Genomic DNA, 144,179 nt, shown 5'->3' on the forward strand with positions numbered 1-144,179 from the left:
TGTTGCAACATTTCTAAGGAATCCAAAGTGATCTTCCCCGAGGTCGGTTTCTACCAGTTTTTCCGTTCGCCTGTAACGAACTGGTGTCTTCCAACATGGTAACGCTCGCACACATGCCGCTGTTGTAACCCGACGTGCTCTACAGACTGTCGACACGTTGCATTGGCCTGCCCGATCAGCAGATCTGTCGCCAGTGGAGCGCGGATGGGACGACAACTCCAGCGTCACCCACAAGCAGCATTAACCCTCCTGTATTGGCGGATCAACTGCAACAGTCATGAACTCCGTATCACAAGCTGACATCTGACATCTGAACAGCACAATGCATGCACGTTTGTGTGCTTCCATTCGACATTCTGACGGTTACACCTGTTATTACTGTACCACCATTTAACATGTGGAATGACTTATCTTGTGGCTGCATTAAACCGTGGTATTTGCAACGTTAACCACTCAAATATGAAACTTCCTGACAGATTAAAACTGTGTGCCGGACCGAGACTCGAACTCGGGACCTTTGCCTTTCGCAGGCAAGTGCTCTACAGAATGAGCTACCCAAGCACGACTCACACCCCGTCCTCACAGCTTCACTTCTGCCAGTACCTCGTCTCCTACCTTCCAAACTTTCCAGAAGCTCTCCTGCCAAGCAGGCAAAGGTCCCGAGTTCGAGTCTCCGTCCGGCACACAGTTTTAATGTGCCATGAAGTTTCATATCAGCGCACACTCCGCTGCAGAATGAAAATCTCATTCTTGAGTACTCAAATATGTTATCTACACAAATGTATTCTCGAAATTTCATTAGTCTACATTAATTACTTTTTTGGTGTTGTAATTTCTTTCCGTCACTGTGTGAAGCGCAGATTGCTGTTACCTTCACCTTTTTAATAAAATAATTTACTATCAGTGTCTTCACAGTTTTTTGCCATAAGGCAGACAAATTCAGATCAGGTGTTACAAAAATACGTTTGTATTCGTCAGGCTTTTTTTATCACAGTTATTAGGTTTTGCTTCTTATGTGGGCTAGACGTGCTGCATCAAAACTAGCAGCAGACACTAATAAACAGCCGTTGTCGGAATTACGGTGAAGCTGTTGGGTTGTCTGAAAGACAGACCTTTCTCCGCTTTGTGGCCGTAGGACAGAGCCGACTCAGAGGATAGGGAGAGTTATCTGGACCCCAGATAAGCCCGCACACACACACACACACACACACACACAGAAGCACTTGGGACTCTTTCCTGTTTTAACTTTCGTTTCTCCACACAGCATGTACAAGCACGGGCGATGTGACATGTACACAGCCGTAGAAAATAAAAAAAATAAAAATTAAAAAAAGAATGCTACGCTCTCCGCTTGCACCTCGTTATATTGACGACTCTGTTGACAGGTAGTTGATCAATGTAGAACTAAGTGATTACAATCTCTGTCCAAATGGAATACTCGCGTCACATTAATGGGTGTTCATACACTGACGCTAACACGCGGCGTATCCACCTCTGGTGCGGCACCTCTGGCGTCTTCCTCGCATGCAAACGACCACAACGGAGCCGAATGGCATCCGGCGATAGGCTGTCCCAAGCACCGAGCGCCTGTTGTAATTAGGCTGTGGTTCTCGCACACCTTGCAGAACTACGAGGGTCACTCCAAAAGAATTGCACACTATTTTTGTTAAAACACAGTTCTCATTCTGCACATGTGAAACTTTTACAGTGTGTGGATACATCCTTCCCGCTTGTCTTCAAACTTAGTTCAACCTGTTCCCGTGAGTGGCGCCGGCACAGCATGTCTTCAAGATGGCTGCTACACTTGACGTTCGTCAGAAGCAACGTGCTGTCATAGAATTCCTGTGCTGTGAAAACGAGACAGTGGGAGACGTCCACAAGAGGTTGAAAGAGGTGTACGGAGATGCTGCTGTCGATCGCAGTACAGTTAGTCGGTGGGCAAGCAGGTTACGTGATGAAAGCGGGCACGGAAATATTGAGGATTGTCCTCGCAGCGGCAGGCCTCGTACTGCACACACTCCAGACAATGTGCAGAGAGTTAACGAATTGGTGACTGCTGGCAGACGCGTGACAGTGAACGAATTGTCACGCTACATTGGGATAGGGGAGGGAAGTGTTTGCGGAATACTGAATGTGTTGGCGTTAAAAAAGGTTTGTACCTGGTGGGTTCCCAGGATGTTGACAGTGGCTCACAAAGAAACAAGAGAAACGGTATGCAGCGAAGTTTTGGAACAGTACGAGAATGGGGGAGATGAAATTCTTGGAAGGATTGTGACAGGTGATGATGGCTCCGTCATTTTTCACCAGAGACGAAGAGGCAATCAACGGATTGGCATCATGAAAATTCACCCAACACAAAAAAAAAAAAAAAAAGAAAAATCAAAACCACACCTTCTGCTGCACAAGTTCCGGCCACAGTGTTTTTCGATTCCGAAGGACTCTTGCTTGTGGATATCTTGCCAAGTGGAACCACCATAAATTCTGATGTATATGTGACCACACGGAAGAAACGTCAAGCTCAACTGGGTCCTGTTCTACCACATCGGCAAAGCAGGATGTTTTGGTGTTCCACGGCCACGGCCACACGTCAGTCAAAAAACCGTGGAAGCGATCACGAAATACGGATGGACAACACTGAAAGAGCCGCCTTACAGTAGTGACCTGGCTCCATGAGAGTATCATCTCTTTGGGAAACTGACAGACTCTCTTCGTGGAGCAAGGTTTGAAGATGATGACTCCCTTGCGCACGCTGCCAAACAGTGGCTCCAACAGGTTGGTCCAGAATTTTACCGCGTGGGTATACAGGTGTTGGTTCCAAGATGGCGTAAGGCAGCTGAGAGCGATGGAAATTATGTAATGAAACTATTGTTCCTAAAGCATGTATCTACACGCTGTAAAGCTTTACATGTAGGATAAAAGGTGGATTTAAAAAAATGTGTATTTCTTTTGGAGTGACCCTCGTAGTAAGTGGCTGCTCCACTATGTCCGGTGATACAGCGAAGCGAACGCCGCGTCGCAGCAGGTGTATATGTCCGTGCACTGTCCTGCTGAAAAAGCACGTCGCCTTACTGTCGAGGAAACGGCCGTACGACTTGGAAACCAGTTTGTGCAATGCAGGGGATGCCGGTTTCTTCATACTGCATGCGACCGCGAGTTGATGGCACGTGTGATATTCGCTTTTTGGCTTCATTAAAACAGCAGATAGTTAACACTTTCAGCCAGAAGGCAAATATTTGTTTATAAAGAATGATTAATGCATAATGAGGCGTCGCATAGCGACGGCGGAATTTCCTAAATAATGTAATTCGTCGTCTTTGGGCGGCAATATAAACAGAAAAATACGGATAGATGTGCGATCCTTCACTATTTTGTTCGCTGCAGAACAAATGAAGCCTTGAGCGCTAAAAGACTTGTACTGTTTCTCTTAAGTAAGACGGACGCAGATTTGTGGCAGTCTGATCTAACTTTTACTAAATGTATAAAAACGTGTTATGTCTAAGTTTGAGTGAAGTGTAAAAAGAAGAACTGTTATAACTTACCGTGACGTCGCACCAGCTACTCAAGAGGACAATGGCTATCTATATAAAAGAGCGCTCAATGGACATGATACGGACATAAAAATCTACCGTCATTGTAGTACTAAGCTTAAGGTACGATATATGTTTTAGTTATAATAAATATTTGTTCTGGGAATACTGAATCATTTAGCAGTGCTCATTCCTATCATCTCCTCAGTATTATTTTCATTTTAATTATGCACTTTGCTAAGATTACAGACACCAAGATCAGCAGTCCAATGTGCGTGTTACACTGACAAAAAGAAAACTGTTGTATCGTCTTCTTGTATCAGCTTTAATATTGAATTTCCCTTTTGTGTGATGTTACTGTTGTTTTTGCGCCCTTAAGAACTTTCTGGTCCCTTAGCAAATTGTTTTGTCATAACAATAACTTCACAGCCGGGAATAATCGTATCTACGATCATGAAGTAATTAGAAAGACGATAACGCAATTTCTTAATCAATAGCACGCTATTTGTGACTGCCTCAAGCCACGCGAAACTGCAAGTAAAAACTAATCACATTCCATAATGCAATATTTTTGGACAATGGTCAACCCATGATTCTTACGCCAATTGTGATTGATAAAACAGTAAGCGAAATCTCAAACTCCAACTTTTCAATTGAATAACAACATCACTTTTATTTTGTTACATCACACACGCCGCACCGTGAACCCTGGGATCTGACCTGCGTGCCGTGGGCGACTGTACTTTAGAATGGGCAGCTCACCAGTTTTACGTCACACAGGTGTACGTCCGCCCCTCGCATCCACTCGCATGCACACAGAACAGACCGCCATTCGACTGTCGTGGTGTCGGTGTTGTGGCGCGAAGCAGTGCAGCGCGCGTTTTCGTGACTTGGCAGGTTCAAATGGGGCCGCGGAAACTGCGACGCGACGCGACTGGGACGCGACACGCGTCTGCGCCAGGTCGCGCCGCGTTGTGGTTGCGGCACAGTTTCTCGCATCGCGCGTGCCTCGCTAGCACCGTGGGAAATTTGAGGCGGGGAGCGGAAAAGTATCCCGGCCATATGCTCACATCGGAACGGCGCATATGAGCAGTGGTAGCATACCTTACTGTGTACTAAATTTTATTGGCTTTGCGTAGTGTTTCGGTTTTCGCCATTTAAACGCTCCAGTTTTCTTCGTTAGTACATTATACTCTTCTGTTATTTATATCTGTATAGTTTTGTTTTTATTCTGTCAAGAAAAATGCATACTTCAGTAACTGATGAGCCATTGGCCGCTAGAATTGTGTCATATGCCTCCGCGATGTTTTCAGGTCGCGGGAAAGGGTAGAGGGTAGTGAATAACGAAGCAAGGAATATTATAAAATCATGTGATTAAGAAGCAAGGCAGGAAAGTAAAACAAGGTTATCTCTTCCCTGCCTAGTATGCTAGCGTATCTGTACGATCTGTTACAAACATTTAGAAAAGGATAATCTCCACAGGTGTGATCCCTTTGTGCTGCTGGTAAAAAGCGTCCAAGATGTGAAGTATAGAAGTCTCACTGTGATTACTTGGATACGGATGTAATAATGTAATACGACACACTGTACTACATGCATGTGAACATTTCCACTGCAAGCTAGAAACAGTCGAAAAGCAGTCACAAATAGCAATGTTTTAATTGGTTCGCCGTGATGAGAAAGAGCATTTCAATTGTTGCATGGACATTATCAGCATAAATAAACTAATTATACAACAGGCTACAGAAATGAAGAAAATGTTCGGTATTATTACGAAAATAGGAATATCCTAAAAGAGTGTTAAATTAGATGTATTTAATTTGTTGAAATGTACTGCTCACAAAGCCATATCTACTTTCACGACAATGTTTTTCGAACTCCAACTCACAAGGCACACATGGCTAGGTTCAGGTCGCTCACATTATCCTCCGCTGCTGACAATACACTGACCATTGTGTTGTGAGGCAGATCAATTGTTCATTTTTCTCAGTAACAACTATTTTTTTCGCGATCAAACATTATCAGTTTGGTAAACCGCCGGCCGCTGTGGCCGATAGGTTCTAGGCGCTTCAATCTGGAACCGCGTGACCGCTACGGTCGCAGGCTCGAATCCTGCCTCTGGCATGGATGTGTGTGATGTCCTTAGGTTAGTTAGGTTTAAGTAGTTCTAAGTTCTAGAGGACTGATGACCACAGATGTTAAGTCCCATAGCGCTCAGAGCCATTTGAACCATTTGGCAAGCCCTAGGTGAGTAACCAGTATCTGGCATGTGCCTATCATTCCGCCTGAAGGAACGCTCGTCATTGTTTTAATAATGCTCAGATCAAGAGAAGTTATCAAATCCTTTGGTAAGTTTCCATTTCAGTCGCTCAGTGTTAAAAATACGATAGGATACGGGATTCCAGCAAAATTCGAACAGAGTTGGCAATCTATTTGTGTGTGTGTGTTGTTAACCTTTTCTCATTCGAAGAAGCATAACCGTTTGTGAGTAACGGCCACATTTCTCTTGGTGACTGGTTTAATTGTACTTCCTTTGTCAAAACACAGCGTAATTTGCACAAGCGCATCTCTCAGCAGCTACTGCGACAGAATTCCGGAACGGAGTGCCTCATTAAGCAAGTAATTGGCAATCACAGAGCTCAATAGCTTACGAAAAACCTCATAGTGTCGGTTTGCAGTAACGTAAAAGAAGAAATTTCATGTTTTTTTTCATACTAGGAAGCTTTTGTTTCGCTAGCCGTCGATAACTCTTAAGAAATTACAATCACTGGAGTGAAATAAATAAAAAGGGAAGTACTGATATATCGCCATGGATAAGAAAGTTCCGTGTGTTTAAAAATTGTCAAAAAAAACTGTCTTCCTTGTGTGCTATCATTCTCCAAACTTTCGTTTCGATGTCTCTAGCGGTTTAGGAGATATGAGAGATGTTGCGAGTATTTCATTCTCGCGGGCGAGAGATCGAAAGTGAGCACGCTACATTTTCTCGAGATCGGAGGCAGATAGAGACCTCCTCCCAAGTCTAAACAAAAATTCAGCATGGTAGCTGAATTTCACACGCAGCAACTTATGGTGTAATACGGACCAAACGCAAAATCACAGCGACCCCTAATTTTCGTTGCAAACTTTTTGCGTAGTGCCTTACTGAAATGTGTACATCACATTAAGAATGGTCATTAGCGAGATGATGGGCACTTCGGCACGAAGCTGACACATAACGCTACAAGTACGGCAAAGATCAAATATTTTCAGTGAACATTTTCTATAAAATCGTTTGAGAAACATAACAGGTAGCGCGCGCTTCGTTCCTGTGAGCGCAGAGCGTCGCCAAAGTGTGGTGTACGCGTCGCAATACGCGCTGCACCCGCGCGACTCGAACGACACGTGCGTGTCGCGCTGTAGCGTCGTGTCACGTCACACGTGCTGTACGCGTCTCAGTTTGCGCCTAGCCTTAAGGTTGGGCACCCACTGGCGGTTCGTACGGCGATCAGTTAGTCGCAAGAATGGAACGCGGTGGCTGGGATACAGGCGCGCGCACCTGCGCTCAGACAGTAGCGGCGGTTTAAGAGAGGCAGCCGGCCCTGTTTCACGTGCGACGCGGTATTCGCCGGCGCTGAATGGACCACGCGAATCACCAGCGGCGGCGTTTCTCGGTTGCTGTCGCAGTGTGTCGCAGACAGACAAGGTCTGATCCCCAGCAGCGTGCCTTGGTAACGAGATCTGCGCTGCGGATGACATTGTGAGCTGTGCACGCGATTCGCAAAGACTGATTGCACAAGTAGAAGAAAAGGCCAGTTGTCTACAATAGGAAATTAAAAAAGTACAGCGATCGCAGTATGAAAGAGAAACTGTGGGGAGAAGTGTCTTGTGACGTCGTTCCGAACTCGACCGAATTGTCTGGACCAGAAAAACAATTAAAAAAGGTATTTCGTACTTCACTAATTTCATTCATTCGCGTAGACACCGCCTTTACAATAATTTAAATGACTTCATATTGCCAAGGTACTGATCCTTATGTAGTCGCGGAGTAATTTTCGAAATAGTCGCATACCTGCGTACCACACCTACTGGCACAATTTGGAAAATCAGTTCTGTCGATAAACTGTCTGGCAGTAATCATCCAGTCATCTCCAGTTTTTGGTCTGCCTTATGGAGAGCCTGTAACGTGTCCACAACTGCTCGAATGTATGCTTCACAATTTGTCTGACTTTACTGGCTACCGGCAGATATTAACAGATATTCATAGTTTAGCCGGCCGAGGTGGCCGAGCGGTTCTAGGGGCTTCAGTGTGGAACCGCGCGACCGCTACGGTCGCAGGTTCGAACCCTGCCTCGGGCATGGATGTGTGTGATGTCCTTAGGTTAGTTAGGTTTAAGTAGTTCTAAGTTCTAGGGGACTGATGACCTCAGAAGTTGTCCCATAGTGCTCAGAGCCATTTTTTTGCAGTCTTTCATTGTTGTACAGTAAAACAGTTGTGGCATGCATGTAGATTTGCACCAAGTATTTCGCAGCTGCGCTTGCAATTAACGAGATATTATTTTCAATGCTATGTTAATGTGTTTTCTTATTTTGCTCTTCAAATTGTGCTTTTCTGTGTTGTCGTGTGAAATATTGTGACAATAATGGCGTGTGAAAAACGTAACACTAGGCTCCAAAGTAAACTGAGAAATAATAGTGACGACGAGCGTAGCTTACCAGCACCGCCGTGTAGTGAATTAACAGACATTCAAAGTAGTAATTTGGTAATTGTGCATAGGGAAATGGAGCGGGCGGCAAATAATGGTGTAGACAGAGAAACAAGTAGTGAACAGGGAAGCATTATCGATCGATCGGTCGGCAACAGCTCGCCTCAGGAATCCGAAATGACAGAACACAATATTGCAAATACTGTAGACTGAGGTTTTGGGTCCTCACCGTTTTCTCAAATAAGTCAAGACACATTTTCTGCTCGTAAAAATGTAAATGTTGCCGGTGCAAATGCACTGCCGAAAAGCATAGAGGAACAGATTCCAGACACTAATACATTATTATTGCAATTAATGCAGCAAATGAAACAAAATCAGAAACAAACACAGCAACAGTTAGACGCAATGGAACAAAATCTTCACACCACGCTTGAACAAACACGTCAAGATTTGACTACTGAGTTACATAAAATCGAATCGAAATGTCCAAAAGTCTGTAACGACGTAAAAACACAAATTTGTGAGCATTTTCAACCTATTTTTTCGCGGCATGAAAATGCATTACAGAATCACGAACCAGCCATAAAAGAACTGCAAATTATTGTTCATGAAAATCATGAGACCTTGCAAGTTAAAATTGACTCAGTTGCATCTACCGATACGGTTACGCAACTTGCAAAAACTCAGGAAAACTTAAAGGACACAGTAGATACGATTTCAACACAAATGGACACTCTGAAACCTGGTTCAGAAAACCACACAGAGGAAATAATTTCACTATCGGATAAAGTAGCCGAACTTTCAGATCAGTTCACTAAGTTATCTACGAAGGTAGATGATAATCTAAATGACACAAGACCTGTAGCCTTCACGGACACAGAAGAGTGTGAACAAATTAGGAAATTCAAACAAAATCAGAATCAAATTAATACGCAACACCAAAGAGAAATCCGGGAAGTACAACATCAGCTGACACAGGTAATACAAGAATTACGTATTTCAGAGGACATCCGCACTCCAATACGGGAAGAGGGACATAGGAATACGGAACAGCCACAAAATAATAACACGGGGTACTTCGGAAATTATGAAAGAAATTGGCAAGGTGCACCGAATTTTGAGATGGAACCGCCGACAGGAAGTAACAATGACCGATATGCGACTCGTCGACATGATGATTTTGACTATAAGCTGTTTATTACTACACGTAAATTCAGACATTTAAGAATTCCGGCAACGACATTCATCCACAAGCGTGGCTTCATCAATTCTCTCATTGTTTTCCTCCCAACTGGTCGTTAGAACACAGATTAGAATTTATGTGTGGCTACTTAGAGAATGAACCAGCTGTAAGAATGCGATCGGTCATTCACGATTATCACAGTGAAGTAGAATTTTATCATGCCTTCCTCTCAGTGTATTCGTCTCAAGCTACACAAGACCGAGTAAAACATAGCATCATAATGATGAAACGTTTCGAACAATCTGAATTTTCCAGTCTTGTGAAATATTTTGAAGACATGTTGCACAAGAATCAGTACCTGTCAAACCCATACAGCCCCTCAGAACTCATCCGCATTTGCTTAATCAAATTACCTGAACATTTACGACATATTATTTTGGCAGGACGTTTTTGCAACATTGAAGGTTTTCAGGGACTGTTACAAGAATTGGAAATTGACACTGACAATCGCGGAACGCGAAAACAGGAACACAACAACTACAGCTCACATCCGTCGCAATTCCGCGATGAAAGAAATAATAACTGGACACGACAAGGCTATTCTCACAACACAAATCGTGACCAAAGCAGACACCACCACTATGAGAACCGTTGGCAGAGTAGTAATAATTACAGGGAAAGATCACCTCTCCGCGGTAATGACTATCACAGAGACAATCAGAGAAACAGACAATATGGCAACCAAAATAAATATTATCAAGGGAGACAGAATAACTTCAGACGCAACGGACCAGCGCGCAGTTATGATTCAGGGAGAAGTTCTCCACCAAGTGACCGACAAGAAAGTAACTATGTAATCTACCGACATGACGACAGACGATATAATCGTAACGACAGACCTGAATTGCATCAGAACTGGCGGGATTTAAACAGGGCTGAGCCCTCTCGACGAGGTGAATTTGTAGAAGTTAGGTCTCCTAATCCCAGTAACGACGCGCGCCAACAAAGGGACAGACAATGACTCGCACCGCAGGCAGCCGCATGCGCCGGCTGGCTCAGAGAAAAATAACACAGACGCTAACCTTGAGCAAAGTTCCAGTATTCTTTACCGACGTATACCACATGATAATTGCGTTGAAGTTGAAACTCCGCGTACTAGAGAGGGTAACGGATTGCACCACATTCCACGTATAATACCGTTTATTGAAAGATAATCTGATTTTTAACTTATTCTTTGCCATAAAATTGTTCACTTCGCGCTACTAGTACAATTTGTCACACTGAGAAACTGTTAACATGTAATTATGTTCTAAAGTTAACTATCCAGTCTAGAACCTAGGGAACATATTTAGACAGTAATTACGAATGCATTGTTATCGTAAGAGACGACACAGTGTTATTGTGTGTGTACATTCTTACTTGTTAGTCGCACGATTACGTAACGACTATAAGGCTTACATATTTAGAACATATACAGGTACTGCTTATGAGATTTTCATGCAACATTTTCGTTTACTTGAAATGACATTCTTTATTTGAAGTACTTTCTGTGGGATTAAATATGACTTAGCATTTGGTTTCTTTGACAGCTACACAATTACATCATGACGCTACTAATGAGTGACCATTTACAGTGCTGCCTTTGAGGTGTTTCTGTTTTATATCTGCACAATTTTTCTGAATTCTTCTGGAAAGTAAAACATGTTTTAGTACTAACTTTTGTGGTATAGCTACAATGAGACAGCCTTTTTCGTAGCACAACAATACGTTACATTATAGTACTTTCTTGATCACGGTAAGGTACGTAATAACTACGATATCTATACGTCAAGCATTTCACTTTCGTTTATGATGAGGTAAGCACATTGACTTCAGCAGAACTTTGCTTACAGAGGACGATAACTACGACACTGCCACAGAATTATCTTACAGCAAGACACACATTTAGCGCTACAGGACACGCATTTGAGTGATTAATTTTGTACTTCAACCATTTATTTTTCAAGATTTTTGAATTACAAAGAAAGTTTTCCGTGATACATTTCATTCCTTTGCTGTAATCTGTAATACCTGAGGGTATAATTACATTAATCCTCAGGGGGGTACACGCTTACTTTGTGTACCATGTGTTTGGCAAGCACAAGGAACCCTAGCTAATATGGTATTTGCTTATACAAATTTACACATTGGTACCATATTTCTCTAACACATAAATTACACAGCTATCTGATCATTTAACTGAGAGAGACAAACATTTATTTTACTACATCAGTGACAGATGTTTACATAATTACACCGTTGGATAACTTCACACTTATGAAATTGTATTTTGTCTGTACTTTGTGAACTGTTCATATTTTTTTCGGAACCATTGTGATACTATGAGAGCTTTGAATGATGTATTTGGTATGGGATCATGATTTTTAAAGTACGTTTGAGGTAGATGACACTATTGAAATGAGCAGAGAATTTTTTTTAGGTTTTGAAATTATTGCAGAAAGCTACGACGTTTTTGAGATTTGACTGAGGTGTTATGATGTTATTTTTACGACAACGATGTGTATTATGCTGCTGAGGTACGTTTATGATCAATAAGCTGATGCTATATGAGGAATTTGATTATGCTACATATTTTTTATGATGAAATATTGAAGAAGTGTCGACGAATATGTATATGTGTAATAAGGTAAGGAATAATGAGTAGTGGTTAGGGACTCTGGTTTGTGAAAAAGGTTGTTGGAAACGAAGAATCGTACTTTAAGAGTTATGAAATTTATGTACATGCGTGAATGTATTACAATGCCGATGAAAATTTTTTGGACACTGTTATATCAATAGGATTTTGTTTCTACAGATTTGTAACGCAAATTCTTGACCTGTGAAATTTTTTATATGAGACTGCCACTGTAGCAGAAACTGCTGTCGTAAATATTTCAGTAAGAAAGGTAAGTGACCTTGATGTAATGGTTTTGGGCGCCCAGCTGAGAGGTAGTCGTCTGACAAAAGAAAGCCATTAGGTGGAGAGAAAAAAAAAGGCCATTATCCTCACTATTGACATTCCTTTGTAGAAAGCATCGCAAATACGACACGCTTATTACTTGGAATGATACTTACATCTGCACACCTGATTATGACAAGCATCTTTCTACGAGAGTTGAGAGAATTTCTACTAACTTATGAAATGTCAGCCGGCCACAGTGGTCTCGCGGTTCTAGGCGCGCAGTCCGGAGCCGTGCGACTGCTACGGTCGCAGGTTCGAATCCTGCCTCGGGCATGGATGTGTGTGATGTCCTTAGGTTAGTTAGGTTTTTTATGTAGTTCTAAGTTCTAGGGGACTAATGACCACAGCAGTTGAGTCCCATAGTGCTCAGAGCCATTTGAACCATTTTTTATGAAATGTCACATGACTATTGAATGATATTTTCATGCTTTGGTTTGCGTAATTGCTTATTTCATTTGATATCTGGTTTCCAGCTGTGTTGCAGCATTGGTTTTATAAAATAAAATTAAATGCATTTGCTAATGTGAACACTTTCTGTCAACAGATCTATTAAATAATTATTTTGTGATCCACATTCTTCGAAAAAGGAGCTCTTGGAATGGAAAGAACAATAAGAAGGGACTAATAACAGTAACTGCATATATAATTTTTTTTCAAGTACTTGGTAATTTCTTTTGTAGAAATAGTTGTGGTGCACCACTTTAATTACAAAGACGTTGAGATGTGATTATACATTTCCCTTATCTGCATTGTTATCTTTAGTGTAATATTTTTTCTGCTTGAGCTATGTCATGTTTAGACATAAGTTATTGCATTTGCTGCTGCTGTTTGCCAGGCATAGTGCTACTAAATTTCACTTTGTATTACTCTGTTAAGCTAGTTTTACTACTGATTTATTTTTCTTGTTGCTGCACATTGGCTCATATTAGTTGTAATGTTGCATTGCTTGGTAATTTAGATTTACTGTAGCTTGCTTTGACAATTTCCATTATTTTTCATTGCTGTTTGTATTAATTGTTTTATGCTGCTGCATTGCCTCGTCCCTTAGTTTAGCATCTGAGCTCAGTAGATTTAAGTTACCTTAAGAGGGGGGATACTATATAAGAAACTAACTATGAAGAATAGGGAAAGAATGCATTGAGAAGGTATATGAAACAGATTTGGCAAAAATGAGTATTGTGCACTGAGAAATAATTATTTTGAAAGAAATATGAATAGAATAAAGAAAGCAGGTATAGATAGGACTTTTTGGGAATAATGATGAATGAAGGGAGATCTCCAAGAAGTAAAGAAAGTTTTGTTTGCAAAATACTGCAGTAAAACAAACCCTGTCTTTTCCTTTTGTATTATTATGATATGTGTTTGTGTACTCTTGTGTATTTGTGTACTTCCTGTCTTTATGTGTTTATCTGATAAGAATTATGTTGTAGAAATTTTCTAGTACTAAGCTACATTCACTATGATGAGGAATACTGTTATCCTCAAATATAATTTGCATTTATAATATGTTATTTACTTTGTAAAGATGTTTAGACATTATTTATCTGTTCTGTTTTGTTGCTCATGTGTGAAGTTGATGTTTCAAAAGTTATTCTGATCTTTCATGTATGTACTTATGTCATAATTCCTGTAACACTGATGTATATGTTATTTCGATTCTTTTGTAAAGCCCATATTACTACAAATGTTATCTGTACTATTATGTTCTTTAATGATGTATTTTGTCTCTTTGTAATTGTATTCTTATGTTATAAAATTATCTTTGTAATTGTATTCTTATGTTATAAAATTGTAATTGACACCAGTTCCTCAAATTAAGTAACTTGTAAGTTCCATTTCACTGCACACGTTTCTGTTGGTCATAGTATATGGACAATCTGTGAGAAATGGGACTGTTAGTGTTTGCACGTGTGTTAAAAAATCAGCAAGGGACTGGTTAACAGCACTGCTGGTTTTAAGGACAATTCCAAAAACTTTGTGAGTGCACAAGTGGTGGTTTATGGACTTGGTATATTGTCCGCAAGACTCTTCGATGGTGATTGTGCACCTGCACAGTTGCAACATATGGCTGCTGGCCATCTCTACAAGGACTACATTGGGTCTACACCTTTGATGACCCACAAATACCATTATTTCTACAAGGACTGCAGTGGGTCTGCACCTCTGGTGGCCCACCAATACCGTAATCTCTACCAAGACTACAGTGGGTCTACTCTGTGATGACCTACCTACCAATATTCTTCAAAACTTCGACTGACTCTGCAGTGGTTTTGCTCTGTTGTGGCCCATTACCTGTCTGCATGTGAAGAGTCAGCACTGTCTTTCCATTGTAAGGACAACACTACTTCTTCAAGACTGCATGGAAATCCACTACTTCTGTGTGCATTTTCATTTACTACTCAGACTTTGAGAAAAAATAAAACACTGCAATTGTACTGTGATGAACGATCAGGACTGTCTTTATGGACTGTGAGAAAATTTTAGCTTTTGGCCAACATTGTATCGATAAGTGTGTGCATTTGATTTCTTTGTTATTGTAATAATGAAACATTTTTCAAATCTGTATTGGCCACTGCCCAAAATAATTTGTAAAATTTTTTGTGGGGAGCATGGGGGCTATGTAAGTAGGCTGTTTATGTTTTCTTATTGGCAACGTTACGTAGCGCTCTGTATGAAAATCACTGGCTGTGCTGTGTGCAGTCTGTGGCTAGTTCGCATTGTTGTCTGCCATTGTAGTGTTGGGCAGCTGGATGCGAACAGCGCGTAGCGTTGCGCAGTTGGAGGTGAGCCGCCAGCAGTGGTGGATGTGGGGAGAGAAATGGCGGAATCTTGAAATTTGTAAGACTGGATGTCATGAACTGCTATATATATTATGACTATTAAGGTAAATACATTGTTTGTTCTCTATTGAAATCTTTCATTTGCTAACTATGCCTATAGTAGTTTGTGCCTTCCATAGTTTGAATCTTTTATTTATCTGGCAGTAGTGGCGCTCGCTGTTTTGCAGTACTTCGAGTAGCGAAGATTTTTGGGTCCGGCCGAAGCGGCCGCGCGGTTCTGGCGCTGCAGTCTGGAACCGCGAGACCGCTACGGTGGCAGGTTCGAATCCTGCCTCGGGCATGGATGTGTGTGATGTCCTTAGTTAGGTTTAACTAGTTATAAGTTCCAGGGGACTAATAACCTCAGCAGTTGAGTCCCATAGTGCTCAGAGCCATTTTTTTTTGAAGATTTTTGGTGAGGTAAGTGTTTTGTGAAAGGTATAGGTTAATGTTAGTCAGGGCCATTCTTTTGTAGGGATTTTTGAAAGTCAGATTGCGTTGCGCTAAAAATACTGTGTGTCAGTTTAAGCACAGTCATGTACGAGGGCCGTTCAGAAAGTAACCTCCGGTTGATTTAAAAAAATACGCCAAGTTAAATAAAAATATTTTAATATATACATCTTTGCACTATTTTTCTACATAGTCTCCATAGCGATTGAGGCACTTATCATATCTCTTCACAAGCTTTGAAATTCCTTCTGCATAAAAATCACCCGCTTGTGCCTGGAGCCAGCCTGTGACCGCATCTTTGAGCTCTTCGTCGTCATCAAACCGTCTTAGAAATCTGTGGAAAACCAGTAGACAACTCCGACATTGAGAAACGTCGATTTTCACGAACTTTTGCAGCAACTGTCTGAACGAGTTCGTCAGTCACCAATGATGGTCTACCACTCCTCTCTTCATCATGAACGTTTTCTCGTCCACTTTTAAATAAACATACCCATTCACGGACAACTCCTTCACTCATAACTCTTGGTCCGTACACGGCACAAAGCTCACGATGAATAGCTGCTGCAGAATATCCTTTGGCTGTAAAAAACCTTATGACAGCACGCACTTCACATTTGGCGGGGTTTTCTATTGCAGCACACATTTCAAACTGCCACAAAAACTAAACTAGCGCAGGTACGACGTTCACTCGACCACGGCTTGATGCCGACTGACCTGTTGAGTGCGTGAACGCACAGATGGCGTCGCTACTCCCCCCACAACCCGCACTGTGACCAATCGGAGGTTACTTTTCTAAGGGGACGTTTCACAGTCTAGTTAAAAGCTGATTAACTCTCTTCAGTAAATGCATTCCTTAGGATGGATAGGATGTGTGACTGCTGTGTACGGACGCAGGAGGAGCTGGCCACTGTTCGCGAACAGCTGAACGTGTTGATGGCCGCGGTCAGCCGTCTTCAGGCTGCTGCCTCGGAGTGTAGCGGCAGTGGGGAGTCAGGTGCGTCGCAAGGTACACCCCAGGTTTTACATGCTTCACCCACTGTCCCTGCTGTCGAGACATCTTCGCTGATACCGGGCGTGGCTGGGCCACCCTCTCCCCAAGGGGAGTGGCGGGTTCAGCGGCGTTCGCGGCGCACGAGGCGGAGGGTCAATGTGGAGGCTTGCCGTGTGGCATCGCCCGCTCTGCCTGTGAGTGGACATGTGGCTGCTCCTTCAGCAAGGTCCGAGCAGGCACACGGGGGGATGGGTTTATTAGTTATTGGGAGCTCCAACGTTAGGCGGGTGATGGAGCCCCTTAGGGAAATAGCGGGAAGGTCGGGGAAGAAGGCCAGTGTTCACTCTGTCTGCTTGCCGGGGGGTCTCATCCGAGATGTGGAGGAGGCGATAGAGAGCACTGGGTGCACCCGACTACAAATTGTTGCTCATGTCGGCACCAGTGACTCCTGCCGTCTGGGTTCAGAGGTCATCCCCAGTTCGTACAGGCCGTTGGCGGAATTGGTGAAGGCGGAAAGCCTAGCTCGTGGGGTGGAATCAGAGCTAACTATTTGTAGTATCGTTCCCAGAACCGATCGCGGTCCTCCGGTTTGGAGCCGAGTGGAAGGCTTAAACCAGAGGCTCAGACGATTCTGCGGAGATCTGCGATGCAAATTTTTCGACCTCCGCTATCGGGTGGAGAAATGTAGGGTCCCCCTGAATAGGTCAGGCGTGCACTACACGCCGGAAGCGGCTACAAGGGCAGCGGAGTACGTGTGGAGTGCACATGGGGGTTTTTTAGGTTAGATAATTCCCTCCCTAGGCCCGACAAGACGCCTCCTGAGACGCGGCAAGGTAGGAGTAGGCAAAATGCAACAGGGAATAACAATATTAATGTGCTAATAGAAAACTGCAGGAGCGTCTATAGAAAGTTCCCAGAACTGCTCTCATTAATAAACAGTCACGATGACCACATAGTACTAGTTGGCTGAAGCCAGATGTAAACAGTAATGAAATTCTAAACTCAGATTGGAATGTATACCGCAGAGACAGGTGGACAGTGAAGGGGGAGGCGTGTTTATAGCGATAAAAAGTGCAATAGTATCGAAGGAAATTGACGGAGATCCGAAATGCGAAACAATTTGGGTGAAGGTCACGGTTAAAGCAGGCTCAGACATGGTAATTGGATGTCTCTATAGGCCCCCTGGCTCAGCAGCTGTTGTGGCTGAGCACCTGAAGGATAATTTGGAAAATATTTCGAGTAGATTTCCCCACCATGTTATAGTTCTGGGTGGAGATTTTAATTTGCCGGATATAGACTGGGGGACTCAAAAGTTCATAACGGGTGGCAGGGACAAAGAATCCAGTGAAATTTTTTTAAGTGCTTTATCTGGAAACTACCTTGAGCAGTTAAACAGAGAACCGACTCGTGGCGATAACATATTAGACCTTCTGGTGACAAACAGTCCCGAACTATTTGAAACAGTTAACGCAGAACAGGGAACCAGCGATCATAAAGCGGTTACGGCATCGATGACTTCAGCCGTAAATAGAAATATTAAAAAAGGTAGGAAGATTTTTCTGTTTAGCAAAAGTGACAAAAAGCAGATTACAGAGTACCTGACAGCTCAACACAAACGTTTTGTCTCAAGTACAGATAGTGTTGAGGATCAGTGGACAAAGTTCAAAACGATCGTACAATATGCGTTAGATGAGTATGTGCCAAGCAAGATCGTGAGAGATGGAAAAGAGCCACCGTGGTACAACAACCGAGTTAGAAAACTGCTGCGGAAGCAAAGTGAACTTCACAGCAAACATAAACATAGCCAAAGCCTTGCAGACAAACAAAAATTACGCGAAGCGAAATGTAGTGTGAGGAGGGCTATGCGAGAGGCGTTCAATGAATTCGAAAGTAAAGTTCTATGTACTGACTTGGCAGAAAATCCTAACAAATTATGGTCTTATGTCAAAGCGGTAGGTGGATCAAAACAAAATGTCCAGACACTCTGTGACCAAAATGGTACTGAAACAGAGGATGACAGACTAAAGGCCGAAATACTAAATGTCTTTTTCCAAAGCTGTTTCACAGAGGAAGACTGCACTCTACTTCCTTCTCTAGATTATCGCACAGATGGCAAAATGGTAGATATCGAAATAGACGACAGAGGGATAGAGAAACAATTAAAATCGCTCAAAAGAGGAAAGGCCGCTGGTCCTGATGGGATACCAGTTCGATTTTACACAGAGTACGCGAAGAAACTTGCCCCCCTTCTTGCAGCGGTGTACCGTAGGTCTCTAGAAGAGCGTAGCGTTCCAAAGGATTGGAAAAGGGCACAGGTCATCCCCGTTTTCAAGAAGGGACGTCGAACAGATGTGCTGAACTATAGACCTATATCTCTAACGTCGATCAGTTGTAGAATTTTGTAACACGTATTATGTTCGAGTATAATGACTTTCCTGGAGACTAGAAATCTACTCTGTAGGAATCAGCATGGGTTTCGAAGAAGACGGTCGTGTGAAAGCCAGCTCGCGCTATTCGTCCACAAGACTCAGAGGGCCATAGACACGGGTTCACAGGTAGATGCTGTAGTGGACTGACAAGGCAGCCAGTCCACAGTGACGGGTAGCCGAAAGGGCACACGTACACACACGCCGACTGGCGCGAAGTCTGGAACAGGATTCGTAATGAATGTGATAAAGAAAAGAACGTAGCTACTAGAACACTTAACTTTTATATCGTCCTTTGGTATACAGCATTCTTGATGATACAAGTGAGACTATCTTGAGATACATGCAGTGGTACAAATGGCGCCTTGCTAGGTCGTAGCCATTAACTTAGCTGAAGGCTATTCTAACTGTGTCTCGGCAAATGAGAGAAAGGCTTCCTCAGTGTAGTCGCTAGCAACGTCGTCGTACAACTGGGGCGAGTGCTAGTACGTCTCTCCAGACCTGCCGTGTGGTGGCGCTCGGTCTGCGATCACACAGTGGCGACACGCGGGTCCGACATGTACTAATGGACCGCGGCCGATTTAAGCTACCACCTAGCAAGTGTGGTGTCTGGCGGTGACACCACAGATGCCGTGTTTCTTGACTTCCGCAAGGCGTTCGATACAGTTCCCCACAGTCCTTTAATGAACAAAGTAAGAGCATATGGACTATCAGACCAATTGTGTGATTGGATTGAGGAGTTCCTAGATAACAGAACGCAGCATGTCATTCTCAATGGAGAGAAGTCTTCCGAAGTAAGAGTGATTTCAGGTGTGCCGCAGGGAAGTGTCGTAGGACCGTTGCTATTCACAATGTACATAAATGACCTTGTGGATGACATCAGAAGTTCACTGAGGCTTTTTGCGGATGATGCTGTAGTATATCGAGAGGTTGTAACAATGGAAAATTGTACTGAAATGCAGGAGGATCTGCAGCGAATTGACGCATGGTGCAAGGAATGGCAATTGAATCTCAATGTAGACAAGTGTAATGTGCTGCGAATACAAAGAAAGATAGATCCCTTATCATTTAGCTGCAAAATAGCAGGTCAGCAACTGGAAGCAGTTAATTTCATAAATTATCTGGGAGTAAGCATTAGGAGTGAGTTAAAATGGAATGATCATATAAAGTTGATCGTCGATAAAGCAGATGCCAGAATGAGATTCATTGGAAGAATCCTAAGGAAATGCAATCCGAAAACAAAGGACGTAGGTTACAGTACACTTGTTCGGCCACTGCTTGAATACTGCTCAGCAGTGTGGGATCCGTACCAGATAGGGTTGATAGAAGAGATAGAGAAGATCCAACGGAGAGCAGCGCGCTTCGTTACAGGATCGTTTAGTAATCGCGAAAGCGTTACGGAGATGATAGATAAACTCCAGTGGAAGACTCTGCAGGAGAGACGCTCAGTAACTCGGTACGGGCTTTTGTTGGAGTTTCGAGAACATACCTTCACCGAAGAGTCAAGCAGTATATTGCTCCCTCCTACGTATATCTCGCGAAGAGACCATGAGGATAAAAATCAGAGAGATTAGAGGCCACACAGAAGCATACAGACAATCCTTCTTTCCACGAACAATACGAGACTGGAATAGAAGAGAGAACCGATAGAGGTACTCAGGGTACCCTCCGTCACACACCGTCAGGTGGCTTGCGGAGTATGGATGTAGATGTAGATGTAGAAAGCTATTTCCAGTTGCGAGGTGTTTGGAAGAAATTCATCAACATCATTAATATTCATTCAAAGCATTATTAGGCTACATACTTAGAATACAGTAAGACAACACAGAAAAAGTCTTGCGAGGCTCCAAGAAAACGGAGAAAATATGTGTACTTTGATGCAATTTTGTTTCTTCTCCCTCAAATGTGAAACAGATGGACCACCAGCAACATAGAAATTCTGGCAAGTAGCAGAGAAAACAACGAAGGATATATGCCCCCCATCCCCCCTGGTTGTCTTCACAAAACAACAACAACGACGACGACGGTCCACCACAGAACTCAAACACAAGGCATTCTACAATAAGAGAACCGAAGATCGTAACTTCATACGACAAACAGAAATTAACGAGGACGAAAATTTCCTTTAATTCTTGTCCACACGCTGATGAAGTTAACCGAACAACAACAACATTACATGAAAGTAGATTACAGAATGTAATGAGTAATCTCCGATGTTACCATCTCGCACCAGTTCTGCCATGGCATCCCAATATCCGTCGTAACGACACCCCTCAAGTAACTTATTCTCCGGCAAATTCATTCATTCAGCCGTACTCGACAAAAATTCATTCATTCAGCCGTACTCGAAAAACATCGTAACTGAAAAGGAACTTCCCCAAAATGTACACTAAGTGATCAAAAGTATCCGGACATCGCCAAAAACATGCGTTTTTCATATTAGGTGCACTGTGCTGCCACCTACTGCCAGGTACTCCATATCAGCGACCTCAGTAGTCATCAGACATCGTGAGGGAGCAGAATGGGGCGCTCCACGGAACTCACGGACTTGGAACGTGGTCAGGTGACTGGGTGTCATTTGTCATACGTCTGTAAGCGAGATTTTCACACTCCTAAACATCCCTAGGTCCAATGTTTCCGATGTGATAGTCAAGTGGAAACGTGAAAGGACACGTACAGCGGAAAAGCGTACAGGCCGACCTCGTCTGTTCACTGACAGAGACCGCCGATAGTTGAAGAGGGTCGTCATGTGTAATGGGCAGACATCTATCCAGACAACAATACAGGAATTACAAACTGAATCAGGATCCACTGCATGTTCTATGACAGTTAGGCGGGAGGTGTGAAAACTTGCATTTCGGTCATAAGCCACACATCATGCCAGTAAATGACAAACGACGCCTCGGTTGCTGTAAGGGGCGTAAACATTGGACGATTGAGCAGTCGAAAAACGACTTGTGGAGTGACGAATCACGGTACACAATGTGGCGATCCGATGGCAGGGTGTGGGTATGGCAAATGCCCGGTGAACGTCATCTGCCAGCGTGTGTAGTGGCAACAGTAAAATTCGGAGGCGGTGGTGTTATGGTGTGGTCGTGTTTTTCACGGAGGGGCTTGCACCCCATGTTGTTTTCCGTGACACTATCACAGCACAGACCTACATTGATGTTTTAAACACCTTCTTGCTTCCCACTGTTGAAGAGCAATTCGGGGATGACGATTGCATGTTTCAACACGATCGAGCACCTGTTCGTAATGCACGGCCTGTGGCGGAGCTGTTACACGACAATAACATACCTGTAATGGACTGGCCTGCACAGAGTCCTGACCTGAACCCTATAAAACGTCTTTGGAATGTTTTGGAACGCCCACTTTGTGCCAGGCCTCACCGGCGGACATAGATACCTCTGTGAAGAATGGGCTGCCATTCCCCGAGAAAGCTTCCAGCACCTGACTGAACGTACGTCTGCGAGAGTGGAATCTGTCATCAAGGCTAAGGGTGGACCAACACGATATTGAATGCCAGAATTACCGATGGAAGGTGCCAGGAACTTGAAAGTCATTTTCAACCAGATGTCCGGATACTTTTGATCATATAGTGCATTCCTGTGCCCCTCTGCTGACACAGGGAACAAATTCGCCAGTTTCGACTTGCAGTAGTGATTTTCTTGATGTATCATCGATAATACGAAAAGGCAATAAAAACTGTTGAATGAAACGATATGACGCATACCTCAAACATCACCGATAAGGGCTTCTCCGGTGATACAGACTTCCCCCATGTCGTGTCTTCTTTTCTTATTTTCAGTGCTATTACTTGAAGCTGTTCATAGTTATTCTATAGTACTGAAAGTATTATTCGGGGTGTTTTTGCGACTCTTCGTGTACTTTGTAAAACTGGTCTTTCACCAATGTTTGACTTGTATTTGGGTGCAGCCAGCAACGATATCTGCGCTCTTTCACGCTCTTCTTCGTAGCAGGGGAGGTCGGGCTACAGCGACGTACCCGGCTAATATGACGTAGCGGGCCTATGGACGAAGCCACCCGTGTGACGCCACCTGCACTGACAAGTGAGCTGTGTAGAAACGTCGGTTGGCAACCCTGTTGCTAGACGAGCTGCCATCTTCCGTCTCGGTACTCTCAACGAAAACTTACAGCCAACCTTCCAGCTTTTTTACTTTTATTCACATTTATTCATTCATCAGTACTGTAGGTAATTACATGTTTGAGAAAAGTATATCTTGTAGACCGTAGTTATAGCTATGATGTGAGAGGTAGAAGGTTCTGTAGTGTCGGCAGACTTGCCAACACTACGCACACTAATTGAAAGAGGCGGCCAAGATGCACGCGCTAACTCACGAAGGATGGAGTGAGGTCTGAAACAGGAGACTTAATGAATGCTATAAAGAAAAGTACGTAGCTTCTGGACTACTTAACTTTTAATCCGTCCTTGTATACATCGTTCTTGATGAAACATCTGGAGATTGTGGCGATACAAATGAGACTCGTATGATACATGCACTGATACAATTGGCGCCTTGCTAAGTCGTAGCCATTAACTTAGCTGAAGGCTATTCTAACTGTCTCTCGGCAAATGAGAGCAAAGGCTTCGTCCGTGTAGTCGCTAGCAACGTCGTCGTACAACTGGGACGAATTCTCGTACGTCTCTCGAGACCTGCCGTGTGGTGGCGCTCGGTCTGCGATCACACAGTGGCGACACGCGGGTCCGACATGTACTAATGGACCGCGGCCGATTTAAGCTACCACCTAGCAAGTGTGGTGTCTGGCAGTGACACCACAGGTTCTGCTAAACCACGCAGTAGTTGAACGTTTCTCGAATGAATCAAAGAAGTCGTTTCAGGCCACAGTGACATACCGTGTGTCACGGTAAAATGACACGGTATGTCATCTAACCCTGATGTGCGCACTAGTTCTGTTCTGGCTGATGTCTGATATCAATTAAGCTATTTATTTTATGTATCTGTTCAAAATTATCAGCTGTAGCGGTGTTCATAAAGTAATGGGTAGATTCCAGTTGGAGCGTGAACTGAAACTAGTGGAGTCGCGCATGTTTGGTATGACTGATGGATAACAGACAACTTGCATTCCAAATAGCCGAGAAAAGCAAGCAGGAAACTCAGTTTTGGAAAAGAAATGTTGTACAAAAAAGACCTTTTAGGCGACAAGAGCGGTTTTTCCGAGGATCGTCGCTGCTCGGAACTTTACTAGCATTCAAGACGCGGAGTACACTGGTTAAGGCGGCAGTGAGCAGCGTGGTTTGCGGGCACACGCTGAACGTGCCGGAGTGAGCCACGCAGCGAAAAAAGCCTCATTACTGACGTCTGCAAACCTACGTAAATGGTGAGAATTATCATTTCAAAAACGGCGCTAATTCTGTTGCTTCGTGGATGACTGAACTGAGAAACCTTACTTGATAATCTTGAAGAGTGTTTTCATCCTCAAGTACAAATTTATTAAATATATCGAGTATATAATGTTTACCTGGATTTCTTTCCTCTGCTTAGTACTGTGTCATTTTAGCGTGACATCGGTCTAAAATGACATCTAGATTGACTCTTACATAGAAGATAACAGCTACACTTTTTACAATGCAATTTATTTATTTAAATAGCGCCGTTACCGGTTTCGAACCCACAGGTTCATCTTCAAACGGTTAGTTCACGTTTTACATTAGCTTTCGCCTTTTGTTTCCCCAACTGACGAAATTTCCTTGGGGTGGTGGTGTCCTACAGCCGAAACAAGATGTGAGACAACGTCTTTTTAACTGTCATTGTGCCTCACAAAGAGTTTAAGGGACGTAAACAAATTATTACAGGAAAGATGTTTCGGTTACTTACGAAGAAAAATCCGCTCTGTTATGTTCCAGTGCAGACTGCTTCTGATCTTGCAGCAGCGAAAACTTGTGACACACTTTCTTTAGGTATATGTAGGCACATAATCTAAAGCACCACCCACACACTACGAAGTTTCACCACATGGAGGTATGTATACACAGATGGCGATATTACATCCATAACAATGAAAAAGATTTCCACCCTCAGAGATATTTCGTTATATACACGTATGTGACAGAAGTCTTTGTTAATTTCAAGTGCTTCTAGTAGGCCGAGTTTTCTGCCTTTGTTGGCACTTGAAACTAACAAACACTTAGGCCTAAATACCCAGCGGGTTCTAAATGACCAATTGCAACTGAGCCACATCATGACTCATAAACTTTACACAAGAGAGTAAACCTGCTACTGAGCACAAAGTGTTCGAATAGCAAAAAAATTCACACCCCAATATAATGTAACATCCCTTATGTTTTTACGTGCCTAACTGTAATTCATCTGTAACAATGTAGTATTTGGTATTTATTACTGCACAATTTTTCTAATACCAAAATGTAACCCCCAAAGGAAACATCGCTGTTATACAACCAATAATCAGTGTTCAGTGCAACTGTTCACAACAAATACCAAAAAGTTGTAATTTGGTAATAATGTGTATTCTAAATAATTCTAATTTTTGTCATAGATAGTACTGAGAAACCATAAAATGGTACAGAACAGTTTCACAGAACAAAACGTCAAAAGTCGCGTTTGACAATTCAAAAGACAATAGCACAACTAAAGATCGTATGTAAGTGCGCAATCTAGCCCACTACCTTATGCGATTAGTGGGCCGAGGATACTTATACATTTATACAAGCTGCAGCTATTCTAAGTGTGATTTGGTAACTAGTTAGTAGGCAAGCTAAATGGATACTGCAATGGGCAAATTAGTATGTTAATTGAGTACTAAGTGGTAACCTAACTAACTATAAACTAGTCACTAAAGCCTGCAGCGTTACAAATGTGTCAGCTGAAAGTATAAACCTACTATAAGGCCTTGCTCATTGAGCTAACCCCAATGAGCGTGCCCCTGACACTGGGCAGGCCATGGAGTTGGTCGCTGCAGGTTCCTAAGAATAGTATCTGTAAACTAGGTCCTACAACTAAACTTATCCTAAGGTCAAATTAGGTGCGTTGTCTGGATCGGTGAAGTTGCACCCCACTCCCCCTAATCCCGAGGCACGGCAGATTCTAGACTGAAGAAGTCGGCCTTTCCGCGCCCAGGCGGTTTGGGAATAGGGTACTAGACTTTATCGGTATTTGAGTAGGTCTCTAATAGGTGCTAATTTGGTTCTCTCAGGTAGTCCTTTAAGACTTTCTGTGATACCGCGTTAGCCAGTTTGTTAATAGTCTGAAAGGTGTCGTGATGTCTCAGCAGTCTATACGTGTCATTATGGGTTAGTTGGTCACGTAACACTGAGGCCACATCATTGAAAAGGGGGCAGTCGTAGACTACATGGTGAGGAGTACCCTCCGGAACACCACAGTCACACGCGGGTGTCGCCTTTTTCCCGAATCGACATAAGTATGTCGAATAGGGTCCATGTCCAGTGAGAAAGTGAATCAAGTCACCTGGTTGGTTCAAAATATGACATTCCCATTCTTTCCCTGACATCTGGTAATAAGTCAAAAGTTCTGCGCCCTGTTTCTTCGCCTTCCCATGAATGTTGCGACAACTGATCCCCTCTTGGCCTAATGTTTTCAATCCTGCTTCCTAGAATTTCCTCCATTTTCTCCAAGTTCCCCTTTTTTGCCCAGTACCAAGCGGCCTGCTCCCAGATTTTGATATGTAAGGGGCAGAGTCCCATTATGACTAACAGGGCTCCTCCCGGTGTGGTCCTGTATGCCACCACTGATCTCATAATCATGTTCCTCTGGACTCTTCTCACTGTCATGGCGGGCACCACCCTCGTGAGCCTGTGTGCCCAGACTCCCGAGCCGTAACCCACTATGGAGGTGAGTATGTTATTGTGATAAAGTTTGATGAGATGTGGTGGGAGATGGAAGCGTTTGTGTCCAATGGAGATGGGGTTGTTGAGTACCTGTAAAGCTCTTTGAGTTACGGTTTCAATGTGCCTGCCAAATGACCACCTTTCGTCAATGCCGAGATATCGAGTCTCACGTCGCCTGAGAACTGGGGAGCCCTCTGTCCTGACTTGGATTTCGAACTAGTTGTCCCTTTAGAAGGAGGTATGTGGACTTAGCTGGTGAAATCTTCATCTTAGTGTTCTGGCACCAAAGTTGTAGTGTTTCTATTGCTCGTTCTATTTTAGGTTCTATGTCTTCTCGGCTTCGGCCGCCAACCAGTAGGAGGAGGTCATCAGCGTAGGCTATCACCTCTGGCATTTCGTCACTTCGCTGTAAATTGACTAGTAAGGGTTCCATGTGGATGTCCCAAAACAGGAGACCTAGTACGGAGCCCTGGGGACATCCCTTAGTGATTGTTTTTCTTACCCTTGTGCCAGCGGATGATAGCCAGACCTCCCAATCCTCGCAACAGCTCCTCAGACATCCATATAGCGGCCCTGGACACCCCTTCTCCCGTAAACAGGAGAAGAGCGAAGGCCACCACAGGTTGTCGAAGACCCCACTTATGTCCACCATGATGCCGACAACGTACTTGTGCGGGGTAGAGCCACAGACCTCAGCCGCCAGGGCGATTGCATCGGATGCCGATCGCCCAGGCCTGAAGCCGAACTGCCTGCTGCTCATCCCACACAGCACTCGGTGCGCAGCCAGTCTGTCAGCCAGCAGTCTCTCCAGAACCTTTCCAAGCAGATCAAGCAGGCAGATTGGTCGGTAGGATTTTGTTTCTGCTGGGTCTTTCTTTATGATCACTACATTTGCCCTCTTCCAAATTCGAGGGAACTTTTGCTGCCTGAGACATTCGTTGTATAGGTGAGTTAGAGGGGCGACTATCTGGGGGGCCAGAAATTGCACCACCTCCGCCACAATGCCATCTGGCCCGGGAGCTTTCCCTATCTTCAGGGATTTAATATGGGCAGCTACCTCCTCTTCAGAGAATGGGTAGACTGCCATATCGTTTACATATACATTGCTGCTGTACTTCTCTCGCAGCTGCTGTTGCTCGTCTGTCTCTCCATCCGCTGTGTCATCAGGCAGCAGGGACTGGAGAAGGACCTCAGCAGTTTCCTGCCAGGACTCCGTCATCCCATCCCCACGCCTGACGGTTGAGAGCTCCATTGGAGAGCGGATTTTTTCCCGGACAAGCTTATAGGGAATTCCCTGAGGGTCTAGAGCAAGTTGGTTTAGAACAAAGTGTTCGCAGCTTTTAGATCTTACTTCACGTAAATGATTGTGGAAATTATCTTTCGCTTCCCGGTATAGCTGCAGCCATCGTTGTCCTTCTAGCCAGACGACACTGCGCTGGTAGTGCCTCCTGAGCCTTCTAACAGACCGGCGCATCTCCTCTAGTTCAGCTGACCATGGTGACGGAGAGGCCGCCGTGGCCTTCCTCCTAGTAGGTACAGCAGCCTTCACCGCTCGAGTTATTGCTGTCATCAGTTCCTCAGCTCTGTTGTCTACGTCAATGTCCAGGTGTCCGACACCTTCTGGCAGTGCAGGAATGTCGCACTCCCTAGCAAGTTTCTCCCAGGCGGCTCTTTTGTAATTATATTGCACCTCCCACCCCATGGCCCAGCGACTCTCCTTGTCTCTCACACTGAAAGTGATGAGATTATGGTGACTAGTGGTGGCGTTCTCTACAACTTCCCACTGCTGGATAAGGTACGCAGCATTAGGCGTAGCCAAGGTCACATCAATGTTTGTGCCTTGGCCACCTCCCGCCACGTAGGTCGGAGGGTTGCCAGGCTTGTTAGCCACCACCAGCTGCAAGGCCATCATGGCCTCACTCCATTAGGGTCCCTGGTGCCGCTGTACCATAGGGGGGATTTAGCGTTTATGTCTGCATTTGTAATTACTTTTCGCCCCCGCAACGCCGTGATGACTATGGTAAGGTGTGCCAGGTGTCTCTCAATGTCATCACCATACTGGAAGTACATGTTGATGAAGATAATGGTTCCGGATGGAGACTGCAGCTCCACGACGTTGCAGTGGCTGGTTGTGAGCTGTGTTAAAACTGTGGCTCTTAGGAGTTTGTTGGTTATAATTATTGCCGATCTTGGGTCTTCCCCTCTGCTTGCCAGGTCGCAGCTGTGAAAACTAATTTTCCGTTTAGGGAGTACGGCTCTTGCAGACAGACCAGATCCAGTGTCCTCTCCTCCACTTCCTTACGTAGCTCCTGCATCACAAGTCTGCTGTTATGGGCGTTAAGTTGTCCAATGGCGATTTTCGTCATTTAGTTTTTATGGAAAATATGTGTGAATTCTGTCGTTTGGCCAAGTCTTGTTCCAGTCAAATGTGATGCGTCCATTTGCCAAAACTGCTTGTTCGTAGATATCGCCCAGGTCGAAGTTTTCGCCACGTCTTTCGAAGACTTTCTTGAGTAAGTCCCGCAGGGCTCCGAAGTCGGTGGGGAGATTCACTGACTTGAGTTGCATTCTGTCTGCTGCCTCCATTACCGAGAAGGTGACTCTCCTACCATATTCGTGTCCCACTCGGACCACGTGTCTTAAGGCAGTGGTCAGGGTAGTCGGCTGCTCTAATCTTGCCAGTTGCATTGTGAATTCGAGGTTTGGATATACTCTCACTGGGTCGACGGGTGGCAGTCCCACGACAGGATCTATTGTGGCTAGTACACTAGAGCTGGTTATTTTGTTTTCCTGAAGTGGTTCGTCTATATTTCTGTTCTCCTTCCTTGAGATTGCCACAGTCTCTGTTACAGGATGCCATTGCCGTTGGTCTTTAGTCGGCCTTGTCTCCAGGCTTTGGGAGGAGGGAGACTTGACTGTAAGAGGCTCAGTTTGAGTTCCTCTGTCAGTTGTGGTAGAGTCCGTTTGAGTACTCGCATCCTTGGTATTGATTGTGGCGTCAGTGAGCGACCTCAAAAATAACTTAAAGGCACTTGCCCTCATGGCATCCCTCCTCTTTTTCTAGGGGATTTTCTTTTGGGCATCCTGTTCGCTTTGGCTTGTTCAACCTATTTTTTCGCGGCATGAAAATGCATTACAGAATCACGAAGCAGCCATAAAAGAACTGCAAACTATTGTTCATGAAAATCATGAGACCTTGCAAGCTAAAATTGACTCAGTTGCATCTACCGATTCGGTTACGCAACTTGCAAAAACTCAGGAAAACTTAAAGAACACAGTAGATACTCTGAAAATTGGTTCAGAAAGACACATGGAGGAAATTAGTTCATTATCAGAGAAAGTAGTTGAATTTTCGGATCAGCTAAATAATTTATCTACGAAGGTAGATGATAATGTGAATCACACAAAACCGGCAGTCTATAATGACACAGAAGAGTGCGAACAAATTAGGAAATTTAAACAAACTCAGAATCAAATCAATACACAGTACAAAAGAGAAATCCGGGAAGTACAAGATCAGCTGACACAGGTAATACAAGAATTACGTATTTCAGAGGACACTCGCGCCCCAATACGGGAAGAGGGACATAGAAATACGGAATAGCCACAAAATAATAACACAGCGCATTTCGGAAATTATGAAAGAAAATGGCAAGGTGCACCGAATTTTGAAATGGAACCGCCGAAACGACGTAACAATGACCGATATGCGACTCACCGACATCATGATTTTGACTATAAGCTGTTCATTACTACACGTAAATTCAAAACATTTAAGAATTCCGGCAACGACATTCATCCACAAGCGTGGCTCCATCAATTTTCTCATTGTTTTCCTCCCAACTGGTCATTAGAGCACAGATTAGAATTTATGTGTGGCTATTTAGAGAATGAACCAGCTGTAAGAATGCGATCGGTCATTCACGATTGTCACAGTGAAGGAGAATTTTACCGTGCCTTCCTCTCAGCATATTGGTCTCAAACTACACAAGACCGCGTAAAACATAGCATCATAATGATGAAACAGTTCGAACAATCTGAATTTTCCAGTCTTGTGAAATATTTTGAAGACATGTTGCACAAGAATCAGTACCTGTCAAACCCATACAGCCCCTCAGAACTCATCCGCATTTGCTTAATCAAATTACCTGAACATTTACGACATATTATTTTGGCAGGACGTTGCAAAGACGACATTGAAGCTTTTCAGGGACTGTTACAAGAATTGGAAATTGAAACAGACAATCGGGGAACGCGAAAACAGGAGCATAACAATTACAGATCACATCCGTCACAATTCCGCGATGACAGAAATAATATACTACAAGGCTATTCTTTCAACGTAAATCGTGACCGAAACAGACACCACCCGTATGACAACCGTTGGCAGAGTAGTAATAATTACAGGGAAAGATCACCTCTCCGCGGTAATGACTATCAAAGAGACAATCAGAGAAACAGGCAATATGGCAACCAAAATAATTATTATCAAGGGAGACAGAATAACTTCAGATGCAACGATCCAGCGCGCAGTTACGATTCAGGGAGAAATTCTCCACCACGTGACCGACAAGAAAGAAATTATGAAATCTACCGACATGACGACATACGAGATGATACAGACCTGAATTTCATCAGAACAGGCGGGATTCAAACAGAGCAGGGCTCTTTCGACAACGTGAATTTGTAGAAGCTAGGTCTCCTAATCCCAATATCGACGCGCGCCAATAAAGGAACAGACAATGACTCGCACCACAGGCAGCCACCTGCGCCAGCTGGCTCAGAGAAAAATAACACAGACGCTAACCTTGAGAAAAGATTTAGCATTCCTTACCGACGTATAAAACATGACGATTGCTTTTCAGTTGAAAGTCTGCGTACTAGGAAGAGTAAAGATTTACACCATATTTCACATGTAAAACCGTTTATTGAATGATAATCTGCTGTTTAACTTAGTCTTTGCCATAAAACTTTTCACTTCACATTTCTAGTCTGCTTTGTCAGACTTAGAAACTGTTAACATGCAACATTTTGGTTTACTTGAAAATACACTCCTGCGAATGGAAAAAATAACACATTGACACCGGTGTGTCAGACCCACCATACTTGCTCCGGACACTGCGAGAGGGCTGTACAAGCAATGATAACACGCACGGCACAGCGGACACACCAGGAACCGCGGTGTTGGCCGTCGAATGGCGCTAGCTGCGCAGCATTTGTGCACCGCCGCCGTCAGTGTCAGCCAGTTTGCCGTGGCATACGGAGCTCCATCGCAGTCTTTAACACTGGTAGCATGCCGCGACAGCGTGGACGTGAACCGTATGTGCAGTTGACGGACTTTGAGCGAGGGCGTATAGTGGGCATGCGGGAGGCCGGGTGGACGTACCGCCGAATTGCTCAACACGTGGGGCGTGAGGTCTCCACACTACATCGATGTTGTCGCCAGTGGTCGGCGGAAGGTGCACGTGCCCGTCGACCTGGGACCGGACCGCAGCGACGCACGGATGCACGCCAAGACCGTAGGATCCTACGCAGTGCCGTAGGGGACCGCACCGCCACTTCCCAGCAAATTAGGGACACTGTTGCTCCTGGGGTATCGGCGAGGACCATTCGCAACCGTCTCCATGAAGCTGGGCTACGGTCCCGCACACCGTTAGGCCGTCTTCCGCTCACGCCCCAACATCGTGCAGCCCGCCTCCAGTGGTGTCACGACAGGCGTGAATGGAGGGACGAATGGAGACGTGTCGTCTTCAGCGATGAGAGTCGCTTCTGCCTTGGTGCCAATGATGGTCGTATGCGTGTTTGGCGCCGTGCAGGTGAGCGCCACAATCGGGACTGCATACGACCGAGGCACACAGGGCCAACACCCGGCATCATGGTGCGGGGAGCGATCTCCTACACTGGCCGTACACCACTGGTGATCGTCGAGGGGACACTGAATAGTGCACGGTACATCCAAACCGTCATCGAACCCATCGTTCTACCATTCCTAGACCGGCAAGGGAACTTGCTGTTCCAACAGGACAATGCACGTCCGCATGTATCCCGTGCCACCCAACGTGCTCTAGAAGGTGTAAGTCAACTACCCTGGCCAGCAAGATCTCCGGATCTGTCCCCCATTGAGCATGTTTGGGACTGGATGAAGCGTCGTCTCACGCGGTCTGCACGTCCAGCACGAACGCTGGTCCAACTGAGGCGCCAGGTGGAAATGGCATGGCAAGCCGTTCCACAGGACTACATCCAGCATCTCTACGATCGTCTCCATGGGAGAATAGCAGCCTGCATTGCTGCGAAAGGTGGATATACACTGTACTAGTGCCGACATTGTGCATGCTCTGTTGCCTGTGTCTATGTGCCTGTGGTTCTGTCAGTGTGATCATGTGACGTATCTGACCCCAGGAATGTGTCAATAAAGTTTCCCCTTCCTGGGACAATGAATTCACGGTGTTCTTATTTCAATTTCCAGGAGTGTACATTCTGGATTTAAAGTACTTTCTGTGAGATACCAGTCGACACAGTGGTTAGTTTATGTGACAACTACACGGTTTTATCACGACGCTGCTAATGAGTGACAACTTGCAATGTTGCTTTTGCGGTGTTTCTGTTTTATATCTGCACAGTTTTTCTGCATTATTTTGGAAAGTAAAACATGTTTTAATAGTATCTTTTGTGGTATAGCAACAATGAGACAGCCTTTTTCGTGTCACAACAATACGTTACTGTACAGTACTTTCGTCATCACGCCAATAAGCATAATAACTACGATATCTATATGCAAAGCATTTCACTTTTGTTTATCATGAGGTAAGTACATTGGCTTCTGCAGAACTTAGCTTTTGGAGGACGATAACTACGAGACTTCCACAGAGATTATCTTACAGCAAGACGCACAGTTTAGTGCTACAGGACACGTATTTGAGTGATTAATTTTGTACTTAAATCATTTATTTTTAAAGATATTTGAAGTACAATGATACAAAGGTTTTCCGTGATACATTTCATCCATTGCTGTAATCTGTAACAGCTGAGGGTATAATTACATTAATCCTCAGGGGGGTACACGCTTACTTTGTGTACCGTGTGTTTGGCAAGCACAAGGAGCCCTAGCTAATATGGTATTTGCTTATACAACTTTACACATCGGTACCATATTTCTCCAACACAGAATTACACAGTTACCTGATTATTTAACAGAGAAACAAACATTTTTTTTACTACATCAGTGACACATGTTTACGCAATTACACAGTTGGGTAACTTCACACTTACGAAATTGTATTTTGTCTGTACTTTGTGAACTGTTCATACTTTTTCGCAACCATTGTGATACTATGAGAGCTTTGAATGATGTATTTGGCATGGGATCATGATTTTTAAAATACGTTTGAGGTAGATGACACTATTGAAATGAGCAGAGAATTTTTTTTAGGTTTTTAAATTATTGCAGAAAGCTACGACGTTTTTGAGATTTGACTGAGGTGTTATGATGTTATTTTTACGACGACGATGTGTATTATGCTGCTGAGGTATGTTTATGATCAATAAGCTGATGCTATATGTGGAATTTGATTATGCTACATATTTGTTATGATGAAATATTGAAGAAGTGTCGACGAATATGTATATGTATAATAAGGTAAGGAATAATGAGTAGTGGTTAGGGACTCTGATTTGTGGAAAAGGATGTTGGAAACCAAGAATCGTACTTTAAGAGTTATGAAATGTGTGTAAATGCGTGAATGTATCACAATGCAGGCGAAAATTTTTTGCACACTGTTATATTCATAGGATTTTGTTTCTACACATTTGTAACGTAAATTTTCGACCTGTGAAATTTTCACATGAGACTGTCACTGTAGCGGAAACTGGTGTCGTAAATATTTCAGTAAGAAAGTTAAGTGACCACCTGCACGTAATGCGTAGTGGGCACCCGGCTGGGCGACAGTCGCCTGGAAAAAAGCCATTAGTGTGTGCCTTTCAGAGGCACAGGTGGAAAAAAGAAGGAGCCCATTATCCTCGCTATTGACGTTCCTTTGTAGAAAGCATCGCAAAAACGACACAGTCGAACTTGAAAACATATGATTACACTGTGGAGCTCTTAATTTATGATATTTACTAAATTGCCTAATGAAATGACGAGGAACAGTTTTACATCTATTGTCTTGCTAGTTGAGAGAAATGCCATATGGCTTGCTTTATGTATATATTTGTTCATTTCGTTTAATATCTAGTTTCTAGCTGCACTGCAGCATTGGTTAAAATAAAATTTTATAGATCTACTAATATAAATATTTTCTGTCTACAGATCGAGTAAATAATATTTTTTTTTTCAAAAACATGAGGGAGCACAAAACGACATTTACCTTCAGAGGAACTGCATTCACAATTTTCTTTTCAAGTACTCGGTAATTTATTTTGTAGAATAAGTTGTGGTGCACCACTTTAATTAAATAGACATTAAGATGTGAATATACATTTCCCTTATCTGCATTGTTGTCTTTAGTGTACGGTTTTTTCTGCTTGAGCTTTCTCATGTTTAGGTATAAGTTATAGCATTTGCTGCTGCTGTTCGCCAGGCATAGTGTTGCTGAATTTGACTTTGTATTCCTCTGTTAAGCCAGTTTTACTACTGATTTATTTTTCTTGTTTGCTGCACAGTGCCTTATATTAGTTGTAATATTGCAATTGCTTTGCCCATTTGTATTTTTTTTGTCATTGCTATTTGTATTAATTGTTTTGTGCTGCTGCATTGCCTCGTCCCTTAGTTTAGCATCTGAGCTCAGTAGATTTAAGTTAGCTTAAGAGGGGGTAGACAATATAAGAGAATGAGTTGTGATGAATTGGAAGAAATGCATTGTGAAGCTATAAGAATATGGTTTGGCCAAAAAAAGTATTTTTGAAAGAGGAGATGAACAAAAAAGTAGGGTTTAGAGACAACAAGTTTAGGTAGGATTTTCTTGGAAATAAATGATGTAAGATAATGGAAAATAAATAACGAGGTAAGAAATATGTGAACATATAAATACAGAAAGCATGCTTGGATAGGATGTTTTGGTGAAAACAAATGCTGAAATAAGACGAAAGATATGAAATGAAGTTTTGAGTTGGACTGCAGTACCAAATGTTACACTGAAAACGAACCCTGTCCTTTCCATTGTGTTATCCCCCTATGTGTTTGTGTACTCTTGTATATTTCTGTTTTTCCTGTCTTTATGTGTTTAGCTAATAAGAGTTATGTTGTAGAATTTTTCTAATAATATGTTATTTACTTTGTAAAGCTGTTTAGACATTATTTATTCTGTTTTGTTTTAATGCTCACGTGTGAAGTTGATGTTTCGAAAGTTATTCAGGCCTTTTATGTATGTACTTATGTCATAACTCCTGTATCACTGATGTATATGTTATTTCGATTCTTTTGTAAAGCCCATATTACTACAAATGTTATCTGTACTATTATGTTCTTTAATGATGTATTTTGTATCTTTGTAATTGTATTCTTATGTTATAAAATTGTAATTGACACCAGTTCCTCAAATTAAGTAACTTGTAAGTTCCATCTCACTGCACACGTTTCTGTTGGTCATAGTATATGGACAATCTGTGAGAAGTAGGGACTGTTAGTATTTGCACGTGTGTTAAAAATTCAGCAAGGGACTGGTTAACAGCACTGATGGTTTTAAGGACAATTCCAAAAACTTTGTGAGCGCACAAGTGGTGGTTTATGGACGTGGTATATTGTCCGCAAGACTCTTCATGGTGATTGTGCACCTGCACAGTTGCAACATATGGCTGCTGGCCATCTCTACAAGGACTACATTGGGTCTACACCTTTGATGATCCATCAATACCATTATTTCTACAAGGACTGCATTGGGTCTGCACCTCTGGTGGCCCACCAATACCGTAATCTCTACCAGGACTACAGTGGGCCTGCTCTGTGATGACGTACCTACCAATATTCTTCAAAACTTCGACTGACTCTGCAGTGGGTTTTCTCTGTTCTGGCCCATTATCTGTCTGCATGTCAAGAGTCAGCACTGTCTTTCCGTCGGAAGGACAACACTACTTCTTCAAGACTGCATGGAAACCCACTACTTTCGTGTGCACTGTCTTTTACTGCTCAGACTTTGAGAAAAGAAACGGCAGTTTTACTGTGATGAATGATCAGGACTGTCTTTATGGACTGTGAGAAAATTTTAGTTTTTGACCAACATTGTATCAATAAGTGTGTGCATTTGATTTCTTTGTTATTGTCACTAGGAAAAATTTTTTCAAATCTGTATTGGGCACTGCCCAAAACAATTTGTAAAATTTTTTGTGGGGAGCATGGGGGCTATGTAAGTAGGCTGTTTAGGGTTTCTTATTGGTAACGCCACGTAGCGCTCTGTATGAAAATCACTGGCTGTGCTGTGTGCAGTCTGTGGCTAGTTTGCATTGTTGTCTCCCATTGTAGTGTTGGGCAGCGGCAGCTGGATGTTAACAGCGCGTAGCGTTGCGCAGTTGGAGGTGAGCTGCCAGCAGTGGTGGATGTGGGGAGAGAGATGGCGGAGTTTGGAAATTTGTAAGACTGGATGTCATGATCTGTTATGTATATTATGATCTTTCAACACTATTAAGGTAAATACATTGTTTGTTCTCTACTAAAATCTTTCATTTCCTAACTATGCCTATCAGTAGTTAGTGCCTTCCGTAGTTTGAATCTTTTATTTAGCTGGCAGTAGTGGCGCTCGCTGTTTTGCAGTAGTTCGAGTAACGAAGATTTTTGGTGAGGTAAGTGATTTGTGAAAGGTATAGGTTAATGTTAGTCAGGGCCATTCTTTTGTAGGGATTTTTGAAAGTCAGATTGTGTTGCGCTAAAAATATTGAGTGTCAGGTTAAGCACAGTCTTATGTGTAATTGTACAAAGGGGACGTTTCACTCTTGGGAGGCAACTTCTACAATCACTGAATTCTTACTTGGTGTAACCTTGTTAATTCTGATTTTGTCTTTTGCCGGGTTTGTGGTAGTGGTGAGCAGCTGCAGTATTTTCCTCACACTAGTGTGCTGACCGGGCAAGGTCCTTAGAAAGACCGTTGTGTCTGCTCTTTTAGTAACTTTTGCAATGGTGTCCCTTGTTGTTTGTGGTTTTGGTGGCGCTTGTGCGACCACTCCCGCCCAGGTCTTAGCAGGTTGTTTTCTCAGTCTTTCATTTTCCTTCTCCAACTCTTCTACGCGGCCCTCGAGCTTGGCGTTGGCGATGGCCCACGCCGCCAACTCATTTTTCATTATTGTAAGTGCCGTCTGACTGATTTTCGCATTCCTAATATTTTGCTCAAGGAGCGACGTGATCCTTGAGTGTCTTTGCAGCACATTTTCCTCGTTTGCCTGTCCCGACTCGTCCTGAGGAGCAGGTACAGGCGTCAAAGAAGCTCGCGATAGCGCACTCGAACCACTCGTCTCTGATGTCTCCATATTGAACGAGTGATAAGAAAAGGGGTGGGAGCCCGCCTCTTGCCCCGGACCGGGGGGACCTGCAGCTCGCCCACCGACCTCGCCCTAGGTCAAGGGCACTCCAGAGCTGCCGGGTTCAGCGCGCCGTCGCCAGCACACTGGTGCCCACAGAAATTATTTTATAGATGAACCAAGTGTAAACTCCCTACAAAATATTATAATTAAAATATGAACCAAGCGTAAACTCCCCACAAAAATAATAATTAAATGAATTTTCAATATTGTAACCTCTCAACAAAATTGGCTCCCATTTATAGTCTCCGTGGAGAAATGCATTCACATTTAATGTAACCAAAATTCTTTTCTCATTTAATGTTAAGTTAGAAACAGAAAAATTCCTAAACACCAAAATAATAAAAAAAAAATTTCAGTAACCTGGTAAATTTTATGACGACAGCAGCGCTGTGCCTCGGCCCTGTATTCTGAATAAAAAACAAAAATTCTTACCTCAATAAAAACTGCGAATATATCTGCTCTTACATAAAAAAATTTCGGCACAGCTCCGTGCAATGCTGGCCTATGCTTTGTGATTCATGAAAGGAATAATTGTTCATTGGATAAAATCTTTGAATTGAAATGAATGCTTTTTTTTATATAAAAAAATTACTTAAATTATAAGAATTATTATTTGGGCATTTTTTTTAAAAAAATTAAATGACAGTTAATATACATTATTAGACATGCGCAAGGCTGCTTCTTTACCTTCTACAACAATACTCATCCTGCAGAGTCCTGACCAGAGTCCCGAGCAGAGCAGACAGCCGACACGCGCCGACTCCCGCCGACTCACGCAGACTACTCAAGACTACTGCCGACTGGCGACAGGCAACAACTAACGACATACTGCTCTCTGGTCAGAGACTCTCCTATGCCTTGCCTATTGCAGGCAGCGCATATAGCGCATACCTCACCTCTTACAAGAGATGGCAAAGGAGAGATATTGGCCTGAAGTCCTTCGGCTTTCCAGGTTTTAGTATCGCAATCATGCGTGCCATAATTTCGGAACAGTGGTTATACAGTTTTAAGAGCCAGTCTTTGGTTGCGGTGCCAAAATGTTTAATTTGCTCTACAGAAATGTCGTGTAATCCTGCTCCCTTGCCATTTTTGCATTTGTGAATGGCTTCTTCTAGTTCACATAGGTTGAACTGTCTAGTCAGGTTATCATTCTGACATTGTTCCTTAAACTCTAATTTGAAGTCCGATTTTTTGATACGAGATCTTGGTTTAGCATTCTCAAGAATCTGTGTAGCAATCTCATTTGGAGTGATGTCAGCGTGATAGGCATGTTTGGATGGATCGTTATTTAGTTTTCTCCAGAGGTACAAGCAAATTATGTCATTTCTTTGTTGTACTTCTTGTACATTACGTAATCGTTTGTAAAATGTAACTCGATATTTTTGTAATAAAACTCTTTTCATTCAACACTGATTTTTTAAAACCTGCAACTGTGTTTCTTTATAACCTATGAAACACACTGACGGAAAAATGTGGCAGCACCAAAAACTAGTGACTGTAGAGGAACGAAATTTTGGAAATACTTTTGTGTAGGTAACGTATTCTAGTGATTAAGATTCCAAGTTGACAGGATAATGTAAGCGCCAGATGAGCCATGTGCAAATGTGAATGCTGGTACTTTAATAACGGCTGTAATTGCCAGAATGATGTGTTGTGCAGGTGCCGGATGTCACTTTGTGGGCTGGACTTCCATGGCTGTTGCACTTGGTCAGTCGATGAAGGGGCCGTTCGTGTTGGTTCTGGATGACGCTGGAGTTGTCACCCGATGATGTGCTCGGAGAGAGACCTGGTGATGGAGCCAGGTCAGTAAAACATGTCGCCACTGCGCAGAGCAGGTTAGGTTGCAACAGCGATTGTGGACAAGCGTTATTCTGTCGGAAAATATCCCCTAGAATGCTGTTAATGAATGGTAGGACAACAGGTCGAATCACCAGAGTGCCGTACAAATTTGCTGTCAGGGTGCGTGAGATAACCAGGAGAGCGCTCTTGCTGTCATACGAAATCGCACCCCAGACAGTAACTCGTGGTGTGGGTCCAGTGTGTTCTAACACACAGGCAGGTACGCCGTCAAGTAGACTCCACCTAACCAACGCACGCCTATGGCGGCGGTTTGGGGTCAGCAGAGTGCAGGCTTTTGGCGTCTGGCTCGGAGCTGTTCTTGAAGTGACCGATTTGTAAAAGTCATGTTTCAGATGTGGAAACACGCCTACGAACTGTAGGTTATGTCGCATAACTCCTTGATGGTGCGATCTTTTCTTCCGTGAATGTATTTTCTGTCAGCATGCTTTTTTCCGACAGTGTATGTTTTAACCGTAGGGAAATTAAAATTAATCGAAAACAATTAATTGATTCCACAAATTGAAGGAGGCAGATGATTTGCGAACAGATTCAGTTGATATTGTATCTTGGTCATTGTATTACTGTCGCAGGCTCAGTGTTAAATGTTCTACTGACTAATACTCTAGTAAAATCAGACAGATATAGAGCAACCATAATTTTTAGACACTGTCTTAAATACGAGGCGTGTTTCTTTTTTTTTTTTAAGTAAGTACCGTTTAGAAATTAAAAAAAGACATGCTAAGATATCTTAATAACTTTATTTTTACGTCAAAGCCTGTACCTTAATCTATGCACTGGCGCCGTTACAGTCTCGTTCTTCCTTGTTTACGTTGTGTACTGAGTGTTTAAGATGCCCGCCGAATGTGAAGTATGGGCTGTAATAAGATTTCTTAGTGCTAAAGGCCTAAGAGCGGTCGATATTCCTCGTGAGATCTGTGCAGTTTACGGAGAAAACATTATGAGTGATGGAATGGTAGGAAAGTGGGTGAGAGCATTTAAAGATGGCCGCACAAATGTGCATGATGAACAACGTAGTGGGCGTCCTTTTGTCTTTAATAAAAGTTTGGTGCAGGAAGTGGACAATGAGGTGAGAGGAAACAGACGCTTTACGATGTCCTCCTTGCGGGACGACTTTCCTAATGTTTCTCGTAGTGTTTTGTATGGCATTGTGACCGAGACTCTAATTACCGAAAATTGTGCGCACGTTGGGTACCGAAAATGCTGACGGATGTGCACAAAACCAAATGTTTAGACAGTGCACTGACTTTTCTTTGAGCGGTACCACAACGACGGTGATGATTTCTTAAGCCAAATTGTTACGGGCGATGAAACACGTGTGGCCTACGTCACACCAGAATCAAAGCAACAGTCCGTGGAAGTTGAGCAAGGGCATCGGTTTGCTGCAAGACAAAGCCCGTCCGCATGTGGCGAATCAGACCAAAGATCTCATCACATCTTTTCGATGGGAAACTCTAGATCATCCTCCGTACAGCCCCGACCTTGCGCCCAGTGACTACCATCTGTTCCTGTTCTTGAAGAAACACCTGGGCGGTCAGCGTCTTCGAGACGATGACGAAATCGAAACAGTGGTGATGCAGTGGTTAACAACTCAGGTGGCAGACTTCTATGAGGAGGGTATTCAAAAACTGGTACAACGTTATGACAAGTGCCTCAATACTGACGGAAATTATGTAGAAAAGTAGATTAAGGTACGGGCTTTCATGTAAAAAAATTATTGAGATATCTTGGCACTTTTTTTTAAATTTCAAAACGGTTCTTATTTAAAAAGACGCCTCGTACAATGAATAAAATGGGCTGTGATATGGTTACAACTAGAATCTCTTCCACTACAATCAATCTTGTGACATTGGTATTATTTTCAATATCGACACGCATGACCTCGGGTGTGCATTTTCATGTATTCACAAAACTTGTCTGGTTGTTGCTATGGAACAGGAAATGGCACAGTATTCGCCACATTCTTGTCGAGAGAGATGTACAGTGATGTGACAAAAGTCTGTGGGATACTCGTAATCCCGTGTCGGGCCGTCTTTTATCCCACATAGTGCAGCGAATCGACGTAGCATGGATTCCACAAGCCGTCGGGAGGCCTCCGAGGATATGGTGAGCCACAGGCGTCAGTGTTGGCGGCGCACGAACTGACCTGCCCACTGTGTCCCATTAATGTTCCGTGAGATTCGTGTCGGGTGATTTGGCTGGCCAAATCATTCACTCGAACTGTCCAGAATGTTCTCCAAAACAATTGCGAACCAATTGCGATCCGGTGACATGGCCTTTTGTCGTGCACAAACGTCCCGCCGTTCATTGGGAACATGAAGTCCATCAATTCTTGCAAATGGCATCCAAGTAACCGAACACAACCACTACCAGTCGATGATCGGTTCAGTTGGACCACACCGTTATGGCGCCACCACCAGCTTCCACAGAACGAGCCCAACGCTTCGTGGAGGCTGCGCCACGCTCAAACACCACCATAAGCTTTACCAATAGAAACTATGACTCGTTTGACGAGGCCACGGTTTATCCAGTCGCCTAGGATCCAAACTACAATTGGCACAAGCCTAGGAGAGGAGCTGCAGGCTATGTCGTGCTGTCAGCCGTAGCCCGTTAACGCCAAATGTCGCCGCGCTGCCTTAACCGGTAAGTTCGCCGTACGTCCCGTATTGAGTTCTGCGGTCATCTCGCGCAGTGTTGCTTGTCAGTTAGCACCGACAACTCAACCCAAACGCCGCTGCTCTCGGTCGTTAAGTGAAGGTCATCGGCCACTCCGTTGTCCGAGTAATTGCTGAAATCTGATATTGTTCGCATACTGTTAATCCACATCTACATCTACGTGATTGCACTGCTATTTACAATAAAGTGCCTGGCAGAGAGTTAAGGGCCACTCTCGAACGGCGCACTGGGAAAACGAACACTTAAATTTTTCCGTGAGAGCCCTGATTTCTCTTACTTTATCGTGATGATCGTTTCTCCCTATGCAGTGGGTGTCAACGGAATGTCTTCGCAGTTGGAGACGAAAACTGGTGATTGAAATTTGATGATAAGATCCCGTCACAAACAAAAACGCATTTGGTTTAATAATTGGACACTCCAATTCACTTATCATGTCTCTGACACTATCTCCCGTATTTCGCGATAATACAAAATGAGCTGCCCTTCTTTGTACTTTTTCGATGTCATCCGTCAGTCCCGCCTGATGCGGATCCCACACCGCACAGCAGTACTCCAGAATAGGGCGGACAAGCGTAGTGTAAGCAGTCTCTTTAGTAGACCTGTTCCACCTTCTAACTGCTCTGCCAATTAACCGCAGTCTTTCGTTTGCTCTATCCACAACATTATCTATGTGATCGTTCCAATTTAGGTTATTTGCAATTGTAATTCCTAAGTATTTAGTCGCATTTACGGGCTTCAGATTTGTGTGACTTATCGCGTAATCGAAATTTAGTGTATTTCGTTTGGTACACATGTAAATAACTTCACGCTTTTCCTTATTCAGGGTCAATTGCCACTTTTCGCACCATACAGATATCTTATCTAAATCATTTTGCAAATCGTTTTGGTCATCGAATGACTTTACAAGACGGTAAATGGCTACATCATCAGAAAAGAATCTAAGAGGGCATCTCAGATCATCCTCCGTACAGCCCCGATCTTGCGCCCAGTGACTACCATCTGTTCCTGCACTCGAAGAAACACCTGGGCGGTCAGCGTCTTCGAGACGATCACGAAGTCAAAACAGTGGTGATGCAGTGGTTAACAAGTCAGGCGGCAGACTTCTATGGGGAGGTTATTCAAAAACTGGTACAACGTTGTGACAAGTGCCTCAATATTGACTGAAATTATGTAGAAAAGTAGATTAAGGTACAGGCTTTCGAGTAAAAATAAAATTACTGTGATATCTTACCTCGTATTTTTTTTGAATTTCAAAACGCCTCGTAATTGCTCAAAATAATTTTCTGAGAAAGCATTCAGAACAATTTCGGATGACGTTTTATGCCTGCCGCCGGCTTTAAGCGTATAATTTGATCCTGAGGAACTCGTACTACTGAATTGCCTGAGGATTTCCGAAATGGAATTTCCAAAGCGTCTAGCTCCGACTACAACCCTGAGTTCAAAGGCCGTTGTGCGGCCGTAATCACGTGACTGCAGATGACAGGTCCGCCAACGCACTGCCCTTTTATTCCTAGAGTACACTATGCTACGGCCATCTGTGTATGCGTGTGTCGCTATCCCGAGACTGCTAATGCTGAAGCTCATTCGTACGCACTCGGTGTCGTTTTGGTAGCGAAAGCCTCGTGCGGGTCTCGTCTCTACGAACAGAAGCCTCGTGGCGTCCATCCCGCCAGGGGCTCAAGGAGGAGGTCGGTCGCACTGTCGGCCGACGTAATCGGGTGACGTCTGCCGACGGAGTCTGACGACCGTGGTCGGTGCCACTGTCGAAGCGGGCTAACGCGTGGCCGTTTGTCCGTGTGGAGGCAGTCGGCCTCGAGTAGCCGGGTTCGACCTGAACGGCAGTGTGCGTGGGCGGTGCGTGCCAGGTGACGCCGGACGCGTGTGTATCGCGTGCGGCAGCCGACGCCCCCGCCTCCATTGTGATCGGCCGACCGGAACTGTGGCTGCCCGCTGCTCCTCGGCTCTTCCTCTCCGCCGGCTGGTGGGCGGCGCCGTGGCCACCGCATCTCGCACTCCCTTCCCAGCGGTCGCCGCCTAAGCGCGCCACTTTGCTCAGGGGTGCATACACGGACCACTCGTGTGTACAACCAGCCCGCGCAACAGAGACCGAAAGAGGTCGAACATCTGAAAAAAGATCGTGTAGTCAACATTTTTGTACAGCGGCAGCCGCGTGTGCCAGGAACAACACACTAAACTATTTTTGATTGATACTGTCGCCATTTGGTTGTTATATGACTCAGATGTCGGCCCATTTTGAAGTACAAAAATTTATCTATACAGTGTGTTCCACATAAACTCTACACCGCCAATATCTCTACAACACAATAGATACTGACAAACGGCTTCCACAGGTGTGAATGTATGGCAAGGGCTCACCAAAGTAAATACTATGAGACATTCTAAACAGTGAGTAAATACTTGAGAGGGAACTGTTTGTTCCATCTCATTACAATTAGTCTTTTTGTTGCATTGTATTGAATATACTTTCAACATTTTTTCAGTTTAAATAGTGTGATATCTCGAGGTGGACTACGTGTTTATTTAATTCAATTCATAGTTACATAAATGCACTTCCTTTCCCTAATCCCACTGCGTTGCCTCGGGTTGATTAAGTTTGGGGTTTGTATTAAGAGTTCGTGTGCTGGTAGTGCCGAGGCAGAGATGTGGTCACGCTGTAGGTCGGTTAGTGCCAACCTAAGCCTGGAGTAAAGACAGAGACGATGCACCTGCTTGCAGGGGGTAGTCCGCGGTCGGTAACAGGTCCCCCTCCCCTCCATGTTGAGAGCCGCCACGACACTCACTCTTGGGGTAGCGGCTGAACTGAGCGGACGGAATCGAGGGCGATCTCCGTCTTTGCCGCCAATTTCACCGTCGGATGCGGTGTTATGTTTTACACTGTTACTAACCCGCTCTTTTTCAGGATTGAGACAGCGTGTCGTTACTGTCATTCATTCGTTCATTTTTTGAGAAATTTTTCCTTTACAATTACAGTTTTCAGTTAGGGTTTCTTTTTTAGAGGCGAGCATGGGATCTCGCGTTATCCATTTATAGTGCTGCAATCACTTGGTGTCTTCAGCACACGAGAGCAGCAATAGCTCTAAAAAAGAATCATATAGTTTCACTTTTAGAAGCGGTGTTTTTCGTAATGTTAATGTAACGCAGGGCCTCACCCCGACTAGTTAACACGTCGTCGTAACGGCTGATGAGAAATTTGGATGACTATTCTGTGTGAAACCTGGTAGGAGGTGCGTGTGTGGCATACTTAAGGTTGTAAGCGTGTGATGTAAAATTTGTCTAGCCCATCTCATAAATTTTGTTCACGGTTCCTTTTTAACCCCCAATTGCAAGCAGCACGTTCTAAGTACTTTGATAAAGAATAGGTTGAGCGTGTGAATGATTCTATAGTATGGAAAGCAAGAACGAACAGAGGGGTGAGTACAGAGAAACTAGCTGCTGGTATGGGTCACCCACGTGGTGCCGAATTGCACTGCCAGCGAGCCACCAGTCCGTTCTTGGAAATTAGTTAGGGTGAGCATGCTTACGTGTGCTGTTAATTGATTATCTGCGAGTCCCGTATTTCACAGGATGTTTTATTTTTTTTTAAGAATTTGCTTTCTTTTGTGAATACGGGAGATGTTTGTGTCTGCTTTGTTCCCCCGTTTTTCCGCCAAAGAAAATTTTTGTCATTCGGTCCTGGTAGTAATCTTGGGTGCGAATTTCGATCACTGTCCCAGCAGACGGACCACGGGGGGAGCAACGTAGTCCGATCCTCTTTCCCAGTGCTTAAGTAGAAACGACATGCCTGTTAGTTTAAGCACCTTCAGTGCCAGACAAAACTAGAAGTTATTTGACTTGACTGCTTGCTGCAATTATTAAATTTGTAAAGCTTTGGGGAATATAGATAATGAATGTCATATTAAGTTTGTAAAGTCTCCGGGAATCTAGACAATAAATGTCCTATAAACTTGATGTCATGGATTTAGTGGTCATTACAAACCCCTGTCCTGTGTCGAGAGCAATGTCATGAGTTTAATGATCGTTACAAACCCCAGTCCTCTGTAGAGACCAATGTTACCAACAAAGTGGTGTCCTTCATGATAGGGCGCGGCCTTTACTGACTTGCCCACTTGGTTGCTTGAGCCCTCGCCCGCTTTATCCGTTGCGCAATATTAACATAATAATCATCAGATCGTTTAACTATACGTCGCGCTGGTCCCTTAAATTCAATCCTTCCGACGAACGTATCAAGCGGCCAAGCACGTGTCAATGAGGCAACTTGGCCACACACACACGTCCGCACACTCTAGCCTGGATAGAAGGAAACAGAGGAAGGGAGGTGCATTACCAAACAGAAGGAACCTTTCAGTGTGCCAAGGGCTCACCAAAGTAAATACTAAGAGACATTCTAAATAGTGAGGAAATACTGGTTTCGACGCAAACATGTCCTTTTCTTTAATGGACACCCCATATTATTCCTTTCGCAATCAGTAACATGAAAAGTCACAGTAGTAATGACTATGCCTGCATCGCAATACGTCAAAAGGTGGTGCGTGGAATGAACGAAACGTGCCGCTATTGCACTTCCGACGATGAAACAGTGACCCGTAGTTTGCTCCTATCCGTGATGTTGTAACCTCCCAAGTGCTAAAAAATAGATATATACAATTATATCATTCACATTCAGCGTAACCTACCAACAGATATATTCCGTAACCTACCAATAATAAAAATGTGGCTAATCTCTCAATAAAATTGTGGCTCACTTATAATCTATCAATAATTGACTGAATGTGAACGTAAACTGGTAAATTTGGACGTCAGCAGTGCTGCGTCATGGCCCTGAAAGATCATACTGAATAAATGGAAAATTCTTACCTCAACGAAGTTGCCGGATAACGCGTACGTATCTGCTCCTATAAGAAATTTTTCTGGCACAGCCCTGTGCAATGCTGCCCGATAGATTTGACATGTATAAAAGAAACAGCTGATTTTTCTTTATAATAATCGGGATGACCATGGATTGGAGAAGTTAGTAAATTCTTTAAATTGAGATGAATGCTTGTCAAAAGTTAATTTTTTATAAGAAGGATTATTATTAAGAGATTTTTTAAAAACATTTACATGGGACTCGATATAACAGTAGTACATATGCGCGAGTCTGCTTTTACCTTATACTACATCGCTCAGGCTCCACCATCGCTCCACACGACCGACCCAGCCAACTTGATACACCAGACTGCTGGCTACTACTTACTCCTACTGCCACACAGTTACTCCTGCATACAACACTGCTCTCTGGTCTGAGATTCTCTTATACCTTACATATCGCAGGCAGCGCGTGAGCAATCCATCGAAATTACATCTGCTCGGGTCCGCTAGCAAAAAATTCCTTACTCATGGAAGTCTTACATAACCCTCCACTGGTGGCGGGCGGGGGGGGGGGGGGGGGGGGGGGGGGGAGGGGGGCAAAACTTTGGCAGCGATGGTGACTCAATTGGGCTTGCCATGAACAACAAATTTTTCTATAATCTGTTGAGTTAACTAAGTCTACAGTCACAGAGTATATATGTATATATAACATTATTCATAAATAATATAAGTACAGAACATATTAAGAAATGAAACAGAGTGCACACGCACTGAGTACACAACATATTAAGAAATGACAAAATGTATACGCAATGAGTACAAAATATATCAACAAATGACATAAACTGCACGTGAATTGCATAATTCTTTAACATTTTTACATGAACTGATCACATTATACACTCCTGGAAATGGAAAAAAGAACACATTGACACCGGTGTGTCAGACCCACCATACTTGCTCCGGACACTGCGAGAGGGCTGTACAAGCAATGATCACACGCACGGCACAGCGGACACACCAGGAACCGCGGTGTTGGCCGTCGAATGGCGCTAGCTGCGCAGCATTTGTGCACCGCCGCCGTCAGTGTCAGCCAGTTTGCCGTGGCATACGGAGCTCCATCGCAGTCTTTAACACTGGTAGCATGCCGCGACAGCGTGGACGTGAACCGTATGTGCAGTTGACGGACTTTGAGCGAGGGCGTATAGTGGGCATGCGGGAGGCCGGGTGGACGTACCACCGAATTGCTCAACACGTGGGGCGTGAGGTCTCCACAGTACATCGATGTTGTCGCCAGTGGTCGGCGGAAGGTGCACGTGCCCGTCGACCTGGGACCGGACCGCAGCGACGCACGGATGCACGCCAAGACCGTAGGATCCTACGCAGTGCCGTAGGGGACCGCACCGCCACTTCCCAGCAAATTAGGGACACTGTTGCTCCTGTGGTATCGGCGAGGACCATTCGCAACCGTCTCCATGAGGCTGGGCTACGGTCCCGCACACCGTTAGGCCGTCTTCTGCTCACGCCCCAACATCGTGCAGCCCGCCTCCAGTGGTGTCGCGACAGGCGTGAATGGAGGGACGAATGGAGACGTGTCGTCTTCAGCGATGAGAGTCGCTTCTGCCTTGGTGCCAATGATGGTCGTATGCGTGTTTGGCGCCGTGCAGGTGAGCGCCACAATCAGGACTGCATACGACCGAGGCACACAGGGCCAACACCCGGCATCATGGTGTGGGGAGCGATCTCCTACACTGGCCGTACACCACTGGTGATCGTCGAGGGGACACTGAATAGTGCACGGTACATCCAAACCGTCATCGAACCCATCGTTCTACCATTCCTAGACCGGAAAGGGAACTTGCTGTTCCAACAGGACAATGCACGTCCGCATGTATCCCGTGCCACCCAACGTGCTCTAGAAGGTGTAAGTCAACTACCCTGGCCAGCAAGGTCTCCGGATCTGTCCCCCATTGAGCATGTTTGGGACTGGATGAAGCGTCGTCTCACGCGGTCTGCACGTCCAGCACGAACGCTGGTCCAACTGAGGCGCCAGGTGGAAATGGCATGGCAAGCCGTTCCACAGGACTACATCCAGCATCTCTACGATCGTCTCCATGGGAGAATAGCAGCCTGCATTGCTGCGAAAGGTGGATATACACTGTACTAGTGCCGACATTGTGCATGCTCTGTTGCCTGTGTCTATGTGCCTGTGGTTCTGTCAGTGTGATCATGTGATGTATCTGACCCCAGGAATGTGTCAATAAAGTTTCCCCTTCCTGGGACAATGAATTCACGGTGTTCTTATTTCAATTTCCAGGAGTGTAGATGAAATAAAGTGCACACACACACTGTAAAAGTCTTTAGCATTTTTACATGAATTAAAAATGTCAAGGAGTGAAATAAAGTGCACACGCACTGTTGAAGTCTTTAGCATCTTTACATGAACTTATCACATTAAGAGATGAATTAAAGTGCACACGCACTGTATAAGTTTCGAACATTTTAAAAGAACTAGGAAAGTAATGGGAAGGATAGCATCATGGTTGTAGCATAGTGGGTTGCACAGACCTGCACTGAAAGTCGATATCTTTCTACAGAAGCACAACACCAAGTGAGACAATCTGAAGTTTTCCTCCCTGAAGTATCTATTAGTGTAGCCAAGACACTGAAATGTTGTGTTAATATTGTAGGTTATCATTTTGTGCTACATTAGGTACACCGAACAGTAGGGCCATAATGACATCTCCTTTGGTCAGAGTGGTGGACAGCTTTATGTCAACACCACATTCTGGTAGTATCCATACTCTTACATCAACGTAGAATTAGTGCAAAAACCAAATATAGTGCTCCATGATCATGAGGATGGACAGGACATACGGATATTGCAGTAATTGCTGGTAATTACGTCAAAAGGTGAAGGACATTAAGTCTTATGCTAGTCATCATTCAGAAATACACTAGTTTATCAACAGATTTGAATAATTATTGACACTCATTGGCTAGTTATTAAACATTTATGTAGTATGTATGGACTATTACAGAACATTATTCATAAGTCATCTCATTACAGTAATTATCGGCATAGCATTTATGCATAAGTCATCTCATTACAGTAATCATTGGCATTCATTGGCCAGTTACTAAACATTTATGTAGTGTGTATGGAGCATTACAGAACATTATTCATAAGTCATTTCATTACAGTAATTATTGGCATAGCATTTATGCATAAGTCATCTCATTACAGTAATCATTGGCATTCATTGGTCAGTTACTAAACATTTATTATGCATTATTCAGAAGTCATCATTCAAAATGGGAGTTATTGGGTGTAGCAGCAAGCTGCTAGTGTTTATATATGATATCATGTAAGTGACATAAGACATATTTAAGACATATTCAAGGTGTTTAGTCCAATAATACATAGACATAATGGAATCAATACATAATGGAATCAAGACATAATGGAATCAAATTTGCGTTATATTTAGGACTAGGAATATATCTTAAACTGGTAGCATTATTTAGTTGTATACTGCTAATATTTGGGACTGGTAATAATTTTTTTTGTGCCAGCAATGCATTGTGTTGGGATCGATAATTGCTGGGGCATGAAAATATTTTCTTTTGACTTATTGCTGGAAATAAGGATTAATAACGTCATCCGTCATGAGTCAGCTGTAGCAAGGTTATGAAACAAGTACAGTATATGTGATCACATTCATAGATGATAGACACAACTGCGTAAAAAAATGCAAGTACTAGAACAGGTTTAATAACTAAGTGCTTGTAGCATATTCATATCATGAATAGCTTCTCCTGGAAAAAATAAAAAATGAATTATTAAGCTGAAAGAAAAAATGTATATTATACTGAAAAGTAGTAAACGTCGAATTAACAGGTAATGAAACGTGTACTTAATATGTATGTACTCTAGCTGTCTTTCCCAAAACATTCAGTGATTATGCTGTGCGACATAAGACATACTGTCAAAAAGAACTGCAACAAATACTTAAATAACTACATAGCATTTCTAAACTAATATAAAATATATAAACTCCATCATTATCATCATCTGCAAAAAAACTTCATTATTCATATTACCATATTCTTCACATAACTATTCATCATCATTTATTATCATCTGAAAAAAATAGACACTTCATTATTCATTATTCATATTCATATTACCATTCTCCTCATACAACTACACATTATCATTCATTACTTCATATATTATAGAGTTTCTTACTTCTAGCGTATTTCATCACTAAAATTAACATGTATAGTTCTGTTTGACAGCCTGCATCAATCGCCTCGTATTCAGAAAGAAAAATAATTAGTTAGTGCATAGTATACTCTTGTTAATGCTTGTTAATTCTGATCCAGTTACTCTTCATGACAAGGTATTGCATTTTCTTTCGTTCATTCCGATGGTGAAATTTCCATTTCATAATAAACCACTGTATTTTGTTTAATTCATTTCTTTTACACATTATCACTTTCTGAAAATGACGAATAAGGATTAATATCTTGCATTTAAATCATATACCCATTAAATAAAAACTTGTTTCCAGTGATATAACTAAGCATACAGCATAGCATGACAGAAAACGTATTAGGTCAAAAACACAGACAGTTTTCAAGTGCGAAAATGTACGCACAATATCATAATATAGTAGCAAAAACTGTAGAATAGTCAAGATATTGAGATATCATAAGGAAAAATGTCTAAGTCAACTGGTGTTTATTACATCTTAAAGATTTCATATTACATACAGATAAAATTCTCCTTTCGATAGTAAAACCATCACACATACATAAAAAAATGGAAAATGTCCACGGTCTGATATACAACGACAAGAAAAGCGACCTGCTAACCTTACCTTGCTGGGCATATGCCAAGAAAAAATATAATTATCATCAGTAAGTGGTCATATCAATATCTGGAAATGGCATTACAGTGTGATAACTGATAAAGTATGTTCATTCAATAAACGGTTTAATATTGAAAATATGGCGCTTGCCCTTGCTTGTTCTGGTTGTCTAAGTTTCGATGTGTACTACATTGGGGTGAGGAATGCTACGAATTCTATATGGGCCTGCGTATAGAAGCTCAAATTTACTGGATCTACTCTTTCCTCTGTTGGATAAATAGTGCGTACGTACTAATATCTTCTGTCCAATGTGAAAGTCACGTCGTGTACAAACCTGTTTTCTCCGGCGCTCTGCCCAATGTCAAATATTTCATGGTGGCGTAGTCGACGAGATGTGGGAAAAGATACTAATTCTTTAATTTTGTTGGGTGGTTCAACATTTTTCAATATAACAGTCGGAGATAGCATACTAGATTCATTTGGTATGGAGTTAATTACATCCTGGAATGATAGTATGTGTGTGTCCCAATCAATATGTCTTTTATGGCAGTACATTCTACATCGTTTACCTATTTCTTTCATCGGTCGTTCAGAAGGGTTCGAAGAAGCGTGATGTTTCCAGCTCGTAACACACGTGTCCATATCGCAGATCGAAATTGTGGTCCATTGTCGGAAATTGCTTTCAATATATGTCCTACATGAAATAAAAATTGTTTTACAAATGCATTCGAAACAGATTTAGCAGTAGCTTTGCGTAACGGAGTGATGGTAACAAATTTCGAAGTGTGTTCAACAGCGACAAAGATGTAGCAGAAACCTCTATTAGTTCTGGGAATCGGTCCAAAAATGTCTACAGCGGCCATGTGTCTCAATTTAACGGGTACAATGGGATGTAACGGAGGAATATGTGAAGTCGTGTCTGATTTAGCTTTCTGGCTGATTTTACATGACGCTAAAACTCGTCGAATACGTTTCTCCATGTTGGCAAAATAACAGTTCTGTCTCAGCATAAGAAAACATTTTCTGGCTCCATAATGTGCGTAATTTAAATGAGTATACCAAATTAATTTGTTAACAAGCTCGTCAGGAATACATAATAACCAGTTGTTGCTGTCAGGGAATAGAATGCTGTTGCGTACAGTGTAATTGTTTCTAATGGTAATGTTATTCCTATCTTGCCAAAGGTGTTCAATTTCTTTCCATACGTTGTCTTTGGTCTCCTCTTGTGCCATTTCTCGTAATGACGGCGAAATGAAATTTTCAAATGCAACTCGTTGAATATACATGACTCTAAAATTTGCTTGGCAGAAGTCGGTTGCAATGTCTTGCTGATTGTTGCTGACAGAACGGGATAGTGCGTCTGTTACAATATTTTGTGTACGAATATACGGAATAGGATAATTTAAATGTGTCATGCTATTTAACTTGAAATTCATATATAAAACCGGACACAGTACCAGGGATGTTGTCACAAACTGGAGCTTGCTGTAAAAGAATTTTTCGTAGCTGAGTACTTTCGTCATCTGTATTTGCACTGCTCTGTTTTACTTTCTCAGAAATCATTTGCATAACGTCATAGTCGGCTTCGTCTGGTGTACTGCAGTTGTGTACATACGTATCTGTGAACGATGTCGAATGACAGTCCGTGTTACGCGATGTAGAAATGACCTCTGTTCGGTTAATTGCCTGTTCATCTGCGGATAAAGCGTGCTGAAATTCTAATGCCAGTTGTATTTTTTCATCCTTTAACGTTAAATAGGAATTTTGAAAGTCAATAATTGCGTCATGTTGTACCAGAAAATTCGTACCTAAAATAACGTCTGTTGTCAATAAGGGAACAATCCAAAAATTTGAGTGGAACGTATGACCTCCAATACAAAATGATAAGTGTGTCTGTAATTTTACATCTACTCATTTACCAGATACTGCTCCTTTTACTTTAGTTTTGCCTAATGGTAACGTAGGTATTTTCTTTGTTACATTCGTTGAAAGTTTCTTCATTTATAACTGACATAGGTGATCCAGAATCGATTACTGCTGGAAATGTGGATGATCCAATCTTTACTTCAATGACAGGGTGGGAAATGGTTTTTTGAATAACTGGTTTTTCATGCAAAAGTGTGTCTCGGATGTCGTCAAAAGTAATAACATTTTCGTGAACAAGATTCTGTGCGTCAAAAGTATTGTTTACGTTTCTGGAAGATGCAATATGTACTGTATCTAGTCAAATTCTTTATGACGTGGTGTTATTTGCAGGAGGATGCTGTGGCATTTCGACTATTTGTACCGTTCTGTTATTTCTTCCTGACATATTAGGTTCGGGATGATACCGACTGTCTGCTTCATTCGTGATAATCTGTTGTTGCGGATGATTCTGCTGCTGGTAAGACCGACAGTTACGCTGAAAACTGCGCTCATTACTTTTACGTCTGTCATGATAGTCATTGCTATACGGCGCGTTGCGATAGGCGTTAAAATGATGTGTTTTCTGTACGTAGTGATTTCCTTGTTGCTGTGCGTTACTGTTTGGCAGGGCCGACGCTATACGTGTAGGTGGCGGAACATTTAACCTTGGTTGACCTTGTACACTACATTGTTGGTTAGGTATGCCAACTGGCTGATTTTGTTGTGGGGGGATAAACCTCTATTGTTGCCAAAATATGTAAGCTGTTGCTGACAATTATGACGATACTGATTATTAAAATTTTGACACTTATTAAAATTATACTGCTAGTTCGGGAGTGTCTAATGAAAATTGTCACTTTCAGGTAAAACTTGTCATATCAGGTTTTCTTTACTCATTTTTAATCCTAGATAGATCGGTAGTTGAAGAGCTATTTTGATAGATATAAAGAATAGCAAAAGAGTAGGCAGCAGTGCAGAAAACTAAACAAGAAATAGCACTACTACGGCTCGGGGCCCTGTGCACGCCACGGCACATATTCATCGAAGTGTAATGAATCCCCTGAGGTCACTTACACGCTGCAAAAAAAAATTTAGTTTCTGCGTTACAGGCTAAGCGAGTGGAAATGCAAAAGCAAATTGTTGTATCCATTCAAAAGGGTGAATCTGTGCTCTGTCATTCTTAAATACCTTAAATTTTCTCACGGATAGAAAGTCCTTGTAATCAAAATTAACGTCTCTGAATGTCTGAGCAGATTCATGATTGCATGAGAATCTATTTGTCTGTGTGTGTTCGGAATCTAAGTCACGTACTCTGTGTAAATGACCTAAATTATACTGGCTGTGCGAGTGTGACAAATGTTCAAGATGTGGCATATGCTGTGACGTGTTAGAGGCTGAAACATTTTTCATCTCTGCCACTTCTTGCTGTAAAGATGACAGTTTTCTACGTAATGTATTATTGGACGTACCTATCTCTCTGATTGCCTGCTGTTTATTTTGGAATTCGGGTGTTCGATTGATCGAAACTGGTGACGCATTGCCTAATTTGGTGTCACTGTTATTTTCGATAACGTCAATACGACTGGCCAACTAATCATATTTTTCAGTCAGTGCTTTTACCTGATCGCCATTTTTAGTGTCACAAGCATTAATTTGTTTTTGCATTTTACGTGTGGTTTTGTTCAATTTCTTAACGTCTGTTTTAATGGTATCAGGATCCTGTATTAATTCCAATTGTTCAACCCTGCTGGTCACTGTCTGAAAGTCTACTGTGTGTGTTTGTGTGTGTGTGTGTGTGTGTGTGTGTGTGTGTGTGTGTGTGTGTGTTTTAAGATCGGAGATTTCATCATGCAATTCGGTGTTGAACTGTTTGATAGTATTGATTTAGTCTGATACTGTAGCAATGTTGGTATATAAGTATGTTTTTGCTTTGGTAAACAACTCACCCTTGTCTTCCTGTCTCTGTGCAGTAATTGTTTCCGTGACTTGTTTCTTTACTTTGTTCTGCTCCTGTATGAATTTACGGTAACGCGTTTCACTGTTTTGTAGGTGGTGATTAAAACGTTCGTCAATTTGACTGCTCTGTTGTTTCAATTTCTTGTCGACTCTCGCATCCAGAGTGCGTGAAAGTTCTGCTGACATTAATTTAAACTCGTCGCGTAACTGTGTTGCGTTTTCAGAACATTGTTTAGCGACTGCACGGATTTCGTCTCTGAGTAATTTCGTTGTGGCTGTATGAGTATTATTTAATTCTTGTGCAAGAGATCTAATTTCTTCTCTACTGTTCCTAGCACAAGCCTTAATTTCCTCACGTAATTGCTCTTTAGTATCATGACATTGCACGGCAACGGCTGTAATCTGTTCACTAAGCTGTTTGAAATTGTTGTCTTGTTTTTCATTCTGTTGCAGCAATACTGCCATAACTTGATCCAAGCCAAAATTACCGACTCTTTTCTCTGTGCTGTGTGATGGTGTACCTGCATGTGTCACGTTTTGTGTAACCATTTGGTCATTGTCTGAAAAAGGTTTGCTCACTGGATGTGCACTGTGGGTCACTACATCGGAATCAAATAAATCTGCCATATTTTGAGTACATTGTTCATCTTCTTGAGAAATATTTACCTGTTCACTGTGTAAATTTTGCAAATGAGGTGTGTCAAATTGGGCAGCGTACATTGTAACGGAACGTCCGCGTCATCAATTGTCGTTAAATTTACACTGAACATAATTGAATTTGTTTGTTCATCATTTGAAATAAAATCATTACTTGTGGTCGCCACGCCCTGATTATCTGTAATCGGAAGATCATCATAATGACACTGAGTGTCGCTAGTATTATCAGTCAAATTATTTAAGTCGGTTTTTTCACTCATTGCCGCGCATCGTGATGTACTGTTAGCAGTTATTCGCGGCACTTTTCAGAACTCAAAGGTAGGCACAAAATCAAACAAAGACAAAGCAAAAATGGAACAAATACAATAACAACAAAGAGCAATAAATTGCCGATGATCTGTGAAAGAAGGAGTGACAAATTATTAAATGCGTTGCGCCAAATGCGAACTACATTAAACATTAGGTAAATAAGAGCAGATATATAACTACTGCTCAGAAATTCACAAAAATACGATCCTGGCCGGTTGTCGACAAATGTAACCTCCCAAGTGTTAATATATACATATATAATTCACATTCAGCGTAACCTACCAACAGATAAATTCCGTAACCTACCAATAATAAAAATGTGGCTAATCTCTCAATAAAGTTGTGGCTCACTTATAACCTTTAAATAATTTACTGACTACTAATATAAACTGGTAAATTTGGACGTCAGCAGTGCTGCGTCATGGCCCTGAAAGATCATACTGGATAAATTGAAAATTCTTACCTCAACGAAGTCGCCGGATAACGCGTATACATCTCCTCCTATAAGAAATTTTTCTGGCACAGCCCAGTGCAATGCTGGCCGATAGATTTATTTTTTTTGGTCATCAGTCTACTGACTGGTTTGATGCGGCCCGCCACGAATTCCTTTCCTGTGCTAACCTCTTCATCTCAGAGTAGCACTTGCAACCTACGTCCTCAATTATTTGCTTGACGTATTCCAATCTCTGTCTTCCTCTACAATTTTTGCCCTCTACAGCTCCCTCTAGTCCCATGGAAGTCATTCCCTCATGTCTTAGCAGATGTCCTATCATCCTGTCCCTTCTCCTTATCACTGTTTTCCACATATTCCTTTCCTCTCCGATTCTGCGTAGAACCTCCTCATTCCTTACCTTATCAGTCCACCTAATTTTCAACATTCGTCTATAGCACCACATCTCAAATGCTTCGATTCTCTTCTGTTCCGGTTTTCCCACAGTCCATGTTTCACTACCATGCAATGCTGTACTCCAGACGTACATCCTCAGAAATTTATTCCTCAAATTAAGGCCGGTATTTGATATTAGTAGACTTCTCTTGGCCGGAAATGCCTTTTTTGCCATAGCGAGCCTGCTTTTGATGTCCTCCTTGCTCCGTCCGTCACTGGTTATTTTACTGCCTAGGTAGTAGAATTCCTTAATTTCATTGACTTCGTGACCATCAATCCTGATGTTAAGTTTCTCGCTGTTCTCATTTCTACTACTTCTCATTACCTTCGTCGTTATCCGATTTACTCTCAAACCATACTGTGTACTCATTAGACTGTTCATTCCGTTCAGCAGATCATTTAATTCGTCTTCACTTTCACTCAGGATAGCAATGTCATCAGCGAATCGTATCATTGATATCCTTTCACCTTGTATTTTAATTCCACTCCTGAACCTTTCTTTTATTTCCATCATTGCTTCCTCGATGTACAGATTGAAGAGTAGGGGCGAAAGGCTACAGCCTTGTCTTACACCCTTCTTAATACGAGCACTTCGTTCTTGATCGTCCACTCTTATTATTCCCTCTTGGTTGTTGTACATATTGTATATGACCCGTCTCTCCCTGTAGATTACCCCTACTTTTTTCAGAATCTCGAACAGCTTGCACCATTTTATATTGTCGAACGCTTTTTCCAGGTCGACAAATCCTATGAAAGTGTCTTGATTTTTCTTTAGCCTTGCTACCATTACTAGCCGTAACGTCAGAATTGCCTCTCTCGTCCCTTTACTTTTCCTAAAGCCAAACTGATCGTCACCTAGCGCATTCTCAATTTTCTTTTCCATTCTTCTGTGTATTATTCTTGTAATCAGCTTCGATGCATGAGCTGTTGAGCTGATGGTGCGATAATTCCCGCACTTGTCAGCTCTTGCCGTCTTCGAAATTGTGTGGATGATGCTTTTCCGAAAGTCAGATGGTATATCGCCAGACTCATACATTCGACACACCAACGTGAATAGTCGTTTTGTTGCCACTTCCCCCAATGATTTTATAAATTCTGATGGAATGTTATCTATCCCTTCTGCCTTATTTGACCGTAAGTTCTCCAAAGCTCTTTTAAATTCCGATTCTAATACTGGATCCCCTATCTCTTCTAAATCGACTCCTGTTTCTTCTTCTATCACATCAGACAAATCTTCACCCTCATAGAGGGTTTCAATGTATTATTTGCACCTATCTGCTCTCTCCTCTGCATTTAACAGTGGAATTCCCGTTGCACTCTTAATGTTACCACCGTTGCTTTTAGATTTGACATGTATAAAAGAAACAACTGATTTTTCTTTACAGTAATCGGGATGACCATGGATTGGAGAAATTAGCAGATTCTTTAAACTGAGATGAATGATTTTCAAAAGTCAATTTTTATAAGAAAGATTATTATTAAGAGATTTTTTAAAAACATTTACATGGGACTCGATATAACAGTAGTACATATGCGCGAGTCTGCTTTTACCTTATACTACATCGCTCAGGCACGGCCATCGCTCCCCACGACCGGCCCAGCCAACTCGATACACCAGATCGCTAGCTACTACTTACTCCTACTGCCACACAGTTCCTACTGCATACAACACTGCTCTCTGGTCTGAGATTCTCTTACAGCTTACATATCGCAGGCAGCGCGAGAGCAATCCATCGAAATTACATCTGCTCGGGTCCGCTAGCAAAAAATTCCTTAGTCATGGACCTCTTACAATGTGATGCACGTACTATGATGCGACAAACACTGTGTTTATGTATAGCTGTGTACACCGTCAGTACATGGCCTGGGAAACATACGGATCTCCAGTCACTTACAATGAAAACAAGGACACGGTTTAGTCGTGCGTGCTTTATTGAGTTTTTCGACAGTACTACAGTACACATAATGTTAACGACAAACCTATAACCACGGGCCAGAGCAAACAAAATTCATGGCTGTCAAAGGGTCGCGCAGAGGGATACATGCAACGCACAACGTAGTTGAACGTCAATTACACAACAGTACATGCCACGTACAGGGAGTGTCACTGAACGTCTTTAATGACTGCAACACTGTTGAAGAGTTGCAGGTTGCGCAGCGCATACACAAACGTAGAGTAGTACCAACAAAACAAACATGTGTCTTCTCCGTAACACACAAAATGTACGCCGGTGTGCAGTCACATGTCTCACAGGCGATATGCTAGCATGTAGGTAAATACAACATGCATGAAGGACATCATTATAAAGTTAACATTTCTTGGTGGGATATTAGTTCTATTTATTTATATTACAAGAATTGCATCAAGCGAAATATTTCAACCTAAATCAATTTCTGTAATTATCACCGTTACAATATGAGTCTTTATTATATCGGCATTAATTATCCTAGACATAACAATATTTATAGACTTCTTCAAAAATACCAAAACAATAAATATTGATAATTCAATCGATTACCAAGAAATAACAATATCCTTAGAAAAATTATATAATAAACCAACATTTATATTTACAATAATAATAATTATTTATTTATTTTTAGCACTATTAGCAGCAGTTAAAATCGCTAAAATTAACCAGGGGCCTATTCGTAAAATAAGATAACTTACTAATGAATAAACCCTTATGATTAAGACATCCTTTAATTAAAATTATTACAACTCTTTTGTTGATTTACCTGCACCAACAAATATTTCATTTTGATGAAATTTTGGGTTCCTACTAGGACTGTGTTTGGTAATTCAAATCGTAACTGGACTATTTTTAGCTATACATTATACATCAAATATTGAAATAGCATTTAGCAGTGTAGTATACATCTGTCAGGACGTAAATAATGGTTGAATTATTGAACTTTATATGCAAATGGAGCATCTATATTTTTTTTATTTGCATGTAGGACAAGGAATTTACTATGGATCTTATATCAATATGCACAACTGAATAATTGGTACAGTAATTCTATTCTTAGTTCTAGCAACTGCATTTATACGATACGTTTTACCTTGAGGTCAAATATCATTCTGAGGTGCAACAGTAATCACTAATTTACTATCAGAAATTCCATACTTAGGAACAGATTTAGTTCAATGGGTGTGGGGAGGATTTGCTGTTGACAACACAACATTAAATCGATTATTTATATTTCATTTTGTATTACCATTTATTATTGCAGCTATGGCAGCAATTCACTTATTCTTTCTTCATCAAACAGGGTGTAGTAACCCATTAGGGCTAAACGGAGATATCGAAAAGATTCCATATAACCCATACTTCACTTTCAAGGATTCTATCAAATTTGTATTAATAACATCATTATTGATTATATTATGTTTAACTAACCCTTACCTTCTAGGAGACCCAGATAATTTTGCACCTGCCAATCCATTAGTAACACCAGTTCACATTCAACCAGAATGATACTTCCTGTTTGCTTATGCAATTCTACGATCAATTCTTAACAAGTTAGGAGGTGTTATTGCACTATTCTTATCAATTAGAATCTTAATAATTTTACCATTCTATAACAAAACACCATTCTGAGGCATCCAATTTTATCCTATCATTCAGATTCTATTCTAAATTATACTAATTGTTGTATATTTATTAACATGAATTGGTAAACGACCAGTTTTCAGAACCTTATATCATAACAGAACAAATCTTAACAATTATCTACTTTACCTACTTCTTAATTAATGTCCATGTTGCAAATCGATGAGATAACCTAATTAAGGAATAAATAGGTTAATTAGCTTAGGGAATGCTTAGCTTGAATGTTTGTGGTCGGAATACCTATTAGTATTTTGGGCCCTCGTGATAATAGCGACTACACACGTCAATTATGAGCAAAGTGTGGGTGACTCTTGCATCGCGGGATGGAAGTAGCGGTGCGTTTCGTTGGTATCATGCGTCATATTCACGTTCCAGTTTCTCAGGCTGTAACTGACGTACTGCGATGCAGCCAGCGGCACTATTACTGTTTTTTCTCGTGTTATTGGCTGCGTATGGAACAATACTTTTGTGTTGAAACCAGTATTTTCTCACGGTTTAGAATGTCTCGTAGTATTTACTTTGGTGAGCCACTACCGTACATTCATACCCGTCAAAACCGTTTGTCAGTATCTATTGTGGTTCCAGAGATAATGGAGGTGAAAAGTTTAGGTGGGATGTCCTTATGTCAAAAGACATCAGACTGGTATGAAATACAAGTCGTCGTCGAAAAAAAATATCTGACCATATATCCCACATCTGTCATGAGTAAAAGTGAAAACATCTCTAAAGGAACTCTATATATTGCTGACTTTCATTTTTGGTCACTATAGCACAGCCGTTATGTGAGACTCCTAACCAGCAAACAGATATGCCCCGCAGAATTATGCCTGGACAAGAACTGATATGGACGTAGGTTTCATCTACGCCCGTGTCAGTCGTCGTTCAGAAATAGTTGTGCGGCGCATACCTGTTTGCTGGTTAGGAGTCTCACATAACGGCTGTGCTATAGTGTCCCTAAATGAAACTCTTCACTATATTTAGGCGATTTATAGAGGTTCTCACTTTTACTCAGGAGACATCCGGTCTATATGGTCGGGTAAACTTTTCGATTAGGACTTGTATTTCATACCAGTCTGATGTCTTTTGATATATAAATAAGTTCTTGCACTTTAAAATGGCGTAAGGCCGAAAGCTGGAGCGTATGACAACAACAAAAATTATTCCAATCAAATGGTGGTAGCACCAGTGAAAAAATTTGTCATGGCTGCGGTTCCAGCCAAAGTAAAAATTAACTTACTAAAAACCCTCCCCTGTAGGATCTGATAGTGAGGACAGGGTTCCTTTATAGGTCATTTTCTGTTGTTTTTCCTTAATAACTAGAAAATGGTGTCCTCTAAGGAATATGTTTTCCAGTACAAAACTAAACGTGTTAAAAAAAAGTTGCCATTTCATTTTCTCCGTATGACTAATAGTTTCCACGTTGAAGGGAATGGAAAAATTACAAATTTTTAAAAATATTGTACTAATGTTATGAAATTAATGTTTTTTTGTTAAATCAAGTGGGCTAAGAGCAAATATAAAAGTGCGTGCACCACATATAAGCACACCGGAGCCGTATTATGGGATAAATTGCAAGCCGGGGGTGTAACAGGATGGATGCATAGGGAGGGGGGAGCGTTGGAGGGTACTAGAGTAAAGGAGGTGGACAGTCTGTGGTCACGACGCACTTCCCTCCTTCGTACGTCTCGAAACTGAAAATTTATCAGGCGCTTCCAGGTGCTCTCCTACCACCAACGCCCACCCCCTCCCCTGTGTCACAAGAAGCACTAACAGGCTGGTTCACAGAGTTATAGCGACCCTTCCGAATCACTGCTGCCGGCCGAAGTGGCCGTGCGGTTAAAGGCGCTGCAGTCTGGAACCGCAAGGCCGCTACGGTCGCAGGTTCGAATCCTGCCTCGGGCATGGATGTTTGTGATGTCCTTAGGTTAGTTAGGTTTAACTAGTTCTAAGTTCTAGGGGACTAATGACCTCAGCAGTTGAGTCCCATAGTGCTCAGAGCCATTTGAACCATTTTTGAATCACTGCTGACGTATTGCTCAGGCACTCGTAGACAGACGGAGAGAAAGAGAGAGAGAGACCGAGGATGGGGGTTATTTTTCACGAATTGCTTTAATACTACTACAGTCTTCTGACTGGTTTGATGCGGCCCGCCACGAATTCCTCTCCTGTGCCAACCTCTTCATCTCAAAGTAGCACTTGCAACCTACGTCATCAATTATTTGCTGAACGTATTCCAGTCTCTGTCTTCCTCAACCGTTTTTGCCCACTTTGGCAGTCTCTAGGACCCTGGAAATCATTCCCTGATGTCTTAACAGATGTCCTACTATCCTCTCCGTTCTCGTTATCAGCCTTTTCCACATATTCATTTCCTGTCCGATTCTGCACAGAATCTCCTCATCCCTTACCTTGTCAGACCACCTAATTTTCAACAGTCGCCTGTAGCACAACATCTCAAATACTCCAAGTGTCTTCTCTACCGGTTTTCCCACAGTCCGTGTTTCACTAGCACACAATGCTGTGCTCCAAACGTACATTCTCAAAATTTCTTCCTCAAATTAACACCTATGTTTGATACTTGTATATTTCTATTGGCCAGGAATATCCTTTTCGCCAGTCAGCGTCTGCACTGGAAATTGCAAGGAAAGCGTTTCTGAAGAAGAGAAATTTGTTAACACCGGGTATAGTGCCAGGAAGGCTTTTGTGAAAGACTTGTATGGAGTGTAGTTATGATGGAAGTGAAACATGGACGTTAAAGAGTTTAGACAAGAAGAGAATAGAAGCTTTCAACTTGTGGTGCTACAGAAGAATACTGAAGATTAGATGGGTAGATCACGTAACTAATGAGGAGATACTGAATATAATTGGGGAAAAGAGGAATTTATGGTATAAGTTGACTACAAGGAGGGGTCGGTTGGTAGGACACGTTCTGAGGCATCAAGGGATCATCAATTTAGTATTGGATGGTAATAAACGTTGGAGACCAAGAGGTTAATACACTAAGCAGATTCAGAAGGATGTAGGTTGCAGTGGTTACTCGGAGCTGAATAAGGTTGCACAGGATAGAGTAGCATGGAGAGCTGCAACAAACCAGTCTCTAGACTGAAAACCACAACAACTGTCTGCTTTTCATGTTGTCATTGATCCGTCCATCCCTGATTATTGTGCTGGCTAGGCAGTAGAACTCCTTCATCTACTTCGTGACAATCAATCCTGGTGTTCAGTTTCTCGCTGTTCTCATTTCTGCTACTTCTCATTACTTTCATCTTTCTTCGATTTACTCTCAATCCATATTTTGTACTCATTAGATTATTTATTCCTTTCAGCAGATCACGTAGCTCTTCTTCACTTGAACTCAGGATAGCAATGTCATCATCGAATCGTATCATTGATATCCTTTCACCTTGAATTTTAATCCCACTCCTGAACATTTCTTTTATTTCCATCATTGCTTCTTTGATGCACAGACTGAACATTACGGGGGGAAGACTACATTCCTGTCTTAGACCCGTTTTAATCGGAGCGCTTCGTTCTTGGTCGTCCACTCTTATTATTTCCTCTTGGTCCTTGTACATGTTTATAGCTTACCCCTATTTTTCTCGGAATCTTGAACACCTTGCACCGTTCTACATCGTCGAGGCTTTTTCCAACTCGACAGATCCCTCGAATTTGTGTTGATTTTTCTTTATTCTTGCTCCCATTATCAATTTCAACGCCAGAATTGCCTCTCTGGTGCCTTTACCTTTCCTAAAGTCAAACTGATCGTCATCTAACACTTCCCCAATTTTCTTTTTAATTGCTCTGTATATTATTCTTGTTGGCAACTTGGGTGGATAAGCTGTTAAGCTGTTTGTCCTATAATTTTCGTACTTGCCAGCGCTTGCAGTCTTCGAAATTGTGTGGTTGATATGTTTCCGAAAGTGAGATAATATGTCGCAACACTCATATATTCTACACACCAACGTGAGTAGTCATGTTCTTGTCACATCCCGCAACGATTTTAGAAGTTCTGATGGAATATTAACAGTCCATTCTCCCTTATTTGATTTTCAGTCCTCCAAAACTCTTTTAAATTCTGATTTTAATACTGGATCCCCTACCTCTTCTCATTCGTTTCCTGTTTCTTGTTCTATCACATCAGACGAATCTTCCCCCTTATAGAAGCTTTGAATGTACTCTTTCCACCTATCCCCTCTGTCCTTTTCATAACATTTGAACTCCCGTTGCATTATATCTTAATGTTACCACCACTTTTTTTTAATTGCGCCGTAGGCTGCTTTGACTTGATCTACATACGTGAATTACCAATAACCCAAGAACATAAGTAAATCTTTGCACATTGTTCTACACACTGCTACGGCGGCTTGGGTTGCTTGCGGAGTATGTGTGAAAAGAAAAAATAATGATTCTTAGTCACCCTGCAAGGCAGCTGTAGCGTTCGTCCCACGAAGGTGGCATTCTCCATCACAAGCGCTGCTCGATTTTCAGTTTACGGACAAACTGTACGTCCGCAGCACTTCCTGTCCAGCTCTCTTATGCCAACAGACAAAGGAACTCTGCCGGGCTCGTGTTGATGTACTGAATTTATTTTTAGTTTATTAAGCGGGTTCTTACTCGCCGTCGTTAAGTGAGCTTGTATATAGAACACGTTCCTATAAACAATGGCTGAGAAGACTAATTTCTCAGCGTGATGTTGCCAGCGACCAAGGTATTTGATTGGTGACTGTGGCACCTTGCTGCTGCCTATAACTGGGAGCGTATTGTAAAGCCGTGAATGGAGCACAGCACATGAGTCACCTGTAGCTGCGTTACTAGGGAACTGTGCGAATCTCTTTCATCCAGGAACTGCCGCCACTTGCAGAGTGAGCTCACGGACCGCACGTCCACAGTGTTTCTTGCTACGTGGGCGTGAAAATGTCCCGTGGAATGACACTGATCGTGTTCAGCTCTACAACAGTAGTCGGCTGCAATCGATCGGTTGACTTGGATTGAAATATCTGTGGTTGCACAACACACACGCGACGTACTTCTGCCGTGAAGGGAGCCAGATTAAGCCTCTTAGCCTGCCGGCAAGTTGGGAGAGCATTTGACAGCCCTCACGCTGTGTAAAGTATTGCAGCCATTGATAGTGCAGATAATGAAATACACGGTGACACAGAAAAACGGGAATATTTCCACAATGAAATAAAACTAAAACTGATTAAAGAAAGAAATTTCATTTATAGTAATTGAAACCTTACAACTTTGCCATTTGCGAAACACTGATTGCATTTATCATTTTTTTAAAAAATTAGATCCTTTAGATGGAGTCCTCCTATACGAATACATTCGTGAAATCTGCTGCTGAGATTCCTCACTGACCGCTGCAACATTTCAGCTGCGGCACTGTGAACTGGATCCCGAATTCTCTGTTTTAACTCACCCAGGCTGCTTGGTCGAGTGGGCTAGACTTTGCTCTAGAGGTAGCCCGACAAGAAAAAATCACCAAGGGATGAATCTGGCGAACTAGGGGGCCAGGGAATATTACCGAATTGTGAGATCACACGGTTGCCAAAGAATTCTCGCACACATGCCATTGATTGCCTTGCGGTGTGTGATGTCGCTCCGTCCTGTCGAAACCAGGCTTCTGAAACGTTTGGAAACTTGTTCAGCGCAGGTGCAGCGAAAGTTCGTATCATCTCCACGTAACGATCGGCATTGACAGCTATTGTGTTTCCCTGTTCATCTGCGAAAAAATACGGTCCGATAATCCCATGTGATGGAAGACCACACCATACTGTCACTTTACTGGCGTATAAAGGGCGCTCATGAACTTCATTAGTGAGCCATGCGTGGCTAGTGTTTGTGCCACCTCTTATTTAATATTCTGTTTTGTTTTTACCGTACTAGCAGCTCGTTTTGTTAATTCAATTACTGGTGTCACTGAGTTTCTGCCTTGCCAGCCAATGAGCGGCAGCAGCAGCGCTCATCGAGATATGCCCTGCCGTGTTATCTTTGCTGGACTGCTATTACTTCCCGGTCGCCGTGTGTTGTGCCGAGAGTTGGAACGCGCTCTAACACTCTGCGTGGTGTCTGTTTGTTCTATGTCGTGTCTCCCTACCACTTTCGCGCAACGACGCTCTGAGCGTGTTTTTTTTTTTTTTAGGGAATTGAGTAGTTTGAACCTGGGACCTGTTGCTGGTAAGGAGACACCAGACCACACATGACATGTAGAGTTCAGAAGAGTTCAGTGAGACTAGCCATGATATAACCAAATACTTAATGATTTCAGCGTCAGCTCCACTGCACTTCCTGTAAAAGAATCTTAATACTAACAAAATGTAGTGGAAGGGGTTCAACGCTTTCCTATTTTTAGTTAGCTGGTAAAATAACGTCGAAAAAGCAGTTAAGTTTACCATTGGAAATTTTATTTTACTCACAAAACGTTGTTTATAAATTGCGCTATTGATAAAAGGAAATGTTTTAATACAGGATGATAAAAACCAACTGCGTTCAACAAAAATGTGAACGAATATTCCCTGAATTGGTTTCCAAGTTCTGTAATGGATCGAACGATGACCTATGCCATATCACATCTATAATCTAGGTTTAAATTAAGTTTCATAAAAGAGAAAACTATCAAAATGGTCTACAGTGGCCCTCAATTATCTTTATTTACTTATTTAACTTGTCGTAAATTACGTTGGCTGATGTGGCTTCTCAATAATTATATAACGAAAAAATCATCGCGTTTCAGATTTTAACTTCTAGTAGGAAATGTGAATACCATGAGCTTTAATTGACGATCGACATTAGTATTATGCAAAAAGGGGGTGTGACAGATGAGGCTTCTGCAGTTACGAGTGAAGCCTTATGCGGCATCGCGTGCGTTCATTACCTTGTCGGTGGTTAGGCAGCGTCACGGGACGACGGGCGGCGCAGCTCCACACACCTCGCCGTCTCGGAAGCAACTCTCTCTAACTTCTCTTTACTACAATTTACCGAAGCTGGTTTAAGAAAAAGGTATCTGGTTGTGTTTTCAACTGACCAACTAGGGTCTCAATGTTAACCTTAATTCTGTCTGTCCAATGAGAACCATTATACTTTTCGTGGTGGGGCAATGTTTTTAACGTTTGCATCGTAACAGAGACGCGTATAGTCTCACGCTAAAACTTGCAGCTGGTGTGGCCCTTTTAGTGTTATCGTAAGATCTATACTGTTCTTCTGGAGGGCTATATCTTTTAACATGGGCTGGGGGTGGTCCTGGCGGTCGGCTGGTGACGTGGGTGTCCGTCCCTTATCGTAGGGCCTCCTAGCTTAACACGGTTCTGCTCTCGGCTGCTGTTCTCGTTTCTCCCCTCGGAACTGCGTCTGTTTCACGGTGGGAAGGTATGACATGGATTTAGGCGTTCTTGTGTTAGTCTGTGGTATTCCATTTGCTCACTCGTTGATCGTATTAGTTTGGTTAGTTTAAAGTCCGGATTTATTCGGAGCTATGTGACATACTGCCGGATTTGCTATCATGTCAGGGTTTTCATGGAAGGTGTTGGATTTGCCTGACACCTTACAGCGCCAGCAGTGGAGTTCGAACTTGACAGTCGGACAGTTGGGACGCGGCAGAAGTTGGGTCGGGTTGGAGCGGCTGTGAGGTTCGGATACCCGACTCGCCCGACCGTTGCCGGCAGAGACGGCTAGAGCGCAGACGGTCTTGTTTGATCGTCGGTTGTTCGTTTCACCGGACGGCGTGTATTTGCTCGCCGATCGCTTATGGGTTGGCGGTGTGTGTCTCAAACCGTGGTTCGTCCTGGTGATTGCACAGTCACTGCTTTTAACACTGGTCGCGTTCTTCGCCCAAGTGTTTGTGAAATCGTGTGTAGCCTGTGATGTCGACTGCCCAGTTATTTCAGTGCTGTTTCGGTGCTGATGTGTAGCAGTTGGTCGGTTGGCACAGTCGCGTCGTAGCACCAGTGGGGCATGCAACGCCAGGGAGGCGCAGACAGCCATTACTTAACCCGACGATTGCCGACACACATGTTTTGCGTGGGGACGACTTTGGTTGACCGTCGGTCGGTCGTCTTGTTAGACGACGTGTATTCGGCCGCCAATCGCTTATGGGTTGGATGTGATCCGTTCTGGTTGTTGTTCCACAGTCTGGGCTGTTGGCATCGTTGGAGTTTTGGTGCAAGTGTGGAGCGGAACTGATCTTGATCATTGGTCCGTTGACCGTCTGTCGGTTGGGTTGCCGTCGGATTCGCCCTACTTCCTGTCTCACGTAAGGGAGCGTTAGTCTTTGAATTACAGGAGGAAACTCGAACATCTGAGCGCCCTTGGGTGTACTGCCCTATTTTTTTTTTAATATGGTCTCGTTGTTCGTACTTGTATCGCTTCTTACCGATTTTTTTAAAATTAGAGTTGTTTTGCTCTTAAGGCCTTCAGCCTAGTTCAAAGACCTGTGTCACCTAAGGCTTTTGGCAATTTAAAGATTTTAATGTTGAATTTTAAGTCTTGGGCCTTCAGCAGATTTTGAGTTCGAGCTGTTTGCCCTTAAGGCCTTCAGCCTAATTTAAAAAACTGTTTCACGTAAGGCTTTTGCTATTTAAAAAATTAATTTTATGGACTTTTAAGTGTTAGGCCTTCAGCCGATTTTAATTTAACTTGTTTGCTTCAGACTAACTAAAGAACTGTTTTAAGGTAAGGCCTGCCTTTTAAATTTATCATTATGCTCTCATTTTAAGTTATTGGCCTTCAGGCGTTTTTACATAAAGGCGCCTTTCAGCCTGTAATTAAGTCCCAAAGATTAAAGCTCTGTGTTAAAAAAAATTTTTTTGGGCTCTTGTAATGTTTAAATGTGTGTGAAATCTTATGGGACTTAACTGCTAAGGTCATCAGTCCCTAAGCTTACATACTACTTAACCCAAATTTTCCTAAGGACAAACACACACACACCCATGCCCGAGGGAGGACTCGAACCTCCGCCGGCACCAGCCGCACAGTCCTTGACTACAGCGCCTAAGACCGCTCGGCTAATCCCGCGCGGCGCTCTTGTAATGTTTGGTCAAGTAATAAAGTTGTATGTTTGAGTGTAACTGACAGCCCCTTATTTTTACCCCTTTGCACAATTTATTGTATCTGTCCTGTCCTGCGGCTTTAGCGGGGCGTCTCAATTAGGATTTGTGTTTGCCCAGTAACGGTAGTTCTGTTTATCCAGGTAACCTGTGGAATGAAACTGTGCCTCATCTGGCATCCACAATTTGTTTAGAATTCATCGTCTTTGTTTATTTTTGTTATCATTTGTTCACAGGGTCCTAATCGTCACCAGTAATCGATGTCCTTCAATTGTTGCACCGTCTGCAGTTTGTGCAGATGAAATTTTAAATGAAGATGAAGAATTCTGTGGACACTCTCCCAGAACATTCCAACCACTGCTGCTTGCTTACGAATGCAACGACGTGAGCCCCGTAGGACAGACTCGTGTACAACATGAATGTTCGCTCGACAGCGCACACTTCTTGGTCGTTCTGCTGGTTTTTCTCGAGGGCAAAGTTATTAACCCAACATTTTATCGCGTGTTTCGACGGAACGGCATCATAACGTTCTAAATTACAAAAACGTCGAAACTCCGTCTGTGCCGCAACCAAACTATCATTGTTCATATAAAAGACTTTTATGGCTAATGCACACTGTTGCTCATTCCAATGATCCATTGTTACTGAAATGGCGGACTGTTTACTCGCTGTCACGAACGCGCAGTACTGCCACCTTCCCATGGCTGCCACTACTCATTTCAAACATTCCCGTTATTCTGTGTTGCGCTGTATATATTGGGCTTAATAGTACGAACAACTGAAACTGGAATGATCATGTGGATAGTGTTATTGGAAAAACAAACTAAAGACTGCGATTTATTGGCGGAACATTTAATACATGTATTAGGATTACTAAAGAAACCGCTTACGCAGTGCTTCACCGCTTTCTGGATCACTGCTGTGGAATGCGCATCAGACAGGATCGACGGAGAAAACTGAGAAAGTCCAAAGAAAGGCAGCTGGTTTCGTATTATCACGAAATAAGAGACTGAGAGCGATGGATAGACTATAACAAACTCGCGTGGCAGTCATTACAACAAAGGCGTTTTTCGCTGCGACGGATAATTCTCATCAAATTTCAAATACAAGCCTTCTTCTCAGAGTGCGAAAATATTTTGTTGGCGGCCACCTACATAGGAAGAAATGATCATCGTAATAAAGTAAGATACATCAGAGCTCACACGGAAAGTTTTAAGTGTTCGCTCTTCCCGCTCGCAGGTTGACAGTGGAATGGCAGAGGATTAGCTTGAAGGCGGGTCAGTGAACCCTCTGACAGACACTTAACTGCGAATTGCAGAGTAACCATGAAGATGAAGACGTAGATGTAGGGCTGTGGATGTAGACAGCGTGTTACACTTGGGGCAGGCTCTTCAGTGTAGTAACATGTTGACAGCCCCAGTTGTTTAGCGTTTTTACATAACGTCTCACTTAACACCTGCGAATAAGTACTCGCTTAATGAACTAAAGATTACTTGACTTAGCGCAGGGTGACTATTCTTGAAGTATATGAAAAAAACGTAAATTAGTTTCAAACTACGGCGTGCAGACACTTTATTCAAAATGTGAACGCCACTAGAGATCTTCGGATTTAGGTTATGACATGTTCGATAAGCCTGCCATGATTGGTGATGATGTGGCGCAGACGAATAGCGGAACTCGGCGTGATCCGGAACATCGATGCTGTCGATGATCTGCTGAATGGCTGCTCTTAGCTCAGCAGTGCTTTTTGGCTTATTCCCGTACACTTTGCCTTTAATGTAGCCCAACAAGGAGGAGTCACATGTGTTCAGATCCGGAGAATATGGCGGCCGCCGGCCGGAGTGGCCGAGCGGTTCCAGGCGCTTTAGTCTGGAACCGCACGACAGCTATGGTCGCAGGTTCGAATCCTGTCTCGGGTATGGATGTGTGTGATGTCCTTAGGTTAGTTAGGTTTGAGTAGTTCTAAGTTCTAGTGGAGTGATGACCTCAGAAGTTAAGTCCCATAGTGCTCATAGCCATTTGAACCAAATGGCGACCAATCGAGGACCATGCCAATAGCCTCGGTCCCCAAACTGCTCCTCCAGGACATCAAACACTCTCCTGCTTCTATGGGGTCGAGCTGCGTCTTGTATGAAGCACATCTCGTCGAAATCAGGGTCACCTTGGATAATGGGGATGAAATTGAGAGGTGGCATGAGCCCCCTCTCATATTTCTATCTTACGATTTTCCTCTCTAATTGCATGCAGTGAAAAGTTGCTATTCCTTCACACGCGGACTTCCCACGCAGCGTCTCTCGTCACCCGGGTGGTCCGGTGACAGGCGGGCTGTGCTGATCTTGAAAGGGTAAGCCGACGGGTGTGAGGGAGTCGAGTGAATGCTTTCCAGACGCCGACATTGTAGAATAGCGGTGGAGACACGCTCGGAGGGGCCTGAAGTAGCGGCTGGGCTAGAGGTTCCGTTACTTCGCAGAAACTTAGCGAAAACACTTTCTGGCAGGCTACCAGCGAGGCGTGGGAGTGACTTGTGTATGCAGGCAGTCTTGGTGGGCAAATTCCCACGCTTTCTGCAAAATAGTAACTGTGATTGGCTTGCTCAGGGCATAGCTCCGTGACGTAGCAAAATAGGCGCAGAAATTGGCGCCAAGAATCTCCATTGGTGGAATGGTAGTGCTCCGGCAATAGAGTGGAATTTTCCGCCGGTTTTCGAGTTGCTGATTGGAACGGTTAACCACAGCCACTGTCGTCGGGGCGGGAATGTTCTGTGTTCGGTTTTGTACGGGTGCTCTTGTGGGAGTCGGCCCTCGCCTTTCGGTCGGAGTAGGTTACAAGACTGAGCTCTCGCTGCTCTGGACAGCCTGCCTTCCGTTGGTTGTCTAATATACTTTTATTTGATTGTAACTGTTTAACAAAGTTGCTGAAGTTTCGACTTCAACGTAACTTTCCGAGTACAGCTGGAAATTGAGCGTTCTGCGTACAAGTGGCCTATGTTGTCTGTCTTGGGCAGTTTTGGCTAAAGTTGACTGTATCGGAGTTACTGTGTGACTTCGCTTGTGAAAATCAATCACTGTACCATCAGTGATTGTGTGGCGAACCTTCTTCGTCTCCCTCAGAGGCGCATTTGTATTGCTAGGAAGTCTTTAGTCTGGAACAACCAGAGCAGGACAATTTGTTTCGGGCTATACTCGCGACATTGTCATCACCACGACAGGATGTCGAAGCAACCAGCCATCGCTTCCAGTACACCAGATCGTGTCCTTGCAGCTAAGAAGACAGCTCGGTAATGTACGTCCGCAGCACCGGCAAAGCAGGCATTTTTGCTAGGCGATAATCAGAGCTCAGCAGAGCGCGCCTGTTCGTCTTTTCTTTGTTCTATCTTGGGTGTTCATTGTCTGAGTTCTCACTAATGTAGCAGCAATTAATGTTGGGTTAGCTGTGTGTCTCTCTTAAGATTTGAGTTGCAATGAATTGGCTCCACATACCAATTCGTCATAAACGTCACAATCTAGTTTAGGGACAACTTCACCTTCACAGCGTTTACTTGAGTATCCAATTTGAGCCAATTAGATGTATTGTAAATGTTTCATGTGTTTTTGTTTATTATTTTGTGCTTAGTCTTAATAAATCATATTGTTATTTTGGACAGAACTTTCATTCTGTTAATCGGTAGAGCAACCCTATCATTTCTCACTACGTTAATGAAACCTTCCTTTATTTAACTTATTTATCAAATTAAATTATTGCAGGTGCCAAACTCTTTTCTACTCCACTTGCAGGGTTGATTACAGTCAGTTCGCGTATCTTTTTAATCCATGTGCAACAGCAAAAGTCGGAGTTGGAATAGGGGGGTTTAGAGCATCATTTACATATGTAGATTCTAGAAGAATTTAGTGTTAAATACACTGCTAGCCCCGGCACCTCGCAAAATCATCTTCCAAGATCTTCACGAACTGCTCGGTAGTCACGGTGCCATCGAAGAATATTGCACAGATTATTCCATGACTGGACACTACACACCACACAATCAACCGTTGAGGATGAAGAGACTTCCCTGTCGCGAAATGCGGACTCTCAGTCCCCCAAATGCGCCAATTTTACTTGTTGACGAGTCCATCCAAATGGTTGTGGGCTTCGTCGCTAAACCAAACCATATTAATTCCCATTATGCCCCCCGGGCAACCGCGCAGTTTGAACGTCCTGACGCAAACCGTTCAGAAGTTACGACGATTTTACTTCATACAGTTCAGTAAGTGTCACCCTGTAAATACGGGCTCAGTGGTGATGTTATTTCGTCCACTGACGTAAGAGTACAGGCGAAAAAGTACTGGCGAGGTGTAGTCAGTCTCTAATCTGAAAATCAGTTTCCCCTGCAGCAGTACAGAACAGTGTGCGAACATTTACGTCTCTTCTTGCAGTAGTATTAATTAATAACATTAACACAATCAGGTGCGAGCCGCCACGGAAGAGACGGCCGCTTGTGATCATACACCACGTGCCAGACACAATCAGTGACGAAGACTTTCTTGAAAGCCTGTATGAATTGAATCTCAGCGAAGAAGTTGAGAAAGAAGGTTTCCTGAAAGAGACAAAAATTAAATTCCGAAAGGACCAAGAGGGCGGGGTTACAACAATCAGGTAATTGAGGTCACGCCGGAATTGCACAAAATTTTGACAAAACGGGTCAGAGTCTATATAGATTTTCAGTCGCTAACTGTCAAAAATTTCGCTCAAGTCCCCACCTGCTACAAGTGCTGTGACATAGGACACACCACAAAGCAGTGTAAAGACACAGAAGTCACGTGGTCAAACTGCAAAGGGAAGGGCCACATAAAAAGTCAGTGTAAACTAGCGGGACAAGACATCTGCAGCCCCTGCAGAGTCCGAGGCAAACTGTGTGCCAGACGAAGAGGTCTTGGTTGTCAAACCCATAAATTCCTCCAAGATCGACTACTACAGAGCTTCGGCTATGGAGAGTGAAAGCAGTCCAACAATGCCCCAATCAAGAATGCACAGAACGAAGTATAAGTCACCATCGACCATCAACCGAAACCACCAAAGAGCTATAAGCTGGCGCAGGCAGATGGGATTGATACCCAATGACCTCACACATACAGACTATATCCCATCTCTTCAAGGCATGCATGCACTGCATGATACCTACATAAATACCATAGACTTCATCGACGACATGGTATTTAATGGAGCAATGCATTATAACATAGCCAAACAACTGAAAAAACGTGCATTACTGGGTCAATTACCAACAATCACTGCAGGCGCGAATTGACGAGCTGGAGTTTGAAGTGCTCCATAATGCACACAACAACACCAATCAAATAGGAAACAATAGCACACAAACAATAACACACACAGACAAGTCTGAAACCCCTAACAAACACACGGAAAATGAACAAATGGGCAATACACAGAAATCTCACACAGTACTCGACTATACCAAAGCTAACAGCAAAGAAAGAACAAAAGACAACACACCAAAAATGTATGACACAAAAAGATGTACAGTGAGCTTTGTGTCTGGAGGGATAATTAACCCTGCAGACCTTACACAACAATGCATGACACCACAACAACACAAAGAAACACAACAGCTGACGGGATGTAACGAAACAAATAGGAAAAAGGTAGCAATTGTTGACACAAACCTACTTGTAGGAGATCGCGATAGTGATGATGAAAGTGCAGATAGTGGAAACAAAATGAAAGGTGATGAGAGCGCAACAGGTAGCGTTAGTAAAAGAAAAAGTAGTGGTGAAAGAAGAAGAGCCGCAGGTAGCAGTTCATCAGCTTCAGCATCACGGAAGACGGAGCAAGACGACACACCAGTGACATCTGCACTTCGAGATAAATACGACGGAATCATCCCATATGTAGAAAAAAAACAGAAGGGAAAAGTCTGTCAAAAACTATGGCATGCTGACTGTAACAATGTAGAACTAAACTTAAGACTAAGTAGGCTAGAACACAAGGACACATTTACCACAGCACAGAGACTACTAACCAGACTCCTTCATCCAGTAGGCAGCTATGTATGCTTCCCGAGCACCGAACAATCTGACAGAATGACTCTTAAGACCGAAAATATACCTACAGACCCAGCACAGCTAGAAAAATTAGTTATACTAGCGTGTAGTCGGAGGGGGGAAACATATAACCCACACCAGGTATACAAGGACCAAGCGAGGGCACATGGCAGAACAGACTTTGACTACTCGCAGACAGGACACAAATTTTACCTTCATGTGAAACATCCATAAGTATAATAAAACAAAATGCAAACAGAAGCACACTCGTTAGTGCAGAACTGCCCCGGGTAGCATTGGACCTGCAGGCGGATATTCTCTGCCTGCAAGAACCCTATGTAACAACCCAGGGAAACTTAACCCACCTACCCTGGGACACTGTAACGATCTCGGACAGTCGAAACTACAAGGCTGCCATAGTTGTGCTCAATAAAACGTTCAACATCGCAAAGATCTCGGAGCTATGCAACAGCCATCTGGCCACAGCAGAAGTAGCCAAGGGTCGAGACACGTGGGTGGTTCAAAATGGTTCAAATGGCTCTGAGCACTATGGGACTTAACTTCTGAGGTCATCAGTCGCCTAGAACTTACAACTACTTAAACCTAACTAACCTAAGGACATCACACACATCCATGCCCGAGGCAGGATTCGAACCTGCGACCGTAGCGGTCGCTCTGTTCCAAACTGTAGCGCCTAGAACCGCACGGCCACTCCGGCCGGCCACGTGGGTGGTCTCATCGTTATATGCACAGTACAGTGATAACGTTGAGCCATACCTACATATGATACAGGACATTGCTGAGTATTCTAGAAATGAGAACCTAATTATATGTGCAGATATTAACGGCAGATCCACACTGTGGCACTCGGACAGAACGGACGACAGAGGACGGAAAGTCGACGACGTCATACAGGAGACACAACTACACATTATAAACGAAGACGGACCTACACCTACGTACAGAGGTGCAGACGGTTCTGCCAGTAAAATCGATATTACTCTGGTGAATGACAGAACATTAAGACGACTGCAAAGATGGACCACACACGACTCTCTCACCGCAAGTGATCACAACATAATGGAAATAAGACTTACAACAAACAATAACCGCACCACACAAAACACAACACATTTCAAGTTCAAAAGAGCAAACTGGGACAGACTACAACAAATTGTTCAAAACGAAAACATACACAACATACAGGGAAGCGTGGATTAGTCCAGGCAAGAACTACATGAACAGTATGACACTGGTGCCGTCACCTGTCCCTTTGCGCACGAGGAAGTTGCGGTAGCGATAAGAGAGCTAAAAAATAAGAAAGCACCTGGACCTGACAGGAATCCATGCAGAAGTGCTCTAGAGGCTAGCACCATAGATCACCCCATATACACTCCTGGAAATTGAAATAAGAACACCGTGAATTCATTGTCCCAGGAAGGGGAAACTTTATTGACACATTCCTGGGGTCAGATACATCACATGATCACACTGACAGAACCACAGGCACATAGACACAGGCAACAGAGCATGCACAATGTCGGCACTAGTACAGTGTATATCCACCTTTCGCAGCAATGCAGGCTGCTATTCTCCCATGGAGACGATCGTAGAGATGCTGGATGTAGTCCTGTGGAACGGCTTGCCATGCCATTTCCACCTGGCGCCTCAGTTGGACCAGCGTTCGTGCTGGACGTGCAGACCGCGTGAGACGACGCTTCATCCAGTCCCAAACATGCTCAATGGGGGACAGATCCGGAGATCTTGCTGGCCAGGGTAGTTGACTTACACCTTCTAGAGCACGTTGGGTGGCACGGGATACATACGGACGTGCATTGTCCTGTTGGAACAGCAAGTTCCCTTGCCGGTCTAGGAATGGTAGAACGATGGGTTCGATGACGGTTTGGATGTACCGTGCACTATTCAGTATCCCCTCGACGATCACCAGTGGTGTACGGCCAGTGTAGGAGATCGCTCCCCACACCGTGATGCCGGGTGTTGGCCCTGTGTGCCTCGGTCGTATGCAGTCCTGATTGTGGCGCTCACCTGCACGGCGCCAAACACGCATACGACCATCATTGGCACCAAGGCAGAAGCGACTCTCATCGCTGAAGACGACACGTCTCCATTCGTCCCTCCATTCACGCCTGTCGCGACACCACTGGAGGCGGGCTGCACGATGTTGGGGCGTGAGCGGAAGACGGCCTAACGGTGTGCGGGACCGTAGCCCAGCCTCATGGAGACGGTTGCGAATGGTCCTCGCCGATACCCCAGGAGCAACAGTGTCCCTAATTTGCTGGGAAGTGGCGGTGCGGTCCCCTACGGCACTGCGTAGGATCCTACGGTCTTGGCGTGCATCCGTGCGTCGCTGCGGTCCGGTCCCAGGTCGACGGGCACGTGCACCTTCCGCCGATCACTGGCGACAACATCGATGTACTGTGGAGACCTCACGCCCCACGTGTTGAGCAATTCGGCGGTACGTCCACCCGGCCTCCCGCATGCCCACTATACGCCCTCGCTCAAAGTCCGTCAACTGCACATACGGTTCACGTCCACGCTGTCGCGGCATGCTACCAGTGTTAAAGACTGCGATGGAGCTCCGTATGCCACGGCAAACTGGCTGACAATGACGGCGGCGGTGCACAAATGCTGCGCAGCTAGCGCCATTCGACGGCCAACACCGCGGTTCCTGGTGTGTCCGCTGTGCCGTGCGTGTGATCATTGCTTGTACAGCCCTCTCGCAGTGTCCGGAGCAAGTATGGTGGGTCTGACACACCGGTGTCAATGTGTTCTTTTTTCCATTTCCAGGAGTGTATAACAGAACTACCAAATGACGCCTTAAGGCTAGGCCGTTTACCGACAATCTGGAAGACCTCAAATGCAGTCATCATACGAAAATCAGCAGACAGAGACCAATCAGATCCGAAATCCTGCAGACCTATATGCCTCATGAACACCATGGCAAAAATCCAAGAGAGGCTACTGTGTGACCGCTTGCAGGCTCACAGAACCCTACTTGGAATCAATCCTCGCCAATTTGGACTTCGGGAAGGGAAAAGCATTGATGATGCAATAAACAGAACTCCAGAAATTACACAAAACAGAGATAAAACATACTCTTTGGCAATCATGATTGACATCGCAGGAGCGTTTGACAACCTGTGGTTGCCAGCACTGTTTCTGAGGTTACACCAGATGGAAGTACCCGCAGCCCTGTACGACAGTCTATTAGACGACTGCAGGGACTGAATAGTGGAATGGCATGTGGGCAACCGGAAGGTAATAAAGAAAATTACCAAAGGATGTCCGCAGGGATCGATCTGTGGGCCCATCTTCTGTGACATAATTTTTGAACCCCTCCTGCAACTGCTGGATGAGGACATGAGGACAGACGGAGCTGTCGCTTATGCGGATGACCTACTGGTGGTGATCACAGCAAATACCAGAGCCCAGCTAGAGGAGAAGGCGAGTGGCACACTGCAAACAATAACACAGTGGTGCAACACAAACAAGCTCAAGATAGCGGGCAACAAGACAACGTACACACTTCTGAAACGTCAACTCAGACGTAACCCATCAATAAAGATAGAGAACAACAACATAAAGAGAACGGCAGTAACCCGCTACTTGGGCGTATACATAGACGAGAAATTGAACCTCCATGAACACATCAGAATAACAACAGACAAGGCAGAAAAAATACTACATAAACTGGCAAGGATTAATTCAGGACAATACAGACTTCCTCTGTCAGTCACACGAACCTACCACTGCGCACGCTTCGAATCAGTGCTAAACTTTGCGGCCAGTTCACGGGCGCACAGACTCAACCTCGCCACAAACAGAACAGCGGTTAGGCGAGGGCAGAGAAGCGTCCTTCTGCGACTATCTGGAGCTTTCGGCACTACATCAGTCGAAGCACTGTGTGTCGTGCTAGGAATCTTCCCGATAGATATTACAATCAGATATCGGGCCGCTCTGTAGTGGTTAGAGATGGGTGGACTAGACCAGGTGAACATAATGACTGGTTCCCCGCTGAACAATAAGCGGGACCTCAGAAAATGGAAAATCGACACATGGCAAGAGGAATGGGGTACAAGTGATAAGGGACGGAGAGTGTATACATTTTTTCCAACCATAACGGAAAGGTTAAGAATGAAACATGCCGATCCTAGCCGCGGCATGGTGCATTTCTTGACTGGCCACGGACCTTATCCCGCGCACTTGAATCGCGTGAGTCTAAGAGACACGCCAACATGCACGTGCGGAGGTATGGGAACCGCCGAACATACGATCCTATTCTGCGGGAAATACAGACAGCACAGGAACACACCTGGGAAACAACACCTACAGACAGTGCAACATATATATGACGCGATCAGAACACCAGAACTTTGGGACGAATTGAACGCACTAACAGACAAAATTTCTGATGAATGCCATAAAGAGTACAGGAGCGAAAGAGCACACAGACGACAAACCCATATGCAGCACCCAGACAGACACCATAGTGTGGAAGATGTAAACTAAGACTCAATATAAAATAACAGACATGCATTAGACTCACATAAGTAGTTCTGCAATGGACAATACTGATTAGATTAATGTATGAAATTAGGTATAAACAGTGTCGACGCACCGTCGCAATTGCCATCAGCTACCACGGCCCTTTAAACCTGTATATAACATAACCTCCTAGAAATAAATAGGGATATTAGTTGTTACAAATAGAATAGAACAGAACTTCCTAGGCTAAGGTGAGGAGACTGAGGATCAGAGGCTTGAAGACAAATCCCAAGGCGCTCATCCTCAGTCCCTACGGTGGTGGGACTGTCATCTCTTCCTTTCCTATCGTCTTTTCTCCTCTTCAGTCTAAACTATTCCTTGTATTTTCTTCTTCCAATCCAAATTTTAATTTTGTAAAATTTTGTTAAAAGGGTTTCGGGAAAGCTGCGAAAGAAAAGAAAGAAATGAGCAAAAAAAAAAAAAGGAAAGACCCGCCTCCACGTGACGGGACACGACACGGGCAACGGTGCGACCGGATGCGGGAATTGATGGGAGATCCAGCTACATCAGCACCCGTACCCGTACACCGGTCGTAGCGGCAAAGTGTTCAAAAAAGACCCCCACCTCACGCAATTAGGTGGTGGGTCGTAAAATCAGGGCGGCAAGTGAAAAAAAAAGTGAAAAGTAGAATTAATAGTAACTCTTATTTGTATTCCATGTATTGCGGTAAACAAACACCCTCGCGCGTGTTGGAGCACTACACCGCCAGGGGCGGCATAACTTGATAAAACAGCCTGTAGGCGCTCCTTGGAACTTAGCGGGATAGAGAGAGATAGAGAGAGAGTGTGTGTGTGTGTGTATGTGGAAGCGCATGCTCGCTCTAAGAAGGACACAAATGCCGGTCCATAAACTGGCGACCTGCCTTCCCTCGTACGTGAAACGTCCTCCTAGTCGCGAATATGGGCAACTGTCATGCGTGTAATGGACTGGCGACAGTGAAAATTTGTGCTGGGCCGTGACTCGAACCCGAATTTCCCACGGCCGCCCTACCTTTAAGAACACTTGCATGCGTGTATGCAGAAGAACTTCTGAAACAACAGAGGCGCAACAGTACCGTACGTACCTTCCTTCGCACTTCTACCCACCCCCCCACCACCCCCACACGTCCACACTGTTGCACCCCAGAACACAACTTATCCCTCAGTGCGGCTCTAGTGCACTTAGGCGTGTTACACGCTTTTTGCACTCGTTCTTAACCCACTTCATTTGAGAATCAACATGAAATTTACACCAGTGAAATAGTAGACTTAAAAATACGCTATTTTTCCATGCCCTCCTACGCGGAAACTATTACTCCTAAACATGGAACGAATGGGACATTCTTTTGTAGGAAATTTAATAACTTTTCGTTTTTTACTGACAAACATTTTAGCTACAAGGCACAGTTTTCGAGTAATTCCAGAAAAACATAAGAAGTTACCTTTAAACGACCAGCCACCTCCACGCCCGGACACCTTCGCTCAGGGTTATTTTTATGTCATTCATAGCACTCCCTTCTACCACTGTACAAAATTTACGACTCCACGAATTTTTCCCTTAACTGTCCCTCGTTGCCTGAAGTAGGGGACAGTGGGGTAAAACCTAGGACACCTGTAATAATTTAAATTCCCATAAATTAGTATCGCTGATCTACAACTTTCCAGATGGCTTTTAATAAAGAACTGAAAATTTTCGGAATACTAAAGCAATAGGCGAAAAGTCACCAATAAATGGTCCTAAGGAAAAACAAAATCACACGTCATTAAGAAGTCGATGGCGAAATAGCTGTCTCCTCCCTCAGCAGTGGAACAATCTTTATGGGTCCAGCTACCAGAACATGGACGCTGGATATATTCCTCCCCCCCCCCCTCCCCCCTGTCGCTTTTCAGTCTGACTATAGCCCATTACAAAACGTGAATGTTTCGTCTGGGTCTCCTCCGCCTGATGAAGTCGAAGAATCTTCTTTCTTTCAATTTTTTGAGCTCCTTTTGTGTTTCTAATGTCCTTCAAACTTCTTCTCGGCTTGACCATTTTGGTTCTTCTGCAATAAAAGTTTTCGTTTTCAGTTCTGCTTAACCTCCCTCATTCGTAGGTTTTTCTTCAGCTACTAAATCATTTTCGTGTGTACCTGAGTATGGAACTTAAAATCTGAGATCATCAGTCCCCTAAACGTAGAACTACTTAAACCTAACTGACCTAAAGACATCACACACATCCACGTCCAAGGCAGGAGACGAACTCGCGACCATAGCAGCAGCGCGGTTCCGGACTGAAACGCATAGAACCGCTCGGCCACAGCGGCCGGCAAAGGAAAAGTAGTAAGTGGATATGGAATGAGGTAAGGAATGAAAGAGAAGCCGCCTGGTACAATTTTGCACAGATCATAGCTTAATGTACATAACACTTGGTTTAAGAATAATGAAACAAGGTTGTATACGTGGAAGAGGCCTGGAGACACTGGAGGGTTTCAGATAGATTATGTAATCCCCCAGGGGGCTTCAGCTAGAAGTACGCGGGTGGCGACCGCGGGCACCCGAGCTGAGTCTGACATTGCTTCCACTTACTTGTGTCAGGCTCCTTTCTCCTTTCCTGTCGGTCTCCCTTGGCCAACTCTTGCTTTTTCGACCCCAACGGTATTAGGTTTCGAGGTCCGAGGTCGTCTTTCCAATTTTCTTAATCCTACTTATAACCCAACTCCTGAGGGGAGCCCACCCCTTAAGAAAAGCCAGCAGTCCTGTAAGCTGTGAGGGTAACCCTCTCTTCGCAAAAAATTAAACATGCTTTCAAGACAACAAGTAAGCCTTGGAACATTACTGACAAAAATAGACGGCGTCAATGGCAAAGAAACGGTATACGATTTGGAACGCGGAGTGTAAGGAGTCTACAAGACAGGAGCTGCAATCAGTGTGGTCAAGGAAATTCAGAGGTACGAGCTAGACCTAGTTGCACTGCAAGAAATCCGGTGGGACGATGCTGGGAGCATTTATGTTGAAAACTGTACAATTCTGTATGGAGCCTGTGAACGAGGTCATCTGTTAGGCACTGGTTTCCGTGTCAGTAAGACGTTGGCCACTAATGTTTCAGAATTCGTTTCAGTCAACTCAAGAATATCTGTTCTAACACTGGACGTAAAGCATATTAAGGCGACTTTTGTGAACTGTCATGCTCCCACGGAGAGCGAATGTGAAGTGAAAGACGAGTTCTATGCACAGCTAGAGGCAGTGATGGACGCTATGCCAAATGGACACCTGAGGATCCTCCTTGGTGATGTGAATGCCATGGTTGGGAAAGAACAAACATTCCAAGACACAACAGGAAGGCACAGTCTACACAACCTAAGCAATGACAATGGGGTTAGGTTCATCAGCTTCGCTACATCATTAGGGTTGTTCATCTCCAGCACAAACTTCCAGCGGAAAAACATACATAAAGGAACCTGAGTGTCACCACATGGGAGAGCTGTAAATCAAATAGACCATGTTGCCATTGACCTCAGAGCCAAGAGACGGGTGTCAGACGTTAAGACAGCGCGGGGTGCCGAAGGTGGGAGCCATCATTTCCTGGTCAGAGGCCATTTAAACATACAGTGTAAAGGAAGAACGGGGCCTAAGTTAAAAAGAGTGGAAAGGTACCATGTGGAGAAACTGAAAGACGAGGCAACCAAGACCAGATACCAGTTGCAACTTAGTAACCGCTTTGAAGCACTCTGTGAAGTGGACGCGAATCAGGACCTCGAACTTATGTGGGGAAACATCCAGAGCTCAGTTAGCGATACAGCAAAGGAAACACTCATGGGAAACCCAGTGGGAAAGAAGATCTGGATTGGAAAGGAATGTGCAGATGCCCTGGAAAGGAGGAAGGAAGCCAGGAGCAAATGGCTGAAGAGGACAAATCTGGCACAGGGCAAAGCACAATTTGAGGAGGTACGAAAGACTGCACAAGCAATTTTGAGAAGAGCAAAGAGGAAATACATAAGGAATATCATCACTGAAGCAGAAACAGACTTCAGAGGACAAAAGACGAGGGAAATGTTTCTGAGGGTGAAGTACCTCTGCAAAGGTCACCAGGCCAAGCAGAAATTTGTCAAAGATCCCCGTGATAAGATCCTGACGAATGATAGGGACATAGCTGAGAGATGGAAAGAGTACTTTCGACAGCTGCTAAATTGTGATGAACCCGAACTGCAGTTTGATTTCCAGTACCGAATTACAGCCGATGCATACTATCCCCCACCTACCCTGGATGAGATAAAAACCAGAATCAGACACCTTAAACAGAAGAAGAGTCCAGGTCAAGATGGAATACAGGCTGAATTGATCCTGGCAGGAGTAGAGAAACTTACAGAAAAAATACACCGACAGATACGGGCAATATGGACCAAAGAAGAACTACCAGGAGAATGGAAAACGGATCTAATTTGTCCAATACGTAAGAAGGGTGACAAAGTGAGATGTGACAACTATCGAGGAATCGCCCTGCTTAACGTCTGCTATAAGATGCTGTCCAATTGCCTCATACATAGAATTCAGCCAGTGGCAGAATCGGTGATTGGGGAGTACCAGGGAGGTTTCCGGCCAGGACGGTCAACAGTAGATCACATCTTCAGTCTCCGGCAGCTCACTGAGAAACTGGGTGAATATGGTAAAGATTTGCATATCTTATTCGTTGATTTTAAGAAGCCCTATGATTGCATACATCGCAAGAGCCTGCTCAACTGTTTAAGGGAGTTTGGCATAGCAGAGAAACTCATCAATCTGATAAAGATCTGTCTGAACGAAACACGTGCAAAGGTGAAGATGGGAAATCGCGTAACTGTGGAGTTTGAAATTGTGACAGTACTCAGGCAAAGAGATGGGTTGTCCCCTATCCTGGTCAACTTTTCCCTCGAGAAGATCGTACGCGAGACCTTCCAAGAGAACGAAGGGATTCAAATTGAATGAAAGAGAGTGGCATACTTAGCCTATGCAGACGACATCTGTTTACTCTCTAGGTCGGAAGAGGAGCTGGAGGAAATGACCAAAGCACTAAAGGAGGCTGCCAGCAAATTTGGGCTAAACGTAAACGAAGCCAAGACAGAGTACCTCGTTATGACGCGTGGTCATTGTCAGACTGCTGATCATCTACAATCACTGCAGCTTGGGGACCATTCCTACAAGAGAGTGCAAGAATTCAAATACCTAGGGGCACTTTTCACTGAGAAGCACAACTGCTTCGGTCCATAACTCTCTCCAGACAGTTCAAGATTCGACTGTACAAAACCCTGAGCCAGCCTGTTGTTCTATATAGCTATGACACATGGAGCATCCGGAAACAGGACTTCCATGTTTTTGAGAGAAAAGTGCTTCGGAAGATCTTTGGTCTGGTTCTGGATGCAGATACAGGGAAATGGAGGATCAGATACGACCAAGAGCATGAGGAACTATACCAGCAGCCCAACATAGCAGGAACTGTCAAAGCCAAACGAATGCAGTGGTCCGGCCATGTGTCCCGGATGGAGGATCACAGATGGCTTCGTAAGCTCCTGGATTTCACACCTACAGGAAAGAGACCGCCAGGGAGACCCAAGAAGCGTTGGACGGATGGACTCCGTGAAGATTTAAAACAAATGTCAATAGATGTGGACGAATGGCGGATAACAGCAATGGACAGAATACAGTGGAGGAGGAAACTTGTAGATGCGTGCGGTCCACTGGGCCTGATCACGTAGTAGTAGTAGTAGTAGTAGTAGTAGTATGTAATGGTGAGATAGAGATTTAGGAACCAGGTTTTAAATTTTAAGACATTTCCAGGGGCTGATGTGGACTCTGACCACAATTTATTGGTTATGAACTGAAGAAACTGCAAAATGGTGGGAATTTAAGGAGACGGACCTGGTGTTGTAACGGCGACCGGAACAGTCGCGGGACTGAAGTGACGGAAAACGCGGCGGGACCCGCGGAGCGGCCCGCGAACAACAACACAACGGGAGAGGATGGACACGACCAACGGAAGACAGAACGAATACAACAAGAACGAAACAACAGAGTCAAGAAAACCTTACTAGACAACCACGTCCTCCCGTAAACCAAACACGGAAGTAAATACGCTGTCTAATGCGAGACGATATGTCTAGAGACGCACGCAAGGTTAGACTGGCTGGCTCAGCAAGTGGCCGGCGCGGAAGTACGCTCTCGGGGGCGCCGCTATTGGCTGCTGGGACCACGTGTTCCACTGTGGCGCCCCCACACCAAATGCGGGCCAGCAGGCGCCCGTCGCCACAGCTTACGGCGCGATGGTGCAGAGACCTCTAGGGGTCTTCGACGTCCATGACGTCCGGCGGGGATTCAAATTCCAAGGCGCGTGGTACCAGACCTGGATAAAGTGAAAGAACCAGAGGTTGTAGAGAGTATTAATTTTAATAAACAACAGCCTCAGTTGCATCGTTTACCTAGAATCGCGAAGTGTGTACTATGTGTTCCAGTGCATCACTCGTGGCTGCCGCATCCCGGTCGCGAAGTGGGGCCGAGGCAGTTTTAGCTTGACGATGTCCACTATGGACAAACGGTAGTTACTGTTATTCTGAAGAAGGTTGGGTTATCCCGACTGAAGCCTAGGTAAATTCTAGGTAAACGTGCAACTGAGGCTGTTGATTATTGAAATTAAAATTAATATTTATACAGTTGTTGACAGGGCCGCGAAATGTTGAAGTTATTTAAGTTGTAGAGAGTATTAGAGAGAGCGTTAACGAACGATTGACAAGAACGGGAGAAGAAAATAAGGTAGAAGAAGAATGAGTAGTTTTGAGAGATGAAATACTGAAGGCACCAGAGGATCAAGTAGGTAAAAAGACGAGGGCTTGTAGGTGTCCTTGGGTAACAGAAGAGATATTGAAGTTAATTGATGAAAGGAGAAAATATAAAAATTCAGTAAATGAAGCAGGCGAACAGGAATACAAACGTCTCAAAAATCAGATCGACAGGAAGTGCAAAATGGCTAAGCAGGAATGGTTAGAGGACAAATGTAAGGATGTAGAGGCATATATCACGAGGGGTAAGATGGATACCGCCTACAGGAAAATTAAAGAGACATTTGGAGACAAGAGAACCACTTGCATGAATATCAAGAGCTCAAATGGAAAACCAGTTCAAAGCAAAGGAGGGAAAGCAGAAAGGTCGAAGGAGTATATAGAGTGTCTATACAAAAGCGATGTTCTTGAAGACAATATTATGGAAATGAAAGAGGAGGTAGATGAAGATGAAATGGGAGATATGATATTGCGTGAAGAGTTTGACAGACCACTGAAGGACCTGAGTCGAAACAAGGCCCCCGGAGTAGACAACATTCCATTAGAACTACTGACGGCCTTGGGAGAGCCAGTCCTGACAAAACTCTACCATCTGGTGAGCAAGATGTATGAGACAGGCGAAATACCCTCAGACCAAGAAGAATATAATAATTCAAATCCCAAAGAAAGCAGGTGTTGACAGGTGTGAAAATTTCCTCACCATTAGGTTAATAAGTCACGGCTGCAAAATACTGCCATGAATTCATTACAGACTAATGGAAAAACTGGTAGAAGCCGACCTCGGGGAAGACCAGTTCGGATCCCGTAGAAATGTTGGAACACGTGAGGCAATACTGACCCTACGTCTTATTTTAGAAGATAGATTAAGGAAAGGCAAATCTACATTTCATTTGTAGACTTAGGGAAAACTTTTGACAATGTTGACTGGAATACTCTCTTTCAAATTCTAAAGGTGACAGGGGTAAAATACAGGGAGCGAAAGGCTATTTACAATTTGTACAGAAACCAGATGGCAGTTATAAGAGTCGAGGGGCATGAAAGGGAAGCAGTGGTTGGGAAGGGAGTGAGACAGGGTTGTAGCCTCTCCCCGATGTTATTCAATCTGTATATTGAGCAAGCAGTAAAGGAAACAAAAGAAAAGTTCGGAGTAGGAAATAAAATCCATGGAGAAGAAATAAAATCTTTGAGGTTCGCCGATGACATTGCAATTCTGTCAGAGACAGCAAAGGACCTGGAAGAGCAGCTGAACGGAATGGAAAGTGTCTTGAAAGGAGGATATAAGATGAACATCAACATAAGAAAACGATGATAAAGGAATGTAGGCGAATTAACTCGGGTGACGCTGAGGGAATGAGATAAGGAAATGAGACACTTAAAGTAGTAAATGAGTTTTGCTATTTGGGGAGCAAATAACTGATGTTGGTCGAAGTAGAGAGGATATAAAATGTAGATTGGCAATGGCAAGGAAAGCGTTTCTGAAGAAGAGAAATCTGTAAATATCGAGTATAGGTTTAAGTGTCAGGAAGTATTTTCTGAAAGTATTTGTATGGAGTGTAATCTTGTATGGAAGTGAAACGTGGACGATAAATACTCGTAGTTTAGACAAGAGGAGAATAGGAGCTTTCGAAATGTGGTGCTATAGAAGAATGCTGAAAATTAGTTGGGTAGATCATGTAACTAATGAGGAGGTACTGAACAGAATTGAGGAGAAAAGGAATCTGTGGCACAACTTGACTAGAAGAAGGGATCGGTTGATAGGACACGTTCTGTAGCATCAAGGGGTCACCAATTTAGTACTAGAGGGCATTGTCGAGGTTAAAAGTCGTAGAGGGAGACCGGTAGATAAATATACCAAGGAGATTCAGAAGAATGTAGGTGGCAATACTTACTCGAAGAATCTCGCACAGGAAACAGTAGCATGGGGAGCTGCAACAAACCAGTCTATGGACTGAAGACCACAACAACAACACCCTGTCAATCTCTGGAGGAGGCGCTAGCAGCTTTGATGGCACAGAGAATCAAGATGACGTACCAGAAGTTGCAGAAACGGCACCCAGTACGTCTCATGTCTTTTCAGAACACCCTTGAACAGCGACCCAATTATGTTGAAACTTTTTAAAAAATCTAGTGTCAAATTGTTGACTTGAACGAAAAATTTTCGCCCTCTTCGGTTAAAGACAAAAGCAGAGAAACTGCAATATATTAAAATTCTTTAAAGCCCAAAGCAAAACCGGGTTGGCCGAGATTTGACCAACCTAGTGCATCTGCTTTTGCCTCACAGTGAAAAACTGAACAGAACACAGCAATGGGGAACTTAACATTCATATGACATTGAAACGTCCCCTGATAAATCTCCTACATTATTTGATTTTCAACAGCTGAGCAAAACTGAACGTACTCAGACATTTCGCTCTTTAATTATTCTGATCAACACTAAACTGACACACAATATTTTTTTAGCGCAATCTGACTTTCAATAATCCCTAGAAAAGAATGGCCCTGACTAAATTAACCGATACGTTTCACAAATCACTTATCTCAGGAAAATCTTCGGTTCTCGAACTACTGCAATACAGCGAGCGCCACTACTGCCAGCTAAATAAAAGATTCAAACTACTGAAGGCACTAACTACTGATAGGCATAGATAGCAAATGAAAGAATTTGATAGAGAACAAACAATGTATTTACCTTAATAGTGTTCAAAAGTCATTATATATATAGTAGTACATGACATCCATTCTTACAAACGTACTGTTTCTGATGGACACACGTCCAGATCATCCGCTCTCAAAACTCCGCCATCTCTCTCCCAACATCCACCACTGCTGGCGGCTCACCTCCAACTGCGCAACGCTACGCGCTGTTAACAGCCGACTGCCCAACACTACAATAGCGAATATTACAATAATGCCACCCAGCGACAGCCTGCAAACTGCATAGCCAGTGATTTTCATACAGAGCGCTACGTGGCGGTGGCGTTACCAATATAAGAACCTAAACAGCCTACTTACATAGCCTCCATGCTCCCCACAAAAAATTTTACAAATTGTTTTGGGCACTGGCCAATACATATTTGTTAAAATTTTATGACAATTACAATAACAAAGAAATCAAACGCACACACTTATTGATCAATGTTGGTCAAAAGCTAAAATTTTCTCACAGTCCATAAAGACAGTCCTGATCATTCAGCACAGTAAAATTGCGGTGGCTTTTTTTTTCTCAAAGTCTGAGCAGTAAAAGAAAATGGACACGGATTCAGTCTTGAAGAAGTAGTGTTGTCCTTCCAACGGAAAGACAGTGCTGACTCAGACAGGTAATGAGCCACAACAGACCAAACCCACAGCAGAGTCAGTCGAAGTTTTGAAGAATACTGGTAGGTAGGTCATCACAGAGCAGACCCTCTGTAGTCCTGGTAGAGACTGTGGTATTGGTGAGCCACCAGAGGTGCAGACCCACTGCAGTCCTTGTAGAAATAATGGTACTGGTGGGTCATCAAAGATCCGTATTTCTATGTCCCTCTTCCCGTATTGGAGCGCGAGTGTCCTCTGAAATATGTAGTTCTTGTATTACCTGTGCCAACTGATCTTGTATTTCCCGGATTTCTCTTTGGAGTTGCGTATTGATTTGATTCTGATTTTGTTTGAATTTCCTAATTTGTTCGTACTCTTCTGTGTCAGTGAAGGCTACAGGTCTTGTGTCATTTAGATCATCATCCACCTTTGTAGATAAGTTAGTGAACTGATCCGAAAGTTCGGCTACTTTCTCCGATAGAGAACTTATTTCCTCAGTGTGTTTTTCTGAACCAAGTTTCAGAGTGTCCATTTGTGTTGAAATCGTATCTACTGTGTCCTTTAAGTTTTCCTGAGTTTTTGCAAGTTGCGTAACCGAATCGGTAGATGCAACTGAGGCAATCTTAGCTTGCAAGGTCTCATGATTTTCATAAACAATAGTTTGCAGATCTTTTATGGCTGCTTCGTGATTCTGTAATGTATTTTCATGCCGCGAAAAAATAGGTTGGAAATGCTCATAAATTTGTGTTTGTACGTAATTACAGACTTTTTGACATTTCGATTCGATTTTATGTAACTCAGTAGTTAAATCTTCACGTGTTTGTTTAAGCGTGGTGTCTAACCTTTGAAGATTTTGTTCCATTGGGTCTTTTGAAGATTTTGTTCCATTGTGTCTAACTTTTGAAGCTTTTGCTGTGTTTGTCCCATTTTTTGTATTAATTGTAATAACAATGCACTGGTGTCTGAAACATGTTCCTCAGTGCTTTTAGGCAGTGAATTTGCACCGGCAACATTCACATTTTGACAAGCAGAAAATGTGTCTTGACTTATTTGAGAAAACGGTGAGGACCCAAAACCTGAATCTACAGTATTTGCGAGATTGTGTCCTGTCATTTCGGATTCCTGAGGCGAGTTGTTGCCGACCGATCGATCGATAATGCTTCCCTGTTCACTAACTGTTTCATTGTCTACACCATTATTTGCCGCCCGCTCCATTTCCCTATGCACAATTACCAAATTACCACTTTGAATGTCTGTTAATTCATTACACAGTGGTCCTGATAAGCTACGCTTGTTGTCACTATTATTTCTCTGTTTACTTTGGAGCCTAGTGTTACGTTCTTTACACGCCATTATTGTCACAATATTTCACATGATAACACAGAAAAGCACAATTTGAGGAGCAAAATAAGAAAACACATTAACATAGCACTGAAAATAATATGTAGTTAATTGCAAGCGCAGCTGCGAAATACTTGGTGCAAATCTACATGCATGCCACAACTGTTTTACTGTACAACAATGAAAGACTGCTACTACAAAGGAGATTCTCTCTACAATTACGCGCTAGCAATAAACAATAGCTACACTAACTACACAAACTTCAGGAAAAAAATTAGAAGATTCCAGTGAGGTATCCTGGCAGGGTCGACATATGAAACGTCCCCTTAGAAAAATTTATTGAATTACTGTGCTGATAAATCTCTTACATTATATGATTTTCAAACAGCTGAGCAAAACCGAACGTACTCAATTATGTCGCTCTTTACCTATTCTGATCAACACTAAACTGCCACACAACATTTTTTTAGCGCAATCTGACTTTCAATAATCCCTACAAAAGAACTACTGCAATACAGCGAGCGCCAATACTGACAGCTAAATAAAAGATTCAAACTACTGAAGGCACTAACTACTGATAGGGATAGTTAGCAAATGACAGATTTTGATAGAGAACAAACAATGTATTTACCTTAATAGTGTTCAAAAGTCATAATATACATAGCAGTTCATGACATCCATTCTTACAAACGTACTGTTTCAGATGGACACACGTCCACATTGTCCACTCTCAAAACTCCGCCATCTCTCTCCCCACATCCACCACTGCTGGCGGCTCACCTCCAACTGCGCAACGCTACGCGCTGTTAACATCCAAGTGCCCAACACTACAATGGCGAGTATTTCAACAATGCCAACCAGCCACAGACTGCACACAGCACAGCCAGTGATTTTCATACAGAGCGCTACATGGCGTTACCAATATAAAACCCTAAACAGCCTACTTACAACATGCATCTTACAAACATTAAAATACACTGATTACGTGCTGGATGGAAATAGTTACTCACCTATTCCTTATCCGGTAATGTGTCTCCCCAAAACACTGCTCCAAAATGTGCCAATGTGGGAGAAAAGTGCAGCAAAAACATTAAAAATGTGTTGAAGCAAAAGGATCAGCCGTCCGCTAATTTCTGTAATTCCCCGAAATGGCGTCTGCTGCTTGTCGAGCGCTATCAGACCAATGGCACCACTCGTCACAGAGATCTGGAGGGCCCCGGTTTCATAAATTTACAAATTTGGGTATTATCGGCTGTTCTCTGAGTTTGAGTTACTGTTGACTACAATAAACGGACTGATGTTATACTAGTTTTCAAAGAGCAGGATCGTCCGATTTTTAAAAAAATTGAAATTCTTAAAGAAAACAAGCACATTCCTTCGTTTTAGACTTGTATTATTTTGTTTAAAACTTTCCAAAATCGATTCTCTCTCCTCTCTGCTACACTTTGTTTTTAAAAACAGAGATAAAGAGACAGGAGCCGATGGAGTGTATCGACTGTAATGTTCCTTTCTAGGGTAATTATCGATATCTCTTTCGATACTTCAAGATTTTTTCTTACGGCACTGTTGCCGACTAACGTACTGACACTTTTGTTGTGTACCGAGACGCTGCTTCCCTCGCGAACGGATCGCAGATGTGTGGAGGGGATATCGGTGGGGGAAGGGGCGGGGAAATGTGACGCTGTTTCCATAAGTAACCCCGACCACACATCGTAAAGACGCTACTTACACCTAGATGTAGATGTACGAGGATCGATCAGCAAATTAATCTCCACAGTTTTTTTTTCTCTAAAGATAATGGTTTTTAAGAGTTAGAACGTGGTGACCACGAATTCTTCTCCTGTGCCAACTTTTGCATCTCAGAAAGCACTTGCATCCTACGTCCTCAATTATTTGTTGTTGTTGTTGTTGTTGTGGTCTTCAGTCCTGCTACTCTATCCTGCTACTCCATGCTACTCTATCCTGTGCAAGTTTCTTCATCTCCCAATACCTACTGCAACCTACAACCTTCTGAATCTGCTTAGTGTATTCATCTCTTGGTCTCCCTCTACGATTTTTACCCTCCACGCTGCCCTCCAATGCTAAATTTGTGATCCCTTGATGCCTCAGAACAAGTCCTACCAACCGATCCCTTCTTCTAGTCAAGTTGTGCCACAAACTCCTCTTCTCCCCAATTCTATTCATTACCTCCTCATTAGTTGTGTGATCTACCCATCTAATCTTCAGCAATCTTCTGTAGCACCACATTTCGAAAGCTTCTAGTCTCTTCCTGTCCAAACTATTTATTGTCCATGTTTCACTTCCATACATCGCTACACTCCATACAAATACTTTCAGAAAAGACTTCCTGACACTTAAATCTATACTCGATGTTAACAAATTTCTCTTCTTCAGAAACGCTTTCCTTGCCATTTCCAGTCTACATTTTATATCTTCTCTACTTCGACCATCATCAGTTATTTTGCTCCCCAAATAGCAAAACTCCTTTACTCCTTTGTCTCATTTCCTAATCTAATTCCCTCAGCATCACCCGACTTAATTTGTCGTTTTGCTTTTGTTGATCTTCATCTTATATCCTTCTTTCAAGACACTATCCATTCCGTTCAACTGCTCTTCCAAGTCCTTTGCTGTCTCTGACAGAATTACAATGTCATCGGCGAACCTCAAAGTTTTTATTTCTTCTCCATGGATTTTAATACCTACTCCGAACTTTTCTTTTGTTTCCTTTACTGCTTGCTCAATATACAGATTGAATAACAATGGGGAGAGGCTACAACCCTGTCTCACTCCCTTCCCAACCACTACTTCCCTTTCGTGACCCTCGACTCTTATAACTGCCATCTGGTTTCTGTACAAATTGTAAATAGCCTTTCGCTCCCTGTACTTTACCCCTGCCACCTTTAGAATTTGGAAGAGAGTATTCCAACATTGTCAAAAGCTTTCTCTAAGTCTACAAATGCTAGAAACGTAGGTTTGCCTTTCTTAATCTTTCTTCTAAGATAAGTCGTAAGGTCAGTATTGCCTCACGTGTTCCAATATTTCTACGGAATCCAAACTGATCTTCCCCGATGTCGGCTTCTACCAGTTTTTCCATTCGTCTGTAAAGAATTTGTGTTAGTATTTTGCAGCTGTGACTTAGTAAACTGATAGTTCGGTAATTTTCACATCTGTCAACACCTGCTTTCTTTGGGATTGGAATAATTATATTCTTCTTGAAGTCTAAGGGTGCTTCGCCTGTCTCATACATCTTGCTCACCAGATGGTAGATTTTTGTCAGGACTGGCTCTCCGAAGGCCGTCAGTAGTTCTAATGGAATATTGTCTACTCCCAGGGCCTTGTTTCAGCTCAGGTCTTTCAGTGCTCTGTCAAACTCTTCACGCAGTATCATATCTCCCATTTCATCTTCATCTACATTCTTTTCCGTTTCTATAATATTGTCCTCAATTACTTCGCCCTTGTAGAGACCCGCTATATACTCCTTCCATCTTTCTGCTTTCCCTTCTTTGCTTAGAACTTGGTTTCCATCTGAGCTCTTTTCTCCACAGGTCTCTTTAATTTTCCTATAGGCAGCATCTATCTTACCCCTAGTGTGATAAGCCTCTACATCCTTTCATTTGTCCTCTAGCCATCCCTGCTTAGCCATTTTGCACTTCCTGTCGATCTCATTTTTGAGATGTTTGTATTCTTTTTTGCCTGCCTCATTTACTGCATTTTTATATTTTCTCCTTTCATCAATTAAATTCAATATTTTTTCCGTTAGCCAAGGATTTCTACTAGCCCTCGTCTTTTTACCTACTTGATCCTATGCTGTCTTCACTACTTCATCCCTCAGAGCTACCCATTCTTCTTCTACTGTACTTCTTTCCCCCACTGCTGTCAATTGTTCCCTTATGCTCTCCCTGAAACTCTGTACAACCTCTGGTTTAGTCAGTTTATCCAAGTCCCATCTCCTTAAATTCCCACCTTTTTGCAGTTTCTTCAATTTTAATCTGCAGCTCATAACCAATAGATTGTGGTCAGAGTCCACATCTGCCCCTGGAAATGTCTTACAATTTAAAACCTGGTTCTTGAATCTCTGTCTTATCATTATATAATCTATCTGATACCTTTTAGTATCTCCGTGATTCTTCCATGTATACAACCTTCTTTTCTGATTCTTGAACCAAGTGTTAACTATGATTAAGTTATGCTCTGTGCAGAATTCTACCAGACGGCTTCCTCTTTCATTTCTTAGCCCCAATCCATATTTGTTAGACGTATTCAAATCTCTGTCTTCCTCTACAGTTGTAACCCTCTACAGGTCGTTATTCCGTACTCTTCTATCGCCCCGTCCCTTCTTCTTCTCAATGTTTTCCATCTATTCCTTTCCTCGCCTATTCTTCAGAGAATCTCTTCTTTTGTTACCTTTTCAGTTCACCCAATTTTCAACATTCCTCTGTAGCACCATATCTCAAGTGCAACTATTCTCTTGTGTTACAGTGTTCCCAAAGACGACGTCTCGCAGCCAGGCAATGCTGTGCTCTAGATGTGTATTCTGAGGAACTTCTTTCTCAAATGAAGACGTATGTTTGACACTAACAGACTTCCCTCGGACGGGAATGCCCTTTTTGCTATTTATGTCTTCCCTGCTCCGCCCGTCACGGGTTATTTTGCTGCCGAGGTAACAGAATTCCGTAACTACACCTACCTCCTCAGCACCAATTCTGATTTTAAGTTTCTCGCTGTTCTAATTTCTGGTACTTCTCATGACTTTCGTCTTTCTTCGATTTATTCTCGGCCCATATTCCGTACTAATTAGACTATTCATTCCATTCAGACGATCATGTAATTCTTCTTCACTTTTACTCAGGATAGCAGTCTCATCAGCGAATCTTATCACTGATATCCTTTCACTTCGAATTTTAATTCCACTCCTGAACCTTTGTTTTATTTCTGTATTTGCTTCTTCGATGTACAGATTAAACAGTAGGAGCGAAACACTGCATCCCTGTCTGACATCTTTTTTAAACCGAGCATTTAGTTCTTGGTCGTCAACTCTTATTATTGGCTTTTGTACATATTGTATATTACCTCTCTTTCCATATTTTTCTCAGAATGTCGAACATCTTGCACCATTTGACAGTGTCGAACCGAGGCCGGCCTGTCCTATGAATGTGTCAATTTTTCTTCTGTCTTGCTTCCGTTATCAACCTCTATGTCAGAATTGCGTCTCTGATGCCTTTGCCTTTCCCAGAGCCAAACTGACCGTCATCTAAAACATCGTCAATTTTTTTTTCATTTCTTATGTATGTTATTCTTGCGGGGAACTTTGGATGCATGGACTGTACGGTAAACCTCGCAGTTGTCGGCTCTTCCGATCGTGGGAATTATGTGGATAATGTTTTCCCGAAAGTATGAGAGCGTACATCCAATCCCACACATTCTACACGCTAACGTGAATAATCGTTTTGTTGGCACTTCCCTAAATGATTCTAAAAATTCCGATGAAATGTTATCTATCCCTGCTGCCTTATATGATTTTGTGTCTGCCAAAGCTCTCCTAAATTCTGCTTCTAATGCTGAATCCGCTCTGGCATTCCTTCCCACTCCAATTTCTTCTTCTGTTACGTCATAAGGCAAGTCCTCTCCCTCAGAGACCTTCAATATACTCTTCCCATCAATCCGCTCCTTCTCCTATGTTTAACAGTGGAATTCCCAATTCACTCTTCATGGTACTATCCTTCGTTTTATTTTCACCGGAGGTTGTTTTTATTTTTCTCTGCATTGAGTCAGTTTTCCGGACTTTCGTTCCTTTTGTGATTTCTCCACATTTCCCATGTAGCCATTTCGCCTTAGCTTCCCTGTCGATGCATTTCTTTCGTTCCTGAGCGACTTGCATTTCAGTATTCCTGAATGCACAACAGACACGAATGGATGCAGGTGATCAGACAGGATGCTGACGTACGTGTCACCTGTCAGAGTCGTATGTAGACGTATCAAGGAGAGGATCCGATACCACTCCAACTGCACAAACCCTACACCTTCACAGAGCCTCCACCAGCTTGAACAGTCCCCTGCTGACAGGCAGGGTACATGCATTCATGACGATGTCTCCACACCCGTACACGTCCATCCGCTCGATACAATCTGAAACGAGACTCGTCCCACCAGGCAACATGTTTCCAGTCATCAACAGTCTAATGTGAGTGTTGGCGGGCCCAGGCGAGGCGTAAAACCTTGTGTCGTCCAGTCGTGCGAAAGCTAATATCGATGACGTTTCGTTGAATGGTTTGTACGCTGACATTTATTAAAGGTCCAGCATTGAAATCTGCAGCAATTCTGTCAAAATTCCCTTCATTCAGCGTTGGTCCTGTTCTTCCAGCCTCTTGGAGCGGCCGCAGCGATGTCGGAGATTTGATGTTTTACCGGATTCCTGATATTCACGGTACACTCACTCGTGAAATGATCCTACGGGAAAATTGCCACTTCATCGCTACCTAGGAGATGCTGTGTCCCATAAGTCATGCGCCGACTATAACACAACGTTCAAACTCACTTGGATGTTGGTAACCTGCCACTGTAGCTGCAGTAATCGATCTAACATCTGCGCCAGACACTTATTGTCTTATACAGGGTGTTACAGAAAGGTACGGCCAAACTTTCAGGAAACATTCCTCACACACAAATAAAGAAAAGATGTTATGTGGACATGTGTCCGGAAACGCTTAATTTCCATGTTACAGCTCATTTTAGTTTCGTCAGTATGTACTGTACTTCCTCGATTCACCGCCAGTTGGCCCAATTAAAGGAAGGTAATGTTGACTTCGGTGCTTGTGTTGACATGCGACTCATTGCTCTACAGTACCAACATCAAGCACATCAGTACGTAGCATCAACAGGTTAGTGTTCATCACGAACGTGGTTTTGCAGTCTGTGCAATGTTTACAAATGCGGAGTTGGCAGATGCCCATTTGATGTATGGATTAGCACGGGGCAATAGCCGTGGCGCGGTACGTTTGTATCGAGACAGATTTCCAGAACGAAGGTGTCCCGACAGGAAGACGTTCGAAGCAATTGATCGGCGTCTTAGGGAACACAGAACATTCCAGCCTATGACTCGCGACTGGGGAATACCTAGAACGACGAGGACACCTCCAATGGACAAGGCAATTCTTAGTGCAGTTGACGATAACCCTAATGTCAGCGTCAGAGAAGTTGCTGCTGTACAAGGTAACGTTGACCACGTCACTGTATGGAGAGTGCTACGGGAGAACCAGTTGTTTCCGTACCGTGTACAGCGTGTGCAGGCACTGTCAGCAGCTGATTGGCCTCCACGGGTACACTTCTGCGAATGGTTCATCCAACAATGTGTCAATTCCTCATTTCAGTGCAAATGTTCTCTTTACGGATGAGGCTTCATTCCGACGTGATCAAATTGTAATTTTTCACAATCAACATGTGTGGGCTGACGAGAATCCGCACGCAATTGTGCAATCACGTCATCAACACAGATTTTCTGTGAACGTTTGGGCAGGCATTGTTGGTGATGTCTCGATTGGGCGCCATGTTCTTCCACCTACGGTCAATGGAGCAGGTTATCATGATTTCATACGGGATACTCTACCTGTGCTGCTAGGACATGTGCCTTTACAAGTACGACACAACATGTGGTTCATGCACGATGGAGCTTCTGCACATTTCAGTCGAAGTGTTCGTACGCTTCTCAACAACAGATTCGATGACCGATGCATTGGTAGAGGCGGATGAATTCCATGGCCTCCACGCTCTCCTGACTTCAACCCTCTTGACTTTCATTTATGGGGGCATTTGAAAGCTCTTGTCTACACATTCCCGGTACCAAATGTAGAGGCTCTTCGTGCTCTTATTGTGGACGGCTGTGATACAATACGCCATTCTCCAGGGCTGCATCAGCGCATCAGGGATTCCGTGCGACGGAGGGTGGATGCATGTATCCTCGCTAACGGAGGACATTTTGAACATTTCCTGTAACAAAGTGTTTGAAGTCACGCTGGTACATTCTGTTGCTGTGTGTCTCCATTCCATGATTAATGTGATCTGAAGAGAAGTAATAAAATGAGCTCTAACATGGAAAGTAAGCGTTTCCGAACACATGTCCACATAACATTTTTTTCTTTCTTTGCGTGTGAGGAATGTTTCCAGAAAGTTTGGCCGTACCTTTTTGTAACATCCTGTATAGGAGATGCCGACCGCATATGCCTATATTTGAATACGCATACTTATACCGGTTTCTTTGGTGATTCAGTGTAAACTAGTACTCCTTTGATGTCTCAGAATGTGTCCCATCAACTGATCATTTTGACCAGGCTGTGCCACAAAGTTCTCGTCTCCCCAGTACTGTTCACTACCTCCCCAGTAGTCATGTGATCGACGCATCTAATGCTCAACGCTCCTCCGTACCACCACATTTCAGAAGCCTCTATTCTCTTTTTGTGTAAACTGTGTATCGTCGATGTTTCACTTGCAAACATTGCAATTCTCCAGACAAATACCTTCAGAAAAGACTTCCTATCTATATTCGATGTTAACGAATTTCTCTTCTTCAGAAACGTTTTTCTTGTCATTGCGAGTGTACATTTTATATCCTCTCTACTTTTGTCAACAGGCCGGCCGGTGTGACCGAGCGGTTCCAGGCGCTACAGTCTGCAACCGCGCGACTGCTACGGTCGCAGGTTCGAATCCTGCCTCGGGCATGGATGTGTGTGATGTCCTTAGGTCAGTTAGGTTTAAGTAGTTCTAAAGTTCTCGACGACTGCTAACCTCATATGTTAAGTCCCATAGTGCTCAGAGCCATTTGAACCATTTTCTTTTGTCAACAGTTATTTCTCTACCCATATAGCGAAACGCATCTCCTACTTGAAGTGTCTCGTTCCCTAATCAAATTTCCTTAGCATCACCTGATTTAATTCGACTAAATTACTTTACCCTTGTTCTGCATTCATTAGTGGTCATCTTATATCCTCTGTTCGAGACAATGCCCATTCCGTTCAACGGCTCTTCCAACTCCCTTGCTGTCCCTCACGGAATTGACATACCATTAGCAATTTTTTTTTCCCTATCTCTCTGAACTTTAATTCCTACTCCAAATTTTCCTTCGGTTGCCTTTAGTGCTCAGACTGAATAACATTGACTTGACTCATTCCTTCCGCAACCGCTGCTCCTTTCCATGCCCTCGACTTTTAGACCTGCATGCGGTTTCTGCACAGGGTGTAAATAACTCTCTGTATTTTAACTCTGCTATCTCCGGGATTTCAGAAAGAGTATTCCAGTCAACAGACGCGATGGAGCTATCGATGTAGAAGTAAGGTGAGATGCAGGTGGGTCGAAGCCGCGCAGCACCGTGGACGAATGGTGACGGAAGAAGCGCGAGACTTCGCGTTTCCGGACGCCGGTGGCTCAGTCTCGTGTTCAGGCGTGGCGCGGCGCGGCGCGAACAGCCGGTGTCCGGCGAGGCCACGCCCCCGCGAGCAACAGGTGTGCTCCTCTGCAGCCCGCCTGCTTTCCTCTCGCTCCGGAAGCGACCGCTCGGGTTGCGGAGGCGGCGGGGGCGGAGGCTGCGCCGCCTCGCGGGTCCCGTTACGCCCCCGCATCGCACCTGCCGCCGGAACCGGCGCGCCGAGAGGGGGGGGGGGGGGGGGGACGGTGCTAGAAGCAGCCGGCGCACTTCCTACTGTGTCCGGGATTGCATTCCCACGGCACCGACCGCGGCTCCTCTCTGCCAACTCGACGGCAAACCTGGACACCTCGGTGCGGTAATGAGTACATTGGACAAAGGATTAAAGCCCTTATTACACGATGCACCTAAACCGCACACTTATGCACCAGCGCCCCGAGCGTGCATATCCGTAACAACACTACTGGCCATTAAAATTGCTACACCACGAAAATGACGTGTTACAGACGCAAAATTTAACCGACAAGAAGAAGATGCTGTGATATGCAAATGATTAGATTCCAGAGCATTCACACAAGGTAGGCGCCGGTGGCGACACCTACAACGTGCTGACATGAGGAGACTTTCCAATCGATTCCTTATACACAAACAGCAGTTGATCGGCGTTGCCTGGTGAAACGTTGTTGTGATGCCTCGTGTAAGGAGGAGAAATGCGTACCATCACGTTTCCGACTTTGATAAAGGTCGGATTGTAGCCTATCGCGATTGCGGTTTATCGTATCGCGACATTGTTGCTCGCGTTGGTCGACGAGGTCCAATGACTGTTAGCAGAATATGGAATCGGTGGGTTCAGGAGGGTATATACGGAACGTCGTGCTGGATCCCAACGGCCTCGTATCACTAGCAGTCGAGATGACAGGCATCTTATCCGCATGACTGTAACGGATCGTGCAGCCACGTCTCGATCCCTGAGTCAACAGATGGGGACGTTTGCAAGACGACAACCATCTGCACGAACAGTTCGACGACGTTTGCAGCAGCACGGACTATCAGCTCGGAGACCGTGGCTGCGGTTACCCTTGACGCTGCATCACAGACAGGAGCGCCTCCGATGGTGTACTCGACGACGAACCTGGGTGCACGAATGGCAAAACGTCATTTCTTCGGACGAATCCAGGTTCTGTTTACAGCATCACGATGGCCGCATCCGTGTTTGGCGACATCGCGGTGAACGCACATTGGAAGCGTGTAAACCTCTTGTTCGCATTGACGGCACTTTGAACAGTGGACGTTATATTTCAGATGTCTTACGACCCGTGGCTCTACCCTTCATTCGATCCCTGCGAAACACTGCATTTCAGCAGGATAATGCACGAACGCATGTTGCAGGTCCTGTACGGGCTTTCTGGATACAGAAAATTCTCCAGATCTCTCACCAATTAAAAACGTCTGGCCAATGGTGGCCGAGCAACAGGCTCGTCCAAGTACTCCAGTCACTACTGTTCATGAACTGTGGTATCGTGTTGAAGCTCCATTGGCAGCTGTACCTGTAAACGCCATCAAAGCTCTGTTTGACTCAATGCCCAGGCGTATCAAGGCCGTTATTACGGCTAGAGGTGGTTGTTCAGGGTACTGATTTCTCAGGATCTATGCACCCAAATTGCGTGAAAATGTAATCACATGTCAGTTCTAGTATAATATATTTGCCCAATGAGTACACGTTTATCATCTGCATTTCTTCTTGGTGTAGCAATTTTAATGGCCAGTAGTGTACATGCTGGTTCACATAGTTCTGTTACACCATCCACGGGGCATATATCTGGCGCGCACTCGCAGTAGACGATAATCGCGCGCGAAACGCAGGTAGAACCGTCTGCTCTCTTTGTAAAGTTGTTCGTTCTACCGCGCGAAACACCAAAGGGACCGTGTGACATGTTGGTACGTCATTGGCCGGCAGTTGTGGCCGAGCGGTTCTATGCGCTTGAGTCCAGAACCGCGCTGCTGCTACGGTCGCAGGTTCGAATCCTGCCTCGGGCATGGATGTATGTAATGTCCTTAGGTTAGTTAGGTTTAAGTAGTTCTAAGTCTAGGGGGCTGATGACGTCACAGTGCTGAGAGCCATTTGAACCATTTCGTACGTCATTCGTTCAAATTATTTACGTGAGCTCAAGTTTCCTATTTAATAAGAAATTGTTGTTCTCTTATGTAGGTTACCACTGCTCTCAATTTCAGACGCAACAGTTAAGTCTTACATTACGACACTTGGTTACAGAGGTCTATATATTTCTACAGCATTTTGCACATGGTGTACCCACTTGTTTTTGGAGGTATTGCCCTGGCAGTGACAGTAAATGTTCACATTAGGGCAGAACGACCACGAGAACGAGTTCGACCCTAGCTGAAAGGGAGGGACGACGGGAGGGGTTTATATTCACTGCTTATGAAAGAACTGGGGCTCGAAGATTCGCAAGAATTTCGGAACTTGGTGAGGATGGTCATGGCCTGTTTCGAGAAGCTGCTGTCTATGACAGAAGATGGAAGTAACGAATGTGAGACACGCGTGAGGGAGGCTGTCTCATACTGAAGAACTGAATCATATGTTTACTCGTTTTGTGATCATATCAGCCCGGATCACGAATAAAATACTGGTAAACGCCCTGTTACGTTGCAGGCTGGTTGTAACATTACGTTTCCTGGCGACTTTCTCCCCTATCATTGCCAATCTCTCTTTTCTGGCATGCTGAAACAACACGAGAGATGCAATCAGAATAAACATGAACTTTCGTAAGTGAGGCATTAAATACAAATCGAGAATCACTGTGTAACTTTAAATGCGTATTACTCAGAAAGAAACGACTGCCGACGTACCTTATTATGATACATTATACAATATGATACTCGCTATATGCCTGAATTAAGACGCTTAACTCCTCATTGTATCATTTCATTCCTACGAAGTAATCAATAGCAAATGCTTTCACAAACAGCTAGTATAAACGAATGTACTGGCCAAAAAATTTTTTTCTGCGTTTATAAGACCTCCTTACTGAAAAAACTGGGGAAAAATCCCCAACACGAAAATCTAGAATTAGCCACTAGCCACCTAGCATCAAGCTAATAACAAGCAGAAAGCGCTGCAGTAGGGCCTTCTACGGATGCGCACGTTATCGCTTCCTAGTACACATGCGCGGATTGACTGCAGTTTAGAACTAGTCTCTAATTTGGCGCATGGATAATGTCTCTGCTAATTTTCGTAGTTTCGCCCATTCTACCGCTAGATGGCTGATGCACCAGACCAGTATCGTTTGTGTCGGATCGTCGTGTAATAACCACTTATCACCACGGCGAGAAACCACACTACCACATTGCAACACCGTAGCTGCATCCGCGCAGGTGAAACACCGCACTTGCCAGCTAGCGTCTTGCCAGCTTAGATTGCTTATACAGCAACTGCGATGTTGCAACAGCAGCCCATACACATATAGCAGTCGATAACGGTTTCCAATCCACCTTGTTAACGTAAGCTACTGAGCATTAACAATTCGTTTCTGAGTTGCTACCACAATGACAGCAAATAAAGAACCCCGTAATACTGCAGATATAACACTGTAATTCTGTCAGAAACAGGAAAGAACTTGGCAGAATAGTTGATTGAAATGGACAGTATCTCGAAATGAGATACTTAAAGTAGCAGAGTTTTTTCATTAGGGCAGCAAAATAACTGTGGATGGTCGGAGTAGAGAGGATATAAAATCTAGATTGGTGATGGCAAGACAAACATTTGTGAATAAAAACAATTTGTTAACATCGTATGTAGATTTGTCACGAAGTCTTTCTGAAAGTACACACATAAAAAAAAGTTTTGCGCCAGCCAGGTTCCCAGCACTCCTCAAGATAGACATCGATATTGTAACATTGACACAGACCCTTTGACTGTTCAGAGATGTCACTAAACCCGACCCAAGATGTAAACAACCATGCATGAGCAGCGCCTATTAGACGGAGGGGGTCCGACAGCCGATCAGTTCAAAAATGGCTCTGAGCACTATGGGACTCAACATCTGAGGTCATCAGTCCCCTAGAACTTAGAACTACTTAAACCTAACTAACCTAAGGACATCACACACATCCATGCCCGAGGCAGGATTCAAACCTGCGACCGTAGCGGTCACGCGGTTCCAAACTGAAGCGCCTAGAACCGCACGGCCACACCGGCCGCCAGGCCGATCACTCCCAGTCATTCCACCAGGGACGAGGTACACGGGTCGTGTTGTCCGTAGTTCAACCATACTTAGACGCTCAATACGGCCGCTCGTTCGCGTCAGCGTCGTTACTTTGTGACGGGAAGGGCTCTCAACAAGGGAAGTGTCCAGCCGTCTCGGAGTGAACCAAAGCGATGTGGTGGCCGAGACGTGTAACCAATGACACGCCATACCATCACGTCGGGTGATACGCCAGTATGGCGAAGACGAATACACGCTTCCAATCTGAGTTCACCGCGATGTCGCCAAACACGGATGCGACCATCATGATGCTGTAAACAGAACCTAGATTCATACGAAAAAATGACGTTTTGCCATTCGTGCACCCAGGTTCGTCGTCCAGTACACCATCGCAGGCGCTCCTGTCTGTGATGCAGCGTCAAAGGTAACCGCAGCCACGGTCTCCGAGCTGACAGTCCATGCTGCTGCAAACGTCGTCGAACTGTTCGTGCACATGGTTGTTGATCCCTGTTGACTCAGGGATCGAGACGTGGCTGCACGATCCGTTACAGTCATGCGGATAAGATGCCTGTCATCTCGACTACTAGTGATACGAGGCCGTTGGGATCCAGCACGGCGTTCCGTATTACCCTCCTGAACCCACCAATTCCATATTCTGGTAACAGTCATTGGATCTCGACCAACGCGAGCAGCAATGTCGCGATACGATAAACCGCAAGCGCGATAGGCTACAATCGGACCTTTATCAAAGTCGGAATCGTGATGGTACGCATTTCTCCTCCTTACACGATGTATCACAACAACGTTTCACCAGGCAGTGCCGGTCAACTGCTCTTTGTGTACGAGAAATCGGTTGGAAACTTTCCTCATGTCAGCACGTTGTAGGTATCGCCACCGGCGCCAACCTTGTGTGAAAGTTCTGAAAAGCTAATCATTTGCATATCACAGCATCTTTTTCCTGTCGGTTACATTTCGCGTCTGTAGCACGTCATCTTCGTCGTGTAGCAATTTTGATGGCCAGTAGTGTAGTTATGACCCTGAAGTCTCGATTTTAGACTCAAGATGCGCCGGTGGTGATGACATAAATGAAAGCTCCTTTAGAGGAGTGTGTCAAGTTCCTTCACCCATGAGATGGAACTACTCTGATGATCGACAGATTTACCGTTAACGATCGCAAGTAGACAGTGCTGCAAAACACACACGGAACACGTACTTCGTCAAGTTTACCGCATCAGGCTCTATATTCGGTCGATATATTCCTATTCCCTGGTCACTTTTGGTAATTCCATCGATTTGAGGTCAGATCTATCCATGCGACCATGACATAACATCTCGTTCTGTGTTCTACAATTGATTGTAAATGTAGCACAGACGCCAGCCACCAGCTAGCCCAAATGCAGTGAGCAGGACGTGTAATGTACGAGCACCGCACTCAACTGTATCCAGCCACCTCCACATTCGGGGAGCGTTTGCTCTGCTTTCTGTGTGTCTGTGTACATGCACGCCTCGCAGACCGTTCCCAGGACCCGCACGACACCAGAGTTAGTGTTCGACTGTGGATCCGCCGCATGTTATATGCGGATCGGTGTTGAGATACGGATCCACAACATGCCGCGCACGGGATAGTGGATACGTCACGCGCAATGTATGAAGCGTTGTTGGGATGCGGATCCACAATCTATCACATCCGCGTTACCGTTCGGGTGTGGATCTGCCGCGGACTATATATACGAAGCTATGTTCGGAGACGGATCCACCACGCACCACATCTACGATAGGATTCGCGGGTGGACCAACCACGCGTTACCTGCCGACACGTATTCTATGTTCGAAGTTTGGTCCACCAGCCGATGGGACTGGGTCCTTGATATGCGCTATTTCAACAGTTTACGAGTACTTAGCGTGTCAACACATCATTGTGCTGTATCATTTAGGAGCAGTCTGGAGGTCTGCACTGAAATTATTTCGGAAATTAGGAGTTTTTTCCGTGTCTGAACACTGTGTATTGTGACGCCAAGCACATTAGGGTGGATGTTTTGTATCCGTGTGATGGATATACTCTGCGATTAAATAAGTAGTTTGAAAATAAATACAGTGCACTCCATCCTTCCTCTCCCCAGTTACATAAGTTTGAAAGAAATTGACTTCACTCCATACTTACTCTCCCCAGCAGCCCAGAGCAGGCTGGGTCGTTTTCCCTCGCCATCTCGGTTTACGTCACAAAATGGACGACAGCGTTCTCTGCTGGTGGTACTCAGTACTAGACCTCGGGGAGAACACACTGTTTGCCGCCATCATGGATAACTGTACTTGCGTGATCAGCTGGTGTCACGGTGGCGTCCTCTCGTGGCGACGAAATGTACTAAGACAGTTGGGGTCTGGAGCTCGTGCTGAACACAGTAGGAGCCGCCATCTTAGATTAAGGTACTTGGGTCACTGCAGCGTCCTCTAGTGGCATCGATGTGAATTAAGTCAGTTGGGCTATGTGCTCAGTGACGAATACACTTGGTTGTGGTACTGCCTCTAATTGTTTAAATAATGACTGGTGTATGGTTTCGAGAGTTAACGATTAGCAAGCAGGGTTTTTTAGATACATTATTATTATTAGTAGTAGTAGTATTTAAGATTTGCTTGGCTATCTCGACGTAAATGTATTGCATTATTTAGGAGTTGTTCGCATGTCTGTAGGCTGTCTAATGCGTTATTTTTGACGGTTTACAATTAGCAAGCGTGTGTGTAGAGCCTTATACATGAGTTATGTCGAAGTAGTTTGCACGTCTCTATGCTGTGGGACATGTCACAGCGTGTGTTCTGTGATAAATATACTCCACCCCTAAATAAATTGCTCCAAAATAAATAAAGTACACTCATTCCTCTCTCCATCATCCTAGTGCAGGCTGAGTCCTTTTACCACCCGCCCCTAGGAAGAGGTGGCGGCCTGGTGACTCAGGTTAATGGTGGTGGAGAACTTCGTCTGCAACAGTTTTCTTGTCGCACGGGCTTAGCCGAGCAGTCTGAGGCGCTGCAGTCATGGACTGTACGGCTGGTCCCGGCGGAGGTTCGAGTCCTCCCTCAGGCATGGGTGTGTGTGTTTGTCCTTAGGATAATATAGGTTAAGTAGTGTGTAAGCTTAGGGACTGATGACCTTAGCAGTTAAGTCCCATAAGATTTCACACACATTTCAACATTTTTTGAACAGTTTTCTTACGTTGGTAGCGAAAGTAGAAGTGAGATTTCTTTACTGCCAGAATTCAAACTTGGCGCCGGTTCCTTGGAGGAGGTGACGGTCAGGTGGATGAGGTTAGTACAAGTATTCTTTCTTTCCTACAATTTTTTTAGGTTGGTAGCGAAAGTGACCTATCTTCCCGCGATTTTATTAGGTGTGATGCATTATCATGTTGGAATTTGAACTTTATTTTATTGGGGATGGGGTTAGGTTAGTGGAGTTAGGCCAAGTGTACAATCTTACACCACTTGGTGGATACGCTGGGTACATGAGTCATGTTCTGACGTGAAGGTGGTGCTCTCTGGTGTCATCGATGTGAAGTAGACTGTGGACCTCGTGGTGGTGGACACGCTGGGTGCAGCCATCTTGAATAACGGTACTTGTGTCATGATCTGACGTCACGGTATTGTCCTCTAGCGGTGGCGCTCTGTACTAAGTCAGTTGGAATTCAGACCTAGTGGTGAATTCACTGGGTGTCGCCATATTGGTTTACGTCACAGATGAGAGTTCCCACTGGTGGTGGCGATGTGTACTACATCAGTTGTAGTCCCGACCTTGTGGTTAACACATCTGCGTGGAATTGTTTAAATGAAGTGTTATATCTAAGTCCTTTTCCCACGAATCCTTAGGAGGTGGTGGCAGTCTGGTGACGGGGGTTAGTACAAGTGTCTTTTCTTTCGCGCCATTTTCTTAGCTTAGTAAAGATATGGAAATTTTGTTTACTACCAAAATTGGCGGTCGGGTGACTAAGGTTAGTGAAGGTTGGCCAAGTGAGCTTTTTTCATGCCATTCCCTTTGCTTAGTAGACATAAGAGTGGTGTGGTGCATTATCCTGTTGGAATTCAAAAATGGCTCTGAGCACTATAGGACTTAACTTCTAAGGTCATCAGTCCCCTAGAACTACTTAAACCTAACTAACCTAAGGACATCACACACATCCATTCCCAAGGCAGCATTCGAACCTGCGACCATAGCGTAATGTAATTCAAACTTGGCGCCAGTTCGTAGGAGGAAGTGGCGTTCAGGTGACTTAGGTTAGTGGAGGTAGCCCAACTGACCTTCTTCCCGCAATTTTCTTAAATTAGCAGCAAAATATCAAGCGACTTATCTTCCAGCGATTTTCTTCGGAGCCACGCATTATCCTGTTGCAATTTGAACTTCCCGTCATTTTCAATGGGGTTGGGGTTTAGGTTAGTGGAGGTAGCACAATTGACCTTCTTCCCGCCAAAAATTCAAACTTCCCGCCAAAATCCGCAATGGGATGACGTCATGGCGGCGCTGTCTGGTGGCGACGATATTAACTAAGCCAGTTGTGCTCTAGAGCTCGTGGAGAACACACATGCTTTAAACTAGTTAAATAATAAAGACAAATCCCTTTTTCTTGCCATTTTTCTTGGTGTGATGCATTATCATATTGGAATTTGAACTTCCCGCCATTTCCTGGGGGGAGGGGGGCGTGGCACTTTCCCATCAAAATTCAAACTTTCCGCCAAAATCCGCCTTAGCACATACCCTCCCACAAAATTCTGGTCCTGCAGTCCAGGGGGTTATGAAAGGCATGTGCTAAGGTCTGATCGGGATGGATCCAGAAAATAAAGTCGATAGTTGCCAACCGAAGGTGGAATCAGTATAACATCTTTGAGTAGGAGGATCTGTGATGGTTAAGAGCGCCAGGCGCGTGCAGTAAAAAAAGTGGGAGTCACAGCTAGGTTCCCGGAGGAAGCAGACGTGTGGTGATGGCTTTAAGGTAGGATTCGCGCTACGCATTTTTAGTTTGCACACTGAGCAAACTTCAGCACGTTAATGGGGGAAGCTATACAATGATTTCAAAATGGGTTTTATTAGATAATGTTCAGAGTTAGGATTTGTATGTCCAAGGTTTGACGCAGTAAGCGTTTTGTAAACATTTTTTGTAAGAGTGATTCATGCTACTAAAATGTTGGAAATGGTAGATTTTGTATATGACAAATTTTTAACAATACAGGGTGTTACAAAAAGGTACAGCCAAACTTTCAGGAAACATTCCTCACACACAAAGAAAGAAAATATGTTATGTGGACAAGTGTCTGGAAACGCTTACTTTCCATGTTAGAGCTCATTTTATTACTTCTCTTCAAATGACATTAATCGTGGAATGGAAACACACAGCAACATAACGTACCAGCGTGACTTCAAACACTTTGTTACAGGAAATGTTCAAAATGTCCTCCGTTAGCGATGATACGTGCATCCACCCTCCGTCGCATGGAATTCCTGATGCGCTGATGCAGCCCTGGAGAATGGCGTATTGTATCACAGCCGTCCACAATAAGAGCACGAAGAGTCTCTACATTTGGCACCGGGGTTGCGTAGACAAGAGCTTTCAAATGCCCCCATAAATGAAAGTCAAGAGGGTTGAGGTTAGGAGAGCGTGGAGGCCACGGAATTGGTCCGCCTCTACCAATCCATCGGTCACCGAATCTGTTGTTGAGAAGCGTACGAACACTTCGACTGAAATGTGCAGGAGCTCCATCGTGCATGAACCACATGTTGTGTCGTACTTGTAAAGGCACATGTTCTAGCAGCACAGGTAGAGTATCCCGTGTGAAATCATGATAACGTGCTCCATTGAGCGTAGGTGGAAGAACATGGGACCCAGTCGAGACATCACTAACAATGCCTGCCCAAACGTTCACAGAAACTCTGTGTTTATGACGCGACTGCACAATTGCGTGCGGATTCTCGTCAGCCCAGACATGTTGATTGTGAAAATTTACAATTTGATCACGTTGGAATGAAGCCTCATCGGGAAAAGAGAACATTTGCACTGAAATGAGGATTGACACATTGTCGGATGAACCATGCGCAGAAGTGTACCCGTGGAGGCCAATCAGCTGCTGATAGTGCCTGCACACGCTGTACACGGTACGGAAACAACTGGTTCTCCCGTAGCACTCTCCGTACAGTGACGTGGTCACCGTTACATTGTACAGCAGCAACTTCTCTGACGCTGACATTAGGGTTATCGTCAACTGCACGAAGAATTGCCTCGTCCATTGCAGGTGTCCTCGTCGTTCTAGGTCTTCCCCAGCCGCGAGTCATAGGCTGGAATGTTCCGTGCTCCCTATGACGTCGATCAATAGCTTCGAACGTCTTCCTGTTGGGACACCTTCGCTCTGGAAATCTGTCTCGATACAAACGTACCGCGCCACGGCTATTGCCCCGTGCTAATCCGTACATCAAATGGGCATCTGCCAACTCCGCATTTGTAAACATTGCACCGACTGCAAAACCACGTTCGTGATGAACACTAACCTGTTGATGCTACGTACTGATGTGCTTGATGCTAGTACTCTAGAGCAATGAGTCGCATGTCGACACAAGCACCGAAGTCAACATTACCTTCCTTCAATTGGGCCAACTGGCGGTGAATCGAGGAAGTACAGTGCATACTGACTGAACTAAAATGAGCTCTAACATGGAAATTAAGCGTTCCCGGACACATGTCCACCTAACATCTTTTCTTTGTTTGTGTGTGAGGAATGTTTCCTGAAAGTTTGGCCGTACCTTTTTGTAACACCCTGTATATATATATATATATATATATATATATATATATATATATATATATATATATATATATATTGAGGTCAACATTGTGTTTAAATCTAGCAGCCCGAATCACAGTCCACATCCTTTGCTTGTATTGAATATGAAAATGAGTAGTAAAGTTACCCACCAATCAAAGTACGTAAAGAAAATGTGGCCTCTATGCAATATATATGTGCAGTTCATGGTTTGAAATGGATTTTAGAATAACTACAGTTGTCAGAGCAAAGTTATTTCAAATAACTAATTTTATGCCATCACACCACCGGCATTATTCAAGTCAAGATATAATTTCATTAAGTAAACATCAGGGCCAGAAGTTAATTTTTCAGTACCATCTTAATGTCATTGCACAAACGGCATTAATCTCTTAAACTTGATTGCTGAGTCAAATACATGTTTCATTACTGGCAAAATGGAGGAGTGCACGAAACAAGTCACAGATGCAGGTTTGTTGAATAATTATTTTGGAATAATTTTATCTGTGATATTTTCAAGTTAAACTCCTGATTAGGGAAACAATTAAGCTCGTATTGAAGTTCGTAAGTAACCTCGCAATTCAAGAAAAGTGATCAGTAATGCAAAAGTTAATCAGGAATTCAACAGTAAACTGTGTACGGCAATGCTCGTGGTGAGACTACTGTTTATTCTGTCAAATTTGAGAAAACTGTTCTGTTACAAATAATACAAGCAATCTGACTGCGAGTAAAATATGAAATATAAGTAACCACCAAAAATGCCCTGTCTGAAAAGTATGTCACTGTTGAAATGTTGATTGTATCTCACGTAAATTATAAATGGCCTAACTGTTTGCGCAATGAATAAACGCTGTACTGCTGCTATGTGCTGCTGCTGCTGTACTACTAAAAAATAAAAATTCAAACTAGTAGTAACACGATGTAATCACGTTTTTGGAAACACACACACGTCCACAAAGCTTCTGTGATAATAAATCTGTGTTACAGAGAAACTCGCGAAAACTTAATTATAATGTGAAACTTGAAATAAAGAGACGAATGGTGACTGATGAAGAAGCAATAAAGTAACGAAGACAATATACTTCAACACTCGAAAAATTTAAATTCCACTTTACATTAATAGTGGAAAAACCTGAATAAATTTTCTTTACTTTCTTACAAAAACATATACCAACCGAGGTGGCGCAGTGCTTAGCACACTAGGCTCACATTCGGGAGGACGATGGTTCAAACCCGCTTCCGGCCATTCTGATTTAGGTTTTCCATGATTTTCCTAAATTGCTTGAGGCAAATGCCGAGTTGGTTTCTTTGACAGGGCACGGTCCATTTGCTAGCCCATCCTTTCCTAATCCGAGCTTGCACTCCGTCCCTAATGACACTGTTGTCGATTGGGCGTTGAACACTAATCTCTTCCTACTGCTCCCGCAAACTTGTATGCTGGCCACGTTTTTTTAAAAAAATCAGTAAATCACACAGTGTTACGTTATCATAAAAATCTCCAATTCTAAATATCTGGCTAAATTAATTACTACGCTTTGATGTATCGGCAAATGCTCTAGTTCAGTACCTTTTGAATTCTTCTGAATATATTTACAATATATCTCTCGATTAACGAAAAATAATATAGGAAAATTATTACCGTCACATAGCACTGCCTAAACATACCTTACTCCATCACAAATACAACTCAACTTTTTCCTTCTCTCTCTCTCTCTCTCTCTCTCTCTCTCTCTCTGACAGCACTCCACTCACAAGCATAGGTTCCACTAACAGTCTCTCTGGCAGAGATGTTGCCCATTGTTATTCATATGCTATTGAAGCTTTACTTTTCGCATTACATCCTAAATAAAAGCAACAAACTGAAATTTTGCAAGATTGCGGTTTATTTTGCCACAGAACATTATAAACTGGAGATAGTAAAGTATGAACAATGTAAAAAATACAGAACGCAGACAACTGCATCATGATAATAGTACACAAATATGTTCTTCGTTTTTCTCCAATTTTACGCAGTTTCAGACAACTTGTTAATGTGATCAGTATGGGGTGTGACTACCTCTGACACCAATACAGGCTTAAAAATGACGGGGTATGCTGTTAATGATGTCATCAGTCTCATGTTGAGGCAATAACGTCCGTTCTTCCTGTAGAGCTGCTCGCAGTCTCTTTGGAAAAAAAAAGTCGGTAAATCACACAGTGTTACGTCATCATAAGAAATCACCAATTTCTAAATCTCTGGCTAAATTAATTACTACGCTTCGATGTCTCGATGTCTCTATGTCTTGGAGAGTAGTTGGTGGATGCTGACGTGATGTTAGACGTCTCCTTAGTCCATCCCAAACATGCTCTACTGGATTCACGTCAGCAGGGCGAGCAGGCCACACCACGTGTGCAACGTTTTCAGTTTCCAAGAAAACATCAACAATCCGTGCTCTGCGAGGTAGAACACTATCTTCCGTCAGTACGACGTCTGGGTCCACATCACCTCGCAACAACCACAAATGAGGCTCCAAGACCTCGTCACGGTACCTGACAGCACTTAAGCCTCGCCGATTATCCTGCAAAATTTCATGAAGAGGAGGTCGAGTGGTCAACGTAATCCCTGCCCCTACCATTAGGGATCCTCCTCGATATCGGTCTCTTTCCATAATGTTTGCGCTCTGAAATGATGTTTCACGTTACCCACAGACACGAATCCGTCGAGAATCACTCTCCATACCAAATCGGTATTCATCTGTGAAAACAACATTGGCCCACTCTTCGATCGCCCAGGTGGCATGTTGACTACTCGAATCTAGACGATCGCTTCTGTGAAGACTCCTGAGATGTACTCATACAGTAGGTCCCCAACAGTAAGGACCACTCTGTCGAAGCTTCCGGTACACTGTTTGCCTCGATACAACACGTCCAGTGGATGCTGCGAGTTCACACGACAGTTGGCGTGTAGTGCTAGGACGGCAATATCGTGCTCTAACTGCCAAATAATGGTCCTGAAATACGTGGTTGGCCCCTCCTGGTCTTTGGGATACAGTTTCAGTATCTATAAACCCTCAACACATCCGACAAACAACATAATGATTGACGTTAAGCCATCAGGCCACATCATCTTGCCACTGTCCTGCTCCCATTCTTCCTCGGGCCCCCCGCCGCAGAGAGGCGACTTCTCATTGCCGTACTGCGCCGCCTCTTACCGTGTACACAGCGTGGGACTACCCGGCAAACACTGCATTTTTTCATAGATGCCCTGACGTCATTGTTGGCACAGTCGTCCGTTGACCGGAATGCCATCTTCCGTGCAGAACAAGATAGTACCGTCAACTGGTTGAAAGTTTGTATCATTATATGGCGAATTACATGCAGGACGGGGAAATAGTGGATTGTTGCTATGATTTTGGACACAAGTGTATTACCGAAATTACGATTTTCTGTATAAAACAATACCCTTACAACGCGAAATAATACTGTTACACGTGACTTGGTAGTGCGGCACTGTCGTCGGGATAAACAGGAAACGTTTACAGAGAGCCCTGCACCCGCGAGGCGAAACCGCGTGATCGGCACGCACTGGCAGCCCTCACCCGCACGCGCTCGCACGCAGCCGCCCCTCTCCCCACGCGACGCTCACTCGCCGAGTGCGGAGCGAGTGGCACTTGTGCCGCGTGCCTGCCCACGTTTATTAGATTTTTCTTGTTACGTTTTAATGCACAGTGTAGGAAGATTTTGTTACGTGAGGCTACCGAGTGGGTTCTATAACGAATCATATTTGTCGAACGACGCGCCATATGGTCACATAGCGTGAGAACGGCCTGGCGAGCGGGCGCCTTATCTTACCGGAGCAGAGGGAGAGAGTGGGGATTCGCCAGCCACGCTGGGCACCAAGAAGCGAATCTTTTACCATTCATGTTTTCTGGTTAAATATCAACATACAGCTCCAATTGTGCCGTTCTCGTTACTTGCACTGACAACTTGTTAGTAACACACTAACCATTAAAATTGCTACACCATGAAGATGACGTGCTACAACGCGAAATTTAACCGACAGGAAGAAGATGCCGTGATACGCAAATGACTAGCTTTTCAGAGCATTCACACAAGGTTGGCGCCGGTGGCGACACCTAGAACGGGTTTGACATGAGGAAAGTTTCCAACCGATTTCTCATACACAAACAGCAGTTGACCGGCGTTGCCTGGTGAAACGTTGTTGTGATGTCTCGTGTAAGGAGGAGAAATGCGTACCATCACGTATCCGACTTTCATAAAGGTCGGATGGTAGCCTATCGCGATTCCGGTTTATCGTATCGCGACATTGCTGCTCGCGTTGGTCGAGCTCCAATGACTGTTGAAACACGTCCCCTTAGAAAAATTTGTGAATTACTGTGCTGGTAAACCTCTTACATTATTTGATTTTCAAATAGCTGAGCAGAACTCAGCGTACTCTGACATTTCCCTCTTTACCTATTCTGATCAACACTAAACTGACACACTATTTCTTTAGCGCAACGCAATCTGACTTTCAATAATCCCTACAAAGGAATGGCCCTGACTAACATTAACCTATGCCTTTCATGTATCACTTACCTCACAATAATCTTCGTTACTCGAACTACAGCAATACAGCGAGCGCCACTACTGCCAGCTAAATAAAAGTTTCAAACTACTGAAGGCACTAACTACTGATAGGCATAGTTAGCAAATGAAAGATTTTAATAGAGAACAAACAATGCATTTACCTTAATAGTGTTCAAAAGTCATTATATATATGTATATATATATATACACTCCTGGAAATGGAAAAAAGAACACATTGACACCGGTGTGTCAGACCCACCATACTTGCTCCGGACACTGCGAGAGGGCTGTACAAGCAATGATCACACGCACGGCACAGCGGACACACCAGGAACCGCGGTGTTGGCCGTCGAATGGCGCTAGCTGCGCAGCATTTGTGCACCGCCGCCGTCAGTGTCAGCCGGTTTGCCGTGGCATACGGAGCTCCATCGCAGTCTTTAACACTGGTAGCATGCCGCGACAGCGTGGACGTGAACCGTATGTGCAGTTGACGGACTTTGAGCGAGGGCGTATAGTGGGCATGCGGGAGGCCGGGTGGACGTACCGCCGAATTGCTCAACACGTGGGGCGTGAGGTCTCCACAGTACATCGATGTTGTCGCCAGTGGTCGGCGGAAGGTGCACGTGCCCGTCGACCTGGGACCGGACCGCAGCGACGCACGGATGCACGCCAAGACCGTAGGATCCTACGCAGTGCCGTAGGGGACCGCACCGCCACTTCCCAGCAAATTAGGGACACTGTTGCTCCTGGGGTATCGGCGAGGACCATTCGCAACCGTCTCCATGAAGCTGGGCTACGGTCCCGCACACCGTTAGGCCGTCTTCCGCTCACGCCCCAACATCGTGCAGCCCGCCTCCAGTGGTGTCGCGACAGGCGTGAATGGAGGGACGAATGGAGACGTGTCGTCTTCAGCGATGAGAGTCGCTTCTGCCTTGGTGCCAATGATGGTCGTATGCGTGTTTGGCGCCGTGCAGGTGAGCGCCACAATCAGGACTGCATACGACCGAGGCACACAGGGCCAACACCCGGCATCATGGTGTGGGGAGCGATCTCCTACACTGGCCGTACACCACTGGTGATCGTGGAGGGGACACTGAATAGTGCACGGTACATCCAAACCGTCATCGAACCCATCGTTCTACCATTCCTAGACCGGCAAGGGAACTTGCTGTTCCAGCAGGACAATGCACGTCCGCATGTATCCCGTGCCACCCAACGTGCTCTAGAAGGTGTAAGTCAACTACCCTGGCCAGCAAGATCTCCGGATCTGTCCCCCATTGAGCATGTTTGGGACTGCATGAAGCGTCGTCTCACGCGGTCTGCACGTCCAGCACGAACGCTGGTCCAGCTGAGGCGCCAGGTGGAAATGGCATGGCAAGCCGTTCCACAGGACTACATCCAGCATCTCTACGATCGTCTCCATGGGAGAATAGCAGCCTGCATTGCTGCGAAAGGTGGATATACACTGTACTAGTGCCGACATTGTGCATGCTCTGTTGCCTGTGTCTATGTGCCTGTGGTTCTGTCAGTGTGATCATGTGATGTATCTAACCCCAGGAATGTGTCAATAAAGTTTCCCCTTCCTGGGACAATGAATTCACGGTGTTCTTATTTCAATTTCCAGGAGTATATATATATATATATATATATATATATATATATATATATATATATATATATATATATATATATATATATATATATCAGTTCTTGACATCCAGTCTTACAAATTTCTGTCTCTGTCCATATCATCCGCTCTCAAAACTCCGCCATCTCATTCCCCACATCCACCACTGCTGGCAGCTCACCTCCAACTCCACAACGCTACGCACTGTTAACAGCCAACTGCCCAACACTACAATGGCGAGTATTACAACAATGCTGACCAGCCACAGACTGCACACAGCACAGCCAGTGATTTTCATACAGAGCGCTACGTGGCGTTACCAATATAAAAACCTAAACAGCCTACTTACACTGTTAGCAGAATATGGAATCTGTGGGTTCAGAAGGGTAATACGGAACGCCGTGCTGGATCCCAACAGCCTCGTGTCACTAACAGTCGAGATGACAGGCGTCTTATCCACATGGCTGTAACGGATCGTGCAGCCACGTCTCGATCACTGAGTCAACAGATGGAGACGTTTGCAAGACAACAACGATCTGCACGAACAGTTCGACGACGTTTGCAACAGCATGGACTATCAGATCGGAGACCACGGCTGCAGTTACCCTTGACTCTGCATCACAGATAGGAGCGCCTGCGATGGTGTACTCGACGACCAACCTGGGTGCACGAATGGCAAAACGACATTTTTTTCGGATGAATCCAGTTTCTGTTTACAGCATCATGATGATCGCATCCGTGTTTGGCGACATCGCGTTGAACGCACTTTTGAAGCGTATATTCGTCATCGCCATACTGGCGTATCACCTGGCGTGATGGTACGGGGTGCCATTGTTTTCATGTCTCGGTCACCTCTTGTTCGCAATGACGGCACTTTGAACAGTGGACCTTATATTCCAGATGTGTTACGACCCGGGGCTCTACCCGTTATTCGATCCTTGCGAAACGCTACATTTCAGCAGGATAATGCACGACCGCATGTTGCAGGTCCTGTACGGGCCTTTCTGGATACAGAAAATGTTCGACTGCTGCCCTGGCCAGCACATTGTCCAGATCTCTCACCAATTGGAAACGTCTGGTCAATGGTGGCCGAGCAACTGGTTCGTCACAATAGACCAGTCATTTCTCTTGATGAACTGTGGTATCGTGTTGAAGCTGCATGGACAACTGTACCTGTACACGCCATCCAAGCTCTGTTTGACTCATTGCCCAGGCGTATCAAGGCCGTTACTGGGTACTGATTTCTCAGGATCTATGCACCCAAATTGCGTGAAAATGTAATCACATGTCACTTCTAGTATAATATATTTGTCCCGTGAATACCCATTTATCATCTGCATTTCTTCTTGTTGTAGGCCACTAGTGTAATTGCAGTATCACTCAGTTCGTCAAACTAAAGTTACTGTCAGTTCTGATTGACGGGTAGGGTGGCCAATCACAAGTAAGATCCGAGAGAACAGGCGCAAAACTGTTCAGATGTCTGACTACTAGTCTGCGATCGATTTTCGAACTGGCAATATTCTAACCAGTGTGTGATGTGTTAACCCGCGTATAGACTGAATCGGTTGTAAAAGTTATGTCTGGAAATGTATTTATGCGTTCTTATGTGGATTCTAAGACTGTGTGAAACATTTTGCGACATTTAATCTCGTTAACGATAGGCTGCCTCTAGAAATCATTTTACTAATTTTGCGATGGAACAAATGAAACAAAAGTACTTGACTTCCTCGCATTTTACGACTATTATTATGCAGTGTTTATTGCACAAGCGTTAGAATTAGATGCAGAAGGAACTAATTGGGGCTACCCCTACGAGACCCGAGGTAAGTTGACTACAAGATTATTGGGGGGACGTACTGGACTTTCATGTTATGTAAATCACACGTAGCATCACTGTGCGTCTCTGTGTACATATTTTGACAGACAACATTTCGAACATCCATTCCCCTGTTTGATGCGACAGTGTTATAACATGTGGCGTGACGAGCGAGCGGTGTGGCACGTGGCTTGTCACACGTGTGTTGCGACGCTTACAGAAGACAGAAAATAACGTACGTCTCATTACATCTTCCTCGGACGATGAAAGTTTCCTGGCGTTAGTCAACTTAATCAACGTTAATCAACAGACGAGTAACATTGTTGGGCACTGCATTTTATTGACGTTGGCGATTGTGGGTGCCCCACTGACGGGAGAATATTGTAATGAATGCCTTGTGAAGCTGTAGTACATTTCTATTAATATAACGCACCTGTTCTCGAGATTTAATTTTAAAGAAACATGTTTTCAAAATTATCAAGTTTTAATTTAAAAAAACAACAATTTTTGAAAAGTTATCAAGTTATTAACACTAACATGTCATCCTATAATTATAATGGAATAATGTCTTTTCGCTATGTTTTTAAATTAAATACAACACTGATGTGGACAATGGCTGCGTCATATTCTCTTTGCCGCGCGGGATTAAACCGAGCGGTCTCAGGCGCTGCAGTCGTGGACTGGTCACGGCGGAGGTTCGAGTATGTTTGTCCTTACGATAATTTAGGCTAAGTAGAGTGTAAGCTTAGGGGCTGATGACCTTAGCAGTTAAGTCCCATAAGATTTCGCACACACACATATTCTCTTTGCCTCCTTTGCAAGCACGCGTGCGAGTGAATAGTTAAGCCGTCGGCACACGGACCGTGCTGTCGAACGTTAACGTTGAGCGTGCCAAGTTCAACGTGCTGCTGAACGCTCAGGAACGATGCGACTTGTGCATACGGTAGGTGGGTCCCAACGTGGTATACGCGATCGCAACGCACTCCAGCGGCAGTTTGAAGGATGTTTCTAGTTCGTAAATCACACTGTTTACTCAACGGGCGCGCGTAAAATTCCCACGTTAGCTCTATTAAAACGCACATTTCCTCTATCGTCCACGAAAAGGAAAGTGCCATGTCCAATCAATGACACAGGCTTATAAAAGTTCCATTACAAACAGTGCGGTACAAATTTAGAATACTTCTCCGAATAAGATAAACATTATTTCATCATTCCCACATTTTAGTAAAACCCCAGGGTCAGTCTTACTTGATCACTGTTCCTACCCAGCAGCAGAATCTTTGCAACATGTGAATTACGAAGCGTAAAAGAAAAAGGAGCAAAATATCTTTATACAAGTAGCGCAAGCTGTCCTGTAGATTAAGCCAATCCAACAAAGTCACCCCTCAAAAAAAGGTGAACTTATATTTACATAACATCAAATATTGTAGCATATTCTTATATTAAACTAATAATAAAGTATCAGAACCTAATAAAAACGCGAATGTTGGGAAACAAAATTTGGAACTGCTCAGACGCGAACCACCGCCCCAACAAACGTTCATTATCGGATACAGACGCTACTCATTACGCTAAACATACAACTCAACCCTCTCTCTCTTCTACATGTTGGATTACACGTGTCAGAAACGTTAATAGTAGATAATTATGTTACTAACTGAAATTTAATTATAACAAATTGTACGAAGAACAATGCGTTTTGGATGGATCTTCAGTCTGTCGCTGCCTTCAAATAGCCTACTCTCATAGTACGCTCGTTACAATAATTCTTTTGCCACGACTATGATGTTTCTCATTATTTTATTGGAACGAATCACACAGTTAACAACGGGATTCCCAGTTATTCTCACTTCGTTGGTGCTCAGAAACGGCATATACATGTATAGACTCGAAATGAATGCCAATATGGCGCCTCACAACTCTGTGCTGAAGGGAGACGGCGTGCGTGTGACGTAGGTGGCGTTGTGCCATCTCATTGGTCAACGCTCAGAATATCTGACATGCCAGATACTGCTCTGCACGTTCGTGAAGACTCCCGAGCGTGCTATTCCACGCCATGACGTCAGAAACTGGGCACGCTCAACGCTCAACGTTCGGATGCACGGTCCGTGTGCCGACAGCTTTAGGTTTGTACCGGCGGCAACCCGAGACAGCTCTGGATAGCTTCGAGCCGAACGCCAAAATGTGTCTCGTATACTGAAGACTGAAAAGGGGTACCGGTTTGCTTCCAGCGCTAAAAACAGTTTAGGTATGTTAGCTACATTTCTTGCACAGCAATATATGCCGTAAAGTGCACCAAACGTAAAGTGGCGGGCGACCACATTTTTCACTACAAACTTTTCAAAATATGAGCGATGCTGTACTTTACCTTCAAGTATCACGATAACTAAGGATAATAATCAAAAGAAAACCAGTTCATTTTCAGGATGTGATGCGTGACTACACTTTATTTTAGAAATAATTCAAAGGCGAAGATCGCTTAAATACTGTTTACAGGATAACCAGTTTCAGCACACTAAAGGTGCCATCGTCGGGTCTGAATGTAGCTTAACATTTATAAACCATTTGGATGTAACGATACATGAGGCAGATCAGCTGACATAAAATCATTGTCACAAGAAATAAAAAACGACTGCTCTCATGGTCATTTGTTTTCCATCAGATATGTAAAACCGAAGTCACAAGATAAAAAATTATTTGGTACATGACCTCTGCAGCGTGATGCCGACCGTTGATAGTCGAGTGATTGTCCCAGTACGCACTGTGTCTTCACTGCAAGACACTTTTTTTTTTACTTTTTCCTTTCTGAATACATTCCTCAAAATCGAATGAGAAAGTCTGTGTAGCGCAGAACACGCATGAATTCCGAGACAGTGGTTTTTATTTCTTTATGCCAACAGTAAAAGCCTTACTGAGATACGGGTGTAGCTTTGCTTCGTGTACGTAATACAAGCTTCTTAGCAAATGGACGACTTGCAATTTCACTCTCTGTTTATCGTACGATGCGAGTTGCGTGGAGCAACCATCATTCTATGTCGCGCTGGGCCACACGGCAGACGTACGTATCGATGTCATGTTTTGTCGTCATCCCAAACTGAACCAGTCAAAGTCGCTTCCGTTACCTTTCAATGCACTCCGCCGGTGCGGATTGCTTCTGCGTATCGTATTGCCTCAGTATGAACCCCGCCTGTGGGAGAAGCATTTACAGACAACGACAGAGGCAGATATCGCTCGGCCGTACGAAATATTGTGCGCACTTGGCGGACAACACCAGCAACATCCCGACGATACGTCGGCAACCACCTGTATCAGGCTGTTCTGTCTGCAGTACTGCCCGAAGTACGGTAATATAGACCCGTATCGCAGCCAAATTGCAGCAATATTACCGGCAACACATTGCCGTAAAACATGGGTCGTATAACAGCATCTTGATAGAAGCTAGCGAGATCCAGGGCTGTACATCTCTTGTCGCGTCAGACAAGGAAATATTGGAAACCCTTCGCGGTCCCCCAACCCCCCCCCCCCCCCCCTTTATATAACTTCAAGTTCATGTCGGCAAGCTGAATTTCAACTCGTGGATTTGAACTGGCATTAACACTACGGGTGCAGTAAAAAATCGCGGTGGGTTTTAGCATAATAAGTCTCACTTTTCTCAGTTAAGTACTGCCTCCCTTGGGGAACCCAGTCCGCAACAAGACGGAGACGCCCGAAGCTCTCCTCGGAAGCCTTCGGCCCGCCGCTGAGACAGTTGAATGTCGCCAGCCAGCGAGTGTGGCCTTGCCAAGTGCATGGGGGCTTAATTAAATGAAATGAAAATAATTTTAAATTTTTGCTTTAGTAGCTGTCTGTCCGTTTACGAAGTCTCGTAAACGGTTGGCCCTGATTGTTATTATTACGCAATCTGACTGCTTAGAACAACAACAAGGAATGAAATGGAAATTTTCATTAACACAATTAATTAATTAAGTCCCCAGCAACTATAAAACCTACGAAACCAAAGCACAAGTGTAACTGTTCTGTGTGTGGGAGTATGACTCAACGTACGCATCTGGCACGGTTCTTCTTCAACAACACAAGAAATTTTAGATATCATTTATACTGAATTAATTAAAGAAAATAGAAATACCATAATTACTCAAGAAAACCAGAATTACACTCTAATACAAGAACACAAGCCAGATGCTTTGTTGACTGAACCTGTAATGACGCATTATTTAAAACATGGAAATAATGAAAAATAAATCAAGTTTCGTTACCTTCATATATTGACCAAAATCACTCTATACAGTATATCTCCACACCGACTCGCTATTACCACATCTCAACAAGAACTTTTCAGTACCACATCTCAGCAAGCACTCTCTACTAGCACATCTGAACACGAACTGACTACTACGAGCTCTCCCCAAGCACTGACTTCTAGCACATATCAATAATGACTGCCCGTGGAGGCGGCGGAACAATGCTCTCTAGCGATCTCTGGCGCTGTGGCTCAGTGTAGCCACCTTTCACAAGGTCGCGTGACGTCATAACTGCCGCAGCTGCACCTCTGTGCTGTAATACAGCGGAGGATGCTAAGTTCACCGGACTTGGATACGATGTGACGTCATTATGACGTATACACGCTACATCGAAAACGATAGAAACCGTATATCGACTATTCGACCTTTGTGAACTTTCGAGAGATTGTGACAGGGTAGTGCTGTGCTCTGCGCCATTCGTCTAAATGTGTTTTGCGTTCCTTGCGTTTAAATCGTGTATTGTACTGTGTTTGTGTCCTGTGCGTTGTTTTTCGTTTGCTCGTCTCTAATTATGTGTTCAGCATTCGAGAGACTAATGAGAGGAAACCTTACCACCATGGAATGCTTTGACAGTATCATACCACCATGGAATGCTTTGACACTGCATTCAATCATTTCATACGTCAATCAGTACTAGACACTAACTTTTGGTTAAGATTATATTGAGAAATCCACTTCCCCTCGTATTTCATCTCCGGTTGACGATTTTTCTTCAATAATGCCTCACATTTTTCTTTTTAAGTTCGAAATTCAGTCATTCTACACATCAGTCATTACTGGACACTAAGGTACCTGTCTCTGCGGTCCGAGTGTAAAATTACTTGGAATTATGGTTGATAAAAGACTATCTTGGAATGGACATATAAATTACTTAGCTAACAAACTTGCATGAGTTCTCTTTCAGCTATATAAATTAAGAAAAAAAGTCGGCAAGAGTATGCTGCTACAATCTAATATGTAATGACAAGACCAATTGTATGAAACCATACTAAAATGTTGATAATAAATAAATGTTATTTTCGGCGTAAGCATTAAATACAACAATCACACAATCTAATCTGGTCGGGACATAAGAAGACTTCACTTTTTTACGTGGTGTTTTCAAGGCCACGGTCACGAATATTTCTATTAGTATCCAGCTCTTTTATTTTGGCGAAATACATATACGCTGCCACACTGAGCTGTTTTCAGAATCGCACGTATCAAAACAAACCACTAGCTAACGACAGTTTAGAATCTCGAACGTTCGTAAAAGTCGATAGGTGTGTTAATCGACTAAAGCGTATAGACGTCATAATGACGTCACATCATATCCAGGTTGGGTGAACTTAGCATCCTCCTAATACAGCATCGCATTGTTCCCGCCCGGCATTTTTCACTGTCAAAAGAGTCCACGTGAGGTAACTCAACAGCGGGATGCAAGCACTTGGCGCAGAGTATTCAAAATAACAACTCTATAATGTTGGCCCGTGCGCAAAAATGTAGAATGACAACGTAAGGAAACACATCCTCAAGGGGTGTCGCGTGTCTGTGGCTTATACGTCATATAATAAATGGCCGTATCTTACTTCCCTGTCTCAGAAAAGGCCTTCACTAACTTACTCCCTGGATATTGTTTATACTCATATAATTTTAAAGTCCTTGTCTGAACACCAATTTCCTAAACGCAGTTGTAAAACGAACTCTGATAGTATCACTTTTGAAGAGTGGAAGATATTGGAGCACTATTAAGTAAAAAGTCATTCCGAGCATTTTTGGCACTGGCTATAACAGCGAAATCTAAAGATCCCGTCTCAGTCCTATGTCAACACTGTACTTAAAAATTCGCTTGATACGACTTCACTTATTGTGACTTGTAGTGTAAAACGAAGTGTTTTTTATTACATTTTCGGAGAAATATATCGGCTATAGCGTCCAACGTTTCTTTTTTGTTTGTTACGTATTTGGGGATTACTAACAGTAATCTAATGCTTATTTCCAAATGCTTGTTTTCTGCTGCTAGTTGGAATCAAATCAGGGGTTAAGTCGTATGCATCTTCAAATGTAAAATGCGTACGCACATGTTAAATGCAAAAATGCAATGGTAACTGATTACCCGTAACAGGACAAAATGCGTTACTATATTACATTTTAAAGTTGTACCAACTGGTTATAAAACGAAGCTGTGATTGTAGAAAACTAGAAAATTAAATTCTAGTGTGTGTTATTTTTTCAAAGTACAGAAGTGGCGTAGTAGTGTATTGGTTACTGATATTTTGTGATTATGTGCGTTAGATATTCTCAGCGGTATTAGGTACAGCGAATCACATTTGACCAATATTTTTAGAGAAACATTGGACAAAGTGTGGGCTTTAATGTAATTTATGGTACGTATAGCATACCGTCTTTTCATTCTGCTACTGTCGATTAAGTTCTGTAATACAGTAACTGTGTCATTAATGACTACTGTACTATACAGCACAGCACAGCACAGTACCGTAAGTCTTAGATGTGCTCAGCATTTTATCTCATTCATTATTCAAGACTATGTTCGACATTATTGAACAGTTCTCATTCTTGCCACTCCTTCTTTCACTTATCAAAGGTTCTTACATTTTCCTGTGGGATTTTATTGCTCTACATACTGCATAAACATAAGAAAAATCTCTCATCCGTGGCCCTCCAAAAAACACTGTATTGTAAATGCAGCAGGTGTACTATATTCCTCCTACTTTTTGAAGTGTTGTCTCTCTGGCAGCCAAAAATTTACAGATAAGAAATTTGTATAAATAAAAAACAAAGCAAAACCCGGTTCGTGCGACTATCGGCTATAACAACTGAAAATCGTCGGTCCCCTCGACTTCGTTGTAACAAGGTTCCGAAGTATTTCCATTTATAGTGTTGCTCCGTTGTAGGCGGACGTGTAACTTTTGCTTAATATATTTTTCATGAGGCCATGCTGGAAAGTAATGCCTCCGAATTTTGTGTGTGAATACTTTTAAAGGTTTATAAATAAAACAAATAAGAAAAAGAAAAAAAAACAGCAAATAAAATTTTTTCCTCATGCAAAATATACTCCAACTCCTCAGAAACCATAATTTTCTGTTTACAACTGTTTCTTGAAGGTTTTTCTCTGAGTTTACAGACTGTAACGAAAAAGATGGTTCAAATGGCTCTGAGCACTATGGAACTTAACTTCTAAGGTCATCAGTCCCCTAGAACGTAGAACTACTAACTAACACACCCTTTCCCGAGGCAGGATTCGAACCTGCGACCGTAGCGGTCGAGCGGTTCCAGACTGTAGTGCCTAGAACCGCTCGGCCACCCCGGCCGGCTAACGAAAAACATTTCATGGAACTAACATCCGTTATTTCAATAAATAAGTGCGTAATCTACCATGAAAATATAACTCCAAGTGAATACCAGTCCCCACCACAAAGGAAGAGAGAGTAATAAAATTAATCCTTTAATTCTGATTATACATTCGAACTCCCAATAAAATTTTGAGTTTATACCAAACTCAGACTCGTCATTTTATTAACTGACAACTCTACGTAGTGGATCATGCTGTGGAGGTGGGGGGGGGGGGCGGGGGGGGAGGGGGCAGGAAAATTAGCATTTCTCGTTCATTTAATCCTGTATTGTAAGATGTTGCCATTTGCCAACAAACCAGTAAAATTTACTTACAGTGTTAAGGAAGCCAGCCGTGCACGTAACGTGTTGCCGTCTGGCTACACAGACAGTTTGGCTGCATCGAGCAAGACTGCCTTTAGCGTCATAGCGTTGGCATACGTAGCTGAAAATCACCAGTCATTGCTGACTGTCGAGTGATCGTAAATATGACTGGGTGTTGTGCGATGTCCTTAGGTTAGTTAGGTTTAAGTAGCTCTAAGTTCTGGTGGACTGATGACCATAGATGTCAAGTCCCATAGTGCTCAGAGCCATTTGAACCATTTGTTCGTAAATAGACGTGAAGGTAGCTGAAAGAGTGAATTACTTCTGCCACTTAGCACACATCTAGTTAGATTTTCATAGTATCTAAAATGATGCCCACTGATAGTACAGATTACAGTTCCGTGTCTGTGTAAGTAAACGATTAACAATTAAGTCAATATATTCCGTTCCTTGCCATACGGCAGCAATCCTAAAACAATGAATAAATCAAAATGGGAACAAACCTAAAGCACTGAATAAATCTAAATTAATCATAATTTCTATGTTCAACCTGTTACACCATATTACGGTATGTTGTTAATCTTTGCTTCTGGGCCGTCTGATAACAACTGAATGAAACACAATTTTTTGCCACATCCGTTTCGCCTTTATTCTCTGCAAGGTAACATCAGTCGGCTGGAATATGAACATAGTTTTGTTTATACTATTCCATTTACATCTACATAGATACTCCGCAAGCCACCGTACGGTGCGTGGCGGAGAGTATCCTGTACACTACTAGTAATTTCCTTTCCTGATCCACTCGCAGATAGTGAGGGAAAAACGACCATCTATATGCCTCCGTCTGAGCCCAAAATTCTCGTATCTGATCTTCGTGGTCCTTAAGCGCAGTGTGCGCTGGCGGCAGTAGAATCGTTCTGCAGTCAGCTTCAAATGCTGGTTCTCTAAATTTTCTCAGTAGTGTACCTCGAAAAGAACGAGGATAATGGAATGTAGTCGAATTAAATCGGGTGATGCTGAAGGTATTAGATTAGGAAGTGAGATGCTTAAAGCAGTAAATGAGTTTTGCTATTTGGGGAGCAAAATAACTGATGATGGTCGAAGTAGAGAGGATATAAAATGTAGACTGGCTATGGCAAGGAAAGCGTTTCTGAAGAAGAGAAATTTGTTAACATCGATTATAGATTTAAGTGTCAGGAAGTCATTTCTGAAAGTATTTGTATGGAGAGTATCCATGTATGTAAGTGAAACATGGACGATAAATAGTTTGGACAAGAAGAGAATAGAAGCTTTCGAAATGTGGTGCTACAGAAGAATGCTAAAGATTAGATGGGTAGATCACGTAACTGATGAGGAGGTATCGAATAGAATTGGGGGAGTTTGTGGCACAACTTGACCAGAAGAAGGGATCGGTTGGTAGGACATATTCTGAGGCATCAAGGGATCACAAGTTTAGCATTGGAGGGCAGCGTGGAGGGTAAAAATCGTAGAGGGAGACCAAGAGATGAATACACTAAGCAGATTCAGAAGGATATAGGTTGCAGTAAGTACTGGGAGATGAAGAAGCTTGTACAGGATAGAGTAGCATGGAGAGCTGCATCAAACCAGTCTCAGGGCTGAAGACAACAACAACAACAGCAATAAATTAAAATTCTACTCACAAATTGCGTCGATATTGTTCTACATGTTGTGTTTTTGTTCCACTTCGGCGCTGTTCTTTTTCTTATAATTGCCATTAGAAAATTTGTTTTTCAGAGTTCACAGTTCTAGGAACTGAGCACTTGTTCGGACGCTGTTTTGTTTGGTGTTGTCGACAGTGGAGTGCTATACCCAAAGATTGAATGCTATTGCCAACTGTTGAGTGTAATTTTGGGATATCTGTGATCTGTTTGTGTGTGCATGGGCACATGTGTGTGTGTGTGTGTGTGTGTTTGAGAGAGAGAGAGAGAGAAATAATACTTGTTTTTTATGATATTTTTATTTCTATTTTTTTTAATAATGGTATGTGTGTGTGTGTGTGTGTATGATCAAAGAGGAGAGAGAGAGAGAAGGAGCGAGAGAGAGCGAGAGAGAGAGAGAGAGAGAGAGAGAGAGAGAGAGACAAAGAGAGGATGTTTATTTCTTTTTCTGTGACTGGATGTTCTAGTGGAATGTCTTTTATCTCGTTATTTCTTTTATTCCGTGTAGCAGAGTGCCTCTATTGATGTCTGCCTGCTTATTTATCACTGTTTGTTCTCAGCAATGGCTTCCTAGATGTGGAACTTTTCTTGCATTTGTATAAGGTATTTGTTATGGTCCTTTATTCTGACTATTTTTATATCTTGCTCCATGTTTGTAGGATGGTGGTTGTGGTGTTTTAAGTGCACTGAAAATGAGGAATAATTTGTTTCGTACTTCTAACACCTAAAAATGTAAATGTCGTGTGACTAGGGCCTCACGTCGGGTAGACCGTTCGCCAGGTGCAAGTCTTTCTAGTTGACACCACTTCGGCGACTTGCGCGTCGATGGGGATTCATTGATGATGATTAGGACAATACAACACCCAGTCCCTGAGCGGAGGAAATCTCCGACCCAGCCGGGAATTGAATCCGGGCCCTTAGAATTGACATTCTGACCACTTTCTTTTTCTTTTTTTTTTTACCACCTAGGTACCAGGGGCGGACCTTCCAACACCTAACGTGTTGTTTGTAACATGTTTTAGAATTTCTGCATGTCCTACTTCCATACACTGGGTCACAATTTGACATTCAAACTTGTATGTCCCTGATGACTGGAAATTGTCCCTCTCGGTTGTTGACTGGCTTAAGTTCATTAGTTTTGTTTCAAGTTTTCATGGTGGCTGCTATTGTGTGGTTATTCTTAATTTCTTTTTCCATTAATTTTTCCATTGCCAGTCTACATTTTATATCATCTCAACTTCGACCATCATCAGTTATTTTGCTCCCCAAATAACAAAACTCCTTTACTACTTTAAGTGACTCGTTTCCTAATCTATTTATCTCGGCATTACCTGCTTTAATTCAACTACACTGCATTATTCTTGTTTTGGTTTTATTGATGCTCGGCTTATATCCTCTTTTCAACGTTCCGTTCATCTGCTCTTTCAAGTCTCACAGAATTACGTCATTGGCAAACTTCAAAGTAATTCTTTCTTCTTCCTGGACCTTAATTCCTACTCGAAATTTTTCTTTGGTTTCCCTTACTGCTTGTTCAATATACAATTTAAATAAGATCGGGGATACCATATAAACCTTTCTCACTCCCTTCTCAACCACTCCTTCCATTTCATGCCGCTCGACTCTTATAACTGCTATCTCCTTTTGTACAAACTGGAAATAGGTATTCGCTCTCTTTATTTTACCCATCCACCTTTAGAATTTGAAAGAGAGCATTCCAGAGCCGGCCGGAGTGGCCGTGCGGTTCTGGGCGCTACAGTCTGGGACCGAGCGACCGCTACGGTCGCAGGTTCGAATCCTGCCTCGGGCATGGATGTGTGTGATGTCCTTAGGTTAGTTAGGTTTAATTAGTTCTAAGTTCTAGGCGATTAATGACCTCAGAAGTTGAGTCGCATAGTGCTGAGAGCCATTTGAACCGTTTTTTTAAAGCATTCCAGTCAGCATTGTTAAAAGCTTTCACTAAGTAGGTTTGCCGTTCCTTAAGCTACCTTCTATGAGAAGTCGTAGGGTCAGTATTGCCTCGCATGTTCCAACAGTTTTAAGGAATCCAAACTGATCTTTCCTGAGGTCGGCTTCTACCAGTTTTTCCATTCTCCTGTAAAGAATTCGTATTAGTATTTTGGAGTTATAAAACAGATAGTTCGGTAATTTTCATGTCTATCAGCACCTGCTATCTTTGGAATTGGAATTATTATATTCTTCTTGAGCTCAACCGGTATTTCCCCTGTCTCATTCATCTTGCTTACCAGGTTGAAGAGTTTGGTCATGGCTGGCTCTTCCAAGGCAAGCAGTGATTCTAACGGAATGTTGTCTACCCCCAGGGCTTGTTTCGACTACAACACCACGCACAAACTCACTTAGATCTTGATAATCTGCCACTGTAGCAGCAGTAACCGATCTAACAACTGCGCCAGACACTTGTTTTATACGTAGATTGGAACTTGAATAGTGGCAACTACTTATTCACAACCGATACAAAAGAGTTACACGTTTGCACCTGTTACTGTCCTTCAAAGTAGTCACCAGTGTTGTGTAGAAGGCGTAGTATACCCTTAGCAGAGCCTATTCTGTTGATGGTGCGAATGGAGCGGTCTACTGCCTGTCGAATGTCTGGAAAAGTTCTGAAGCGAATGCCACGATGTGGTTCCTTCATCTTCGGAATCAAAGTCACAAGGACTTAAGTCCGGGGAGTACGGTGGATGGTACAGTACTTCCCAGTCCCATCGACCGAACAGAGCAGCCACAGCTTGCGCTGTATGCGCCCGCGCACTGTCGTGCAAAATGATGGGTGGGTCGCGCAGAAAGTGTCGCCGCTTCTCTCGCAAAGCTGATCGCAGGTGATGCTCCAAAAACGACCATCTTTGTGAAAGAAGCGGTCTTAGGTATATAAATTATAATTTATACAAGAGATATCTTGTCAGCGGCGCTATTGTTTAAAACAAACTGCCGTACAGAGCAACAAAATGTTTGTGTCGCAAGCTCGCCACATGTCTCTACTGTAACCGTACACATATTCTTCGGTGATAGCTGTACGATGTAAAATAAAAAGAGGCAAACAATCAGTAAAGTTTTTAGTGGACTTATAAGCTGTAAACGTAGTTACAGTAATAAAACGTAGTTACAGTAATATAATGCAATAAAATAAAACACGACAAAAGCTTGATTCTTAAAAAGGAAAAAGTTGAATGACGTTAATTCTGATACGCTCAAGTGGAGTATTTTAAATGTTCAAATTTGTGTGAAATCTTATGGGACTTAACTGCTAAGTTGATCAGTCCCTAAGGTTACACACTACTTAACCTAAATTATCCTAAGGACGATCACACACACACATATTCCATAGGGAGGACTCGAACCTCCGCCGGGACCAGCCGCACAGTCCATGACTGCAGCGCCTCAGACCGCTCGGCTAATCCCGCGCGGCGGAGATATTTTAAAAACTGACAGAAATAATAATCAGCTTTTAGAGTACAAAGAGTAATATAAAGACTATAAGCTGTTAATAGTTGGCAAACAATGCTGTACAATCGCAATACAGTCATGAGATGTTCAATTGACTCTTTTATTAGAACTTTTTACGCGTTTCGGGATTAAACCCATCTTCAGACATCACAAACTTCAACGCCTTCCTAACCAATCAGGCGTATCGTATAACATATGACTGCGACATAGGCAGTCTTGAAGCAGAGTTTATGTTATTGGACACTTTCTTTGAGTTGTCAAGGCTGTACGCCTGGTTGGTTAGGAAGGAACTGTAGTTTGTGGTGTCTGAAGATGGGTATAATCCTGAAACGTGTAACATTTTCTAATAAAAGAGTCAGTTGAACACTTATGACTTTATTGCGATTGCACAGCATTGGTTGCCAATTATTAACATAAAAATTATGGCAGGTCTCAGACGGCATTTTATGTCCCATATATCGTATAAACTGTAATAAAAAGGGTTCTTATGGAGTGGGTGGAGAGAAGGTGGGGGGATGACTGCTTAAGCGGTTCTGTGTGCTTTGTAATGAACCTGATCTCATCTTTTATGTGGCTACAGGAGCAATTTCTAGTTCCCATGATCAAGGGGTAGCTTCTTTGGCTGGTAAACAAAACGTCCTCGATCCTGCTTAAGTTTTGAATAAAAATCGTCAGCAGTGGCAGTCAATGACTTCCGGCATAAGAAGTCACCCAGTGGCCTTGTGAAAGACGGCGGAGAGGCAGACAGAGGTTCAGGGCACTCTCTTGCCCTCGGGCTGGAAAACTGCCTCTAAAAGCCAGAAGAATCAGCGATGGTCAACGGCACACGGATCCAGATGGCCGTGGAAACCACTGCATTAAAGACACATAATGTGTAGCCAAAGGGCATGTGACCTGCAGTTCAAAAACTTCATGAAGTTCGCTCCATTGCCAAAAGATTCCGAACGAGTCCCCCATCTCTGGGAGGGGATTGCCAAGGGGGAGGTGACCACAAGAAATGACTCGGGACGTGGAATGTCAGAAGTTTGAACGTGGTAGGGAAGATAGAAAATCTGAAACGTGAAGTGCAGAGGCTTAATTAGATACAGTGGAGACCAGTGTAGTCAAAGGGAAAGAACACAAAGATTTTAGGTGAGACAAGTGTAGGGTACTATCAACAGCAGCAGAAAATGGTATAACGTACGAAAGATTTGTTAGGAATACGAGGGTAGGGTAGAGAGCGAGTTACTTTGAATACTCATCAGAATCAACAGCAAACCAACACCGACAACAGCAGTTCAGGTATATATGCAGATGTCACAAGCAGAAGATGAAAAGACAGAGAATACATACGATGATACTGAATGGACATTTCAGTACGTACAGAGAGATGAAAATCTGGTAGTCATGAGGGACTGGGATGCGGTTCTATGGGAGGAAATACAAGAAAATCTTACCGGAGAATATGTGCTTCCTAGAAGGAACCAGAGAGCAGAAAGATTTGAGTTCTTCAGTAAATGTCAGCTAGTAAAAGCGTAGTATGCAGTTTAGTTAAAGAGGAATTTACATTTCTAAAAAGGGAAGTCAGAAAGAAAACCACGGGTACAAGGAAGGTAACTCCGAAGAAACCATGTATAACGGTAGGAACACGTCAGTTGATCAACAATGGAAGTAAGTACAAAAATATTCAGGGAAATTCCGGTATATGGAAACACAGGTCACTTGGGGATGAAATAAACAGGAACTGCAGGGAAGCTAAAGCGACATGGCACATGAAAAATATGAAGAAATCGAAAAAGAAAGGATTGTCGGAAGGACTGACTCAGCATGTACAAAAGTTGAAACAACCTTCGGTGAAACTAAAAGCAAGAGCGGCAATATTAAGAGTGCAATGGGAATACAACTGTTAAATGCAGAGGAGAGAGCAGACAGATGCAAAAAGTACACTGACGGCCTCTGTGTGGAGGAACACCTGCCTGATGACGTGATAGAAGTGGAAACCGCAGTCGACATGGCAGAGATAGGGGATCCAGTATTAGAAAAATAATTTAAAAGAGGTTAGGAAGACTTAACATCAAAGAAGGCGATGGAGGTAGATGGCATTAAACAGAATTTGTAATTGGGGGAAAATGGCAACAAACCGAATATTCACATCGATGTATAGTACGTATTTTATCCACGCAATTCCGAAGGCAGCAACAGCCGACAACTTCAAGAATTGCCGCACAATCAGTTGAACATCTCGTGCATCAAAGTTGGTGACAAGAATAATATACAGAAGAATGGAAATGAAAATTGAGAATGTGTTAGACGACGGTCAGATTGGCTTTAGGAAAGGTAAAGGCAGCAGAGAGGCATTTCTCACGTTGAGGCTGATAATGGAAGCAAGACTGAAGAAAAATGAAGAGTCGTTCAGAAGAAAATGCACGTGCAGAAGGTTTGTCGACCTGGAAGAACCGTTCGACAGTTTAATGCATTGCAAGAAGTTTTAGATTCTAAGAAAAATAGAGTTAAGCTGTCGGGAAAGACTGGTAATGTACACTTAGTACAAAAACCAAGAGCGAACAATAAGAATGGAAAACCAACAACGAAGTACTCAGTTTAAAAAGGGTGTAGGACATGGATTGGGTTGGGATGATTTGGGGGCAAGAGGTTATCGGGGTTATCGGATTAGGGAAGGAAGTCAGCAGTGCCCTGTCAAAGGACCCATCCCGGCATTTGCCTGAAGCGATTTAAGGCAATGACGGAAAACCGAAATCAGGATGTTCGGACGCGGGATTGAACCGTCGTCCTCCCGAATGCAAATCCAATGTGTGAACCACTGTGGCACCTCGCTCGGTGGTATAGGACGCGGAGGTAGCCTTTCGAACCTACTTCACAATCTGCAAGTCGAAGAAGCAATTATGGAAATAAAAGTGAGATTCAAGACTGGGATTAATATTCAGGGTGAAAGGATATCAATGATCAGATTCGCGGACACCGCTTCTATCCTCTCTGAAAGCATAGAAGAATTGCAAGATAAGTTGAATGGAATTGTGTAATGAGTACAGAATATGGAGTGAGAGTAAATCGAAGAATGGCGAAAGTAATGAAAAGTATCAGAAAAGAGAGCAGTTCGAAACTAAACATCATGATTGATGATAACGAAGTAGATGAAGTTAAGACATTCTGCTACCTAGGCAACAAAATAACCCATGACAGATGGAGCAAGGATTACATAAAAAGTAGACTAGCATTGGTGAAAAGGGCATTCCTGGCCAAGAGAAGTCTACAAGTATCAAACGTAGGCCTTAATATGAGGAAGAAATTTCTGAGGATGTACGTCTGGAGCACAGCATCGCAGGTAGTGAAATATGGACTGTGAGAAATCCAGAACAGAAGAGAATCGGAGCGTTTGAGATGTGGTGCTACAGAAGAATGTTGAAAATTAGGTGGACTGATAAGTAACGAATGAGGAAGTTCTTCAGAGAATCTGCGAGGAAAGAAACATGGAAAACACAGACAAGAAGAAGAGACAGCACGATAGGACATCTACTAAGACATGAGGGACTGAATTCCATTTTACTAGAGGGAAAAAAAACTGTAGATGAAGACAGAGATTGGAATATATTCAGTAAATGAGGATATAGGATGGAGCTGGTACTCTGAGATTAAAAGATTGGCACACGAGAGTAATTTGTGGTGGGCCACGTCAAAGTATACAGAAGACTTTCTTTCTCTTTCTGAGCATTAATCCGAACTTTGTGGGGTCTGCTGTTATGGTTAACTGGAATTGGCGTGTTCATTTTTAAGGGATGTCCCAATGCCCTTTCTGTCGCCACCCCGTACCCCCTGGGACAGAATTTGGGTACCCCAACTGTCTGCGTATAGTGTAACCCATGGAATAGTGCGAGGGTGTTCAGATGTCTGTGAGCCGTGTAACTGAGGCAGAACATGGAGACCAGCCGGGTATTCACCTAGCAGGATGTGGAAAACTGCCTAAAAACCACATGCAGGCTGGCCGGCACACCGGCCCTCGTCGTTAGTCCGCCGGGCGGATTCGATCCGGGGCCGGCGCGCCTACCCGAGTCCAGGAAGCAGCGCGATAGCGTTCTCTGCTACCCTGGCAGGTCAAAGTGTACAGAAGACTGATGGCTCAAAAAAAAAATGAAAGCAGAGTGGTATGTTGATAGGGTTTCATAGTATAATCCTAGAGCCATTATCTAAAGGTGATTCTTGAAACTTTGTAAGGGGGCTTTCTCATGATAGTTTGCGTCTATCCTTAAGCGTCTGTCAGTTCAGTTTATTCATCATCTCCATGCCACTTCAGCATGGGTCAGGCAATTCTCTGACCAATCATGTTGTCCCACTCTGTATGTGTCCAACATCCTCTTCTAGACATATTTGTGTGGGTGCCACACAACTGAACAGTATTTTAGACCAGATGGCATGAATGATGCGAAAATAGTTTCCTTTCCAAATAGACTGGATTTTCCCTGTATCCTCACTATGCACTTGGGCGAAGCAGGCTCTGGACAGTTCTTATTAATAAGTAGTATTGAGCAAAGTTTTTGGAGTGTCCCCTAGAGTGCTAAATAAAAATGTGCAATATCTGGTCTGGTTAGATATCTTGCACGACTGCGGCTCTTCTACTGTGAGAAAATGCTCTACTCAGGGAAAGCTGAATGCAGCGACCACCGAAAGGAAAATGTTGTTTTGGTCTGAGGTCGTTTCACGGATGAGCGCGTGAAATACATCTACATAAATGGCATCCATTCTGTGAAGTTGCATTAACATTCAAATCCTTCTTTTGGTTGGTTGGTTGCTTTGGGGGAGAGGGCCAAGCAGCAACGTCATCGGTCCCATCGGATTAGGGAAGGATGAGGAAAGAAATCTGCTGTACCTTTTCAAGGAACTATCCCAGCATTTGCTTGAAGCGATTTAGGGGAATCACGGAAAACCTAAACCGGGGTGTCCGGATGCGGGTTTGAACCGTCGTACTCCTTTTGCAGTAGCAAAGTGAGTAAGTGAAAGTCTGTAGAATGGCCACTTTTCTAGGTACGCTGGACAATGTGGCCAGACACATCTAAAATGAACAATAATATGAAATGCAATCTGATTTTTTAAGGCTTACGTTTGTTTGTCTCGTCCAATACCTTTTCACCCAACGTTTGTCTCGTCCTATACCTTTTCAGCCAACCCTTTCATATCATGTTCTCCTCTTTTCTTCAGTGGCTGTGGTACTGTGGTAGATCATTCCTCTCAACAAGCTGAAATGCCAAGGGGCATAATTCAGTTGCTAATATGCCGTAATAGCTTCATTCCGCGTGAAAAATACCTTTAGACGATTCTTCCTCTTGCTCTTGGTTGAATACATACCTGGTTTCCTAGAACGTTCTTGTCTTCTGTAGTTTCACGACTTTTTTTAACAACTCTTCTTTTAAGTGTTTCTTGAAACACTGAACAGTTGGGCTGCTGCAGCAAACGGTATCTCCTCTTTTCTTCCAGCATCCAGTGCCATTTGCATGGCTTGCGAATCCCATGATTGTTGCAGCGTTTAGTTACAGTGTCACTGAGGATAACTTCAGCCAATCTAAAAAAAAAAAAAAAAAAGGATTTTTCCAATATGTAATACTTTGGGCAAATATAGATTACACCAGAAGAAAGTCAGGTGTTAATAAGAAGTGAGAACAGTGTTAGCTCAGTACTGCAGATTTCTCTTGAAATACCAAGATATTTGAATCGACCGGTCACAGTTCAACTTAAACAACTTTCGCCAGAAGCTCTGTTCACATCCAAAGCAATTAAAGAATAATCACAAGCCTAAGAACTTGTAGCAAGTTGGGAACTCAACTGAAATATTAACAAGAAACCACAGAGGTAATAAAACTGTCATTTTTAATACAAAATAATGAAAGTAGGTGGAGCAGCAGACATTTGAACTAAAAGTGGCAAGTGGTACAATTGTATCCTGACTGGTACAAAGTGACCCTGATTGACTGTAATTGGGGAACATAGCTTTTCACGAAGTTGTTAGTTGATGAAATACTCTTGTCTAATTATCACTTCCACTGACTTGATACAGAAGGTAAATTACAGTAAGAAATTTATGTTGCGGCAAATTGGCCACAAAGTACTTCAGTGCAGAGCTGTCCTCACGAGATACTGGCAGACAAAATCAAAGAAGTGTTTTTGAATTATTTCAAATGTTCGTCACTATGCCGTAGCTCTCTCCATGACAATTAAAGGAAGTGCCCTCTTCACCTGGTTTGGCCACTATAGCCGGCCGTTGTGGCCGAGCGGTTCTAGGCGCTTCAGTCTGGAACCGCGAGACCGCTACGGTCGCAAGTTCGAATCCTGCCTCGGGCATGGATGTGTGTGATGTCCTTACGTTAGTTAGTTTTAAGTAGTTTTAAGTTCTAGGGGGCCGATGACCTCAGAAGTTAAGTCTCATTGTGCTCAGAGTCTTTTTTTTTCTTTTTTGCCACTATAGCTGTGCTTACCATATTTGTATGAACTGATCCAATCCAATAGCTATAACTCACTGATACAGTAATTAAATGGCACTACTTGTTTTTGTGTTGTAAAGTGTGCTATTTCTCACTTGTAACCATTTAAGGCAGCCGGAAAATATTTGCACCTCGCTGATAACTCACCAAGTTCTGACTGAATATCTGGGTAGCTTTTCCAAGACAGTACTTCATTACAAATAACTGCGTCATGTGCTAAAAGTGAGCAGCAACCACACCCAAAGTCACTTCTGTCGATCATTCTCCATTCGAGACGCCATGGTACCCGGGTGGTCCCTACCCAGTAATCCTCGCTCTACCCGCAACCTTCACTCGATACTCGGTACGATCGCACTGAGTTTTCGGAAGTGAAGAAGTAGGGCATCTACCTGACTGCCTCGATGATGTTGGTGATGATGTTTGGTTTGTGGGGCGCTCAACTGCGCGGTCATCTTTACACACTGCAACCTAGCCACTTCCACGAACGATAATCAAATGGTGAGGACAACACAAACACCCAGTCCCTGGGCAGAGAAAATCCCCAACCCAGCCGGGAATGGAACGCGGGACTCCGTGATCCAGAGGCAGCAACGCTGGCCACTGGACCGCGAGCTGCGGACTGACTGCCTCGACACATGTCCCCCAGCCTGTCATGTGAGCTGGGTCTCACTTCACCCATGTTTTCGGATTCCACGCCTGCGAATTGTAGAGAATAATACTGATTGGCATTGCTGGGGCACTGGATAATCTCTGGTGGCCCGCAATGTCTTATGACATCTGGAGGTACTGCAATCACTGTACAACAGTTTCCTAGACTACTGTAAACACCGAGCAGTCGAATGGCAGATGGACAGCCGAAAAGTAATTAAAAGAATTACCAAAGGCTGTCCTCAAGGGTCGATATGCGGCCCCATCTTCTGGGACATAACAAGCGAACCCCTCCTACAACTTCTGGATGGGGATGACAGGTCAGACGGAATTGTCGCCTATGCAGATGACGTATTAGTTTTAGTCACTGGAAACAACAGAGCCCAGTTAGAATAGAAAATCAATGGAATACTACAGACAATTACACAGTGGTGTCACAACAAGAAACTCAAGATAGCCGAAACAAAACAACATACACATTACTGAAAGGATGACTCTAAAGGAATCCTTGGGTTAAAACTGGGGACACAAACATCAAATAAGCACACGTTATGCGCTATCTTGGGGTACACATAGATGAAGAATTGAATTTGCACGGACACATAAGGCTAACAACAGACAAAGCAGAAAAAATACTCCACAAACTGGTGAGGCTAAATTCAGAACAGTACAGACTACCTCTACCAGTCATACGTACAGACCACTGTGCGCCCTTCGAATCAGTACTCAGCTTTGCAGCTAGCACGCGGGCACATAGACTGAACGTGGCCACCAACAAAGCATCGGTCAGACGAGGGCAGAGAAGTGTCTTACTTAGGCTTCCTGGAGCCTTCGGCACCATCTCAGTGGATGCAGTGTGTGTGGTGCTCGGGAATATGGCCCATAGATATCACGATCAGATACAGAGCTGCAAAGTACTGGTTAAAGGTGGGGAGACCAGATAAGGTGCACACAATAACTGGTGTGCCCATAGAGACGATACAAGGCAAGGTGAGTGGGATGTAAGTGATAAGGGACGTAGACTGCACGACTCCCTCCCTGACATAAGGGAGCGGTTGAGAATGAGACATATCGATCCCAGCCGCGGTATGGTACATTTCTTAACCGGGCACGGACCTTATCCCACGCACTTAAACCGTGTGAGTCTGAGGCAGACACCTACATGCACATGTGGGGAAGAAGGTTCCCCAGAACACACTGTCTTTTTCTGCGGGCAATACGCGAGCAATAAACATACACTATATATATATATATATATATATATATATATATATATATATATATATATATAGAGAGAGAGAGAGAGAGAGAGAGGAAGAACAATGGGCACAATGAAACGTAATGACGAACAGAATTTCAAAAACAACACATGAAGAGTACATGCGGACACGACATAACAGACGTGCCTATGCGCCATGTAACAGCAATCTCCAGAGAATGGACAGCGATACCCACAGTGACAGCGAAAATAGTGACAATGAGGAGGAACAGGAGGGGGAAGACGAGATGTGACAGTTAACAAGCATAAGGTGCTGGCGATCTACCCAAGAAATCACCAAATGCTCTACACGGATGTGCACCTAAAGTTAATACATAGAATTAGTAATAAATAGGATTAACAATACTATTTCTCTACTGATAACAATTTGTGTGTGTGTGTGTGTGTGTGTGTGTGTGTGTGTGTGTGTGTGTATGAGCCGGCCGGAGTGGCCGAGCGGTTCAGTCTGGTACCGCGCAACTGCTACGGTCGCAGGTTCGAATCCTGCCTCGGGCATGGATGTGTCTTATGTCCTTAGGTAAGGTAGGTTTAAGTAGTTCTAAGATCTAGGGCACTGATGACCTCAGATGTTAGGTCCCATAGTGCTCCGAGCCATTTGAACCATTTTTTTTTTTTTTCTGTCTGTGTGTGAGCGGCGGTCAACAGCTCGAAGAAACCATTGTCGGGTATTCACCGTCAGTCACAATCGGTGATAGTACTAAAATATTCCCTCCTCTATCGTATCATCTTTTTATATTATTCTTAAAAAAACAAGAAAATTGTACTTATTTTCAACCCCAAAATTATTGTTATTTTGAAAAGTGTTATTCCTTTTAAACGTTGTAGATAAAAGAAAAGAAAACTTCAAAAAGATGAAAAACGATAACTGTAATATGTACGACCTGTTTCAAAACATCAGGTCTATAATTTGGCAATAAATAGATAGATAAATGAAAGAATTCCAAGCTTGTTGTCAAGAGCAGGTCATTCTGTTCGATATGCCTCATTACATTTTAGCTGAGAATATGTTCTAAGACCGTACAACAAGTGAGTGTTGAAGATACTGAACGGTCCTTTTATGGATCGCTTCTGATGTCGATCTTGCAGACGCGTGTGGACTGTGCTCTTCGCGAAAGGCTGTGCACGGTTTTTTCGATGAGGGATGTACCGTATATCATGGCTGACCGCTCAG

The sequence above is a fragment of the Schistocerca nitens genome, chromosome 11 (genome assembly GCF_023898315.1).
Source record: "Schistocerca nitens isolate TAMUIC-IGC-003100 chromosome 11, iqSchNite1.1, whole genome shotgun sequence".
In the NCBI taxonomy this organism is placed as follows: Eukaryota; Metazoa; Arthropoda; class Insecta; order Orthoptera; family Acrididae; genus Schistocerca; species Schistocerca nitens.